Source organism: Macaca mulatta, chromosome 16 (assembly GCF_049350105.2).
Source record: "Macaca mulatta isolate MMU2019108-1 chromosome 16, T2T-MMU8v2.0, whole genome shotgun sequence".
Lineage (NCBI taxonomy): Eukaryota > Metazoa > Chordata > Mammalia > Primates > Cercopithecidae > Macaca > Macaca mulatta.
In genome coordinates, this window is record NC_133421.1 from 22,889,358 (window position 1) to 23,032,253 (window position 142,896).

A 142,896-nucleotide genomic window follows, 5' to 3' on the forward strand; every position below is an offset into this window, starting at 1 on the left:
TCACCCGAACAGCGTCCGGGCGGGTCTGAGGCTGGGATGCGGCGCTGCTTTCCCCGGACTCCGCCTGTGCTTTCAACATCCTGGGCAGCCCTATGCCACGACTCCTGGCATCCGGAGACGGTCCTGCCGACCCCGTGGAGAGGTCAGGCTGGAGCCTAGGAGCCCCGCCACCCAAGCACTGCCACGGAGGGCTCCTGTTTGCCAGGCCTCAGGGCGTGGTTGCCCTGACAACCGTGGGAACCACTGTGACGCAAGAGCACCCGCTCGCCACTCGCGCATGCGCATTGTCTGGGCCGCCCCGCGCTCCGCTGCCGGCAGTCAGGCCGCGTCCCCTTTAAACGACGGTGGCCGCTGGGCGCCAGGGGCTCTCCTGCTGCAGCCTGGGCAGCGGCTGCATCCGGGGTCCAGTAGGGGGCCGCGTGGGAGAGGCGGCCGCGGGCGTCGTCCCAAGATCAAACCCCAGGAGTCCCGTCTTCAGGACCTCCGTGAGCCGATTTCCATCGGGGGAGGGGGAGCTTCAGGGCGCCTGCTGGGGTCAGGTGACGACCTCCCATCAGATCCGATTCTGGACCCCTCCGGGTAAGAATGGATGGTCTGAGCACATGGACTGAGGCAGGCAGGGCCTGGCTGCAGCCCAGAATGATCCCATGGGCCTCAAGGCGTGGAGTCAGCTGAAAGTTCACTGACCCGTGAGCCCTCTGCCTCCCTCCTTTGAAACAGCAGTGCCCTGCCGGGATACTGAAGGGCCTGGGACCTAGCCACGGGCCAAAAGTTTCAGGGGGTCAGTCCACCCAGGAGCAGAGGGGAGTCTCATTCTCAGGAATGAGACTGGATGTGCAGAGGAAATGCGACCAGCACCTGTCCCAGAAGACAAGGACTTGTCTATCAAAGGGGGAGGGGGGCAGAGGGCTCAAGTGCGTCAGTGACCTTTCAGTTGACAGCGCAGCCTTTTGGCCTGTGGGATGATGGTGGGCTGCAGCCAGACCCTGCCTGCCTCACTAGATGTGCTCAGCCCATGCTTTCTCACCCGGAGGCTCCAGAATCGGGTCTGAAGCGGAGTCCTGAGACCCCAGCAGGCGCCCTGAAGCTCCCCCTCCCCCGGTGGAAATCGGCTGAAACCCAAGCAGGTTTGCAGAGAGAAACAATCATGACAGGAATCTCCAGGAAGTGTCTCCCTGATGGACTGGGAAGTGATCCTTCTGGAAGACATCCAGCCAGCCCAGGAAGCATCTAAGCCCCGGAGAAACAGGGGATACACAGCCAGAGGGAGGACGGAGCAGAGGCCAGAGCCCAGGCGGGGTAGAGCACCGTGCCACTGCCACGGGCTTCATCACAGGGGTGCCAAACGGGTGGCTTGTCCAGTGAGGCCGGCATTCCAGTGACTGGGATTGTGGCCATCTCCCATTTCCGGCTCCTCTTTCAGCGTGTGTCATGGTGTGGCTTGTTTTGTCAGAGAAGAGCCCTGAAAAGATCCAAGCCTCTTCTGTGATGTGGGCCTCCTCCTCTCCTGCTGGACAATGAGCTCCCGTGCGGCTTTTGTCTGTGGCTGGACTGTGTTCGCCTTGATCTCAGAAGAGAGGCCGCACGGGATGGGGATGAGATTTCAACGGCTCCGGGAGCAACGCATCTCCTAACGTGGTCGAAGCCTTGACAATCCCAAAGTGGAACCGCCGGGACAACGGTTGACAAGCGGACACATGACCCAGGCACAGACGCAGAGGGAGGCTCACCAAAGACAGGCCGACATGCAAGACACCGTTTTCTGGCGCATTGGGCACTTTTCTCCAAACACACACACACACACGCACACACTCACACCCCAACCGACGGAGAGAGGGCAAGAAACTCACAGAGTGTGAGAGACAGACAGAAGCGAAAATGGGAGACACACAAACACATACACACACCAGGAGTCCTACAGCAGTGACGCAGAAACAAACACCCCCAGGCAGGCGCTGAGGCTACGGGGTTCGGCTCTCGAGCAGAACGACCCTCGGTTGAGAGGGCAGCCCACCGGCCCGCAGGCCGACCCGTCTTCGAGATCCCGGGGGCACGACTTTCGGGGAGACTCACCCGAACAGCGTGCGGGCGGGTCTGAGGCTGGGATGCGGCGCTGCTTTCCCCGGACTCCGCCTGTGCTTTCAACATCCTGGGCAGCCCTATGCCACGACTCCTGGCATCCGGAGACGGTCCTGCCGACCCCGTGGGGAGGTCAGGCTGGAGCCTCGGAGCCCCGCCACCCAAGCACTGCCACGGAGGGTTCCTGTTTGCCAGGCCTCAGGGCGTGGTTGCTCTGACAACCGTGGGAACCACTGTGACGCCAGAGCACCCGCTCGCCACTCGCGCATGCGCATTGGCTGGGCCGCCCCGCGCTCCGCTGCCTGTAGTCAGGCCGCGTCCCCTTTAAACGACGGTGGCCGCTGGGCGCCAGGGGCTCTCCTGCTGCAGCCTTGGCAGCGGCTGCATCCGGGGTCCAGTAGGGGGCCGCCTGGGAGAGGCGGCCGCGGGCGGCGTTCCAGGATCAAACCCCAGGAGTCCCGTCTTCAGGACCTCCGTGAGCCGATTTCCATCGGGGGAGGGGGAGCTTCAGGGCGCCTGCTGGGGTCAGGTCACGACCTCCCATCAGATCCGATTCTGGACCCCTCCGGGTAAGAATGGATGGTCTGAGGACATGGACTGAGGCAGGCAGGGCCTGGCTGCAGCCCAGAATGATCCCATGGGCCTCAAGGCGTGGATTCAGCTGAAAGTTCACTGACCCGTGAACCCTCTGCCTCCCTCCTTTGAAACAGCAGTGCCCTGCCGGGATACTGAAGGGCCTGGGACCTAGCCGCGGGCCAAAAGTTTCAGGGGGTCAGTTCACCCAGGAGCAGACGGGAGTCTCATTCTCAGGAATGAGACTGGATGTGCAGAGGAAATGCGACCAGCTCCTGTCGCAAAAGACAAGGACTTGTCTTTCAAAGGGGGAGGGGGGCAGAGGGCTCAGGTGCGTCAGTGACCTTTCAGTTGACTGCACAGTCTTGTGGCCTGTGGGATGATGGTGGGCTGCAGCCAGACCCTGCCTGCCTCACTAGATGTGCTCAGCCCATGCTTTCTCACCCGGAGGCTCCAGAATCGGGTCTGAAGCGGAGTCCTGAGACCCCAGCAGGCGCCCTGAAGCTCCCCATCCCCCGGTGGAAATCGGCTGAAACCCAAGCAGGTTTGCAGAGAGAAACAATCATGACAGGGATCTCCAGGAAGTGTCTCCCTGATGGACTGGGAAGTGATCCTTCTGGAAGACATCCAGCCAGCCCAGGAAGCATCTAAGCCCCGGAGAAACAGGGGATACACAGCCAGAGGGAGGACGGAGCAGAGGCCAGAGCCCAGGCGGGGTAGAGCACCGTGCCACTGCCACGGGGTCATCACAGGGGTGCCCAACGGGTGGCTTGTCCAGTGATGCCGGCGTTCCAGTGACTGGGATTGTGGCCATCTCCCATTCCCGGCTTCCTCTTTCAGCCTGTGTCGTGGTGTGGCTTGTTTTGTCAGAGAAGAGCCCTGAAAAGATCCAAGCCTCTTCTGTGATGTGGGCCTCCTCCTCTCCTGCTGGACAATGAGCTCCCGTGCGGCTTTTGTCTGTGGCTGGACTGTGTTCGCCTTGATCTCAGAAGAGAGGCCGCAAGGGATGGGGATGAGATTTCAACGGCTCCGGGAGCAACGCATCTCCTCACGTGGTCGAAGCCTTGGCAATCCCAAAGTGGAACCGCCGGGACAACGGTTGACAAGCGGACACATGACCCAGGCACAGACGCACAGGGAGGCTCACCAAAGACAGGCCGACATGCAAGACACCGTTGTCTGGCGCATCGGGCACATTTCTCCAAACACACACACACACACGCACACACACACACCCCAACCGACGGAGAGAGGGCAAGAAACTCACAGAGTGTGAGAGACAGACAGAAGCGAAAATGGGAGACACACAAACACATACACACACCAGCAGTCCTACAGCAGTGACACAGAAACAAACACCCCCAGGCAGGCGCTGAGGCTACGGGGTTCGGCTCTCGAGCAGAACGACCCTCGGTTGAGAGAGCAGCCCACCGGCCCGCAGGCCGACCCGTCTTCGAGATCCCGGGGGCACGACTTTCGGGGAGACTCACCCGAACAGCGTCCGGGCGGGTCTGAGGCTGGGATGCGGCGCTGCTTTCCCCGGACTCCGCCTGTGCTTTCAACATCCTGGACAGCCCTATGCCACGACTCCTGGCATCCGGAGACGGTCCTGCCGACCCCGTGGGGAGGTCAGGCTGGAGCCTCGGAGCCCCGCCACCCAAGCACTGCCACGGAGGGCTGCTGTTTGCCAGGCCTCAGGGCGTGGTTGCTCTGACAACCGTGGGAACCACTGTGACGCAAGAGCACCCGCTCGCCACTCGCGCATGCGCATTGGCTGGGCCGCCCCGCGCTCCGCTGCCGGCAGTCAGGCCGCGTCCCCTTTAAACGACGGTGGCCGCTGGGCGCCAGGGGCTCTCCTGCTGCAGCCTTGGCAGCGGCTGCATCCGGGGTCCAGTAGGGGGCCGCGTGGGAGAGGCGGCCGCGGGCGGCGTCCCAGGATCAAACCCCAGGAGTCCCGTCTTCAGGACCTCCGTGAGCCGATTTCCATCGGGGGAGGGGGAGCTTCAGGGCGCCTGCTGGGGTCAGGTCACGACCTCCCATCAGATCCGATTCTGGACCCCTCCGGGTAAGAATGGATGGTCTGAGCACATGGACTGAGGCAGGCAGGGCCTGGCTGCAGCCCAGAATGATCCCATGGGCCTCAAGGCGTGGAGTCAGCTGAAAGTTCACTGACCCGTGAGCCCTCTGCCTCCCTCCTTTGAAACAGCAGTGCCCTGCCGGGATACTGAAGGGCCTGGGACCTAGCCGCGGGCCAAAAGTTTCAGGGGGTCAGTCCACCCAGGAGCAGAGGGGAGTCTCATTCTCAGGAATGAGACTGGATGTGCAGAGGAAATGCGACCAGCACCTGTCGCAGAAGACAAGGACTTGTCTTTCAAAGGGGGAGGGGGGCAGAGGGCTCAGGTGCGTCAGTGACCTTGCAGTTGACAGCGCAGCCTTGTGGCCTGTGGGATGATGGTGGGCTGCAGCCAGACCCTGCCTGCCTCACTAGATGTGCTCAGCCCATGCTTTCTCACCCGGAGGCTCCAGAATCGGGTCTGAAGCGGAGTCCTGAGACCCCAGCAGGCGCCCTGAAGCTCCCCCTCCCCCGGTGGAAATCGGCTGAAACCCAAGCAGGTTTGCAGAGAGAAACCATCATGACAGGGATCTCCAGGAAGTGTCTCCCTGATGGACTGGGAAGTGATCCTTCTGGAAGACATTCAGCCAGCCCAGGAAGCATCTAAGCCCCGGAGAAACAGGGGATACACAGCCAGAGGGAGGACGGAGCAGAGGCCAGAGCCCAGGCGGGGTAGAGCACCGTGCCACTGCCACGGGCTTCATCACAGTGGTGCCCAACGGGTGGCTTGTCCAGTGAGGCCGGCGTTCCAGTGACTGGGATTGTGGCCATCTCCCATTCCCGGCTTCCTCTTTCAGCCTGTGTCGTGGTGTGGCTTGTTTTGTCAGAGAAGAGCCCTGATAAGATCCAAGCCTCTTCTGTGATGTGGGCCTCCTCCTCTCCTGCTGGACAATGAGCTCCCGTGCGGCTTTTGTCTGTGGCTGGACTGTGTTCGCCTTGATCTCAGAAGAGAGGCCGCACGGGATGGGGATGAGATTTCAACGGCTCCGGGAGCAACGCATCTCCTCACGTGGTCGAAGCCTTGGCAATCCCAAAGTGGAAACGCCGGGACAACGGTTGACAAGCGGACACATGACCCAGGCACAGACGCAGAGGGAGGCTCACCAAAGACAGGCCGACATGCAAGACACCGTTGTCTGGCGCATCGGGCCCATTTCTCCAAACACACACACACACAAACGCACACACACACACCCCAACCGACGGAGAGAGGGCAAGAAACTCACAGAGTGTGAGAGACAGACAGAAGAGAAAATGGGAGACACACAAACACATACACACACCAGCAGTCCTACAGCAGTGACGCAGAAACAAACACCCCCAGGCAGGCGCTGAGGCTACGGGGTTCGGCTCTCGAGCAGAACGACCCTCGGTTGAGAGAGCAGCCCACCGGCCCGCAGGCCGACCCGTCTTCGAGATCCCGGGGGCACGACTTTCGGGGAGACTCACCCGAACAGCGTCCGGGCGGGTCTGAGGCTGGGATGCGGCGCTGCTTTCCCCGGACTCCGCCTGTGCTTTCAACATCCTGGACAGCCCTATGCCACGACTCCTGGCATCCGGAGACGGTCCTGCCGACCCCGTGGGGAGGTCAGGCTGGAGCCTCGGAGCCCCGCCACCCAAGCACTGCCACGGAGGGCTCCTGTTTGCCAGGCCTCAGGGCGTGGTTGCTCTGACAACCGTGGGAACCACTGTGACGCAAGAGCACCCGCTCGCCACTCGCGCATGCGCATTGGCTGGGCCGCCCCGCGCTCCGCTGCCGGCAGTCAGGCCGCGTCCCCTTTAAACGACGGTGGCCGCTGGGCGCCAGGGGCTCTCCTGCTGCAGCCTTGGCAGCGGCTGCATCCGGGGTCCAGTAGGGGGCCGCGTGGGAGAGGCGGCCGCGGGCGGCGTCCCAGGATCAAACCCCAGGAGTCCCGTCTTCAGGACCTCCGTGAGCCGATTTCCATCGGGGGAGGGGGAGCTTCAGGGCGCCTGCTGGGGTCAGGTCACGACCTCCCATCAGATCCGATTCTGGACCCCTCCGGGTAAGAATGGATGGTCTGAGCACATGGACTGAGGCAGGCAGGGCCTGGCTGCAGCCCAGAATGATCCCATGGGCCTCAAGGCGTGGAGTCAGCTGAAAGTTCACTGACCCGTGAGCCCTCTGCCTCCCTCCTTTGAAACAGCAGTGCCCTGCCGGGATACTGAAGGGCCTGGGACCTAGCCGCGGGCCAAAAGTTTCAGGGGGTCAGTCCACCCAGGAGCAGAGGGGAGTCTCATTCTCAGGAATGAGACTGGATGTGCAGAGGAAATGCGACCAGCACCTGTCGCAGAAGACAAGGACTTGTCTTTCAAAGGGGGAGGGGGGCAGAGGGCTCAGGTGCGTCAGTGACCTTTCAGTTGACAGCGCAGCCTTGTGGCCTGTGGGATGATGGTGGGCTGCAGCCAGACCCTGCCTGCCTCACTAGATGTGCTCAGCCCATGCTTTCTCACCCGGAGGCTCCAGAATCGGGTCTGAAGCGGAGTCCTGAGACCCCAGCAGGCGCCCTGAAGCTCCCCCTCCCCCGGTGGAAATCGGCTGAAACCCAAGCAGGTTTGCAGAGAGAAACCATCATGACAGGGATCTCCAGGAAGTGTCTCCCTGATGGACTGGGAAGTGATCCTTCTGGAAGACATTCAGCCAGCCCAGGAAGCATCTAAGCCCCGGAGAAACAGGGGATACACAGCCAGAGGGAGGACGGAGCAGAGGCCAGAGCCCAGGCGGGGTAGAGCACCGTGCCACTGCCACGGGCTTCATCACAGTGGTGCCCAACGGGTGGCTTGTCCAGTGAGGCCGGCGTTCCAGTGACTGGGATTGTGGCCATCTCCCATTCCCGGCTTCCTCTTTCAGCCTGTGTCGTGGTGTGGCTTGTTTTGTCAGAGAAGAGCCCTGAAAAGATCCAAGCCTCTTCTGTGATGTGGGCCTCCTCCTCTCCTGCTGGACAATGAGCTCCCGTGCGGCTTTTGTCTGTGGCTGGACTGTGTTCGCCTTGATCTCAGAAGAGAGGCCGCACGGGATGGGGATGAGATTTCAACGGCTCCGGGAGCAACGCATCTCCTCACGTGGTCGAAGCCTTGGCAATCCCAAAGTGGAACCGCCGGGACAACGGTTGACAAGCGGACACATGACCCAGGCACAGACGCAGAGGGAGGCTCACCAAAGACAGGCCGACATGCAAGACACCGTTTTCTGGCGCATCGGGCCCATTTCTCCAAACACACACACACACATGCACACACACACACCCCAACCGACGGAGAGAGGGCAAGAAACTCACAGAGTGTGAGAGACAGACAGAAGAGAAAATGGGAGACACACAAACACATACACACACCAGCAGTCCTACAGCAGTGACGCAGAAACAAACACCCCCAGGCAGGCGCTGAGGCTACGGGGTTCGGCTCTCGAGCACAACGACTCTCGGTTGAGAGAGCAGCCCACCGGCCCGCAGGCCGACCCGTCTTCGAGATCCCGGGGGCACGACTTTCGGGGAGACTCACCCGAACAGCGTCCGGGCGAGTCTGAGGCTGGGATGCGGCGCTGCTTTCCCCGGACTTCGCCTGTGCTTTCAACATCCTGGACAGCCCTATGCCACGACTCCTGGCATCCGGAGACGGTCCTGCCGACCCCGTGAGGAGGTCAGGCTGGAGCCACCGAGCCCCGCCACCCAAGCACTGCCACGGAGGGCTCCTGTTTGCCAGGCCTCAGGGCGTGGTTGCTCTGACAACCGTGGGAACCACTGTGACGCAAGAGCACCCGCTCGCCACTCGCGCATGCGCATTGGCTGGGCCGACCCGCGCTCCGCTGCCGGCAGTCAGGCCGCGTCCCCTTTAAACGACGGTGGCCGCTGGGCGCCAGGGGCTCTCCTGCTGCAGCCTTGGCAGCGGCTGCATCCGGGGTCCAGTAGGGGGCCGCGTGGGAGAGGCGGCCGCGGGCGGCGTCCCAGGATCAAACCCCAGGAGTCCCGTCTTCAGGACCTCCGTGAGCCGATTTCCATCGGGGGAGGGGGAGCTTCAGGGCGCCTGCTGGGGTCAGGTCACGACCTCCCATCAGATCCGATTCTGGACCCCTCCGGGTAAGAATGGATGGTCTGAGCACATGGACTGAGGCAGGCAGGGCCTGGCTGCAGCCCAGAATGATCCCATGGGCCTCAAGGCGTGGAGTCAGCTGAAAGTTCACTGACCCGTGAGCCCTCTGCCTCCCTCCTTTGAAACAGCAGTGCCCTGCCGGGATACTGAAGGGCCTGGGACCTAGCCGCGGGCCAAAAGTTTCAGGGGGTCAGTCCACCCAGGAGCAGAGGGGAGTCTCATTCTCAGGAATGAGACTGGATGTGCAGAGGAAATGCGACCAGCACCTGTCGCAGAAGACAAGGACTTGTCTTTCAAAGGGGGAGGGGGCAGAGGGCTCAGGTGCGTCAGTGACCTTTCAGTTGACAGCGCAGCCTTGTGGCCTATGGGATGATGGTGGGCTGCAGCCAGACCCTGCCTGCCTCACTAGATGTGCTCAGCCCATGCTTTCTCACCCGGAGGCTCCAGAATCGGGTCTGAAGCGGAGTCCTGAGACCCCAGCAGGTGCCCTGAAGCTCCCCCTCCCCCGGTGGAAATCGGCTGAAACCCAAGCAGGTTTGCAGAGAGAAACCATCATGACAGGGATCTCCAGGAAGTGTCTCCCTGATGGACTGGGAAGTGATCCTTCTGGAAGACATCCAGCCAGCCCAGGAAGCATCTAAGCCCCGGAGAAACAGGGGATACACAGCCAGAGGGAGGACGGAGCAGAGGCCAGAGCCCAGGCGGGGTAGAGCACCGTGCCACTGCCACGGGCTTCATCACAGGGGTGCCCAACGGGTGGCTTGTCCAGTGAGGCCGGCGTTCCAGTGACTGGGATTGTGGCCATCTCCCATTCCCGGCTTCCTCTTTCAGCCTGTGTCGTGGTGTGGCTTGTTTTGTCAGAGAAGAGTCCTGAAAAGATCCAAGCCTCTTCTGTGATGTGGGCCTCCTCCTCTCCTGCTGGACAATGAGCTCCGGTGCGGCTTTTGTCTGTGGCTGGACTGTGTTCGCCTTGATCTCAGAAGAGAGGCCGCACCGGATGGGGAGGAGATTTCAACGGCTCCGGGAGCAACGCATCTCCTCACGTGGTCGAAGCCTTGGCAATCCCAAAGTGGAACCGCCGGGACAACGGTTGACAAGCGGACACATGACCCAGGCACAGACGCAGAGGGAGGCTCACCAAAGACAGGCCGATATGCAAGACACCGTTTTCTGGCGCATCGGGCCCATTTCTCCAAACACACACACACACACGCACACACACACACACCCCAACCGACGGAGAGAGGGCAAGAAACTCACAGAGTGTGAGAGACAGACAGAAGAGAAAATGGGAGACACACAAACACATACACACACCAGCAGTCCTACAGCAGTGACACAGAAACAAACACCCCCAGGCAGGCGCTGAGGCTACGGGGTTCGGCTCTCGAGCACAACGACCCTCGGTTGAGAGAGCAGCCCGGCGGCCCGCAGGCCGACCCGTCTTCGAGATCCCGGGGGCACGACTTTCGGGGAGACTCACCCGAACAGCGTCCGGGCGGGTCTGAGGCTGGGATGCGGCGCTGCTTTCCCCGGACTTCGCCTGTGCTTTCAACATCCTGGACAGCCCTATGCCACGACTCCTGGCATCCGGAGACGGTCCTGCCGACCCCGTGGGGAGGTCAGGCTGGAGCCACCGAGCCCCGCCACCCAAGCACTGCCACGGAGGGCTCCTGTTTGCCAGGCCTCAGGGCGTGGTTGCTCTGACAACCGTGGGAACCACTGTGACGCAAGAGCACCCGCTCGCCACTCGCGCATGCGCATTGGCTGGGCCGACCCGCGCTCCGCTGCCGGCAGTCAGGCCGCGTCCCCTTTAAACGACGGTGGCCGCTGGGCGCCAGGGGCTCTCCTGCTGCAGCCTTGGCAGCGGCTGCATCCGGGGTCCAGTAGGGGGCCGCGTGGGAGAGGCGGCCGCGGGCGGCGTCCCAGGATCAAACCCCAGGAGTCCCGTCTTCAGGACCTCCGTGAGCCGATTTCCATCGGGGGAGGGGGAGCTTCAGGGCGCCTGCTGGGGTCAGGTCACGACCTCCCATCAGATCCGATTCTGGACCCCTCCGGGTAAGAATGGATGGTCTGAGCACATGGACTGAGGCAGGCAGGGCCTGGCTGCAGCCCAGAATGATCCCATGGGCCTCAAGGCGTGGAGTCAGCTGAAAGTTCACTGACCCGTGAGCCCTCTGCCTCCCTCCTTTGAAACAGCAGTGCCCTGCCGGGATACTGAAGGGCCTGGGACCTAGCCGCGGGCCAAAAGTTTCAGGGGGTCAGTCCACCCAGGAGCAGAGGGGAGTCTCATTCTCAGGAATGAGACTGGATGTGCAGAGGAAATGCGACCAGCACCTGTCGCAGAAGACAAGGACTTGTCTTTCAAAGGGGGAGGGGGCAGAGGGCTCAGGTGCGTCAGTGACCTTTCAGTTGACAGCGCAGCCTTGTGGCCTGTGGGATGATGGTGGGCTGCAGCCAGACCCTGCCTGCCTCACTACATGTGCTCAGCCCATGCTTTCTCACCCGGAGGCTCCAGAATCGGGTCTGAAGCGGAGTCCTGAGACCCCAGCAGGCGCCCTGAAGCTCCCCCTCCCCCGGTGGAAATCGGCTGAAACCCAAGCAGGTTTGCAGAGAGAAACCATCATGACAGGGATCTCCAGGAAGTGTCTCCCTGATGGACTGGGAAGTGATCCTTCTGGAAGACATCCAGCCAGCCCAGGAAGCATCTAAGCCCCGGAGAAACAGGGGATACACAGCCAGAGGGAGGACGGAGCAGAGGCCAGAGCCCAGGCGGGGTAGAGCACCGTGCCACTGCCACGGGCTTCATCACAGGGGTGCCAAACGGGTGGCTTGTCCAGTGAGGCCGGCGTTCCAGTGACTGGGATTGTGGCCATCTCCCATTCCCGGCTTCCTCTTTCAGCCTGTGTCGTGGTGTGGCTTGTTTTGTCAGAGAAGAGTCCTGAAAAGATCCAAGCCTCTTCTGTGATGTGGGCCTCCTCCTCTCCTGCTGGACAATGAGCTCCGGTGCGGCTTTTGTCTGTGGCTGGACTGTGTTCGCCTTGATCTCAGAAGAGAGGCCGCACCGGATGGGGAGGAGATTTCAACGGCTCCGGGAGCAACGCATCTCCTCACGTGGTCGAAGCCTTGGCAATCCCAAAGTGGAACCGCCGGGACAACGGTTGACAAGCGGACACATGACCCAGGCACAGACGCAGAGGGAGGCTCACCAAAGACAGGCCGACATGCAAGACACCGTTTTCTGGCGCATCGGGCCCATTTCTCCAAACACACACACACACACGCACACACACACACCCCAACCGACGGAGAGAGGGCAAGAAACTCACAGAGTGTGAGAGACAGACAGAAGAGAAAATGGGAGACACACAAACACATACACACACCAGCAGTCCTACAGCAGTGACACAGAAACAAACACCCCCAGGCAGGCGCTGAGGCTACGGGGTTCGGCTCTCGAGCACAACGACCCTCGGTTGAGAGAGCAGCCCAGCGGCCCGCAGGCCGACCCGTCTTCGAGATCCTGGGGGCACGACTTTCGGGGAGACTCACCCGAACAGCGTCCGGGCGGGTCTGAGGCTGGGATGCGGCGCTGCTTTCCCCGGACTCCGCCTGTGCTTTCAACATCCTGGACAGCCCTATGCCACGACTCCTGGCATCCGGAGACGGTCCTGCCGACCCCGTGGGGAGGTCAGGCTGGAGCCTCGGAGCCCCGCCACCCAAGCACTGCCACGGAGGGCTCCTGTTTGCCAGGCCTCAGGGCGTGGTTGCTCTGACAACCGTGGGAACCACTGTGACGCAAGAGCACCCGCTCGCCACTCGCGCATGCGCATTGGCTGGGCCGCCCCGCGCTCCGCTGCCGGCAGTCAGGCCGCGTCCCCTTTAAACGACGGTGGCCGCTGGGCGCCAGGGGCTCTCCTGCTGCAGCCTTGGCAGCGGCTGCATCCGGGGTCCAGTAGGGGGCCGCGTGGGAGAGGCGGCCGCGGGCGGCGTCCCAGGATCAAACCCCAGGAGTCCCGTCTTCAGGACCTCCGTGAGCCGATTTCCATCGGGGGAGGGGGAGCTTCAGGGCGCCTGCTGGGGTCAGGTCACGACCTCCCATCAGATCCGATTCTGGACCCCTCCGGGTAAGAATGGATGGTCTGAGCACATGGACTGAGGCAGGCAGGGCCTGGCTGCAGCCCAGAATGATCCCATGGGCCTCAAGGCGTGGAGTCAGCTGAAAGTTCACTGACCCGTGAGCCCTCTGCCTCCCTCCTTTGAAACAGCAGTGCCCTGCCGGGATACTGAAGGGCCTGGGACCTAGCCGCGGGCCAAAAGTTTCAGGGGGTCAGTCCACCCAGGAGCAGAGGGGAGTCTCATTCTCAGGAATGAGACTGGATGTGCAGAGGAAATGCGACCAGCACCTGTCGCAGAAGACAAGGACTTGTCTTTCAAAGGGGGAGGGGGGCAGAGGGCTCAGGTGCGTCAGTGACCTTTCAGTTGACAGCGCAGCCTTGTGGCCTGTGGGATGATGGTGGGCTGCAGCCAGACCCTGCCTGCCTCACTAGATGTGCTCAGCCCATGCTTTCTCACCCGGAGGCTCCAGAATCGGGTCTGAAGCGGAGTCCTGAGACCCCAGCAGGCGCCCTGAAGCTCCCCATCCCCCGGTGGAAATCGGCTGAAACCCAAGCAGGTTTGCAGAGAGAAACAATCATGACAGGGATCTCCAGGAAGTGTCTGCCTGATGGACTGGGATGTGATCCTTCTGGAAGACATCCAGCCAGCCCAGGAAGCATCTAAGCCCCGGAGAAACAGGGGATACACAGCCAGAGGGAGGACGGAGCAGAGGCCAGAGCCCAGGCGGGGTAGAGCACCGTGCCACTGCCACGGGCTTCATCACAGGGGTGCCAAACGGGTGGCTTGTCCAGTGAGGCCGGCGTTCCAGTGACTGGGATTGTGGCCATCTACCATTCCCGGCTTCCTCTTTCAGCCTGTGTCGTGGTGTGGCTTGTTTTGTCAGAGAAGAGCCCTGAAAAGATCCAAGCCTCTTCTGTGATGTGGGCCTCCTCCTCTCCTGCTGGAAAATGAGCTCCCCTGCGGCTTTTGTCTGTGGCTGGACTGTGTTCGCCTTGATCTCAGAAGAGAGGCCGCACGGGATGGGGATGAGATTTTAACGGCTCCGGGAGCAACGCATCTCCTCACGTGGTCGAAGCCTTGGCAATCCCAAAGTGGAACAGCAGGGACAACGGTTGACAAGCGGACACATGACCCAGGCACAGACGCAGAGGGAGGCTCACCAAAGACAGGCCGACATGCAAGACACCGTTTTCTGGCGCATCGGGCACTTTTCTCCAAACACACACACACACACACACACACACACACACCCCAACCGACAGAGAGAGGGCAAGAAACTCACAGAGTGTGAGAGACAGACAGAAGCGAAAATGGGAGACACACAAACACATACACACACCAGCAGTCCTACAGCAGTGACGCAGAAACAAACACCCCCAGGCAGGCGCTGAGGCTACGGGGTTCGGCTCTCGAGCAGAACGACCCTCGGTTGAGAGAGCAGCCCAGCGGCCCGCAGGCCGACCCGTCTTCGAGATCCCGGGGGCACGACTTTCGGGGAGACTCACCCGAACAGCGTCCGGGCGGGTCTGAGGCTGGGATGCGGCGCTGCTTTCCCCGGACTCCGCCTGTGCTTTCAACATCCTGGGCAGCCCTATGCCACGACTCCTGACATCCGGAGACGGTCCTGCCGACCCCGTGGAGAGGTCAGGCTGGAGCCTCGGAGCCCCGCCACCCAAGCACTGCCACGGAGGGCTCCTGTTTGCCAGGCCTCAGGGCGTGGTTGCCCTGACAACCGTGGGAACCACTGTGACGCAAGAGCACCCGCTCGCCACTCGCGCATGCGCATTGGCTGGGCCGAACCGCGCTCCGCTGCCGGCAGTCAGGCCGCGTCCCCTTTAAACGACGGTGGCCGCTGGGCGCCAGGGGCTCTCCTGCTGCAGCCTGGGCAGCGGCTGCATCCGGGGTCCAGTAGGGGGCCGCGTGGGAGAGGCGGCCGCGGGCGTCGTCCCAAGATCAAACCCCAGGAGTCCCGTCTTCAGGACCTCCGTGAGCCGATTTCCATCGGGGGAGGGGGAGCTTCAGGGCGCCTGCTGGGGTCAGGTGACGACCTCCCATCAGATCCGATTCTGGACCCCTCCGGGTAAGAATGGATGGTCTGAGCACATGGACTGAGGCAGGCAGGGCCTGGCTGCAGCCCAGAATGATCCCATGGGCCTCAAGGCGTGGAGTCAGCTGAAAGTTCACTGACCCGTGAGCCCTCTGCCTCCCTCCTTTGAAACAGCAGTGCCCTGCCGGGATACTGAAGGGCCTGGGACCTAGCCGCGGGCCAAAAGTTTCAGGGGGTCAGTCCACCCAGGAGCAGAGGGGAGTCTCATTCTCAGGAATGAGACTGGATGTGCAGAGGAAATGCGACCAGCACCTGTCCCAGAAGACAAGGACTTGTCTATCAAAGGGGGAGGGGGGCAGAGGGCTCAAGTGCGTCAGTGACCTTTCAGTTGACAGCGCAGCCTTTTGGCCTGTGGGATGATGGTGTGCTGCAGCCAGACCCTGCCTGCCTCACTAGATGTGCTCAGCCCATGCTTTCTCACCCGGAGGCTCCAGAATCGGGTCTGAAGCGGAGTCCTGAGACCCCAGCAGGCGCCCTGAAGCTCCCCCTCCCCCGGTGGAAATCGGCTGAAACCCAAGCAGGTTTGCAGAGAGAAACAATCATGACAGGAATCTCCAGGAAGTGTCTCCCTGATGGACTGGGAAGTGATCCTTCTGGAAGACATCCAGCCAGCCCAGGAAGCATCTAAGCCCCGGAGAAACAGGGGATACACAGCCAGAGGGAGGACGGAGCAGAGGCCAGAGCCCAGGCGGGGTAGAGCACCGTGCCACTGCCACGGGCTTCATCACAGGGGTGCCAAACGGGTGGCTTGTCCAGTGAGGCCGGCATTCCAGTGACTGGGATTGTGGCCATCTCCCATTTCCGGCTCCTCTTTCAGCGTGTGTCATGGTGTGGCTTGTTTTGTCAGAGAAGAGCCCTGAAAAGATCCAAGCCTCTTCTGTGATGTGGGCCTCCTCCTCTCCTGCTGGACAATGAGCTCCCGTGCGGCTTTTGTCTGTGGCTGGACTGTGTTCGCCTTGATCTCAGAAGAGAGGCCGCACGGGATGGGGATGAGATTTCAACGGCTCCGGGAGCAACGCATCTCCTAACGTGGTCGAAGCCTTGACAATCCCAAAGTGGAACCGCCGGGACAACGGTTGACAAGCGGACACATGACCCAGGCACAGACGCAGAGGGAGGCTCACCAAAGACAGGCCGACATGCAAGACACCGTTTTCTGGCGCATTGGGCACTTTTCTCCAAACACACACACACACACGCACACACTCACACCCCAACCGACGGAGAGAGGGCAAGAAACTCACAGAGTGTGAGAGACAGACAGAAGCGAAAATGGGAGACACACAAACACATACACACACCAGGAGTCCTACAGCAGTGACGCAGAAACAAACACCCCCAGGCAGGCGCTGAGGCTACGCGGTTCGGCTCTCGAGCAGAACGACCCTCGGTTGAGAGGGCAGCCCACCGGCCCGCAGGCCGACCCGTCTTCGAGATCCCGGGGGCACGACTTTCGGGGAGACTCACCCGAACAGCGTCCGGGCGGGTCTGAGGCTGGGATGCGGCGCTGCTTTCCCCGGACTCCGCCTGTGCTTTCAACATCCTGGGCAGCCCTATGCCACGACTCCTGGCATCCGGAGACGGTCCTGCCGACCCCGTGGGGAGGTCAGGCTGGAGCCTCGGAGCCCCGCCACCCAAGCACTGCCACGGAGGGTTCCTGTTTGCCAGGCCTCAGGGCGTGGTTGCTCTGACAACCGTGGGAACCACTGTGACGCCAGAGCACCCGCTCGCCACTCGCGCATGCGCATTGGCTGGGCCGCCCCGCGCTCCGCTGCCTGTAGTCAGGCCGCGTCCCCTTTAAACGACGGTGGCCGCTGGGCGCCAGGGGCTCTCCTGCTGCAGCCTTGGCAGCGGCTGCATCCGGGGTCCAGTAGGGGGCCGCGTGGGAGAGGCGGCCGCGGGCGGCGTTCCAGGATCAAACCCCAGGATTCCCGTCTTCAGGACCTCCGTGAGCCGATTTCCATCGGGGGAGGGGGAGCTTCAGGGCGCCTGCTGGGGTCAGGTCACGACCTCCCATCAGATCCGATTCTGGACCCCTCCGGGTAAGAATGGATGGTCTGAGGACATGGACTGAGGCAGGCAGGGCCTGGCTGCAGCCCAGAATGATCCCATGGGCCTCAAGGCGTGGATTCAGCTGAAAGTTCACTGACCCGTGAGCCCTCTGCCTCCCTCCTTTGAAACAGCAGTGCCCTGCCGGGATACTGAAGGGCCTGGGACCTAGCCGCGGGCCAAAAGTTTCAGGGGGTCAGTTCACCCAGGAGCAGACGGGAGTCTCATTCTCAGGAATGAGACTGGATGTGCAGAGGAAATGCGACCAGCTCCTGTCGCAAAAGACAAGGACTTGTCTTTCAAAGGGGGAGGGGGGCAGAGGGCTCAGGTGCGTCAGTGACCTTTCAGTTGACTGCACAGTCTTGTGGCCTGTGGGATGATGGTGGGCTGCAGCCAGACCCTGACTGCCTCACTAGATGTGCTCAGCCCATGCTTTCTCACCCGGAGGCTCCAGAATCGGGTCTGAAGCGGAGTCCTGAGACCCCAGCAGGCGCCCTGAAGCTCCCCATCCCCCGGTGGAAATCGGCTGAAACCCAAGCAGGTTTGCAGAGAGAAACAATCATGACAGGGATCTCCAGGAAGTGTCTGCCTGATGGACTGGGAAGTGATCCTTCTGGAAGACATCCAGCCAGCCCAGGAAGCATCTAAGCCCCGGAGAAACAGGGGATACACAGCCAGAGGGAGGACGGAGCAGAGGCCAGAGCCCAGGCGGGGTAGAGCACCGTGCCACTGCCACGGGCTTCATCACAGGGGTGCCAAACGGCTGGCTTGTCCAGTGAGGCCGGCGTTCCAGTGACTGGGATTGTGGCCATCTCCCATTCCCGGCTTCCTCTTTCAGCCTGTGTCGTGGTGTGGCTTGTTTTGTCAGAGAAGAGCCCTGAAAAGATCCAAGCCTCTTCTGTGATGTGGGCCTCCTCCTCTCCTGCTGGACAATGAGCTCCCCTGCGGCTTTTGTCTGTGGCTGGACTGTGTTCGCCTTGATCTCAGAAGAGAGGCCGCACGGGATGGGGATGAGATTTTAACGGCTCCGGGAGCAACGCATCTCCTCACGTGGTCGAAGCCTTGGCAATCCCAAAGTGGAACAGCAGGGACAACGGTTGACAAGCGGACACATGACCCAGGCACAGACGCAGAGGGAGGCTCACCAAAGACAGGCCGACATGCAAGACACCGTTTTCTGGCGCATCGGGCACTTTTCTCCAAACACACACACACACACACACACACACACACACCCCAACCGACAGAGAGAGGGCAAGAAACTCACAGAGTGTGAGAGACAGACAGAAGCGAAAATGGGATACACACAAACACATACACACACCAGCAGTCCTACAGCAGTGACACAGAAACAAACACCCCCAGGCAGGCGCTGAGGCTACGGGGTTCGGCTCTCGTGCAGAACGACCCTCGGTTGAGAGGGCAGCCCACCGGCCCGCAGGCCGACCCGTCTTCGAGATCCCGGGGGCACGACTTTCGGGGAGACTCACCCGAACAGCGTCCGGGCGGGTCTGAGGCTGGGATGCGGCGCTGCTTTCCCCGGACTCCGCCTGTGCTTTCAACATCCTGGGCAGCCCTATGCCACGACTCCTGGCATCCGGAGACGGTCCTGCCGACCCCGTGGGGAGGTCAGGCTGGAGCCTCGGAGGCCCGCCACCCAAGCACTGCCACGGAGGGCTCCTGTTTGCCAGACCTCAGGGCGTGGTTGCTCTGACAACCGTGGGAACCACTGTGACGCAAGAGCACCCGCTCGCCACTCGTGCATGCACATTGGCTGCGCCGCCCCGCGCTCCGCTGCCGGCAGTCAGGCCGCGTCCCCTTTAAACGACGGTGGCCGCTGGGCGCCAGGGGCTCTCCTGCTGCAGCCTTGGCAGCGGCTGCATCCGGGGTCCAGTAGGGGGCCGCCTGGGAGAGGCGGCCGCGGGCGGCGTCCCAGGATCAAACCCCAGGAGTCCCGTCTTCAGGACCTCCGTGAGCCGATTTCCATCGGGGGAGGGGGAGCTTCAGGGCGCCTGCTGGGGTCAGGTCACGACCTCCCATCAGATCCGATTCTGGACCCCTCCGGGTAAGAATGGATGGTCTGAGCACATGGACTGAGGCAGGCAGGGCCTGGCTGCAGCCCAGAATGATCCCATGGGCCTCAAGGCGTGGAGTCAGCTGAAAGTTCACTGACCCGTGAGCCCTCTGCCTCCCTCCTTTGAAACAGCAGTGCCCTGCCGGGATACTGAAGGGCCTGGGACCTAGCCGCGGGCCAAAAGTTTCAGGGGGTCAGTCCACCCAGGAGCAGAGGGGAGTCTCATTCTCAGGAATGAGACTGGATGTGCAGAGGAAATGCGACCAGCACCTGTCGCAGAAGACAAGGACTTGTCTTTCAAAGGGGTAGGGGGGCAGAGGCCTCAGGTGCGTCAGTGACCTTTCAGTAGACAGCGCAGCCTTGTGGCCTGTGGGATGATGGTGGGCTGCAGCCAGACCCTGCCTGCCTCAGTAGATGTGCTCAGCCCATGCTTTCTCACCCGGAGGCTCCAGAATCGGGTCTGAAGCGGAGTCCTGAGACCCCAGCAGGCGCCCTGAAGCTCCCCCTCCCCCGGTGGAAATCGGCTGAAACCCAAGCCGGTTTGCAGAGGGAAACAATCATGATAGGGAGCTCCAGGAAGTGTCTCCCTGATGGACTGGGAAGTGATCCTTCTGGAAGACATCCAGCCAGCCCAGGAAGCATCTAAGCCCCGGAGAAACAGGGGATACACAGCCAGAGGGAGGACGGAGCAGAGGCCAGAGCCCAGGCGGGGTAGAGCACCGTGCCACTGCCACGGGCTTCATCACAGGGGTGCCAAACGGCTGGCTTGTCCAGTGAGGCCGGCGTTCCAGTGACTGGGATTGTGGCCATCTCCCATTCCCGGCTTCCTCTTTCAGCCTGTGTCGTGGTGTGGCTTGTTTTGTCAGAGAAGAGCCCTGAAAAGATCCAAGCCTCTTCTGTGATGTGGGCCTCCTCCTCTCCTGCTGGACAATGAGCTCCCCTGCGGCTTTTGTCTGTGGCTGGACTGTGTTCGCCTTGATCTCAGAAGAGAGGCCGCACGGGATGGGGATGAGATTTTAACGGCTCCGGGAGCAACGCATCTCCTCACGTGGTCGAAGCCTTGGCAATCCCAAAGTGGAACAGCAGGGACAACGGTTGACAAGCGGACACATGACCCAGGCACAGACGCAGAGGGAGGCTCACCAAAGACAGGCCGACATGCAAGACACCGTTTTCTGGCGCATCGGGCACTTTTCTCCAAACACACACACACACACACACACACACACACACACACCCCAACCGACAGAGAGAGGGCAAGAAACTCACAGAGTGTGAGAGACAGACAGAAGTGAAAATGGGAGACACACAAACACATACACACACCAGCAGTCCTACAGCAGTGACGCAGAAACAAACACCCCCAGGCAGGCGCTGAGGCCACGGGGTTCGGCTCTCGAGCACAACGACCCTCGGTTGAGAGAGCAGCCCACCGGCCCGCAGGCCGACCCGTCTTCGAGATCCCGGGGGCACGACTTTCGGGGAGACTCACCCGAACAGCGTCCGGGCGGGTCTGAGGCTGGGATGCGGCGCTGCTTTCCCCGGACTCCGCCTGTGCTTTCAACATCCTGGGCAGCCCTATGCCACGACTCCTGGCATCCGGAGACGGTCCTGCCGACCCCGTGGAGAGGTCAGGCTGGAGCCTCGGAGCCCCGCCACCCAAGCACTGCCACGGAGGGCTCCTGTTTGCCAGGCCTCAGGGCGTGGTTGCTCTGACAACCGTGGGAACCACTGTGACGCAAGAGCACCCGCTCGCCACTCGCGCATGCGCATTGGCTGAGCCGCCCCGCGCTCCGCTGCCGGCAGTCAGGCCGCGTCCCCTTTAAACGACGGTGGCCGCTGGGCGCCAGGGGCTCTCCTGCTGCAGCCTTGGCAGCGGCTGCATCCGGGGTCCAGTAGGGGGCCGCGTGGGAGAGGCGGCCGCGGGCGGCGTCCCAGGATCAAACCCCAGGAATCCCGTCTTCAGGACCTCCGTAAGCCGATTTCCATCGTTGGAAGGGGAGCTTCAGGGCGCCTGCTGGGGTCAGGTCACGACCTCCCATCAGATCCGATTCTGGACCCCTCCGGGTAAGAATGGATGGTCTGAGCACATGGACTGAGGCAGGCAGGGCCTGGCTGCAGCCCAGAATGATCCCATGGGCCTCAAGGCGTGGAGTCAGCTGAAAGGTCACTGACCCGTGAGCCCTCTGCCTCCCTCCTTTGAACAGCAGTGCCCTGCCGGGATACTGAAGGGCCTGGGACCTAGCCGCGGGCCAAAAGTTTCAGGGGGTCAGTCCAGCCAGGAGCAGAGGGGAGTCTCATTCTCAGGAATGAGACTGGATGTGCAGAGGAAAAGCGACCAGCACCTGTCGCAGAAGACAAGGACTTGTCTTTCAAAGGGGGAGGGGGGCAGAGGGCTCAGGTGCGTCAGTGACCTTTCAGTTGACTGCACAGTCTTGTGGCCTGTGGGATGATGGTGGGCTGCAGCCAGACCCTGCCTGCCTCACTAGATGTGCTCAGCCCATGCTTTCTCACCCGGAGGCTCCAGAATCGGGTCTGAAGCGGAGTCCTGAGACCCCAGCAGGCGCCCTGAAGCTCCCCCTCCCCCGGTGGAAATCGGCTGAAACCCAAGCAGGTTTGCAGAGAGAAACAATCATGACAGGGATCTCCAGGAAGTGTCTCCCTGATGGACTGGGAAGTGATCCTTCTGGAAGACATCCAGCCAGCCCAGGAAGCATCTAAGCCCCGGAGAAACAGGGGATACACAGCCAGAGGGAGGACGGAGCAGAGGCCAGAGCCCAGGCGGGGTAGAGCACCGTGCCACTGCCACGGGCTTCATCACAGGGGTGCCAAACGGCTGGCTTGTCCAGTGAGGCCGGCGTTCCAGTGACTGGGATTGTGGCCATCTCCCATTCCCGGCTTCCTCTTTCAGCCTGTGTCGTGGTGTGGCTTGTTTTGTCAGAGAAGAGCCCTGAAAAGATCCAAGCCTCTTCTGTGATGTGGGCCTCCTCCTCTCCTGCTGGACAATGAGCTCCCGTGCGGCTTTTGTCTGTGGCTGGACTGTGTTCGCCTTGATCTCAGAAGAGAGGCCGCCTGGGATGGTGATGAGATTTTAGCGTCTCCGGGAGCAACGCATCTCCTCACGTGGTCGAAGCCTTGGCAATCCCAAAGTGGAACCGCCGGGACAACGGTTGACAAGCGGACACATGACCCAGGCACAGACGCAGAGGGAGGCTCACCAAAGACAGGCCGACATGCAAGACACCGTTTTCTGGCGCATCGGGCACATTTCTCCAAACACACACACACACACGCACACACACACACCCCAACCGACGGAGAGAGGGCAAGAAACTCACAGAGTGTGAGAGACAGACAGAAGCGAAAATGGGAGACACACAAACACATACACACACCAGCAGTCCTACAGCAGTGACGCAGAAACAAACACCCCCAGGCAGGCGCTGAGGCCACGGGGTTCGGCTCTCGAGCACAACGACCCTCGGTTGAGAGAGCAGCCCACCGGCCCGCAGGCCGACCCGTCTTCGAGATCCCGGGGGCACGACTTTCGGGGAGACTCACCCGAACAGCGTCCGGGCGGGTCTGAGGCTGGGATGCGGCGCTGCTTTCCCCGGACTCCGCCTGTGCTTTCAACATCCTGGGCAGCCCTATGCCACGACTCCTGGCATCCGGAGACGGTCCTGCCGACCCCGTGGAGAGGTCAGGCTGGAGCCTCGGAGCCCCGCCACCCAAGCACTGCCACGGAGGGCTCCTGTTTGCCAGGCCTCAGGGCGTGGTTGCTCTGACAACCGTGGGAACCACTGTGACGCAAGAGCACCCGCTCGCCACTCGCGCATGCGCATTGGCTGGGCCGCCCCGCGCTCCGCTGCCGGCAGTCAGGCCGCGTCCCCTTTAAACGACGGTGGCCGTTGGGCGCCAGGGGCTCTCCTGCTGCAGCCTTGGCAGCGGCTGCATCCGGGGTCCAGTAGGGGGCCGCGTGGGAGAGGCGGCCGCGGGCGGCGTCCCAGGATCAAACCCCAGGAGTCCCGTCTTCAGGACCTCCGTGAGCCGATTTCCATCGGGGGAGGGGGAGCTTCAGGGCGCCTGCTGGGGTCAGGTCACGACCTCCCATCAGATCCGATTCTGGACCCCTCCGGGGAAGAATGGATGGTCTGAGCACATGGACTGAGGCAGGCAGGGCCTGGCTGCAGCCCAGAATGATCCCATGGGCCTCAAGGCGTGGAGTCAGCTGAAAGTTCACTGACCCGTGAGCCCTCTGCCTCCCTCCTTTGAAACAGCAGTGCCCTGCCGGGATACTGAAGAGCCTGGGACCTAGCCGCGGGCCAAATGTTTCAGGGGGTCAGTCCACCCAGGAGCAGAGGGGAGTCTCATTCTCAGGAATGAGACTGGATGTGCAGAGGAAATGCGACCAGCACCTGTCGCAGAAGACAAGGACTTGTCTTTCAAAGGGGGAGGGGGGCAGAGGGCTCAGGTGCGTCAGTGACCTTTCAGTTGACAGAGCAGCCTTGTGGCCTGTGGGATGATGGTGGGCTGCAGCCAGACCCTGCCTGCCTCACTAGATGTGCTCAGCCCATGCTTTCTCACCCGGAGGCTCCAGAATCGGGTCTGAAGCGGAGTCCTGAGACCCCAGCAGGCGCCCTGAAGCTCCCCCTCCCCCGGTGGAAATCGGCTGAAACCCAAGCAGGTTTGCAGAGAGAAACAATCATGACAGGGATCTCCAGGAAGTGTCTCCCTGATGGACTGGGAAGTGATCCTTCTGGAAGACATCCAGCCAGCCCAGGAAGCATCTAAGCCCCGGAGAAACAGGGGATACACAGCCAGAGGGAGGACGGAGCAGAGGCCAGAGCCCAGGCGGGGTAGAGCACCGTGCCACTGCCACGGGCTTCATCACAGGGGTGCCAAACGGGTGGCTTGTCCAGTGAGGCCGGCGTTCCAGTGACTGGGATTGTGGCCATCTACCATTCCCGGCTTCCTCTTTCAGCCTGTGTCGTGGTGTGGCTTGTTTTGTCAGAGAAGAGCCCTGAAAAGATCCAAGCCTCTTCTGTGATGTGGGCCTCCTCCTCTCCTGCTGGACAATGAGCTCCCCTGCGGCTTTTGTCTGTGGCTGGACTGTGTTCGCCTTGATCTCAGAAGAGAGGCCGCACGGGATGGGGATGAGATTTTAACGGCTCCGGGAGCAACGCATCTCCTCACGTGGTCGAAGCCTTGGCAATCCCAAAGTGGAACAGCAGGGACAACGGTTGACAAGCGGACACATGACCCAGGCACAGACGCAGAGGGAGGCTCACCAAAGACAGGCCGACATGCAAGACACCGTTTTCTGGCGCATCGGGCACTTTTCTCCAAACACACACACACACACACACACACACACACACCCCAACCGACAGAGAGAGGGCAAGAAACTCACAGAGTGTGAGAGACAGACAGAAGTGAAAATGGGAGACACACAAACACATACACACACCAGCAGTCCTACAGCAGTGACGCAGAAACAAACACCCCCAGGCAGGCGCTGAGGCCACGGGGTTCGGCTCTCGAGCACAACGACCCTCGGTTGAGAGAGCAGCCCACCGGCCCGCAGGCCGACCCGTCTTCGAGATCCTGGGGGCACGACTTTCGGGGAGACTCACCCGAACAGCGTCCGGGCGGGTCTGAGGCTGGGATGCGGCGCTGCTTTCCCCGGACTCCGCCTGTGCTTTCAACATCCTGGGCAGCCCTATGCCACGACTCCTGGCATCCGGAGACGGTCCTGCCGACCCCGTGGAGAGGTCAGGCTGGAGCCTCGGAGCCCCGCCACCCAAGCACTGCCACGGAGGGCTCCTGTTTGCCAGGCCTCAGGGCGTGGTTGCTCTGACAACCGTGGGAACCACTGTGACGCAAGAGCACCCGCTCGCCACTCGCGCATGCGCATTGGCTGAGCCGCCCCGCGCTCCGCTGCCGGCAGTCAGGCCGCGTCCCCTTTAAACGACGGTGGCCGCTGGGCGCCAGGGGCTCTCCTGCTGCAGCCTTGGCAGCGGCTGCATCCGGGGTCCAGTAGGGGGCCGCGTGGGAGAGGCGGCCGCGGGCGGCGTCCCAGGATCAAACCCCAGGAATCCCGTCTTCAGGACCTCCGTGAGCCGATTTCCATCGTTGGAAGGGGAGCTTCAGGGCGCCTGCTGGGGTCAGGTCACGACCTCCCATCAGATCCGATTCTGGACCCCTCCGGGTAAGAATGGATGGTCTGAGCACATGGACTGAGGCAGGCAGGGCCTGGCTGCAGCCCAGAATGATCCCATGGGCCTCAAGGCGTGGAGTCAGCTGAAAGGTCACTGACCCGTGAGCCCTCTGCCTCCCTCCTTTGAACAGCAGTGCCCTGCCGGGATACTGAAGGGCCTGGGACCTAGCCGCGGGCCAAAAGTTTCAGGGGGTCAGTCCAGCCAGGAGCAGAGGGGAGTCTCATTCTCAGGAATGAGACTGGATGTGCAGAGGAAAAGCGACCAGCACCTGTCGCAGAAGACAAGGACTTGTCTTTCAAAGGGGGAGGGGGGCAGAGGGCTCAGGTGCGTCAGTGACCTTTCAGTTGACTGCACAGTCTTGTGGCCTGTGGGATGATGGTGGGCTGCAGCCAGACCCTGCCTGCCTCACTAGATGTGCTCAGCCCATGCTTTCTCACCCGGAGGCTCCAGAATCGGGTCTGAAGCGGAGTCCTGAGACCCCAGCAGGCGCCCTGAAGCTCCCCCTCCCCCGGTGGAAATCGGCTGAAACCCAAGCAGGTTTGCAGAGAGAAACAATCATGACAGTGATCTCCAGGAAGTGTCTCCCTGATGGACTGGGAAGTGATCCTTCTGGAAGACATCCAGCCAGCCCAGGAAGCATCTAAGCCCCGGAGAAACAGGGGATACACAGCCAGAGGGAGGACGGAGCAGAGGCCAGAGCCCAGGCGGGGTAGAGCACCGTGCCACTGCCACGGGCTTCATCACAGGGGTGCCCAACGGGTGGCTTGTCCAGTGATGCCGGCGTTCCAGTGACTGGGATTGTGGCCATCTCCCATTCCCGGCTTCCTCTTTCAGCCTGTGTCGTGGTGTGGCTTGTTTTGTCAGAGAAGAGCCCTGAAAAGATCCAAGCCTCTTCTGTGATGTGGGCCTACTCCTCTCCTGCTGGACAATGAGCTCCCGTGCGGCTTTTGTCTGTGGCTGGACTGTGTTCGCCTTGATCTCAGAAGAGAGGCCGCAAGGGATGGGGATGAGATTTCAACGGCTCCGGGAGCAACGCATCTCCTCACGTGGTCGAAGCCTTGGCAATCCCAAAGTGGAACCGCCGGGACAACGGTTGACAAGCGGACACATGACCCAGGCACAGACGCACAGGGAGGCTCACCAAAGACAGGCCGACATGCAAGACACCGTTGTCTGGCGCATCGGGCACATTTCTCCAAACACACACACACACGCACACACACACACCCCAACCGACGGAGAGAGGGCAAGAAACTCACAGAGTGTGAGAGACAGACAGAAGCGAAAATGGGAGACACACAAACACATACACACACCAGCAGTCCTACAGCAGTGACACAGAAACAAACACCCCCAGGCAGGCGCTGAGGCTACGGGGTTCGGCTCTCGAGCAGAACGACCCTCGGTTGAGAGAGCAGCCCACCGGCCCGCAGGCCGACCCGTCTTCGAGATCCCGGGGGCACGACTTTCGGGGAGACTCACCCGAACAGCGTCCGGGCGGGTCTGAGGCTGGGATGCGGCGCTGCTTTCCCCGGACTCCGCCTGTGCTTTCAACATCCTGGGCAGCCCTATGCCACGACTCCTGGCATCCGGAGACGGTCCTGCCGACCCCGTGGGGAGGTCAGGCTGGAGCCTCGGAGCCCCGCCACCCAAGCACTGCCACGGAGGGCTCCTGTTTGCCAGGCCTCAGGGCGTGGTTGCTCTGACAACCGTGGGAACCACTGTGACGCAAGAGCACCCGCTCGCCACTCGCGCATGCGCATTGGCTGGGCCGCCCCGCGCTCCGCTGCGGCCAGTCAGGCCGCGTCCCCTTTAAACGACGGTGGCCGCTGGGCGCCAGGGGCTCTCCTGCTGCAGCCTTGGCAGCGGCTGCATCCGGGGTCCAGTAGGGGGCCGCGTGGGAGAGGCGGCCGCGGGCGGCGTCCCAGGATCAAACCCCAGGAGTCCCGTCTTCAGGACCTCCGTGAGCCGATTTCCATCGGGGGAGGGGGAGCTTCAGGGCGCCTGCTGGGGTCAGGTCACGACCTCCCATCAGATCCGATTCTGGACCCCTCCGGGTAAGAATGGATGGTCTGAGCACATGGACTGAGGCAGGCAGGGCCTGGCTGCAGCCCAGAATGATCCCATGGGCCTCAAGGCGTGGAGTCAGCTGAAAGTTCACTGACCCGTGAGCCCTCTGCCTCCCTCCTTTGAAACAGCAGTGCCCTGCCGGGATACTGAAGGGCCTGGGACCTAGCCGCGGGCCAAAAGTTTCAGGGGGTCAGTCCACCCAGGAGCAGAGGGGAGTCTCATTCTCAGGAATGAGACTGGATGTGCAGAGGAAATGCGACCAGCACCTGTCGCAGAAGACAAGGACTTGTCTTTCAAAGGGGGAGGGGGGCAGAGGGCTCAGGTGCGTCAGTGACCTCTCAGTTGACAGCGCAGCCTTGTGGCCTGTGGGATGATGGTGGGCTGCAGCCAGACCCTGCCTGCCTCACTACATGTGCTCAGCCAATGCTTTCTCACCCGGAGGCTCCAGAATCGGGTCTGAAGAGGAGTCCTGAGACCCCGGCAGGCGCCCTGAAGCTCCCCCTCCCCCGGTGGAAATCGGCTGAAACCCAAGCAGGTTTGCAGAGAGAAACAATCATGACAGGGATCTCCAGGAAGTGTCTCCCTGATGGACTGGGAAGTGATCCTTCTGGAAGACATCCAGCCAGCCCAGGAAGCATCTAAGCCCCGGAGAAACAGGGGATACACAGCCAGAGGGAGGACGGAGCAGAGGCCAGAGCCCAGGCGGGGTAGAGCACCGTGCCACTGCCACGGGCTTCATCACAGGGGTGCCCAACGGGTGGCTTGTCCAGTGATGCCGGCGTTCCAGTGACTGGGATTGTGGCCATCTCCCATTCCCGGCTTCCTCTTTCAGCCTGTGTCGTGGTGTGGCTTGTTTTGTCAGAGAAGAGCCCTGAAAAGATCCAAGCCTCTTCTGTGATGTGGGCCTACTCCTCTCCTGCTGGACAATGAGCTCCCGTGCGGCTTTTGTCTGTGGCTGGACTGTGTTCGCCTTGATCTCAGAAGAGAGGCCGCAAGGGATGGGGATGAGATTTCAACGGCTCCGGGAGCAACGCATCTCCTCACGTGGTCGAAGCCTTGGCAATCCCAAAGTGGAACCGCCGGGACAACGGTTGACAAGCGGACACATGACCCAGGCACAGACGCACAGGGAGGCTCACCAAAGACAGGCCGACATGCAAGACACCGTTGTCTGGCGCATCGGGCACATTTCTCCAAACACACACACACACGCACACACACACACCCCAACCGACGGAGAGAGGGCAAGAAACTCACAGAGTGTGAGAGACAGACAGAAGCGAAAATGGGAGACACACAAACACATACACACACCAGCAGTCCTACAGCAGTGACACAGAAACAAACACCCCCAGGCAGGCGCTGAGGCTACGGGGTTCGGCTCTCGAGCAGAACGACCCTCGGTTGAGAGAGCAGCCCACCGGCCCGCAGGCCGACCCGTCTTCGAGATCCCGGGGGCACGACTTTCGGGGAGACTCACCCGAACAGCGTCCGGGCGGGTCTGAGGCTGGGATGCGGCGCTGCTTTCCCCGGACTCCGCCTGTGCTTTCAACATCCTGGGCAGCCCTATGCCACGACTCCTGGCATCCGGAGACGGTCCTGCCGACCCCGTGGGGAGGTCAGGCTGGAGCCTCGGAGCCCCGCCACTCAAGCACTGCCACGGAGGGCTCCTGTTTGCCAGGCCTCAGGGCGTGGTTGCTCTGACAACCGTGGGAACCACTGTGACGCAAGAGCACCCGCTCGCCACTCGCGCATGCGCATTGGCTGGGCCGCCCCGCGCTCCGCTGCCGGCAGTCAGGCCGCGTCCCCTTTAAACGACGGTGGCCGCTGGGCGCCAGGGGCTCTCCTGCTGCAGCCTTGGCAGCGGCTGCATCCGGGGTCCAGTAGGGGGCCGCGTGGGAGAGGCGGCCGCGGGCGGCGTCCCAGGATCAAACCCCAGGAGTCCCGTCTTCAGGACCTCCGTGAGCCGATTTCCATCGGGGGAGGGGGAGCTTCAGGGCGCCTGCTGGGGTCAGGTCACGACCTCCCATCAGATCCGATTCTGGACCCCTCCGGGTAAGAATGGATGGTCTGAGCACATGGACTGAGGCAGGCAGGGCCTGGCTGCAGCCCAGAATGATCCCATGGGCCTCAAGGCGTGGAGTCAGCTGAAAGTTCACTGACCCGTGAGCCCTCTGCCTCCCTCCTTTGAAACAGCAGTGCCCTGCCGGGATACTGAAGGGCCTGGGACCTAGCCGCGGGCCAAAAGTTTCAGGGGGTCAGTCCACCCAGGAGCAGAGGGGAGTCTCATTCTCAGGAATGAGACTGGATGTGCAGAGGAAATGCGACCAGCACCTGTCGCAGAAGACAAGGACTTGTCTTTCAAAGGGGGAGGGGGGCAGAGGGCTCAGGTGCGTCAGTGACCTTTCAGTTGACAGCGCAGCCTTGTGGCCTGTGAGATGATGGTGGGCTGCAGCCAGACCCTGCCTGCCTCTCTAGATGTGCTCAGCCCATGCTTTCTCACCCGGAGGCTCCAGAATCGGGTCTGAAGCGGAGTCCTGAGACCCCGGCAGGCGCCCTGAAGCTCCCCCTCCCCCGGTGGAAATCGGCTGAAACCCAAGCAGGTTTGCAGAGAGAAACCATCATGACAGGGATCTCCAGGAAGTGTCTCCCTGATGGACTGGGAAGTGATCCTTCTGGAAGACATCCAGCCAGCCCAGGAAGCATCTAAGCCCCGGAGAAACAGGGGATACACAGCCAGAGGGAGGACGGAGCAGAGGCCAGAGCCCAGGCGGGGTAGAGCACCGTGCCACTGCCACGGGCTTCATCACAGGGGTGCTAAACGGGTGGCTTGTCCAGTGAGGCCGGCGTTCCAGTGACTGGGATTGTGGCCATCTCCCATTCCCGGCTTCCTCTTTCAGCCTGTGTCGTGGTGTGGCTTGTTTTGTCAGAGAAGAGCCCTGAAAAGATCCAAGCCTCTTCTGTGATGTGGGCCTCCTCCTCTCCTGCTGGACAATGAGCTCCCGTGCGGCTTTTGTCTGTGGCTGGACTGTGTTCGCCTTGATCTCAGAAGAGAGGCCGCAAGGGATGGCCATGAGATTTTAACGGCTCCGGGAGCAAAGCATCTCCTCACGTGGTCGAAGCCTTGGCAATCCCAAAGTGGAACCGCCGGGACAACGGTTGACAAGCGGACACATGACCCAGGCACAGACGCACAGGGAGGCTCACCAAAGACAGGCCGACATGCAAGACACCGTTGTCTGGCGCATCGGGCACATTTCTCCAAACACACACACACACGCACACACACACACCCCAACCGACGGAGAGAGGGCAAGAAACTCACAGAGTGTGAGAGACAGACAGACGCGAAAATGGGAGACACACAAACACATACACACACCAGCAGTCCTACAGCAGTGACACAGAAACAAACACCCCCAGGCAGGCGCTGAGGCTACGGGGTTCGGCTCTCGAGCAGAACGACCCTCGGTTGAGAGAGCAGCCCACCCGACCGCAGGCCGACCCGTCTTCGAGATCCCGGGGGCACGACTTTCGGGGAGACTCACCCGAACAGCGTCCGGGCGGGTCTGAGGCTGGGATGCGGCGCTGCTTTCCCCGGACTCCGCCTGTGCTTTCAACATCCTGGACAGCCCTATGCCACGACTCCTGGCATCCGGAGACGGTCCTGCCGACCCCGTGGGGAGGTCAGGCTGGAGCCTCGGAGCCCCGCCACCCAAGCACTGCCACGGAGGGCTCCTGTTTGCCAGGCCTCAGGGCGTGGTTGCTCTGACAACCGTGGGAACCACTGTGACGCAAGAGCACCCGCTCGCCACTCGCGCATGCGCATTGGCTGGGCCGCCCCGCGCTCCGCTGCCGGCAGTCAGGCCGCGTCCCCTTTAAACGACGGTGGCCGCTGGGCGCCAGGGGCTCTCCTGCTGCAGCCTTGGCAGCGGCTGCATCCGGGGTCCAGTAGGGGGCCGCGTGGGAGAGGCGGCCGCGGGCGGCGTCCCAGGATCAAACCCCAGGAGTCCCGTCTTCAGGACCTCCGTGAGCCGATTTCCATCGGGGGAGGGGGAGCTTCAGGGCGCCTGCTGGGGTCAGGTCACGACCTCCCATCAGATCCGATTCTGGACCCCTCCGGGTAAGAATGGATGGTCTGAGCACATGGACTGAGGCAGGCAGGGCCTGGCTGCAGCCCAGAATGATCCCATGGGCCTCAAGGCGTGGAGTCAGCTGAAAGTTCACTGACCCGTGAGCCCTCTGCCTCCCTCCTTTGAAACAGCAGTGCCCTGCCGGGATACTGAAGGGCCTGGGACCTAGCCGCGGGCCAAAAGTTTCAGGGGGTCAGTCCACCCAGGAGCAGAGGGGAGTCTCATTCTCAGGAATGAGACTGGATGTGCAGAGGAAATGCGACCAGCACCTGTCGCAGAAGACAAGGACTTGTCTTTCAAAGGGGGAGGGGGGCAGAGGGCTCAGGTGCGTCAGTGACCTTTCAGTTGACAGCGCAGCCTTGTGGCCTGTGGGATGATGGTGGGCTGCAGCCAGACCCTGCCTGCCTCACTACATGTGCTCAGCCCATGCTTTCTCACCCGGAGGCTCCAGAATCGGGTCTGAAGCGGAGTCCTGAGACCCCGGCAGGCGCCCTGAAGCTCCCCCTCCCCCGGTGGAAATCGGCTGAAACCCAAGCAGGTTTGCAGAGAGAAACAATCATGACAGGGATCTCCAGGAAGTGTCTCCCTGATGGACTGGGAAGTGATCCTTCTGGAAGACATCCAGCCAGCCCAGGAAGCATCTAAGCCCCGGAGAAACAGGGGATACACAGCCAGAGGGAGGACGGAGCAGAGGCCAGAGCCCAGGCGGGGTAGAGCACCGTGCCACTGCCACGGGCTTCATCACAGGGGTGCTAAACGGGTGGCTTGTCCAGTGAGGCCGGCGTTCCAGTGACTGGGATTGTGGCCATCTCCCATTCCCGGCTTCCTCTTTCAGCCTGTGTCGTGGTGTGGCTTGTTTTGTCAGAGAAGAGCCCTGAAAAGATCCAAGCCTCTTCTGTGATGTGGGCCTCCTCCTCTCCTGCTGGACAATGAGCTCCCGTGCGGCTTTTGTCTGTGGCTGGACTGTGTTCGCCTTGATCTCAGAAGAGAGGCCGCAAGGGATGGCCATGAGATTTTAACGGCTCCGGGAGCAAAGCATCTCCTCACGTGGTCGAAGCCTTGGCAATCCCAAAGTGGAACCGCCGGGACAACGGTTGACAAGCGGACACATGACCCAGGCACAGACGCACAGGGAGGCTCACCAAAGACAGGCCGACATGCAAGACACCGTTGTCTGGCGCATCGGGCACATTTCTCCAAACACACACACACACGCACACACACACACCCCAACCGACGGAGAGAGGGCAAGAAACTCACAGAGTGTGAGAGACAGACAGACGCGAAAATGGGAGACACACAAACACATACACACACCAGCAGTCCTACAGCAGTGACACAGAAACAAACACCCCCAGGCAGGCGCTGAGGCTACGGGGTTCGGCTCTCGAGCAGAACGACCCTCGGTTGAGAGAGCAGCCCACCCGACCGCAGGCCGACCCGTCTTCGAGATCCCGGGGGCACGACTTTCGGGGAGACTCACCCGAACAGCGTCCGGGCGGGTCTGAGGCTGGGATGCGGCGCTGCTTTCCCCGGACTCCGCCTGTGCTTTCAACATCCTGGACAGCCCTATGCCACGACTCCTGGCATCCGGAGACGGTCCTGCCGACCCCGTGGGGAGGTCAGGCTGGAGCCTCGGAGCCCCGCCACCCAAGCACTGCCACGGAGGGCTCCTGTTTGCCAGGCCTCAGGGCGTGGTTGCTCTGACAACCGTGGGAACCACTGTGACGCAAGAGCACCCGCTCGCCACTCGCGCATGCGCATTGGCTGGGCCGCCCCGCGCTCCGCTGCCGGCAGTCAGGCCGCGTCCCCTTTAAACGACGGTGGCCGCTGGGCGCCAGGGGCTCTCCTGCTGCAGCCTTGGCAGCGGCTGCATCCGGGGTCCAGTAGGGGGCCGCGTGGGAGAGGCGGCCGCGGGCGGCGTCCCAGGATCAAACCCCAGGAGTCCCGTCTTCAGGACCTCCGTGAGCCGATTTCCATCGGGGGAGGGGGAGCTTCAGGGCGCCTGCTGGGGTCAGGTCACGACCTCCCATCAGATCCGATTCTGGACCCCTCCGGGTAAGAATGGATGGTCTGAGCACATGGACTGAGGCAGGCAGGGCCTGGCTGCAGCCCAGAATGATCCCATGGGCCTCAAGGCGTGGAGTCAGCTGAAAGTTCACTGACCCGTGAGCCCTCTGCCTCCCTCCTTTGAAACAGCAGTGCCCTGCCGGGATACTGAAGGGCCTGGGACCTAGCCGCGGGCCAAAAGTTTCAGGGGGTCAGTCCACCCAGGAGCAGAGGGGAGTCTCATTCTCAGGAATGAGACTGGATGTGCAGAGGAAATGCGACCAGCACCTGTCGCAGAAGACAAGGACTTGTCTTTCAAAGGGGGAGGGGGGCAGAGGGCTCAGGTGCGTCAGTGACCTTTCAGTTGACAGCGCAGCCTTGTGGCCTGTGGGATGATGGTGGGCTGCAGCCAGACCCTGCCTGCCTCACTACATGTGCTCAGCCCATGCTTTCTCACCCGGAGGCTCCAGAATCGGGTCTGAAGCGGAGTCCTGAGACCCCGGCAGGCGCCCTGAAGCTCCCCCTCCCCCGGTGGAAATCGGCTGAAACCCAAGCAGGTTTGCAGAGAGAAACAATCATGACAGGGATCTCCAGGAAGTGTCTCCCTGATGGACTGGGAAGTGATCCTTCTGGAAGACATCCAGCCAGCCCAGGAAGCATCTAAGCCCCGGAGAAACAGGGGATACACAGCCAGAGGGAGGACGGAGCAGAGGCCAGAGCCCAGGCGGGGTAGAGCACCGTGCCACTGCCACGGGCTTCATCACAGGGGTGCCCAACGGGTGGCTTGTCCAGTGATGCCGGCGTTCCAGTGACTGGGATTGTGGCCATCTCCCATTCTCGGCTTCCTCTTTCAGCCTGTGTCGTGGTGTGGCTTGTTTTATCAGAGAAGAGCCCTGAAAAGATCCAAGCCTCTTCTGTGATGTGGGCCTACTCCTCTCCTGCTGGACAATGAGCTCCCGTGCGGCTTTTGTCTGTGGCTGGACTGTGTTCGCCTTGATCTCAGAAGAGAGGCCGCAAGGGATGGGGATGAGATTTCAACGGCTCCGGGAGCAAAGCATCTCCTCACGTGGTCGAAGCCTTGGCAATCCCAAAGTGGAACCGCCGGGACAACGGTTGACAAGCGGACACATGACCCAGGCACAGACGCACAGGGAGGCTCACCAAAGACAGGCCGACATGCAAGACACCGTTGTCTGGCGCATCGGGCACATTTCTCCAAACACACACACACGCACACACACACACCCCAACCGACGGAGAGAGGGCAAGAAACTCACAGAGTGTGAGAGACAGACAGACGCGAAAATGGGAGACACACAAACACATACACACACCAGCAGTCCTACAGCAGTGACACAGAAACAAACACCCCCAGGCAGGCGCTGAGGCTACGGGGTTCGGCTCTCGAGCAGAACGACCCTCGGTTGAGAGAGCAGCCCACCGGACCGCAGGCCGACCCGTCTTCGAGATCCCGGGGGCACGACTTTCGGGGAGACTCACCCGAACAGCGTCCGGGCGGGTCTGAGGCTGGGATGCGGCGCTGCTTTCCCCGGACTCCGCCTGTGCTTTCAACATCCTGGGCAGCCCTATGCCACGACTCCTGGCATCCGGAGACGGTCCTGCCGACCCCGTGGGGAGGTCAGGCTGGAGCCTCGGAGCCCCGCCACCCAAGCACTGCCACGGAGGGCTCCTGTTTGCCAGGCCTCAGGGCGTGGTTGATCTGACAACCGTGGGAACCACTGTGACGCAAGAGCACCCGCTCGCCACTCGCGCATGCGCATTGGCTGGGCCGCCCCGCGCTCCGCTGCCGGCAGTCAGGCCGCGTCCCCTTTAAACGACGGTGGCCGCTGGGCGCCAGGGGCTCTCCTGCTGCAGCCTTGGCAGCGGCTGCATCCGGGGTCCAGTAGGGGGCCGCGTGGGAGAGGCGGCCGCGGGCGGCGTCCCAGGATCAAACCCCAGGAGTCCCGTCTTCAGGACCTCCGTGAGCCGATTTCCATCGGGGGAGGGGGAGCTTCAGGGCGCCTGCTGGGGTCAGGTCACGACCTCCCATCAGATCCGATTCTGGACCCCTCCGGGTAAGAATGGATGGTCTGAGCACATGGACTGAGGCAGGCAGGGCCTGGCTGCAGCCCAGAATGATCCCATGGGCCTCAAGGCGTGGAGTCAGCTGAAAGTTCACTGACCCGTGAGCCCTCTGCCTCCCTCCTTTGAAACAGCAGTGCCCTGCCGGGATACTGAAGGGCCTGGGACCTAGCCGCGGGCCAAAAGTTTCAGGGGGTCAGTCCACCCAGGAGCAGAGGGGAGTCTCATTCTCAGGAATGAGACTGGATGTGCAGAGGAAATGCGACCAGCACCTGTCGCAGAAGACAAGGACTTGTCTTTCAAAGGGGGAGGGGGGCAGAGGGCTCAGGTGCGTCAGTGACCTTTCAGTTGACAGCGCAGCCTTGTGGCCTGTGGGATGATGGTGGGCTGCAGCCAGACCCTGCCTGCCTCACTACATGTGCTCAGCCCATGCTTTCTCACCCGGAGGCTCCAGAATCGGGTCTGAAGCGGAGTCCTGAGACCCCGGCAGGCGCCCTGAAGCTCCCCCTCCCCCGGTGGAAATCGGCTGAAACCCAAGCAGGTTTGCAGAGAGAAACAATCATGACAGGGATCTCCAGGAAGTGTCTCCCTGATGGACTGGGAAGTGATCCTTCTGGAAGACATCCAGCCAGCCCAGGAAGCATCTAAGCCCCGGAGAAACAGGGGATACACAGCCAGAGGGAGGACGGAGCAGAGGCCAGAGCCCAGGCGGGGTAGAGCACCGTGCCACTGCCACGGGCTTCATCACAGGGGTGCCCAACGGGTGGCTTGTCCAGTGATGCCGGCGTTCCAGTGACTGGGATTGTGGCCATCTCCCATTCTCGGCTTCCTCTTTCAGCCTGTGTCGTGGTGTGGCTTGTTTTATCAGAGAAGAGCCCTGAAAAGATCCAAGCCTCTTCTGTGATGTGGGCCTACTCCTCTCCTGCTGGACAATGAGCTCCCGTGCGGCTTTTGTCTGTGGCTGGACTGTGTTCGCCTTGATCTCAGAAGAGAGGCCGCAAGGGATGGGGATGAGATTTCAACGGCTCCGGGAGCAAAGCATCTCCTCACGTGGTCGAAGCCTTGGCAATCCCAAAGTGGAACCGCCGGGACAACGGTTGACAAGCGGACACATGACCCAGGCACAGACGCACAGGGAGGCTCACCAAAGACAGGCCGACATGCAAGACACCGTTGTCTGGCGCATCGGGCACATTTCTCCAAACACACACACACGCACACACACACACCCCAACCGACGGAGAGAGGGCAAGAAACTCACAGAGTGTGAGAGACAGACAGACGCGAAAATGGGAGACACACAAACACATACACACACCAGCAGTCCTACAGCAGTGACACAGAAACAAACACCCCCAGGCAGGCGCTGAGGCTACGGGGTTCGGCTCTCGAGCAGAACGACCCTCGGTTGAGAGAGCAGCCCACCGGACCGCAGGCCGACCCGTCTTCGAGATCCCGGGGGCACGACTTTCGGGGAGACTCACCCGAACAGCGTCCGGGCGGGTCTGAGGCTGGGATGCGGCGCTGCTTTCCCCGGACTCCGCCTGTGCTTTCAACATCCTGGGCAGCCCTATGCCACGACTCCTGGCATCCGGAGACGGTCCTGCCGACCCCGTGGGGAGGTCAGGCTGGAGCCTCGGAGCCCCGCCACCCAAGCACTGCCACGGAGGGCTCCTGTTTGCCAGGCCTCAGGGCGTGGTTGCTCTGACAACCGTGGGAACCACTGTGACGCAAGAGCACCCGCTCGCCACTCGCGCATGCGCATTGGCTGGGCCGCCCCGCGCTCCGCTGCCGGCAGTCAGGCCGCGTCCCCTTTAAACGACGGTGGCCGCTGGGCGCCAGGGGCTCTCCTGCTGCAGCCTTGGCAGCGGCTGCATCCGGGGTCCAGTAGGGGGCCGCGTGGGAGAGGCGGCCGCGGGCGGCGTCCCAGGATCAAACCCCAGGAGTCCCGTCTTCAGGACCTCCGTGAGCCGATTTCCATCGGGGGAGGGGGAGCTTCAGGGCGCCTGCTGGGGTCAGGTCACGACCTCCCATCAGATCCGATTCTGGACCCCTCCGGGTAAGAATCGATGGTCTGAGCACATGGACTGAGGCAGGCAGGGCCTGGCTGCAGCCCAGAATGATCCCATGGGCCTCAAGGCGTGGAGTCAGCTGAAAGTTCACTGACCCGTGAGCCCTCTGCCTCCCTCCTTTGAAACAGCAGTGCCCTGCCGGGATACTGAAGGGCCTGGGACCTAGCCGCGGGCCAAAAGTTTCAGGGGGTCAGTCCACCCAGGAGCAGAGGGGAGTCTCATTCTCAGGAATGAGACTGGATGTGCAGAGGAAATGCGACCAGCACCTGTCGCAGAAGACAAGGACTTGTCTTTCAAAGGGGGAGGGGGGCAGAGGGCTCAGGTGCGTCAGTGACCTCTCAGTTGACAGCGCAGCCTTGTGGCCTGTGGGATGATGGTGGGCTGCAGCCAGACCCTGCCTGCCTCACTACATGTGCTCAGCCCATGCTTTCTCACCCGGAGGCTCCAGAATCGGGTCTGAAGCGGAGTCCTGAGACCCCGGCAGGCGACCTGAAGCTCCCCCTCCCCCGGTGGAAATCGGCTGAAACCCAAGCAGGTTTGCAGAGAGAAACAATCATGACAGGGATCTCCAGGAAGTGTCTCCCTGATGGACTGGGAAGTGATCCTTCTGGAAGACATCCAGCCAGCCCAGGAAGCATCTAAGCCCCGGAGAAACAGGGGATACACAGCCAGAGGGAGGACGGAGCAGAGGCCAGAGCCCAGGCGGGGTAGAGCACCGTGCCACTGCCACGGGCTTCATCACAGGGGTGCCCAACGGGTGGCTTGTCCAGTGATGCCGGCGTTCCAGTGACTGGGATTGTGGCCATCTCCCATTCCCGGCTTCCTCTTTCAGCCTGTGTCGTGGTGTGGCTTGTTTTGTCAGAGAAGAGCCCTGAAAAGATCCAAGCCTCTTCTGTGATGTGGGCCTACTCCTCTCCTGCTGGACAATGAGCTCCCGTGCGGCTTTTGTCTGTGGCTGGACTGTGTTCGCCTTGATCTCAGAAGAGAGGCCGCAAGGGATGGGGATGAGATTTCAACGGCTCCGGGAGCAACGCATCTCCTCACGTGGTCGAAGCCTTGGCAATCCCAAAGTGGAACCGCCGGGACAACGGTTGACAAGCGGACACATGACCCAGGCACAGACGCACAGGGAGGCTCACCAAAGACAGGCCGACATGCAAGACACCGTTGTCTGGCGCATCGGGCACATTTCTCCAAACACACACACACACGCACACACACACACCCCAACCGACGGAGAGAGGGCAAGAAACTCACAGAGTGTGAGAGACAGACAGAAGCGAAAATGGGAGACACACAAACACATACACACACCAGCAGTCCTACAGCAGTGACACAGAAACAAACACCCCCAGGCAGGCGCTGAGGCTACGGGGTTCGGCTCTCGAGCAGAACGACCCTCGGTTGAGAGAGCAGCCCACCGGCCCGCAGGCCGACCCGTCTTCGAGATCCCGGGGGCACGACTTTCGGGGAGACTCACCCGAACAGCGTCCGGGCGGGTCTGAGGCTGGGATGCGGCGCTGCTTTCCCCGGACTCCGCCTGTGCTTTCAACATCCTGGGCAGCCCTATGCCACGACTCCTGGCATCCGGAGACGGTCCTGCCGACCCCGTGGGGAGGTCAGGCTGGAGCCTCGGAGCCCCGCCACCCAAGCACTGCCACGGAGGGCTCCTGTTTGCCAGGCCTCAGGGCGTGGTTGCTCTGACAACCGTGGGAACCACTGTGACGCAAGAGCACCCGCTCGCCACTCGCGCATGCGCATTGCCTGGGCCGCCCCGCGCTCCGCTGCCGGCAGTCAGGCCGCGTCCCCTTTAAACGACGGTGGCCGCTGGGCGCCAGGGGCTCTCCTGCTGCAGCCTTGGCAGCGGCTGCATCCGGGGTCCAGTAGGGGGCCGCGTGGGAGAGGCGGCCGCGGGCGGCGTCCCAGGATCAAACCCCAGGAGTCCCGTCTTCAGGACCTCCGTGAGCCGATTTCCATCGGGGGAGGGGGAGCTTCAGGGCGCCTGCTGGGGTCAGGTCACGACCTCCCATCAGATCCGATTCTGGACCCCTCCGGGTAAGAATCGATGGTCTGAGCACATGGACTGAGGCAGGCAGGGCCTGGCTGCAGCCCAGAATGATCCCATGGGCCTCAAGGCGTGGAGTCAGCTGAAAGTTCACTGACCCGTGAGCCCTCTGCCTCCCTCCTTTGAAACAGCAGTGCCCTGCCGGGATACTGAAGGGCCTGGGACCTAGCCGCGGGCCAAAAGTTTCAGGGGGTCAGTCCACCCAGGAGCAGAGGGGAGTCTCATTCTCAGGAATGAGACTGGATGTGCAGAGGAAATGCGACCAGCACCTGTCGCAGAAGACAAGGACTTGTCTTTCAAAGGGGGAGGGGGCAGAGGGCTCAGGTGCGTCAGTGACCTTTCAGTTGACAGCGCAGCCTTGTGGCCTGTGGGATGATGGTGGGCTGCAGCCAGACCCTGCCTGCCTCACTACATGTGCTCAGCCCGTGCTTTCTCACCCGGAGGCTCCAGAATCGGGTCTGAAGCGGAGTCCTGAGACCCCGGCCGGCGCCCTGAAGCTCCCCCTCCCCCGGTGGAAATCGGCTGAAACCCAAGCAGGTTTGCAGAGAGAAACAATCATGACAGGGATCTCCAGGAAGTGTCTCCCTGATGGACTGGGAAGTGATCATTCTGGAAGACATCCAGCCAGCCCAGGAAGCATCTAAGCCCCGGAGAAACAGGGGATACACAGCCAGAGGGAGGACGGAGCAGAGGCCAGAGCCCAGGCGGGGTAGAGCACCGTGCCACTGCCACGGGGTCATCACAGGGGTGCCCAACGGGTGGCTTGTCCAGTGATGCCGGCGTTCCAGTGACTGGGATTGTGGCCATCTCCCATTCCCGGCTTCCTCTTTCAGCCTGTGTCGTGGTGTGGCTTGTTTTGTCAGAGAAGAGCCCTGAAAAGATCCAAGCCTCTTCTGTGATGTGGGCCTCCTCCTCTCCTGCTGGACAATGAGCTCCCGTGCGGCTTTTGTCTGTGGCTGGACTGTGTTCGCCTTGATCTCAGAAGAGAGGCCGCAAGGGATGGGGATGAGATTTCAACGGCTCCGGGAGCAACGCATCTCCTCACGTGGTCGAAGCCTTGGCAATCCCAAAGTGGAACCGCCGGGACAACGGTTGACAAGCGGACACATGACCCAGGCACAGACGCACAGGGAGGCTCACCAAAGACAGGCCGACATGCAAGACATCGTTGTCTGGCGCATCGGGCACATTTCTCCAAACACACACACACACACGCACACACACACACCCCAACCGACGGAGAGAGGGCAAGAAACTCACAGAGTGTGAGAGACAGACAGAAGCGAAAATGGGAGACACACAAACACATACACACACCAGCAGTCCTACAGCAGTGACACAGAAACAAACACCCCCAGGCAGGCGCTGAGGCTACGGGGTTCGGCTCTCGAGCAGCCCACCGGCCCGCAGGCCGACCCGTCTTCGAGATCCCGGGGGCACGACTTTCGGGGAGACTCACCCGAACAGCGTCCGGGCGGGTCTGAGGCTGGGATGCGGCGCTGCTTTCCCCGGACTCCGCCTGTGCTTTCAACATCCTGGACAGCCCTATGCCACGACTCCTGGCATCCGGAGACGGTCCTGCCGACCCCGTGGGGAGGTCAGGCTGGAGCCTCGGAGCCCCGCCACCCAAGCACTGCCACGGAGGGCTCCTGTTTGCCAGGCCTCAGGGCGTGGTTGCTCTGACAACCGTGGGAACCACTGTGACGCAAGAGCACCCGCTCGCCACTCGCGCATGCGCATTGGCTGGGTCGCCCCGCGCTCCGCTGCCGGCAGTCAGGCCGCGTCCCCTTTAAACGACGGTGGCCGCTGGGCGCCAGGGGCTCTCCTGCTGCAGCCTTGGCAGCGGCTGCATCCGGGGTCCAGTAGGGGGCCGCGTGGGAGAGGCGGCCGCGGGCGGCGTCCCAGGATCAAACCCCAGGAGTCCCGTCTTCAGGACCTCCGTGAGCCGATTTCCATCGGGGGAGGGGGAGCTTCAGGGCGCCTGCTGGGGTCAGGTCACGACCTCCCATCAGATCCGATTCTGGACCCCTCCGGGTAAGAATGGATGGTCTGAGCACATGGACTGAGGCAGGCAGGGCCTGGCTGCAGCCCAGAATGATCCCATGGGCCTCAAGGCGTGGAGTCAGCTGAAAGTTCACTGACCCGTGAGCCCTCTGCCTCCCTCCTTTGAAACAGCAGTGCCCTGCCGGGATACTGAAGGGCCTGGGACCTAGCCGCGGGCCAAAAGTTTCAGGGGGTCAGTCCAGCCAGGAGCAGAGGGGAGTCTCATTCTCAGGAATGAGACTGGATGTGCAGAGGAAATGCGACCAGCACCTGTCGCAGAAGACAAGGACTTGTCTTTCAAAGGGGGAGGGGGCAGAGGGCTCAGGTGCGTCAGTGACCTTTCAGTTGACAGCGCAGCCTTGTGGCCTGTGGGATGATGGTGGGCTGCAGCCAGACCCTGCCTGCCTCACTACATGTGCTCAGCCCATGCTTTCTCACCCGGAGGCTCCAGAATCGGGTCTGAAGCGGAGTCCTGAGACCCCGGCCGGCGCCCTGAAGCTCCCCCTCCCCCGGTGGAAATCGGCTGAAACCCAAGCAGGTTTGCAGAGAGAAACCATCATGACAGGGATCTCCAGGAAGTGTCTCCCTGATGGACTGGGAAGTGATCATTCTGGAAGACATCCAGCCAGCCCAGGAAGCATCTAAGCCCCGGAGAAACAGGGGATACACAGCCAGAGGGAGGACGGAGCAGAGGCCAGAGCCCAGGCGGGGTAGAGCACCGTGCCACTGCCACGGGCTTCATCACAGGGGTGCCCAACGGGTGGCTTGTCCAGTGATGCCGGCGTTCCAGTGACTGGGATTGTGGCCATCTCCCATTCCCGGCTTCCTCTTTCAGCCTGTGTCGTGGTGTGGCTTGTTTTGTCAGAGAAGAGCCCTGAAAAGATCCAAGCCTCTTCTGTGATGTGGGCCTCCTCCTCTCCTGCTGGACAATGAGCTCCCGTGCGGCTTTTGTCTGTGGCTGGACTGTGTTCGCCTTGATCTCAGAAGAGAGGCCGCAAGGGATGGGGATGAGATTTCAACGGCTCCGGGAGCAACGCATCTCCTCACGTGGTCGAAGCCTTGGCAATCCCAAAGTGGAACTGCCGGGACAACGGTTGACAAGCGGACACATGACCCAGGCACAGACGCACAGGGAGGCTCACCAAAGACAGGCCGACATGCAAGACACCGTTGTCTGGCACATCGGGCACATTTCTCCAAACACACACACACACACGCACACACACACACCCCAACCGACGGAGAGAGGGCAAGAAACTCACAGAGTGTGAGAGACAGACAGACGCGAAAATGGGAGACACACAAACACATACACACACCAGCAGTCCTACAGCAGTGACACAGAAACAAACACCCCCAGGCAGGCGCTGAGGCTACGGGGTTCGGCTCTCGAGCAGAACGACCCTCGGTTGAGAGAGCAGCCCACCGGCCCGCAGGCCGACCCGTCTTCGAGATCCCGGGGGCACGACTTTCGGGGAGACTCACCCGAACAGCGTCCGGGCGGGTCTGAGGCTGGGATGCGGCGCTGCTTTCCCCGGACTCCGCCTGTGCTTTCAACATCCTGGACAGCCCTATGCCACGACTCCTGGCATCCGGAGACGGTCCTGCCGACCCCGTGGGGAGGTCAGGCTGGAGCCTCGGAGCCCCGCCACCCAAGCACTGCCACGGAGGGCTCCTGTTTGCCAGGCCTCAGGGCGTGGTTGCTCTGACAACCGTGGGAACCACTGTGACGCAAGAGCACCCGCTCGCCACTCGCGCATGCGCATTGGCTGGGCCGCCCCGCGCTCCGCTGCCGGCAGTCAGGCCGCGTCCCCTTTAAACGACGGTGGCCGCTGGGCGCCAGGGGCTCTCCTGCTGCAGCCTTGGCAGCGGCTGCATCCGGGGTCCAGTAGGGGGCCGCGTGGGAGAGGCGGCCGCGGGCGGCGTCCCAGGATCAAACCCCAGGAGTCCCGTCTTCAGGACCTCCGTGAGCCGATTTCCATCGGGGGAGGGGGAGCTTCAGGGCGCCTGCTGGGGTCAGGTCACGACCTCCCATCAGATCCGATTCTGGACCCCTCCGGGTAAGAATGGATGGTCTGAGCACATGGACTGAGGCAGGCAGGGCCTGGCTGCAGCCCAGAATGATCCCATGGGCCTCAAGGCGTGGAGTCAGCTGAAAGTTCACTGACCCGTGAGCCCTCTGCCTCCCTCCTTTGAAACAGCAGTGCCCTGCCGGGATACTGAAGGGCCTGGGACCTAGCCGCGGGCCAAAAGTTTCAGGGGGTCAGTCCATCCAGGAGCAGAGGGGAGTCTCATTCTCAGGAATGAGACTGGATGTGCAGAGGAAATGCGACCAGCACCTGTCGCAGAAGACAAGGACTTGTCTTTCAAAGGGGGAGGGGGGCAGAGGGCTCAGGTGCGTCAGTGACCTTTCAGTTGACAGCGCAGCCTTGTGGCCTGTGGGATGATGGTGGGCTGCAGCCAGACCCTGCCTGCCTCACTAGATGTGCTCAGCCCATGCTTTCTCACCCGGAGGCTCCAGAATCGGGTCTGAAGCGGAGTCCTGAGACCCCAGCAGGCGCCCTGAAGCTCCCCCTCCCCCGGTGGAAATCGGCTGAAACCCAAGCAGGTTTGCAGAGAGAAACCATCATGACAGGGATCTCCAGGAAGTGTCTCCCTGATGGACTGGGAAGTGATCCTTCTGGAAGACATTCAGCCAGCCCAGGAAGCATCTAAGCCCCGGAGAAACAGGGGATACACAGCCAGAGGGAGGACGGAGCAGAGGCCAGAGCCCAGGCGGGGTAGAGCACCGTGCCACTGCCACGGGCTTCATCACAGTGGTGCCCAACGGGTGGCTTGTCCAGTGAGGCCGGCGTTCCAGTGACTGGGATTGTGGCCATCTCCCATTCCCGGCTTCCTCTTTCAGCCTGTGTCGTGGTGTGGCTTGTTTTGTCAGAGAAGAGCCCTGAAAAGATCCAAGCCTCTTCTGTGATGTGGGCCTCCTCCTCTCCTGCTGGACAATGAGCTCCCGTGCGGCTTTTGTCTGTGGCTGGACTGTGTTCGCCTTGATCTCAGAAGAGAGGCCGCACGGGATGGGGATGAGATTTCAACGGCTCCGGGAGCAACGCATCTCCTCACGTGGTCGAAGCCTTGGCAATCCCAAAGTGGAAACGCCGGGACAACGGTTGACAAGCGGACACATGACCCAGGCACAGACGCAGAGGGAGGCTCACCAAAGACAGGCCGACATGCAAGACACCGTTGTCTGGCGCATCGGGCCCATTTCTCCAAACACACACACACACACACGCACACACACACACCCCAACCGACGGAGAGAGGGCAAGAAACTCACAGAGTGTGAGAGACAGACAGAAGAGAAAATGGGAGACACACAAACACATACACACACCAGCAGTCCTACAGCAGTGACGCAGAAACAAACACCCCCAGGCAGGCGCTGAGGCTACGGGGTTCGGCTCTCGAGCAGAACGACCCTCGGTTGAGAGAGCAGCCCACCGGCCCGCAGGCCGACCCGTCTTCGAGATCCCGGGGGCACGACTTTCGGGGAGACTCACCCGAACAGCGTCCGGGCGGGTCTGAGGCTGGGATGCGGCGCTGCTTTCCCCGGACTCCGCCTGTGCTTTCAACATCCTGGACAGCCCTATGCCACGACTCCTGGCATCCGGAGACGGTCCTGCCGACCCCGTGGGGAGGTCAGGCTGGAGCCTCGGAGCCCCGCCACCCAAGCACTGCCACGGAGGGCTCCTGTTTGCCAGGCCTCAGGGCGTGGTTGCTCTGACAACCGTGGGAACCACTGTGACGCAAGAGCACCCGCTCGCCACTCGCGCATGCGCATTGGCTGGGCCGCCCCGCGCTCCGCTGCCGGCAGTCAGGCCGCGTCCCCTTTAAACGACGGTGGCCGCTGGGCGCCAGGGGCTCTCCTGCTGCAGCCTTGGCAGCGGCTGCATCCGGGGTCCAGTAGGGGGCCGCGTGGGAGAGGCGGCCGCGGGCGGCGTCCCAGGATCAAACCCCAGGAGTCCCGTCTTCAGGACCTCCGTGAGCCGATTTCCATCGGGGGAGGGGGAGCTTCAGGGCGCCTGCTGGGGTCAGGTCACGACCTCCCATCAGATCCGATTCTGGACCCCTCCGGGTAAGAATGGATGGTCTGAGCACATGGACTGAGGCAGGCAGGGCCTGGCTGCAGCCCAGAATGATCCCATGGGCCTCAAGGCGTGGAGTCAGCTGAAAGTTCACTGACCCGTGAGCCCTCTGCCTCCCTCCTTTGAAACAGCAGTGCCCTGCCGGGATACTGAAGGGCCTGGGACCTAGCCGCGGGCCAAAAGTTTCAGGGGGTCAGTCCACCCAGGAGCAGAGGGGAGTCTCATTCTCAGGAATGAGACTGGATGTGCAGAGGAAATGCGACCAGCACCTGTCGCAGAAGACAAGGACTTGTCTTTCAAAGGGGGAGGGGGGCAGAGGGCTCAGGTGCGTCAGTGACCTTTCAGTTGACAGCGCAGCCTTGTGGCCTGTGGGATGATGGTGGGCTGCAGCCAGACCCTGCCTGCCTCACTAGATGTGCTCAGCCCATGCTTTCTCACCCGGAGGCTCCAGAATCGGGTCTGAAGCGGAGTCCTGAGACCCCAGCAGGCGCCCTGAAGCTCCCCCTCCCCCGGTGGAAATCGGCTGAAACCCAAGCAGGTTTGCAGAGAGAAACCATCATGACAGGGATCTCCAGGAAGTGTCTCCCTGATGGACTGGGAAGTGATCCTTCTGGAAGACATTCAGCCAGCCCAGGAAGCATCTAAGCCCCGGAGAAACAGGGGATACACAGCCAGAGGGAGGACGGAGCAGAGGCCAGAGCCCAGGCGGGGTAGAGCACCGTGCCACTGCCACGGGCTTCATCACAGTGGTGCCCAACGGGTGGCTTGTCCAGTGAGGCCGGCGTTCCAGTGACTGGGATTGTGGCCATCTCCCATTCCCGGCTTCCTCTTTCAGCCTGTGTCGTGGTGTGGCTTGTTTTGTCAGAGAAGAGCCCTGAAAAGATCCAAGCCTCTTCTGTGATGTGGGCCTCCTCCTCTCCTGCTGGACAATGAGCTCCCGTGCGGCTTTTGTCTGTGGCTGGACTGTGTTCGCCTTGATCTCAGAAGAGAGGCCGCACGGGATGGGGATGAGATTTCAACGGCTCCGGGAGCAACGCATCTCCTCACGTGGTCGAAGCCTTGGCAATCCCAAAGTGGAACCGCCGGGACAACGGTTGACAAGCGGACACATGACCCAGGCACAGACGCAGAGGGAGGCTCACCAAAGACAGGCCGACATGCAAGACACCGTTGTCTGGCGCATCGGGCCCATTTCTCCAAACACACACACACACACGCACACACACACACACCCCAACCGACGGAGAGAGGGCAAGAAACTCACAGAGTGTGAGAGACAGACAGAAGCGAAAATGGGAGACACACAAACACATACACACACCAGCAGTCCTACAGCAGTGACGCAGAAACAAACACCCCCAGGCAGGCGCTGAGGCTGCGGGGTTCGGCTCTCGAGCAGAACGACCCTCGGTTGAGAGAGCAGCCCACCGGCCCGCAGGCCGACCCGTCTTCGAGATCCCGGGGGCACGACTTTCGGGGAGACTCACCCGAACAGCGTCCGGGCGGGTCTGAGGCTGGGATGCGGCGCTGCTTTCCCCGGACTCCGCCTGTGCTTTCAACATCCTGGGCAGCCCTATGCCACGACTCCTGGCATCCGGAGACGGTCCTGCCGACCCCGTGGGGAGGTCAGGCTGGAGCCTCGGAGCCCCGCCACTCAAGCACTGCCACGGAGGGCTCCTGTTTGCCAGGCCTCAGGGCGTGGTTGCTCTGACAACCGTGGGAACCACTGTGACGCAAGAGCACCCGCTCGCCACTCGCGCATGCGCATTGGCTGGGCCGCCCCGCGCTCCGCTGCCGGCAGTCAGGCCGCGTCCCCTTTAAACGACGGTGGCCGCTGGGCGCCAGGGGCTCTCCTGCTGCAGCCTTGGCAGCGGCTGCATCCGGGGTCCAGTAGGGGGCCGCGTGGGAGAGGCGGCCGCGGGCGGCGTCCCAGGATCAAACCCCAGGAGTCCCGTCTTCAGGACCTCCGTGAGCCGATTTCCATCGGGGGAGGGGGAGCTTCAGGGCGCCTGCTGGGGTCAGGTCACGACCTCCCATCAGATCCGATTCTGGACCCCTCCGGGTAAGAATGGATGGTCTGAGCACATGGACTGAGGCAGGCAGGGCCTGGCTGCAGCCCAGAATGATCCCATGGGCCTCAAGGCGTGGAGTCAGCTGAAAGTTCACTGACCCGTGAGCCCTCTGCCTCCCTCCTTTGAAACAGCAGTGCCCTGCCGGGATACTGAAGGGCCTGGGACCTAGCCGCGGGCCAAAAGTTTCAGGGGGTCAGTCCACCCAGGAGCAGAGGGGAGTCTCATTCTCAGGAATGAGACTGGATGTGCAGAGGAAATGCGACCAGCACCTGTCGCAGAAGACAAGGACTGGTCTTTCAAAGGGGGAGGGGGGCAGAGGGCTCAGGTGCGTCAGTGACCTTTCAGTTGACAGCGCAGCCTTGTGGCCTGTGGGATGATGGTGGGCTGCAGCCAGACCCTGCCTGCCTCACTAGATGTGCTCAGCCCATGCTTTCTCACCCGGAGGCTCCAGAATCGGGTCTGAAGCGGAGTCCTGAGACCCCAGCAGGCGCCCTGAAGCTCCCCCTCCCCCGGTGGAAATCGGCTGAAACCCAAGCAGGTTTGCAGAGAGAAACCATCATGACAGGGATCTCCAGGAAGTGTCTCCCTGATGGACTGGGAAGTGATCCTTCTGGAAGACATTCAGCCAGCCCAGGAAGCATCTAAGCCCCGGAGAAACAGGGGATACACAGCCAGAGGGAGGACGGAGCAGAGGCCAGAGCCCAGGCGGGGTAGAGCACCGTGCCACTGCCACGGGCTTCATCACAGTGGTGCCCAACGGGTGGCTTGTCCAGTGAGGCCGGCGTTCCAGTGACTGGGATTGTGGCCATCTCCCATTCCCGGCTTCCTCTTTCAGCCTGTGTCGTGGTGTGGCTTGTTTTGTCAGAGAAGAGCCCTGAAAAGATCCAAGCCTCTTCTGTGATGTGGGCCTCCTCCTCTCCTGCTGGACAATGAGCTCCCGTGCGGCTTTTGTCTGTGGCTGGACTGTGTTCGCCTTGATCTCAGAAGAGAGGCCGCACGGGATGGGGATGAGATTTCAACGGCTCCGGGAGCAACGCATCTCCTCACGTGGTCGAAGCCTTGGCAATCCCAAAGTGGAAACGCCGGGACAACGGTTGACAAGCGGACACATGACCCAGGCACAGACGCACAGGGAGGCTCACCAAAGACAGGCCGACATGCAAGACACCGTTGTCTGGCGCATCGGGCACATTTCTCCAAACACACACACACACACACGCACACACACACACCCCAACCGACGGAGAGAGGGCAAGAAACTCACAGAGTGTGAGAGACAGACAGAAGAGAAAATGGGAGACACACAAACACATACACACACCAGCAGTCCTACAGCAGTGACGCAGAAACAAACACCCCCAGGCAGGCGCTGAGGCTACGGGGTTCGGCTCTCGAGCAGAACGACCCTCGGTTGAGAGAGCAGCCCACCGGCCCGCAGGCCGACCCGTCTTCGAGATCCCGGGGGCACGACTTTCGGGGAGACTCACCCGAACAGCGTCCGGGCGGGTCTGAGGCTGGGATGCGGCGCTGCTTTCCCCGGACTCCGCCTGTGCTTTCAACATCCTGGACAGCCCTATGCCACGACTCCTGGCATCCGGAGACGGTCCTGCCGACCCCGTGGGGAGGTCAGGCTGGAGCCTCGGAGCCCCGCCACCCAAGCACTGCCACGGAGGGCTCCTGTTTGCCAGGCCTCAGGGCGTGGTTGCTCTGACAACCGTGGGAACCACTGTGACGCAAGAGCACCCGCTCGCCACTCGCGCATGCGCATTGGCTGGGCCGCCCCGCGCTCCGCTGCCGGCAGTCAGGCCGCGTCCCCTTTAAACGACGGTGGCCGCTGGGCGCCAGGGGCTCTCCTGCTGCAGCCTTGGCAGCGGCTGCATCCGGGGTCCAGTAGGGGGCCGCGTGGGAGAGGCGGCCGCGGGCGGCGTCCCAGGATCAAACCCCAGGAGTCCCGTCTTCAGGACCTCCGTGAGCCGATTTCCATCGGGGGAGGGGGAGCTTCAGGGCGCCTGCTGGGGTCAGGTCACGACCTCCCATCAGATCCGATTCTGGACCCCTCCGGGTAAGAATGGATGGTCTGAGCACATGGACTGAGGCAGGCAGGGCCTGGCTGCAGCCCAGAATGATCCCATGGGCCTCAAGGCGTGGAGTCAGCTGAAAGTTCACTGACCCGTGAGCCCTCTGCCTCCCTCCTTTGAAACAGCAGTGCCCTGCCGGGATACTGAAGGGCCTGGGACCTAGCCGCGGGCCAAAAGTTTCAGGGGGTCAGTCCACCCAGGAGCAGAGGGGAGTCTCATTCTCAGGAATGAGACTGGATGTGCAGAGGAAATGCGACCAGCACCTGTCGCAGAAGACAAGGACTTGTCTTTCAAAGGGGGAGGGGGGCAGAGGGCTCAGGTGCGTCAGTGACCTTTCAGTTGACAGCGCAGCCTTGTGGCCTGTGGGATGATGGTGGGCTGCAGCCAGACCCTGCCTGCCTCACTAGATGTGCTCAGCCCATGCTTTCTCACCCGGAGGCTCCAGAATCGGGTCTGAAGCGGAGTCCTGAGACCCCAGCAGGCGCCCTGAAGCTCCCCCTCCCCCGGTGGAAATCGGCTGAAACCCAAGCAGGTTTGCAGAGAGAAACCATCATGACAGGGATCTCCAGGAAGTGTCTCCCTGATGGACTGGGAAGTGATCCTTCTGGAAGACATTCAGCCAGCCCAGGAAGCATCTAAGCCCCGGAGAAACAGGGGATACACAGCCAGAGGGAGGACGGAGCAGAGGCCAGAGCCCAGGCGGGGTAGAGCACCGTGCCACTGCCACGGGCTTCATCACAGTGGTGCCCAACGGGTGGCTTGTCCAGTGAGGCCGGCGTTCCAGTGACTGGGATTGTGGCCATCTCCCATTCCCGGCTTCCTCTTTCAGCCTGTGTCGTGGTGTGGCTTGTTTTGTCAGAGAAGAGCCCTGAAAAGATCCAAGCCTCTTCTGTGATGTGGGCCTCCTCCTCTCCTGCTGGACAATGAGCTCCCGTGCGGCTTTTGTCTGTGGCTGGACTGTGTTCGCCTTGATCTCAGAAGAGAGGCCGCACGGGATGGGGATGAGATTTCAACGGCTCCGGGAGCAACGCATCTCCTCACGTGGTCGAAGCCTTGGCAATCCCAAAGTGGAACCGCCGGGACAACGGTTGACAAGCGGACACATGACCCAGGCACAGACGCAGAGGGAGGCTCACCAAAGACAGGCCGACATGCAAGACACCGTTGTCTGGCGCATCGGGCCCATTTCTCCAAACACACACACACACACGCACACACACACACACCCCAACCGACGGAGAGAGGGCAAGAAACTCACAGAGTGTGAGAGACAGACAGAAGCGAAAATGGGAGACACACAAACACATACACACACCAGCAGTCCTACAGCAGTGACGCAGAAACAAACACCCCCAGGCAGGCGCTGAGGCTGCGGGGTTCGGCTCTCGAGCAGAACGACCCTCGGTTGAGAGAGCAGCCCACCGGCCCGCAGGCCGACCCGTCTTCGAGATCCCGGGGGCACGACTTTCGGGGAGACTCACCCGAACAGCGTCCGGGCGGGTCTGAGGCTGGGATGCGGCGCTGCTTTCCCCGGACTCCGCCTGTGCTTTCAACATCCTGGACAGCCCTATGCCACGACTCCTGGCATCCGGAGACGGTCCTGCCGACCCCGTGGGGAGGTCAGGCTGGAGCCTCGGAGCCCCGCCACCCAAGCACTGCCACGGAGGGCTCCTGTTTGCCAGGCCTCAGGGCGTGGTTGCTCTGACAACCGTGGGAACCACTGTGACGCAAGAGCACCCGCTCGCCACTCGCGCATGCGCATTGGCTGGGCCGCCCCGCGCTCCGCTGCCGGCAGTCAGGCCGCGTCCCCTTTAAACGACGGTGGCCGCTGGGCGCCAGGGGCTCTCCTGCTGCAGCCTTGGCAGCGGCTGCATCCGGGGTCCAGTAGGGGGCCGCGTGGGAGAGGCGGCCGCGGGCGGCGTCCCAGGATCAAACCCCAGGAGTCCCGTCTTCAGGACCTCCGTGAGCCGATTTCCATCGGGGGAGGGGGAGCTTCAGGGCGCCTGCTGGGGTCAGGTCACGACCTCCCATCAGATCCGATTCTGGACCCCTCCGGGTAAGAATGGATGGTCTGAGCACATGGACTGAGGCAGGCAGGGCCTGGCTGCAGCCCAGAATGATCCCATGGGCCTCAAGGCGTGGAGTCAGCTGAAAGTTCACTGACCCGTGAGCCCTCTGCCTCCCTCCTTTGAAACAGCAGTGCCCTGCCGGGATACTGAAGGGCCTGGGACCTAGCCGCGGGCCAAAAGTTTCAGGGGGTCAGTCCACCCAGGAGCAGAGGGGAGTCTCATTCTCAGGAATGAGACTGGATGTGCAGAGGAAATGCGACCAGCACCTGTCGCAGAAGACAAGGACTTGTCTTTCAAAGGGGGAGGGGGGCAGAGGGCTCAGGTGCGTCAGTGACCTTTCAGTTGACAGCGCAGCCTTGTGGCCTGTGGGATGATGGTGGGCTGCAGCCAGACCCTGCCTGCCTCACTAGATGTGCTCAGCCCATGCTTTCTCACCCGGAGGCTCCAGAATCGGGTCTGAAGCGGAGTCCTGAGACCCCAGCAGGCGCCCTGAAGCTCCCCCTCCCCCGGTGGAAATCGGCTGAAACCCAAGCAGGTTTGCAGAGAGAAACCATCATGACAGGGATCTCCAGGAAGTGTCTCCCTGATGGACTGGGAAGTGATCCTTCTGGAAGACATTCAGCCAGCCCAGGAAGCATCTAAGCCCCGGAGAAACAGGGGATACACAGCCAGAGGGAGGACGGAGCAGAGGCCAGAGCCCAGGCGGGGTAGAGCACCGTGCCACTGCCACGGGCTTCATCACAGTGGTGCCCAACGGGTGGCTTGTCCAGTGAGGCCGGCGTTCCAGTGACTGGGATTGTGGCCATCTCCCATTCCCGGCTTCCTCTTTCAGCCTGTGTCGTGGTGTGGCTTGTTTTGTCAGAGAAGAGCCCTGAAAAGATCCAAGCCTCTTCTGTGATGTGGGCCTCCTCCTCTCCTGCTGGACAATGAGCTCCCGTGCGGCTTTTGTCTGTGGCTGGACTGTGTTCGCCTTGATCTCAGAAGAGAGGCCGCACGGGATGGGGATGAGATTTCAACGGCTCCGGGAGCAACGCATCTCCTCACGTGGTCGAAGCCTTGGCAATCCCAAAGTGGAACCGCCGGGACAACGGTTGACAAGCGGACACATGACCCAGGCACAGACGCAGAGGGAGGCTCACCAAAGACAGGCCGACATGCAAGACACCGTTGTCTGGCGCATCGGGCCCATTTCTCCAAACACACACACACACACGCACACACACACACACCCCAACCGACGGAGAGAGGGCAAGAAACTCACAGAGTGTGAGAGACAGACAGAAGCGAAAATGGGAGACACACAAACACATACACACACCAGCAGTCCTACAGCAGTGACGCAGAAACAAACACCCCCAGGCAGGCGCTGAGGCTGCGGGGTTCGGCTCTCGAGCAGAACGACCCTCGGTTGAGAGAGCAGCCCACCGGCCCGCAGGCCGACCCGTCTTCGAGATCCCGGGGGCACGACTTTCGGGGAGACTCACCCGAACAGCGTCCGGGCGGGTCTGAGGCTGGGATGCGGCGCTGCTTTCCCCGGACTCCGCCTGTGCTTTCAACATCCTGGGCAGCCCTATGCCACGACTCCTGGCATCCGGAGACGGTCCTGCCGACCCCGTGGGGAGGTCAGGCTGGAGCCTCGGAGCCCCGCCACTCAAGCACTGCCACGGAGGGCTCCTGTTTGCCAGGCCTCAGGGCGTGGTTGCTCTGACAACCGTGGGAACCACTGTGACGCAAGAGCACCCGCTCGCCACTCGCGCATGCGCATTGGCTGGGCCGCCCCGCGCTCCGCTGCCGGCAGTCAGGCCGCGTCCCCTTTAAACGACGGTGGCCGCTGGGCGCCAGGGGCTCTCCTGCTGCAGCCTTGGCAGCGGCTGCATCCGGGGTCCAGTAGGGGGCCGCGTGGGAGAGGCGGCCGCGGGCGGCGTCCCAGGATCAAACCCCAGGAGTCCCGTCTTCAGGACCTCCGTGAGCCGATTTCCATCGGGGGAGGGGGAGCTTCAGGGCGCCTGCTGGGGTCAGGTCACGACCTCCCATCAGATCCGATTCTGGACCCCTCCGGGTAAGAATGGATGGTCTGAGCACATGGACTGAGGCAGGCAGGGCCTGGCTGCAGCCCAGAATGATCCCATGGGCCTCAAGGCGTGGAGTCAGCTGAAAGTTCACTGACCCGTGAGCCCTCTGCCTCCCTCCTTTGAAACAGCAGTGCCCTGCCGGGATACTGAAGGGCCTGGGACCTAGCCGCGGGCCAAAAGTTTCAGGGGGTCAGTCCACCCAGGAGCAGAGGGGAGTCTCATTCTCAGGAATGAGACTGGATGTGCAGAGGAAATGCGACCAGCACCTGTCGCAGAAGACAAGGACTGGTCTTTCAAAGGGGGAGGGGGGCAGAGGGCTCAGGTGCGTCAGTGACCTTTCAGTTGACAGCGCAGCCTTGTGGCCTGTGGGATGATGGTGGGCTGCAGCCAGACCCTGCCTGCCTCACTAGATGTGCTCAGCCCATGCTTTCTCACCCGGAGGCTCCAGAATCGGGTCTGAAGCGGAGTCCTGAGACCCCAGCAGGCGCCCTGAAGCTCCCCCTCCCCCGGTGGAAATCGGCTGAAACCCAAGCAGGTTTGCAGAGAGAAACCATCATGACAGGGATCTCCAGGAAGTGTCTCCCTGATGGACTGGGAAGTGATCCTTCTGGAAGACATTCAGCCAGCCCAGGAAGCATCTAAGCCCCGGAGAAACAGGGGATACACAGCCAGAGGGAGGACGGAGCAGAGGCCAGAGCCCAGGCGGGGTAGAGCACCGTGCCACTGCCACGGGCTTCATCACAGTGGTGCCCAACGGGTGGCTTGTCCAGTGAGGCCGGCGTTCCAGTGACTGGGATTGTGGCCATCTCCCATTCCCGGCTTCCTCTTTCAGCCTGTGTCGTGGTGTGGCTTGTTTTGTCAGAGAAGAGCCCTGAAAAGATCCAAGCCTCTTCTGTGATGTGGGCCTCCTCCTCTCCTGCTGGACAATGAGCTCCCGTGCGGCTTTTGTCTGTGGCTGGACTGTGTTCGCCTTGATCTCAGAAGAGAGGCCGCACGGGATGGGGATGAGATTTCAACGGCTCCGGGAGCAACGCATCTCCTCACGTGGTCGAAGCCTTGGCAATCCCAAAGTGGAAACGCCGGGACAACGGTTGACAAGCGGACACATGACCCAGGCACAGACGCACAGGGAGGCTCACCAAAGACAGGCCGACATGCAAGACACCGTTGTCTGGCGCATCGGGCACATTTCTCCAAACACACACACACACACACGCACACACACACACCCCAACCGACGGAGAGAGGGCAAGAAACTCACAGAGTGTGAGAGACAGACAGAAGAGAAAATGGGAGACACACAAACACATACACACACCAGCAGTCCTACAGCAGTGACGCAGAAACAAACACCCCCAGGCAGGCGCTGAGGCTACGGGGTTCGGCTCTCGAGCAGAACGACCCTCGGTTGAGAGAGCAGCCCACCGGCCCGCAGGCCGACCCGTCTTCGAGATCCCGGGGGCACGACTTTCGGGGAGACTCACCCGAACAGCGTCCGGGCGGGTCTGAGGCTGGGATGCGGCGCTGCTTTCCCCGGACTCCGCCTGTGCTTTCAACATCCTGGACAGCCCTATGCCACGACTCCTGGCATCCGGAGACGGTCCTGCCGACCCCGTGGGGAGGTCAGGCTGGAGCCTCGGAGCCCCGCCACCCAAGCACTGCCACGGAGGGCTCCTGTTTGCCAGGCCTCAGGGCGTGGTTGCTCTGACAACCGTGGGAACCACTGTGACGCAAGAGCACCCGCTCGCCACTCGCGCATGCGCATTGGCTGGGCCGCCCCGCGCTCCGCTGCCGGCAGTCAGGCCGCGTCCCCTTTAAACGACGGTGGCCGCTGGGCGCCAGGGGCTCTCCTGCTGCAGCCTTGGCAGCGGCTGCATCCGGGGTCCAGTAGGGGGCCGCGTGGGAGAGGCGGCCGCGGGCGGCGTCCCAGGATCAAACCCCAGGAGTCCCGTCTTCAGGACCTCCGTGAGCCGATTTCCATCGGGGGAGGGGGAGCTTCAGGGCGCCTGCTGGGGTCAGGTCACGACCTCCCATCAGATCCGATTCTGGACCCCTCCGGGTAAGAATGGATGGTCTGAGCACATGGACTGAGGCAGGCAGGGCCTGGCTGCAGCCCAGAATGATCCCATGGGCCTCAAGGCGTGGAGTCAGCTGAAAGTTCACTGACCCGTGAGCCCTCTGCCTCCCTCCTTTGAAACAGCAGTGCCCTGCCGGGATACTGAAGGGCCTGGGACCTAGCCGCGGGCCAAAAGTTTCAGGGGGTCAGTCCACCCAGGAGCAGAGGGGAGTCTCATTCTCAGGAATGAGACTGGATGTGCAGAGGAAATGCGACCAGCACCTGTCGCAGAAGACAAGGACTTGTCTTTCAAAGGGGGAGGGGGGCAGAGGGCTCAGGTGCGTCAGTGACCTTTCAGTTGACAGCGCAGCCTTGTGGCCTGTGGGATGATGGTGGGCTGCAGCCAGACCCTGCCTGCCTCACTAGATGTGCTCAGCCCATGCTTTCTCACCCGGAGGCTCCAGAATCGGGTCTGAAGCGGAGTCCTGAGACCCCAGCAGGCGCCCTGAAGCTCCCCCTCCCCCGGTGGAAATCGGCTGAAACCCAAGCAGGTTTGCAGAGAGAAACCATCATGACAGGGATCTCCAGGAAGTGTCTCCCTGATGGACTGGGAAGTGATCCTTCTGGAAGACATTCAGCCAGCCCAGGAAGCATCTAAGCCCCGGAGAAACAGGGGATACACAGCCAGAGGGAGGACGGAGCAGAGGCCAGAGCCCAGGCGGGGTAGAGCACCGTGCCACTGCCACGGGCTTCATCACAGTGGTGCCCAACGGGTGGCTTGTCCAGTGAGGCCGGCGTTCCAGTGACTGGGATTGTGGCCATCTCCCATTCCCGGCTTCCTCTTTCAGCCTGTGTCGTGGTGTGGCTTGTTTTGTCAGAGAAGAGCCCTGAAAAGATCCAAGCCTCTTCTGTGATGTGGGCCTCCTCCTCTCCTGCTGGACAATGAGCTCCCGTGCGGCTTTTGTCTGTGGCTGGACTGTGTTCGCCTTGATCTCAGAAGAGAGGCCGCACGGGATGGGGATGAGATTTCAACGGCTCCGGGAGCAACGCATCTCCTCACGTGGTCGAAGCCTTGGCAATCCCAAAGTGGAACCGCCGGGACAACGGTTGACAAGCGGACACATGACCCAGGCACAGACGCAGAGGGAGGCTCACCAAAGACAGGCCGACATGCAAGACACCGTTGTCTGGCGCATCGGGCCCATTTCTCCAAACACACACACACACACGCACACACACACACACCCCAACCGACGGAGAGAGGGCAAGAAACTCACAGAGTGTGAGAGACAGACAGAAGCGAAAATGGGAGACACACAAACACATACACACACCAGCAGTCCTACAGCAGTGACGCAGAAACAAACACCCCCAGGCAGGCGCTGAGGCTGCGGGGTTCGGCTCTCGAGCAGAACGACCCTCGGTTGAGAGAGCAGCCCACCGGCCCGCAGGCCGACCCGTCTTCGAGATCCCGGGGGCACGACTTTCGGGGAGACTCACCCGAACAGCGTCCGGGCGGGTCTGAGGCTGGGATGCGGCGCTGCTTTCCCCGGACTCCGCCTGTGCTTTCAACATCCTGGGCAGCCCTATGCCACGACTCCTGGCATCCGGAGACGGTCCTGCCGACCCCGTGGGGAGGTCAGGCTGGAGCCTCGGAGCCCCGCCACTCAAGCACTGCCACGGAGGGCTCCTGTTTGCCAGGCCTCAGGGCGTGGTTGCTCTGACAACCGTGGGAACCACTGTGACGCAAGAGCACCCGCTCGCCACTCGCGCATGCGCATTGGCTGGGCCGCCCCGCGCTCCGCTGCCGGCAGTCAGGCCGCGTCCCCTTTAAACGACGGTGGCCGCTGGGCGCCAGGGGCTCTCCTGCTGCAGCCTTGGCAGCGGCTGCATCCGGGGTCCAGTAGGGGGCCGCGTGGGAGAGGCGGCCGCGGGCGGCGTCCCAGGATCAAACCCCAGGAGTCCCGTCTTCAGGACCTCCGTGAGCCGATTTCCATCGGGGGAGGGGGAGCTTCAGGGCGCCTGCTGGGGTCAGGTCACGACCTCCCATCAGATCCGATTCTGGACCCCTCCGGGTAAGAATGGATGGTCTGAGCACATGGACTGAGGCAGGCAGGGCCTGGCTGCAGCCCAGAATGATCCCATGGGCCTCAAGGCGTGGAGTCAGCTGAAAGTTCACTGACCCGTGAGCCCTCTGCCTCCCTCCTTTGAAACAGCAGTGCCCTGCCGGGATACTGAAGGGCCTGGGACCTAGCCGCGGGCCAAAAGTTTCAGGGGGTCAGTCCACCCAGGAGCAGAGGGGAGTCTCATTCTCAGGAATGAGACTGGATGTGCAGAGGAAATGCGACCAGCACCTGTCGCAGAAGACAAGGACTGGTCTTTCAAAGGGGGAGGGGGGCAGAGGGCTCAGGTGCGTCAGTGACCTTTCAGTTGACAGCGCAGCCTTGTGGCCTGTGGGATGATGGTGGGCTGCAGCCAGACCCTGCCTGCCTCACTAGATGTGCTCAGCCCATGCTTTCTCACCTGGAGGCTCCAGAATCGGGTCTGAAGCGGAGTCCTGAGACCCCAGCAGGCGCCCTGAAGCTCCCCCTCCCCCGGTGGAAATCGGCTGAAACCCAAGCAGGTTTGCAGAGAGAAACCATCATGACAGGGATCTCCAGGAAGTGTCTCCCTGATGGACTGGGAAGTGATCCTTCTGGAAGACATTCAGCCAGCCCAGGAAGCATCTAAGCCCCGGAGAAACAGGGGATACACAGCCAGAGGGAGGACGGAGCAGAGGCCAGAGCCCAGGCGGGGTAGAGCACCGTGTCACTGCCACGGGCTTCATCACACTGGTGCCCAACGGGTGGCTTGTCCAGTGAGGCCGGCGTTCCAGTGACTGGGATTGTGGCCATCTCCCATTCCCGGCTTCCTCTTTCAGCCTGTGTCGTGGTGTGGCTTGTTTTGTCAGAGAAGAGCCCTGAAAAGATCCAAGCCTCTTCTGTGATGTGGGCCTCCTCCTCTCCTGCTGGACAATGAGCTCCCGTGCGGCTTTTGTCTATGGCTGGACTGTGTTCGCCTTGATCTCAGAAGAGAGGCCGCACGGGATGGGGATGAGATTTCAACGGCTCCGGGAGCAACGCATCTCCTCACGTGGTCGAAGCCTTGGTAATCCCAAAGTGGAAACGCCGGGACAACGGTTGACAAGCGGACACATGACCCAGGCACAGACGCAGAGGGAGGCTCACCAAAGACAGGCCGACATGCAAGACACCGTTTTCTGGCGCATCGGGCCCATTTCTCCAAACACACACACACACATGCACACACACACACCCCAACCGACGGAGAGAGGGCAAGAAACTCACAGAGTGTGAGAGACAGACAGAAGAGAAAATGGGAGACACACAAACACATACACACACCAGCAGTCCTACAGCAGTGACGCAGAAACAAACACCCCCAGGCAGGCGCTGAGGCTACGGGGTTCGGCTCTCGAGCACAACGACCCTCGGTTGAGAGAGCAGCCCACCGGCCCGCAGGCCGACCCGTCTTCGAGATCCCGGGGGCACGACTTTCGGGGAGACTCACCCGAACAGCGTCCGGGCGAGTCTGAGGCTGGGATGCGGCGCTGCTTTCCCCGGACTTCGCCTGTGCTTTCAACATCCTGGACAGCCCTATGCCACGACTCCTGGCATCCGGAGACGGTCCTGCCGACCCCGTGGGGAGGTCAGGCTGGAGCCACCGAGCCCCGCCACCCAAGCACTGCCACGGAGGGCTCCTGTTTGCCAGGCCTCAGGGCGTGGTTGCTCTGACAACCGTGGGAACCACTGTGACGCAAGAGCACCCGCTCGCCACTCGCGCATGCGCATTGGCTGGGCCGACCCGCGCTCCGCTGCCGGCAGTCAGGCCGCGTCCCCTTTAAACGACGGTGGCCGCTGGGCGCCAGGGGCTCTCCTGCTGCAGCCTTGGCAGCGGCTGCATCCGGGGTCCAGTAGGGGGCCGCGTGGGAGAGGCGGCCGCGGGCGGCGTCCCAGGATCAAACCCCAGGAGTCCCGTCTTCAGGACCTCCGTGAGCCGATTTCCATCGGGGGAGGGGGAGCTTCAGGGCGCCTGCTGGGGTCAGGTCACGACCTCCCATCAGATCCGATTCTGGACCCCTCCGGGTAAGAATGGATGGTCTGAGCACATGGACTGAGGCAGGCAGGGCCTGGCTGCAGCCCAGAATGATCCCATGGGCCTCAAGGCGTGGAGTCAGCTGAAAGTTCACTGACCCGTGAGCCCTCTGCCTCCCTCCTTTGAAACAGCAGTGCCCTGCCGGGATACTGAAGGGCCTGGGACCTAGCCGCGGGCCAAAAGTTTCAGGGGGTCAGTCCACCCAGGAGCAGAGGGGAGTCTCATTCTCAGGAATGAGACTGGATGTGCAGAGGAAATGCGACCAGCACCTGTCGCAGAAGACAAGGACTGGTCTTTCAAAGGGGGAGGGGGGCAGAGGGCTCAGGTGCGTCAGTGACCTTTCAGTTGACAGCGCAGCCTTGTGGCCTGTGGGATGATGGTGGGCTGCAGCCAGACCCTGCCTGCCTCACTAGATGTGCTCAGCCCATGCTTTCTCACCTGGAGGCTCCAGAATCGGGTCTGAAGCGGAGTCCTGAGACCCCAGCAGGCGCCCTGAAGCTCCCCCTCCCCCGGTGGAAATCGGCTGAAACCCAAGCAGGTTTGCAGAGAGAAACCATCATGACAGGGATCTCCAGGAAGTGTCTCCCTGATGGACTGGGAAGTGATCCTTCTGGAAGACATTCAGCCAGCCCAGGAAGCATCTAAGCCCCGGAGAAACAGGGGATACACAGCCAGAGGGAGGACGGAGCAGAGGCCAGAGCCCAGGCGGGGTAGAGCACCGTGTCACTGCCACGGGCTTCATCACACTGGTGCCCAACGGGTGGCTTGTCCAGTGAGGCCGGCGTTCCAGTGACTGGGATTGTGGCCATCTCCCATTCCCGGCTTCCTCTTTCAGCCTGTGTCGTGGTGTGGCTTGTTTTGTCAGAGAAGAGCCCTGAAAAGATCCAAGCCTCTTCTGTGATGTGGGCCTCCTCCTCTCCTGCTGGACAATGAGCTCCCGTGCGGCTTTTGTCTATGGCTGGACTGTGTTCGCCTTGATCTCAGAAGAGAGGCCGCACGGGATGGGGATGAGATTTCAACGGCTCCGGGAGCAACGCATCTCCTCACGTGGTCGAAGCCTTGGTAATCCCAAAGTGGAAACGCCGGGACAACGGTTGACAAGCGGACACATGACCCAGGCACAGACGCAGAGGGAGGCTCACCAAAGACAGGCCGACATGCAAGACACCGTTTTCTGGCGCATCGGGCCCATTTCTCCAAACACACACACACACATGCACACACACACACCCCAACCGACGGAGAGAGGGCAAGAAACTCACAGAGTGTGAGAGACAGACAGAAGAGAAAATGGGAGACACACAAACACATACACACACCAGCAGTCCTACAGCAGTGACGCAGAAACAAACACCCCCAGGCAGGCGCTGAGGCTACGGGGTTCGGCTCTCGAGCACAACGACCCTCGGTTGAGAGAGCAGCCCACCGGCCCGCAGGCCGACCCGTCTTCGAGATCCCGGGGGCACGACTTTCGGGGAGACTCACCCGAACAGCGTCCGGGCGAGTCTGAGGCTGGGATGCGGCGCTGCTTTCCCCGGACTTCGCCTGTGCTTTCAACATCCTGGACAGCCCTATGCCACGACTCCTGGCATCCGGAGACGGTCCTGCCGACCCCGTGGGGAGGTCAGGCTGGAGCCACCGAGCCCCGCCACCCAAGCACTGCCACGGAGGGCTCCTGTTTGCCAGGCCTCAGGGCGTGGTTGCTCTGACAACCGTGGGAACCACTGTGACGCAAGAGCACCCGCTCGCCACTCGCGCATGCGCATTGGCTGGGCCGACCCGCGCTCCGCTGCCGGCAGTCAGGCCGCGTCCCCTTTAAACGACGGTGGCCGCTGGGCGCCAGGGGCTCTCCTGCTGCAGCCTTGGCAGCGGCTGCATCCGGGGTCCAGTAGGGGGCCGCGTGGGAGAGGCGGCCGCGGGCGGCGTCCCAGGATCAAACCCCAGGAGTCCCGTCTTCAGGACCTCCGTGAGCCGATTTCCATCGGGGGAGGGGGAGCTTCAGGGCGCCTGCTGGGGTCAGGTCACGACCTCCCATCAGATCCGATTCTGGACCCCTCCGGGTAAGAATGGATGGTCTGAGCACATGGACTGAGGCAGGCAGGGCCTGGCTGCAGCCCAGAATGATCCCATGGGCCTCAAGGCGTGGAGTCAGCTGAAAGTTCACTGACCCGTGAGCCCTCTGCCTCCCTCCTTTGAAACAGCAGTGCCCTGCCGGGATACTGAAGGGCCTGGGACCTAGCCGCGGGCCAAAAGTTTCAGGGGGTCAGTCCACCCAGGAGCAGAGGGGAGTCTCATTCTCAGGAATGAGACTGGATGTGCAGAGGAAATGCGACCAGCACCTGTCGCAGAAGACAAGGACTTGTCTTTCAAAGGGGGAGGGGGCAGAGGGCTCAGGTGCGTCAGTGACCTTTCAGTTGACAGCGCAGCCTTGTGGCCTGTGGGATGATGGTGGGCTGCAGCCACACCCTGCCTGCCTCACTAGATGTGCTCAGCCCATGCTTTCTCACCCGGAGGCTCCAGAATCGGGTCTGAAGCGGAGTCCTGAGACCCCAGCAGGCGCCCTGAAGCTCCCCCTCCCCCGGTGGAAATCGGCTGAAACCCAAGCAGGTTTGCAGAGAGAAACCATCATGACAGGGATCTCCAGGAAGTGTCTCCCTGATGGACTGGGAAGTGATCCTTCTGGAAGACATCCAGCCAGCCCAGGAAGCATCTAAGCCCCGGAGAAACAGGGGATACACAGCCAGAGGGAGGACGGAGCAGAGGCCAGAGCCCAGGCGGGGTAGAGCACCGTGCCACTGCCACGGGCTTCATCACAGGGGTGCCCAACGGGTGGCTTGTCCAGTGAGGCCGGCGTTCCAGTGACTGGGATTGTGGCCATCTCCCATTCCCGGCTTCCTCTTTCAGCCTGTGTCGTGGTGTGGCTTGTTTTGTCAGAGAAGAGTCCTGAAAAGATCCAAGCCTCTTCTGTGATGTGGGCCTCCTCCTCTCCTGCTGGACAATGAGCTCCGGTGCGGCTTTTGTCTGTGGCTGGACTGTGTTCGCCTTGATCTCAGAAGAGAGGCCGCACCGGATGGGGAGGAGATTTCAACGGCTCCGGGAGCAACGCATCTCCTCACGTGGTCGAAGCCTTGGCAATCCCAAAGTGGAACCGCCGGGACAACGGTTGACAAGCGGACACATGACCCAGGCACAGACGCAGAGGGAGGCTCACCAAAGACAGGCCGACATGCAAGACACCGTTTTCTGGCGCATCGGGCCCATTTCTCCAAACACACACACACACACGCACACACACACACACCGCAACCGACGGAGAGAGGGCAAGAAACTCACAGAGTGTGAGAGACAGACAGAAGAGAAAATGGGAGACACACAAACACATACACACACCAGCAGTCCTACAGCAGTGACACAGAAACAAACACCCCCAGGCAGGCGCTGAGGCTACGGGGTTCGGCTCTCGAGCACAACGACCCTCGGTTGAGAGAGCAGCCCAGCGGCCCGCAGGCCGACCCGTCTTCGAGATCCCGGGGGCACGACTTTCGGGGAGACTCACCCGAACAGCGTCCGGGCGGGTCTGAGGCTGGGATGCGGCGCTGCTTTCCCCGGACTTCGCCTGTGCTTTCAACATCCTGGACAGCCCTATGCCACGACTCCTGGCATCCGGAGACGGTCCTGCCGACCCCGTGGGGAGGTCAGGCTGGAGCCTCGGAGCCCCGCCACCCAAGCACTGCCACGGAGGGCTCCTGTTTGCCAGGCCTCAGGGCGTGGTGGCTCTGACAACCGTGGGAACCACTGTGACGCAAGAGCACCCGCTCGCCACTCGCGCATGCGCATTGGCTGGGCCGCCCCGCGCTCCGCTGCCGGCAGTCAGGCCGCGTCCCCTTTAAACGACGGTGGCCGCTGGGCGCCAGGGGCTCTCCTGCTGCAGCCTTGGCAGCGGCTGCATCCGGGGTCCAGTAGGGGGCCGCGTGGGAGAGGCGGCCGCGGGCGGCGTCCCAGGATCAAACCCCAGGAGTCCCGTCTTCAGGACCTCCGTGAGCCGATTTCCATCGGGGGAGGGGGAGCTTCAGGGCGCCTGCTGGGGTCAGGTCACGACCTCCCATCAGATCCGATTCTGGACCCCTCCGGGTAAGAATGGATGGTCTGAGCACATGGACTGAGGCAGGCAGGGCCTGGCTGCAGCCCAGAATGATCCCATGGGCCTCAAGGCGTGGAGTCAGCTGAAAGTTCACTGACCCGTGAGCCCTCTGCCTCCCTCCTTTGAAACAGCAGTGCCCTGCCGGGATACTGAAGGGCCTGGGACCTAGCCGCGGGCCAAAAGTTTCAGGGGGTCAGTCCACCCAGGAGCAGAGGGGAGTCTCATTCTCAGGAATGAGACTGGATGTGCAGAGGAAATGCGACCAGCACCTGTCGCAGAAGACAAGGACTTGTCTTTCAAAGGGGGAGGGGGGCAGAGGGCTCAGGTGCGTCAGTGACCTTTCAGTTGACAGCGCAGCCTTGTGGCCTGTGGGATGATGGTGGGCTGCAGCCAGACCCTGCCTGCCTCACTAGATGTGCTCAGCCCATGCTTTCTCACCCGGAGGCTCCAGAATCGGGTCTGAAGCGGAGTCCTGAGACCCCAGCAGGCGCCCTGAAGCTCCCCATCCCCCGGTGGAAATCGGCTGAAACCCAAGCAGGTTTGCAGAGAGAAACAATCATGACAGGGATCTCCAGGAAGTGTCTGCCTGATGGACTGGGATGTGATCCTTCTGGAAGACATCCAGCCAGCCCAGGAAGCATCTAAGCCCCGGAGAAACAGGGGATACACAGCCAGAGGGAGGACGGAGCAGAGGCCAGAGCCCAGGCGGGGTAGAGCACCGTGCCACTGCCACGGGCTTCATCACAGGGGTGCCAAACGGGTGGCTTGTCCAGTGAGGCCGGCGTTCCAGTGACTGGGATTGTGGCCATCTCCCATTCCCGGCTTCCTCTTTCAGCCTGTGTCGTGGTGTGGCTTGTTTTGTCAGAGAAGAGCCCTGAAAAGATCCAAGCCTCTTCTGTGATGTGGGCCTCCTCCTCTCCTGCTGGAAAATGAGCTCCCCTGCGGCTTTTGTCTGTGGCTGGACTGTGTTCGCCTTGATCTCAGAAGAGAGGCCGCACGGGATGGGGATGAGATTTTAACGGCTCCGGGAGCAACGCATCTCCTCACGTGGTCGAAGCCTTGGCAATCCCAAAGTGGAACAGCAGGGACAACGGTTGACAAGCGGACACATGACCCAGGCACAGACGCAGAGGGAGGCTCACCAAAGACAGGCCGACATGCAAGACACCGTTTTCTGGCGCATCGGGCACTTTTCTCCAAACACACACACACACACACACACACACACACCCCAACCGACAGAGAGAGGGCAAGAAACTCACAGAGTGTGAGAGACAGACAGAAGCGAAAATGGGAGACACACAAACACATACACACACCAGCAGTCCTACAGCAGTGACGCAGAAACAAACACCCCCAGGCAGGCGCTGAGGCTACGGGGTTCGGCTCTCGAGCAGAACGACCCTCGGTTGAGAGAGCAGCCCAGCGGCCCGCAGGCCGACCCGTCTTCGAGATCCCGGGGGCACGACTTTCGGGGAGACTCACCCGAACAGCGTCCGGGCGGGTCTGAGGCTGGGATGCGGCGCTGCTTTCCCCGGACTCCGCCTGTGCTTTCAACATCCTGGGCAGCCCTATGCCACGACTCCTGGCATCCGGAGACGGTCCTGCCGACCCCGTGGAGAGGTCAGGCTGGAGCCTCGGAGCCCCGCCACCCAAGCACTGCCACGGAGGGCTCCTGTTTGCCAGGCCTCAGGGCGTGGTTGCCCTGACAACCGTGGGAACCACTGTGACGCAAGAGCACCCGCTCGCCACTCGCGCATGCGCATTGTCTGGGCCGCCCCGCGCTCCGCTGCCGGCAGTCAGGCCGCGTCCCCTTTAAACGACGGTGGCCGCTGGGCGCCAGGGGCTCTCCTGCTGCAGCCTGGGCAGCGGCTGCATCCGGGGTCCAGTAGGGGGCCGCGTGGGAGAGGCGGCCGCGGGCGTCGTCCCAAGATCAAACCCCAGGAGTCCCGTCTTCAGGACCTCCGTGAGCCGATTTCCATCGGGGGAGGGGGAGCTTCAGGGCGCCTGCTGGGGTCAGGTGACGACCTCCCATCAGATCCGATTCTGGACCCCTCCGGGTAAGAATGGATGGTCTGAGCACATGGACTGAGGCAGGCAGGGCCTGGCTGCAGCCCAGAATGATCCCATGGGCCTCAAGGCGTGGAGTCAGCTGAAAGTTCACTGACCCGTGAGCCCTCTGCCTCCCTCCTTTGAAACAGCAGTGCCCTGCCGGGATACTGAAGGGCCTGGGACCTAGCCACGGGCCAAAAGTTTCAGGGGGTCAGTCCACCCAGGAGCAGAGGGGAGTCTCATTCTCAGGAATGAGACTGGATGTGCAGAGGAAATGCGACCAGCACCTGTCCCAGAAGACAAGGACTTGTCTATCAAAGGGGGAGGGGGGCAGAGGGCTCAAGTGCGTCAGTGACCTTTCAGTTGACAGCGCAGCCTTTTGGCCTGTGGGATGATGGTGGGCTGCAGCCAGACCCTGCCTGCCTCACTAGATGTGCTCAGCCCATGCTTTCTCACCCGGAGGCTCCAGAATCGGGTCTGAAGCGGAGTCCTGAGACCCCAGCAGGCGCCCTGAAGCTCCCCCTCCCCCGGTGGAAATCGGCTGAAACCCAAGCAGGTTTGCAGAGAGAAACAATCATGACAGGAATCTCCAGGAAGTGTCTCCCTGATGGACTGGGAAGTGATCCTTCTGGAAGACATCCAGCCAGCCCAGGAAGCATCTAAGCCCCGGAGAAACAGGGGATACACAGCCAGAGGGAGGACGGAGCAGAGGCCAGAGCCCAGGCGGGGTAGAGCACCGTGCCACTGCCACGGGCTTCATCACAGGGGTGCCAAACGGGTGGCTTGTCCAGTGAGGCCGGCATTCCAGTGACTGGGATTGTGGCCATCTCCCATTTCCGGCTCCTCTTTCAGCGTGTGTCATGGTGTGGCTTGTTTTGTCAGAGAAGAGCCCTGAAAAGATCCAAGCCTCTTCTGTGATGTGGGCCTCCTCCTCTCCTGCTGGACAATGAGCTCCCGTGCGGCTTTTGTCTGTGGCTGGACTGTGTTCGCCTTGATCTCAGAAGAGAGGCCGCACGGGATGGGGATGAGATTTCAACGGCTCCGGGAGCAACGCATCTCCTAACGTGGTCGAAGCCTTGACAATCCCAAAGTGGAACCGCCGGGACAACGGTTGACAAGCGGACACATGACCCAGGCACAGACGCAGAGGGAGGCTCACCAAAGACAGGCCGACATGCAAGACACCGTTTTCTGGCGCATTGGGCACTTTTCTCCAAACACACACACACACACGCACACACTCACACCCCAACCGACGGAGAGAGGGCAAGAAACTCACAGAGTGTGAGAGACAGACAGAAGCGAAAATGGGAGACACACAAACACATACACACACCAGGAGTCCTACAGCAGTGACGCAGAAACAAACACCCCCAGGCAGGCGCTGAGGCTACGGGGTTCGGCTCTCGAGCAGAACGACCCTCGGTTGAGAGGGCAGCCCACCGGCCCGCAGGCCGACCCGTCTTCGAGATCCCGGGGGCACGACTTTCGGGGAGACTCACCCGAACAGCGTGCGGGCGGGTCTGAGGCTGGGATGCGGCGCTGCTTTCCCCGGACTCCGCCTGTGCTTTCAACATCCTGGGCAGCCCTATGCCACGACTCCTGGCATCCGGAGACGGTCCTGCCGACCCCGTGGGGAGGTCAGGCTGGAGCCTCGGAGCCCCGCCACCCAAGCACTGCCACGGAGGGTTCCTGTTTGCCAGGCCTCAGGGCGTGGTTGCTCTGACAACCGTGGGAACCACTGTGACGCCAGAGCACCCGCTCGCCACTCGCGCATGCGCATTGGCTGGGCCGCCCCGCGCTCCGCTGCCTGTAGTCAGGCCGCGTCCCCTTTAAACGACGGTGGCCGCTGGGCGCCAGGGGCTCTCCTGCTGCAGCCTTGGCAGCGGCTGCATCCGGGGTCCAGTAGGGGGCCGCCTGGGAGAGGCGGCCGCGGGCGGCGTTCCAGGATCAAACCCCAGGAGTCCCGTCTTCAGGACCTCCGTGAGCCGATTTCCATCGGGGGAGGGGGAGCTTCAGGGCGCCTGCTGGGGTCAGGTCACGACCTCCCATCAGATCCGATTCTGGACCCCTCCGGGTAAGAATGGATGGTCTGAGGACATGGACTGAGGCAGGCAGGGCCTGGCTGCAGCCCAGAATGATCCCATGGGCCTCAAGGCGTGGATTCAGCTGAAAGTTCACTGACCCGTGAACCCTCTGCCTCCCTCCTTTGAAACAGCAGTGCCCTGCCGGGATACTGAAGGGCCTGGGACCTAGCCGCGGGCCAAAAGTTTCAGGGGGTCAGTTCACCCAGGAGCAGACGGGAGTCTCATTCTCAGGAATGAGACTGGATGTGCAGAGGAAATGCGACCAGCTCCTGTCGCAAAAGACAAGGACTTGTCTTTCAAAGGGGGAGGGGGGCAGAGGGCTCAGGTGCGTCAGTGACCTTTCAGTTGACTGCACAGTCTTGTGGCCTGTGGGATGATGGTGGGCTGCAGCCAGACCCTGCCTGCCTCACTAGATGTGCTCAGCCCATGCTTTCTCACCCGGAGGCTCCAGAATCGGGTCTGAAGCGGAGTCCTGAGACCCCAGCAGGCGCCCTGAAGCTCCCCATCCCCCGGTGGAAATCGGCTGAAACCCAAGCAGGTTTGCAGAGAGAAACAATCATGACAGGGATCTCCAGGAAGTGTCTCCCTGATGGACTGGGAAGTGATCCTTCTGGAAGACATCCAGCCAGCCCAGGAAGCATCTAAGCCCCGGAGAAACAGGGGATACACAGCCAGAGGGAGGACGGAGCAGAGGCCAGAGCCCAGGCGGGGTAGAGCACCGTGCCACTGCCACGGGGTCATCACAGGGGTGCCCAACGGGTGGCTTGTCCAGTGATGCCGGCGTTCCAGTGACTGGGATTGTGGCCATCTCCCATTCCCGGCTTCCTCTTTCAGCCTGTGTCGTGGTGTGGCTTGTTTTGTCAGAGAAGAGCCCTGAAAAGATCCAAGCCTCTTCTGTGATGTGGGCCTCCTCCTCTCCTGCTGGACAATGAGCTCCCGTGCGGCTTTTGTCTGTGGCTGGACTGTGTTCGCCTTGATCTCAGAAGAGAGGCCGCAAGGGATGGGGATGAGATTTCAACGGCTCCGGGAGCAACGCATCTCCTCACGTGGTCGAAGCCTTGGCAATCCCAAAGTGGAACCGCCGGGACAACGGTTGACAAGCGGACACATGACCCAGGCACAGACGCACAGGGAGGCTCACCAAAGACAGGCCGACATGCAAGACACCGTTTTCTGGCGCATCGGGCACATTTCTCCAAACACACACACACACACGCACACACACACACCCCAACCGACGGAGAGAGGGCAAGAAACTCACAGAGTGTGAGAGACAGACAGAAGAGAAAATGGGAGACACACAAACACATACACACACCAGCAGTCCTACAGCAGTGACACAGAAACAAACACCCCCAGGCAGGCGCTGAGGCTACGGGGTTCGGCTCTCGAGCACAACGACCCTCGGTTGAGAGAGCAGCCCAGCGGCCCGCAGGCCGACCCGTCTTCGAGATCCTGGGGGCACGACTTTCGGGGAGACTCACCCGAACAGCGTCCGGGCGGGTCTGAGGCTGGGATGCGGCGCTGCTTTCCCCGGACTCCGCCTGTGCTTTCAACATCCTGGACAGCCCTATGCCACGACTCCTGGCATCCGGAGACGGTCCTGCCGACCCCGTGGGGAGGTCAGGCTGGAGCCTCGGAGCCCCGCCACCCAAGCACTGCCACGGAGGGCTCCTGTTTGCCAGGCCTCAGGGCGTGGTTGCTCTGACAACCGTGGGAACCACTGTGACGCAAGAGCACCCGCTCGCCACTCGCGCATGCGCATTGGCTGGGCCGCCCCGCGCTCCGCTGCCGGCAGTCAGGCCGCGTCCCCTTTAAACGACGGTGGCCGCTGGGCGCCAGGGGCTCTCCTGCTGCAGCCTTGGCAGCGGCTGCATCCGGGGTCCAGTAGGGGGCCGCGTGGGAGAGGCGGCCGCGGGCGGCGTCCCAGGATCAAACCCCAGGAGTCCCGTCTTCAGGACCTCCGTGAGCCGATTTCCATCGGGGGAGGGGGAGCTTCAGGGCGCCTGCTGGGGTCAGGTCACGACCTCCCATCAGATCCGATTCTGGACCCCTCCGGGTAAGAATGGATGGTCTGAGCACATGGACTGAGGCAGGCAGGGCCTGGCTGCAGCCCAGAATGATCCCATGGGCCTCAAGGCGTGGAGTCAGCTGAAAGTTCACTGACCCGTGAGCCCTCTGCCTCCCTCCTTTGAAACAGCAGTGCCCTGCCGGGATACTGAAGGGCCTGGGACCTAGCCGCGGGCCAAAAGTTTCAGGGGGTCAGTCCACCCAGGAGCAGAGGGGAGTCTCATTCTCAGGAATGAGACTGGATGTGCAGAGGAAATGCGACCAGCACCTGTCGCAGAAGACAAGGACTTGTCTTTCAAAGGGGGAGGGGGGCAGAGGGCTCAGGTGCGTCAGTGACCTTTCAGTTGACAGCGCAGCCTTGTGGCCTGTGGGATGATGGTGGGCTGCAGCCAGACCCTGCCTGCCTCACTAGATGTGCTCAGCCCATGCTTTCTCACCTGGAGGCTCCAGAATCGGGTCTGAAGCGGAGTCCTGAGACCCCAGCAGGCGCCCTGAAGCTCCCCCTCCCCCGGTGGAAATCGGCTGAAACCCAAGCAGGTTTGCAGAGAGAAACCATCATGACAGGGATCTCCAGGAAGTGTCTCCCTGATGGACTGGGAAGTGATCCTTCTGGAAGACATTCAGCCAGCCCAGGAAGCATCTAAGCCCCGGAGAAACAGGGGATACACAGCCAGAGGGAGGACGGAGCAGAGGCCAGAGCCCAGGCGGGGTAGAGCACCGTGCCACTGCCACGGGCTTCATCACAGGGGTGCCAAACGGGTGGCTTGTCCAGTGAGGCCGGCGTTCCAGTGACTGGGATTGTGGCCATCTCCCATTCCCGGCTTCCTCTTTCAGCCTGTGTCGTGGTGTGGCTTGTTTTGTCAGAGAAGAGCCCTGAAAAGATCCAAGCCTCTTCTGTGATGTGGGCCTCCTCCTCTCCTGCTGGACAATGAGCTCCCGTGCGGCTTTTGTCTGTGGCTGGACTGTGTTCGCCTTGATCTCAGAAGAGAGGCCGCACGGGATGGGGATGAGATTTCAACGGCTCCGGGAGCAACGCATCTCCTCACGTGGTCGAAGCCTTGGCAATCCCAAAGTGGAACCGCCGGGACAACGGTTGACAAGCGGACACATGACCCAGGCACAGACGCAGAGGGAGGCTCACCAAAGACAGGCCGACATGCAAGACACCGTTTTCTGGCGCATCGGGCCCATTTCTCCAAACACACACACACACACACGCACACACACACACCCCAACCGACGGAGAGAGGGCAAGAAACTCACAGAGTGTGAGAGACAGACAGAAGAGAAAATGGGAGACACACAAACACATACACACACCAGCAGTCCTACAGCAGTGACGCAGAAACAAACACCCCCAGGCAGGCGCTGAGGCTACGGGGTTCGGCTCTCGAGCAGAACGACCCTCGGTTGAGAGAGCAGCCCACCGGCCCGCAGGCCGACCCGTCTTCGAGATCCCGGGGGCACGACTTTCGGGGAGACTCACCCGAACAGCGTCCGGGCGGGTCTGAGGCTGGGATGCGGCGCTGCTTTCCCCGGACTCCGCCTGTGCTTTCAACATCCTGGACAGCCCTATGCCACGACTCCTGGCATCCGGAGACGGTCCTGCCGACCCCGTGGGGAGGTCAGGCTGGAGCCTCGGAGCCCCGCCACCCAAGCACTGCCACGGAGGGCTCCTGTTTGCCAGGCCTCAGGGCGTGGTTGCTCTGACAACCGTGGGAACCACTGTGACGCAAGAGCACCCGCTCGCCACTCGCGCATGCGCATTGGCTGGGCCGCCCCGCGCTCCGCTGCCGGCAGTCAGGCCGCGTCCCCTTTAAACGACGGTGGCCGCTGGGCGCCAGGGGCTCTCCTGCTGCAGCCTGGGCAGCGGCTGCATCCGGGGTCCAGTAGGGGGCCGCGTGGGAGAGGCGGCCGCGGGCGTCGTCCCAAGATCAAACCCCAGGAGTCCCGTCTTCAGGACCTCCGTGAGCCGATTTCCATCGGGGGAGGGGGAGCTTCAGGGCGCCTGCTGGGGTCAGGTCACGACCTCCCATCAGATCCGATTCTGGACCCCTCCGGGTAAGAATGGATGGTCTGAGCACATGGACTGAGGCAGGCAGGGCCTGGCTGCAGCCCAGAATGATCCCATGGGCCTCAAGGCGTGGAGTCAGCTGAAAGTTCACTGACCCGTGAGCCCTCTGCCTCCCTCCTTTGAAACAGCAGTGCCCTGCCGGGATACTGAAGGGCCTGGGACCTAGCCGCGGGCCAAAAGTTTCAGGGGGTCAGTTCACCCAGGAGCAGACGGGAGTCTCATTCTCAGGAATGAGACTGGATGTGCAGAGGAAGTGCGACCAGCACCTGTCGCAGAAGACAAGGACTTGTCTTTCAAAGGGGGAGGGGGGCAGAGGGCTCAGGTGTGTCAGTGACCTTTCAGTTGACTGCACAGTCTTGTGGCCTGTGGGATGATGGTGGGCTGCAGCCAGACCCTGCCTGCCTCACTAGATGTGCTCAGCCCATGCTTTCTCACCCGGAGGCTCCAGAATCGGGTCTGAAGCGGAGTCCTGAGACCCCAGCAGGCGCCCTGAAGCTCCCCATCCCCCGGTGGAAATCGGCTGAAACCCAAGCAGGTTTGCAGAGAGAAACAATCATGACAGGGATCTCCAGGAAGTGTCTGCCTGATGGACTGGGATGTGATCCTTCTGGAAGACATCCAGCCAGCCCAGGAAGCATCTAAGCCCCGGAGAAACAGGGGATACACAGCCAGAGGGAGGACGGAGCAGAGGCCAGAGCCCAGGCGGGGTAGAGCACCGTGCCACTGCCACGGGCTTCATCACAGGGGTGCCAAACGGGTGGCTTGTCCAGTGAGGCCGGCGTTCCAGTGACTGGGATTGTGGCCATCTACCATTCCCGGCTTCCTCTTTCAGCCTGTGTCGTGGTGTGGCTTGTTTTGTCAGAGAAGAGCCCTGAAAAGATCCAAGCCTCTTCTGTGATGTGGGCCTCCTCCTCTCCTGCTGGAAAATGAGCTCCCCTGCGGCTTTTGTCTGTGGCTGGACTGTGTTCGCCTTGATCTCAGAAGAGAGGCCGCACGGGATGGGGATGAGATTTTAACGGCTCCGGGAGCAACGCATCTCCTCACGTGGTCGAAGCCTTGGCAATCCCAAAGTGGAACAGCAGGGACAACGGTTGACAAGCGGACACATGACCCAGGCACAGACGCAGAGGGAGGCTCACCAAAGACAGGCCGACATGCAAGACACCGTTTTCTGGCGCATCGGGCACTTTTCTCCAAACACACACACACACACACACACACACACACCCCAACCGACAGAGAGAGGGCAAGAAACTCACAGAGTGTGAGAGACAGACAGAAGCGAAAATGGGAGACACACAAACACATACACACACCAGCAGTCCTACAGCAGTGACGCAGAAACAAACACCCCCAGGCAGGCGCTGAGGCTACGGGGTTCGGCTCTCGAGCAGAACGACCCTCGGTTGAGAGAGCAGCCCAGCGGCCCGCAGGCCGACCCGTCTTCGAGATCCCGGGGGCACGACTTTCGGGGAGACTCACCCGAACAGCGTCCGGGCGGGTCTGAGGCTGGGATGCGGCGCTGCTTTCCCCGGACTCCGCCTGTGCTTTCAACATCCTGGGCAGCCCTATGCCACGACTCCTGACATCCGGAGACGGTCCTGCCGACCCCGTGGAGAGGTCAGGCTGGAGCCTCGGAGCCCCGCCACCCAAGCACTGCCACGGAGGGCTCCTGTTTGCCAGGCCTCAGGGCGTGGTTGCCCTGACAACCGTGGGAACCACTGTGACGCAAGAGCACCCGCTCGCCACTCGCGCATGCGCATTGGCTGGGCCGACCCGCGCTCCGCTGCCGGCAGTCAGGCCGCGTCCCCTTTAAACGACGGTGGCCGCTGGGCGCCAGGGGCTCTCCTGCTGCAGCCTGGGCAGCGGCTGCATCCGGGGTCCAGTAGGGGGCCGCGTGGGAGAGGCGGCCGCGGGCGTCGTCCCAAGATCAAACCCCAGGAGTCCCGTCTTCAGGACCTCCGTGAGCCGATTTCCATCGGGGGAGGGGGAGCTTCAGGGCGCCTGCTGGGGTCAGGTGACGACCTCCCATCAGATCCGATTCTGGACCCCTCCGGGTAAGAATGGATGGTCTGAGCACATGGACTGAGGCAGGCAGGGCCTGGCTGCAGCCCAGAATGATCCCATGGGCCTCAAGGCGTGGAGTCAGCTGAAAGTTCACTGACCCGTGAGCCCTCTGCCTCCCTCCTTTGAAACAGCAGTGCCCTGCCGGGATACTGAAGGGCCTGGGACCTAGCCGCGGGCCAAAAGTTTCAGGGGGTCAGTCCACCCAGGAGCAGAGGGGAGTCTCATTCTCAGGAATGAGACTGGATGTGCAGAGGAAATGCGACCAGCACCTGTCCCAGAAGACAAGGACTTGTCTATCAAAGGGGGAGGGGGGCAGAGGGCTCAAGTGCGTCAGTGACCTTTCAGTTGACAGCGCAGCCTTTTGGCCTGTGGGATGATGGTGGGCTGCAGCCAGACCCTGCCTGCCTCACTAGATGTGCTCAGCCCATGCTTTCTCACCCGGAGGCTCCAGAATCGGGTCTGAAGCGGAGTCCTGAGACCCCAGCAGGCGCCCTGAAGCTCCCCCTCCCCCGGTGGAAATCGGCTGAAACCCAAGCAGGTTTGCAGAGAGAAACAATCATGACAGGAATCTCCAGGAAGTGTCTCCCTGATGGACTGGGAAGTGATCCTTCTGGAAGACATCCAGCCAGCCCAGGAAGCATCTAAGCCCCGGAGAAACAGGGGATACACAGCCAGAGGGAGGACGGAGCAGAGGCCAGAGCCCAGGCGGGGTAGAGCACCGTGCCACTGCCACGGGCTTCATCACAGGGGTGCCAAACGGGTGGCTTGTCCAGTGAGGCCGGCATTCCAGTGACTGGGATTGTGGCCATCTCCCATTTCCGGCTCCTCTTTCAGCGTGTGTCATGGTGTGGCTTGTTTTGTCAGAGAAGAGCCCTGAAAAGATCCAAGCCTCTTCTGTGATGTGGGCCTCCTCCTCTCCTGCTGGACAATGAGCTCCCGTGCGGCTTTTGTCTGTGGCTGGACTGTGTTCGCCTTGATCTCAGAAGAGAGGCCGCACGGGATGGGGATGAGATTTCAACGGCTCCGGGAGCAACGCATCTCCTAACGTGGTCGAAGCCTTGACAATCCCAAAGTGGAACCGCCGGGACAACGGTTGACAAGCGGACACATGACCCAGGCACAGACGCAGAGGGAGGCTCACCAAAGACAGGCCGACATGCAAGACACCGTTTTCTGGCGCATTGGGCACTTTTCTCCAAACACACACACACACACGCACACACTCACACCCCAACCGACGGAGAGAGGGCAAGAAACTCACAGAGTGTGAGAGACAGACAGAAGCGAAAATGGGAGACACACAAACACATACACACACCAGGAGTCCTACAGCAGTGACGCAGAAACAAACACCCCCAGGCAGGCGCTGAGGCTACGCGGTTCGGCTCTCGAGCAGAACGACCCTCGGTTGAGAGGGCAGCCCACCGGCCCGCAGGCCGACCCGTCTTCGAGATCCCGGGGGCACGACTTTCGGGGAGACTCACCCGAACAGCGTCCGGGCGGGTCTGAGGCTGGGATGCGGCGCTGCTTTCCCCGGACTCCGCCTGTGCTTTCAACATCCTGGGCAGCCCTATGCCACGACTCCTGGCATCCGGAGACGGTCCTGCCGACCCCGTGGGGAGGTCAGGCTGGAGCCTCGGAGCCCCGCCACCCAAGCACTGCCACGGAGGGTTCCTGTTTGCCAGGCCTCAGGGCGTGGTTGCTCTGACAACCGTGGGAACCACTGTGACGCCAGAGCACCCGCTCGCCACTCGCGCATGCGCATTGGCTGGGCCGCCCCGCGCTCCGCTGCCTGTAGTCAGGCCGCGTCCCCTTTAAACGACGGTGGCCGCTGGGCGCCAGGGGCTCTCCTGCTGCAGCCTTGGCAGCGGCTGCATCCGGGGTCCAGTAGGGGGCCGCGTGGGAGAGGCGGCCGCGGGCGGCGTTCCAGGATCAAACCCCAGGATTCCCGTCTTCAGGACCTCCGTGAGCCGATTTCCATCGGGGGAGGGGGAGCTTCAGGGCGCCTGCTGGGGTCAGGTCACGACCTCCCATCAGATCCGATTCTGGACCCCTCCGGGTAAGAATGGATGGTCTGAGGACATGGACTGAGGCAGGCAGGGCCTGGCTGCAGCCCAGAATGATCCCATGGGCCTCAAGGCGTGGATTCAGCTGAAAGTTCACTGACCCGTGAGCCCTCTGCCTCCCTCCTTTGAAACAGCAGTGCCCTGCCGGGATACTGAAGGGCCTGGGACCTAGCCGCGGGCCAAAAGTTTCAGGGGGTCAGTTCACCCAGGAGCAGACGGGAGTCTCATTCTCAGGAATGAGACTGGATGTGCAGAGGAAATGCGACCAGCTCCTGTCGCAAAAGACAAGGACTTGTCTTTCAAAGGGGGAGGGGGGCAGAGGGCTCAGGTGCGTCAGTGACCTTTCAGTTGACTGCACAGTCTTGTGGCCTGTGGGATGATGGTGGGCTGCAGCCAGACCCTGACTGCCTCACTAGATGTGCTCAGCCCATGCTTTCTCACCCGGAGGCTCCAGAATCGGGTCTGAAGCGGAGTCCTGAGACCCCAGCAGGCGCCCTGAAGCTCCCCATCCCCCGGTGGAAATCGGCTGAAACCCAAGCAGGTTTGCAGAGAGAAACAATCATGACAGGGATCTCCAGGAAGTGTCTGCCTGATGGACTGGGAAGTGATCCTTCTGGAAGACATCCAGCCAGCCCAGGAAGCATCTAAGCCCCGGAGAAACAGGGGATACACAGCCAGAGGGAGGACGGAGCAGAGGCCAGAGCCCAGGCGGGGTAGAGCACCGTGCCACTGCCACGGGCTTCATCACAGGGGTGCCAAACGGCTGGCTTGTCCAGTGAGGCCGGCGTTCCAGTGACTGGGATTGTGGCCATCTCCCATTCCCGGCTTCCTCTTTCAGCCTGTGTCGTGGTGTGGCTTGTTTTGTCAGAGAAGAGCCCTGAAAAGATCCAAGCCTCTTCTGTGATGTGGGCCTCCTCCTCTCCTGCTGGACAATGAGCTCCCCTGCGGCTTTTGTCTGTGGCTGGACTGTGTTCGCCTTGATCTCAGAAGAGAGGCCGCACGGGATGGGGATGAGATTTTAACGGCTCCGGGAGCAACGCATCTCCTCACGTGGTCGAAGCCTTGGCAATCCCAAAGTGGAACAGCAGGGACAACGGTTGACAAGCGGACACATGACCCAGGCACAGACGCAGAGGGAGGCTCACCAAAGACAGGCCGACATGCAAGACACCGTTTTCTGGCGCATCGGGCACTTTTCTCCAAACACACACACACACACACACACACACACACACCCCAACCGACAGAGAGAGGGCAAGAAACTCACAGAGTGTGAGAGACAGACAGAAGCGAAAATGGGATACACACAAACACATACACACACCAGCAGTCCTACAGCAGTGACACAGAAACAAACACCCCCAGGCAGGCGCTGAGGCTACGGGGTTCGGCTCTCGTGCAGAACGACCCTCGGTTGAGAGGGCAGCCCACCGGCCCGCAGGCCGACCCGTCTTCGAGATCCCGGGGGCACGACTTTCGGGGAGACTCACCCGAACAGCGTCCGGGCGGGTCTGAGGCTGGGATGCGGCGCTGCTTTCCCCGGACTCCGCCTGTGCTTTCAACATCCTGGGCAGCCCTATGCCACGACTCCTGGCATCCGGAGACGGTCCTGCCGACCCCGTGGGGAGGTCAGGCTGGAGCCTCGGAGGCCCGCCACCCAAGCACTGCCACGGAGGGCTCCTGTTTGCCAGACCTCAGGGCGTGGTTGCTCTGACAACCGTGGGAACCACTGTGACGCAAGAGCACCCGCTCGCCACTCGTGCATGCACATTGGCTGCGCCGCCCCGCGCTCCGCTGCCGGCAGTCAGGCCGCGTCCCCTTTAAACGACGGTGGCCGCTGGGCGCCAGGGGCTCTCCTGCTGCAGCCTTGGCAGCGGCTGCATCCGGGGTCCAGTAGGGGGCCGCCTGGGAGAGGCGGCCGCGGGCGGCGTCCCAGGATCAAACCCCAGGAGTCCCGTCTTCAGGACCTCCGTGAGCCGATTTCCATCGGGGGAGGGGGAGCTTCAGGGCGCCTGCTGGGGTCAGGTCACGACCTCCCATCAGATCCGATTCTGGACCCCTCCGGGTAAGAATGGATGGTCTGAGCACATGGACTGAGGCAGGCAGGGCCTGGCTGCAGCCCAGAATGATCCCATGGGCCTCAAGGCGTGGAGTCAGCTGAAAGTTCACTGACCCGTGAGCCCTCTGCCTCCCTCCTTTGAAACAGCAGTGCCCTGCCGGGATACTGAAGGGCCTGGGACCTAGCCGCGGGCCAAAAGTTTCAGGGGGTCAGTCCACCCAGGAGCAGAGGGGAGTCTCATTCTCAGGAATGAGACTGGATGTGCAGAGGAAATGCGACCAGCACCTGTCGCAGAAGACAAGGACTTGTCTTTCAAAGGGGTAGGGGGGCAGAGGCCTCAGGTGCGTCAGTGACCTTTCAGTAGACAGCGCAGCCTTGTGGCCTGTGGGATGATGGTGGGCTGCAGCCAGACCCTGCCTGCCTCAGTAGATGTGCTCAGCCCATGCTTTCTCACCCGGAGGCTCCAGAATCGGGTCTGAAGCGGAGTCCTGAGACCCCAGCAGGCGCCCTGAAGCTCCCCCTCCCCCGGTGGAAATCGGCTGAAACCCAAGCCGGTTTGCAGAGGGAAACAATCATGATAGGGAGCTCCAGGAAGTGTCTCCCTGATGGACTGGGAAGTGATCCTTCTGGAAGACATCCAGCCAGCCCAGGAAGCATCTAAGCCCCGGAGAAACAGGGGATACACAGCCAGAGGGAGGACGGAGCAGAGGCCAGAGCCCAGGCGGGGTAGAGCACCGTGCCACTGCCACGGGCTTCATCACAGGGGTGCCAAACGGCTGGCTTGTCCAGTGAGGCCGGCGTTCCAGTGACTGGGATTGTGGCCATCTCCCATTCCCGGCTTCCTCTTTCAGCCTGTGTCGTGGTGTGGCTTGTTTTGTCAGAGAAGAGCCCTGAAAAGATCCAAGCCTCTTCTGTGATGTGGGCCTCCTCCTCTCCTGCTGGACAATGAGCTCCCCTGCGGCTTTTGTCTGTGGCTGGACTGTGTTCGCCTTGATCTCAGAAGAGAGGCCGCACGGGATGGGGATGAGATTTTAACGGCTCCGGGAGCAACGCATCTCCTCACGTGGTCGAAGCCTTGGCAATCCCAAAGTGGAACAGCAGGGACAACGGTTGACAAGCGGACACATGACCCAGGCACAGACGCAGAGGGAGGCTCACCAAAGACAGGCCGACATGCAAGACACCGTTTTCTGGCGCATCGGGCACTTTTCTCCAAACACACACACACACACACACACACACACACACACACCCCAACCGACAGAGAGAGGGCAAGAAACTCACAGAGTGTGAGAGACAGACAGAAGTGAAAATGGGAGACACACAAACACATACACACACCAGCAGTCCTACAGCAGTGACGCAGAAACAAACACCCCCAGGCAGGCGCTGAGGCCACGGGGTTCGGCTCTCGAGCACAACGACCCTCGGTTGAGAGAGCAGCCCACCGGCCCGCAGGCCGACCCGTCTTCGAGATCCCGGGGGCACGACTTTCGGGGAGACTCACCCGAACAGCGTCCGGGCGGGTCTGAGGCTGGGATGCGGCGCTGCTTTCCCCGGACTCCGCCTGTGCTTTCAACATCCTGGGCAGCCCTATGCCACGACTCCTGGCATCCGGAGACGGTCCTGCCGACCCCGTGGAGAGGTCAGGCTGGAGCCTCGGAGCCCCGCCACCCAAGCACTGCCACGGAGGGCTCCTGTTTGCCAGGCCTCAGGGCGTGGTTGCTCTGACAACCGTGGGAACCACTGTGACGCAAGAGCACCCGCTCGCCACTCGCGCATGCGCATTGGCTGAGCCGCCCCGCGCTCCGCTGCCGGCAGTCAGGCCGCGTCCCCTTTAAACGACGGTGGCCGCTGGGCGCCAGGGGCTCTCCTGCTGCAGCCTTGGCAGCGGCTGCATCCGGGGTCCAGTAGGGGGCCGCGTGGGAGAGGCGGCCGCGGGCGGCGTCCCAGGATCAAACCCCAGGAATCCCGTCTTCAGGACCTCCGTAAGCCGATTTCCATCGTTGGAAGGGGAGCTTCAGGGCGCCTGCTGGGGTCAGGTCACGACCTCCCATCAGATCCGATTCTGGACCCCTCCGGGTAAGAATGGATGGTCTGAGCACATGGACTGAGGCAGGCAGGGCCTGGCTGCAGCCCAGAATGATCCCATGGGCCTCAAGGCGTGGAGTCAGCTGAAAGGTCACTGACCCGTGAGCCCTCTGCCTCCCTCCTTTGAACAGCAGTGCCCTGCCGGGATACTGAAGGGCCTGGGACCTAGCCGCGGGCCAAAAGTTTCAGGGGGTCAGTCCAGCCAGGAGCAGAGGGGAGTCTCATTCTCAGGAATGAGACTGGATGTGCAGAGGAAAAGCGACCAGCACCTGTCGCAGAAGACAAGGACTTGTCTTTCAAAGGGGGAGGGGGGCAGAGGGCTCAGGTGCGTCAGTGACCTTTCAGTTGACTGCACAGTCTTGTGGCCTGTGGGATGATGGTGGGCTGCAGCCAGACCCTGCCTGCCTCACTAGATGTGCTCAGCCCATGCTTTCTCACCCGGAGGCTCCAGAATCGGGTCTGAAGCGGAGTCCTGAGACCCCAGCAGGCGCCCTGAAGCTCCCCCTCCCCCGGTGGAAATCGGCTGAAACCCAAGCAGGTTTGCAGAGAGAAACAATCATGACAGGGATCTCCAGGAAGTGTCTCCCTGATGGACTGGGAAGTGATCCTTCTGGAAGACATCCAGCCAGCCCAGGAAGCATCTAAGCCCCGGAGAAACAGGGGATACACAGCCAGAGGGAGGACGGAGCAGAGGCCAGAGCCCAGGCGGGGTAGAGCACCGTGCCACTGCCACGGGCTTCATCACAGGGGTGCCAAACGGCTGGCTTGTCCAGTGAGGCCGGCGTTCCAGTGACTGGGATTGTGGCCATCTCCCATTCCCGGCTTCCTCTTTCAGCCTGTGTCGTGGTGTGGCTTGTTTTGTCAGAGAAGAGCCCTGAAAAGATCCAAGCCTCTTCTGTGATGTGGGCCTCCTCCTCTCCTGCTGGACAATGAGCTCCCGTGCGGCTTTTGTCTGTGGCTGGACTGTGTTCGCCTTGATCTCAGAAGAGAGGCCGCCTGGGATGGTGATGAGATTTTAGCGTCTCCGGGAGCAACGCATCTCCTCACGTGGTCGAAGCCTTGGCAATCCCAAAGTGGAACCGCCGGGACAACGGTTGACAAGCGGACACATGACCCAGGCACAGACGCAGAGGGAGGCTCACCAAAGACAGGCCGACATGCAAGACACCGTTTTCTGGCGCATCGGGCACATTTCTCCAAACACACACACACACACGCACACACACACACCCCAACCGACGGAGAGAGGGCAAGAAACTCACAGAGTGTGAGAGACAGACAGAAGCGAAAATGGGAGACACACAAACACATACACACACCAGCAGTCCTACAGCAGTGACGCAGAAACAAACACCCCCAGGCAGGCGCTGAGGCCACGGGGTTCGGCTCTCGAGCACAACGACCCTCGGTTGAGAGAGCAGCCCACCGGCCCGCAGGCCGACCCGTCTTCGAGATCCCGGGGGCACGACTTTCGGGGAGACTCACCCGAACAGCGTCCGGGCGGGTCTGAGGCTGGGATGCGGCGCTGCTTTCCCCGGACTCCGCCTGTGCTTTCAACATCCTGGGCAGCCCTATGCCACGACTCCTGGCATCCGGAGACGGTCCTGCCGACCCCGTGGAGAGGTCAGGCTGGAGCCTCGGAGCCCCGCCACCCAAGCACTGCCACGGAGGGCTCCTGTTTGCCAGGCCTCAGGGCGTGGTTGCTCTGACAACCGTGGGAACCACTGTGACGCAAGAGCACCCGCTCGCCACTCGCGCATGCGCATTGGCTGAGCCGCCCCGCGCTCCGCTGCCGGCAGTCAGGCCGCGTCCCCTTTAAACGACGGTGGCCGCTGGGCGCCAGGGGCTCTCCTGCTGCAGCCTTGGCAGCGGCTGCATCCGGGGTCCAGTAGGGGGCCGCGTGGGAGAGGCGGCCGCGGGCGGCGTCCCAGGATCAAACCCCAGGAATCCCGTCTTCAGGACCTCCGTAAGCCGATTTCCATCGTTGGAAGGGGAGCTTCAGGGCGCCTGCTGGGGTCAGGTCACGACCTCCCATCAGATCCGATTCTGGACCCCTCCGGGTAAGAATGGATGGTCTGAGCACATGGACTGAGGCAGGCAGGGCCTGGCTGCAGCCCAGAATGATCCCATGGGCCTCAAGGCGTGGAGTCAGCTGAAAGGTCACTGACCCGTGAGCCCTCTGCCTCCCTCCTTTGAACAGCAGTGCCCTGCCGGGATACTGAAGGGCCTGGGACCTAGCCGCGGGCCAAAAGTTTCAGGGGGTCAGTCCAGCCAGGAGCAGAGGGGAGTCTCATTCTCAGGAATGAGACTGGATGTGCAGAGGAAAAGCGACCAGCACCTGTCGCAGAAGACAAGGACTTGTCTTTCAAAGGGGGAGGGGGGCAGAGGGCTCAGGTGCGTCAGTGACCTTTCAGTTGACTGCACAGTCTTGTGGCCTGTGGGATGATGGTGGGCTGCAGCCAGACCCTGCCTGCCTCACTAGATGTGCTCAGCCCATGCTTTCTCACCCGGAGGCTCCAGAATCGGGTCTGAAGCGGAGTCCTGAGACCCCAGCAGGCGCCCTGAAGCTCCCCCTCCCCCGGTGGAAATCGGCTGAAACCCAAGCAGGTTTGCAGAGAGAAACAATCATGACAGGGATCTCCAGGAAGTGTCTCCCTGATGGACTGGGAAGTGATCCTTCTGGAAGACATCCAGCCAGCCCAGGAAGCATCTAAGCCCCGGAGAAACAGGGGATACACAGCCAGAGGGAGGACGGAGCAGAGGCCAGAGCCCAGGCGGGGTAGAGCACCGTGCCACTGCCACGGGCTTCATCACAGGGGTGCCAAACGGCTGGCTTGTCCAGTGAGGCCGGCGTTCCAGTGACTGGGATTGTGGCCATCTCCCATTCCCGGCTTCCTCTTTCAGCCTGTGTCGTGGTGTGGCTTGTTTTGTCAGAGAAGAGCCCTGAAAAGATCCAAGCCTCTTCTGTGATGTGGGCCTCCTCCTCTCCTGCTGGACAATGAGCTCCCGTGCGGCTTTTGTCTGTGGCTGGACTGTGTTCGCCTTGATCTCAGAAGAGAGGCCGCCTGGGATGGTGATGAGATTTTAGCGTCTCCGGGAGCAACGCATCTCCTCACGTGGTCGAAGCCTTGGCAATCCCAAAGTGGAACCGCCGGGACAACGGTTGACAAGCGGACACATGACCCAGGCACAGACGCAGAGGGAGGCTCACCAAAGACAGGCCGACATGCAAGACACCGTTTTCTGGCGCATCGGGCACATTTCTCCAAACACACACACACACACGCACACACACACACCCCAACCGACGGAGAGAGGGCAAGAAACTCACAGAGTGTGAGAGACAGACAGAAGCGAAAATGGGAGACACACAAACACATACACACACCAGCAGTCCTACAGCAGTGACGCAGAAACAAACACCCCCAGGCAGGCGCTGAGGCCACGGGGTTCGGCTCTCGAGCACAACGACCCTCGGTTGAGAGAGCAGCCCACCGGCCCGCAGGCCGACCCGTCTTCGAGATCCCGGGGGCACGACTTTCGGGGAGACTCACCCGAACAGCGTCCGGGCGGGTCTGAGGCTGGGATGCGGCGCTGCTTTCCCCGGACTCCGCCTGTGCTTTCAACATCCTGGGCAGCCCTATGCCACGACTCCTGGCATCCGGAGACGGTCCTGCCGACCCCGTGGAGAGGTCAGGCTGGAGCCTCGGAGCCCCGCCACCCAAGCACTGCCACGGAGGGCTCCTGTTTGCCAGGCCTCAGGGCGTGGTTGCTCTGACAACCGTGGGAACCACTGTGACGCAAGAGCACCCGCTCGCCACTCGCGCATGCGCATTGGCTGGGCCGCCCCGCGCTCCGCTGCCGGCAGTCAGGCCGCGTCCCCTTTAAACGACGGTGGCCGTTGGGCGCCAGGGGCTCTCCTGCTGCAGCCTTGGCAGCGGCTGCATCCGGGGTCCAGTAGGGGGCCGCGTGGGAGAGGCGGCCGCGGGCGGCGTCCCAGGATCAAACCCCAGGAGTCCCGTCTTCAGGACCTCCGTGAGCCGATTTCCATCGGGGGAGGGGGAGCTTCAGGGCGCCTGCTGGGGTCAGGTCACGACCTCCCATCAGATCCGATTCTGGACCCCTCCGGGGAAGAATGGATGGTCTGAGCACATGGACTGAGGCAGGCAGGGCCTGGCTGCAGCCCAGAATGATCCCATGGGCCTCAAGGCGTGGAGTCAGCTGAAAGTTCACTGACCCGTGAGCCCTCTGCCTCCCTCCTTTGAAACAGCAGTGCCCTGCCGGGATACTGAAGAGCCTGGGACCTAGCCGCGGGCCAAATGTTTCAGGGGGTCAGTCCACCCAGGAGCAGAGGGGAGTCTCATTCTCAGGAATGAGACTGGATGTGCAGAGGAAATGCGACCAGCACCTGTCGCAGAAGACAAGGACTTGTCTTTCAAAGGGGGAGGGGGGCAGAGGGCTCAGGTGCGTCAGTGACCTTTCAGTTGACAGAGCAGCCTTGTGGCCTGTGGGATGATGGTGGGCTGCAGCCAGACCCTGCCTGCCTCACTAGATGTGCTCAGCCCATGCTTTCTCACCCGGAGGCTCCAGAATCGGGTCTGAAGCGGAGTCCTGAGACCCCAGCAGGCGCCCTGAAGCTCCCCCTCCCCCGGTGGAAATCGGCTGAAACCCAAGCAGGTTTGCAGAGAGAAACAATCATGACAGGGAGCTCCAGGAAGTGTCTCCCTGATGGACTGGGAAGTGATCCTTCTGGAAGACATCCAGCCAGCCCAGGAAGCATCTAAGCCCCGGAGAAACAGGGGATACACAGCCAGAGGGAGGACGGAGCAGAGGCCAGAGCCCAGGCGGGGTAGAGCACCGTGCCACTGCCACGGGCTTCATCACAGGGGTGCCAAACGGGTGGCTTGTCCAGTGAGGCCGGCGTTCCAGTGACTGGGATTGTGGCCATCTACCATTCCCGGCTTCCTCTTTCAGCCTGTGTCGTGGTGTGGCTTGTTTTGTCAGAGAAGAGCCCTGAAAAGATCCAAGCCTCTTCTGTGATGTGGGCCTCCTCCTCTCCTGCTGGACAATGAGCTCCCCTGCGGCTTTTGTCTGTGGCTGGACTGTGTTCGCCTTGATCTCAGAAGAGAGGCCGCACGGGATGGGGATGAGATTTTAACGGCTCCGGGAGCAACGCATCTCCTCACGTGGTCGAAGCCTTGGCAATCCCAAAGTGGAACAGCAGGGACAACGGTTGACAAGCGGACACATGACCCAGGCACAGACGCAGAGGGAGGCTCACCAAAGACAGGCCGACATGCAAGACACCGTTTTCTGGCGCATCGGGCACTTTTCTCCAAACACACACACACACACACACACACACACACACCCCAACCGACAGAGAGAGGGCAAGAAACTCACAGAGTGTGAGAGACAGACAGAAGTGAAAATGGGAGACACACAAACACATACACACACCAGCAGTCCTACAGCAGTGACGCAGAAACAAACACCCCCAGGCAGGCGCTGAGGCCACGGGGTTCGGCTCTCGAGCACAACGACCCTCGGTTGAGAGAGCAGCCCACCGGCCCGCAGGCCGACCCGTCTTCGAGATCCTGGGGGCACGACTTTCGGGGAGACTCACCCGAACAGCGTCCGGGCGGGTCTGAGGCTGGGATGCGGCGCTGCTTTCCCCGGACTCCGCCTGTGCTTTCAACATCCTGGGCAGCCCTATGCCACGACTCCTGGCATCCGGAGACGGTCCTGCCGACCCCGTGGAGAGGTCAGGCTGGAGCCTCGGAGCCCCGCCACCCAAGCACTGCCACGGAGGGCTCCTGTTTGCCAGGCCTCAGGGCGTGGTTGCTCTGACAACCGTGGGAACCACTGTGACGCAAGAGCACCCGCTCGCCACTCGCGCATGCGCATTGGCTGAGCCGCCCCGCGCTCCGCTGCCGGCAGTCAGGCCGCGTCCCCTTTAAACGACGGTGGCCGCTGGGCGCCAGGGGCTCTCCTGCTGCAGCCTTGGCAGCGGCTGCATCCGGGGTCCAGTAGGGGGCCGCGTGGGAGAGGCGGCCGCGGGCGGCGTCCCAGGATCAAACCCCAGGAATCCCGTCTTCAGGACCTCCGTGAGCCGATTTCCATCGTTGGAAGGGGAGCTTCAGGGCGCCTGCTGGGGTCAGGTCACGACCTCCCATCAGATCCGATTCTGGACCCCTCCGGGTAAGAATGGATGGTCTGAGCACATGGACTGAGGCAGGCAGGGCCTGGCTGCAGCCCAGAATGATCCCATGGGCCTCAAGGCGTGGAGTCAGCTGAAAGGTCACTGACCCGTGAGCCCTCTGCCTCCCTCCTTTGAACAGCAGTGCCCTGCCGGGATACTGAAGGGCCTGGGACCTAGCCGCGGGCCAAAAGTTTCAGGGGGTCAGTCCAGCCAGGAGCAGAGGGGAGTCTCATTCTCAGGAATGAGACTGGATGTGCAGAGGAAAAGCGACCAGCACCTGTCGCAGAAGACAAGGACTTGTCTTTCAAAGGGGGAGGGGGGCAGAGGGCTCAGGTGCGTCAGTGACCTTTCAGTTGACTGCACAGTCTTGTGGCCTGTGGGATGATGGTGGGCTGCAGCCAGACCCTGCCTGCCTCACTAGATGTGCTCAGCCCATGCTTTCTCACCCGGAGGCTCCAGAATCGGGTCTGAAGCGGAGTCCTGAGACCCCAGCAGGCGCCCTGAAGCTCCCCCTCCCCCGGTGGAAATCGGCTGAAACCCAAGCAGGTTTGCAGAGAGAAACAATCATGACAGTGATCTCCAGGAAGTGTCTCCCTGATGGACTGGGAAGTGATCCTTCTGGAAGACATCCAGCCAGCCCAGGAAGCATCTAAGCCCCGGAGAAACAGGGGATACACAGCCAGAGGGAGGACGGAGCAGAGGCCAGAGCCCAGGCGGGGTAGAGCACCGTGCCACTGCCACGGGCTTCATCACAGGGGTGCCAAACGGGTGGCTTGTCCAGTGAGGCCGGCGTTCCAGTGACTGGGATTGTGGCCATCTCCCATTCCCGGCTTCCTCTTTCACCCTGTGTCGTGGTGTGGCTTGTTTTGTCAGAGAAGAGCCCTGAAAAGATCCAAGCCTCTTCTGTGATGTGGGCCTCCTCCTCTCCTGCTGGACAATGAGCTCCCCTGCGGCTTTTGTCTGTGGCTGGACTGTGTTCGCCTTGATCTCAGAAGAGAGGCCGCCTGGGATGGTGATGAGATTTTAGCGTCTCCGGGAGCAACGCATCTCCTCACGTGGTCGAAGCCTTGGCAATCCCAAAGTGGAACCGCCGGGACAACGGTTGACAAGCGGACACATGACCCAGGCACAGACGCAGAGGGAGGCTCACCAAAGACAGGCCGACATGCAAGACACCGTTTTCTGGCGCATCGGGCACATTTCTCCAAACACACACACACACACGCACACACACACACCCCAACCGACGGAGAGAGGGCAAGAAACTCACAGAGTGTGAGAGACAGACAGAAGCGAAAATGGGAGACACACAAACACATACACACACCAGCAGTCCTACAGCAGTGACGCAGAAACAAACACCCCCAGGCAGGCGCTGAGGCCACGGGGTTCGGCTCTCGAGCACAACGACCCTCGGTTGAGAGAGCAGCCCACCGGCCCGCAGGCCGACCCGTCTTCGAGATCCCGGGGGCACGACTTTCGGGGAGACTCACCCGAACAGCGTCCGGGCGGGTCTGAGGCTGGGATGCGGCGCTGCTTTCCCCGGACTCCGCCTGTGCTTTCAACATCCTGGGCAGCCCTATGCCACGACTCCTGGCATCCGGAGACGGTCCTGCCGACCCCGTGGAGAGGTCAGGCTGGAGCCTCGGAGCCCCGCCACCCAAGCACTGCCACGGAGGGCTCCTGTTTGCCAGGCCTCAGGGCGTGGTTGCTCTGACAACCGTGGGAACCACTGTGACGCAAGAGCACCCGCTCGCCACTCGCGCATGCGCATTGGCTGGGCCGCCCCGCGCTCCGCTGCCGGCAGTCAGGCCGCGTCCCCTTTAAACGACGGTGGCCGCTGGGCGCCAGGGGCTCTCCTGCTGCAGCCTTGGCAGCGGCTGCATCCGGGGTCCAGTAGGGGGCCGCGTGGGAGAGGCGGCCGCGGGCGGCGTCCCAGGATCAAACCCCAGGAGTCCCGTCTTCAGGACCTCCGTGAGCCGATTTCCATCGGGGGAGGGGGAGCTTCAGGGCGCCTGCTGGGGTCAGGTCACGACCTCCCATCAGATCCGATTCTGGACCCCTCCGGGTAAGAATGGATGGTCTGAGCACATGGACTGAGGCAGGCAGGGCCTGGCTGCAGCCCAGAATGATCCCATGGGCCTCAAGGCGTGGAGTCAGCTGAAAGTTCACTGACCCGTGAGCCCTCTGCCTCCCTCCTTTGAAACAGCAGTGCCCTGCCGGGATAGTGAAGAGCCTGGGACCTAGCCGCGGGCCAAATGTTTCAGGGGGTCAGTCCACCCAGGAGCAGAGGGGAGTCTCATTCTCAGGAATGAGACTGCATGTGCAGAGGACATGCGACCAGCACCTGTCGCAGAAGACAAGGACTTGTCTTTCAAAGGGGGAGGGGGGCAGAGGGCTCAGGTGCGTCAGTGACCTTTCAGTTGACAGAGCAGCCTTGTGGCCTGTGGGATGATGGTGGGCTGCAGCCAGACCCTGCCTGCCTCACTAGATGTGCTCAGCCCATGCTTTCTCACCCGGAGGCTCCAGAATCGGGTCTGAAGCGGAGTCCTGAGACCCCAGCAGGCGCCCTGAAGCTCCCCCTCCCCCGGTGGAAATCGGCTGAAACCCAAGCAGGTTTGCAGAGAGAAACAATCATGACAGGGAGCTCCAGGAAGTGTCTCCCTGATGGACTGGGAAGTGATCCTTCTGGAAGACATCCAGCCAGCCCAGGAAGCATCTAAGCCCCGGAGAAACAGGGGATACACAGCCAGAGGGAGGACGGAGCAGAGGCCAGAGCCCAGGCGGGGTAGAGCACCGTGCCACTGCCACGGGCTTCATCACAGGGGTGCCAAACGGCTGGCTTGTCCAGTGAGGCCGGCGTTCCAGTGACTGGGATTGTGGCCATCTCCCATTCCCGGCTTCCTCTTTCAGCCTGTGTCGTGGTGTGGCTTGTTTTGTCAGAGAAGAGCCCTGAAAAGATCCAAGCCTCTTCTGTGATGTGGGCCTCCTCCTCTCCTGCTGGACAATGAGCTCCCCTGCGGCTTTTGTCTGTGGCTGGACTGTGTTCGCCTTGATCTCAGAAGAGAGGCCGCACGGGATGGGGATGAGATTTTAACGGCTCCGGGAGCAACGCATCTCCTCACGTGGTCGAAGCCTTGGCAATCCCAAAGTGGAACAGCAGGGACAACGGTTGACAAGCGGACACATGACCCAGGCACAGACGCAGAGGGAGGCTCACCAAAGACAGGCCGACATGCAAGACACCGTTTTCTGGCGCATCGGGCACTTTTCTCCAAACACACACACACACACACACACACACACACCCCAACCGACAGAGAGAGGGCAAGAAACTCACAGAGTGTGAGAGACAGACAGAAGCGAAAATGGGATACACACAAACACATACACACACCAGCAGTCCTACAGCAGTGACACAGAAACAAACACCCCCAGGCAGGCGCTGAGGCTACGGGGTTCGGCTCTCGTGCAGAACGACCCTCGGTTGAGAGGGCAGCCCACCGGACCGCAGGCCGACCCGTCTTCGAGATCCCGGGGGCACGACTTTCGGGGAGACTCACCCGAACAGCGTCCGGGCGGGTCTGAGGCTGGGATGCGGCGCTGCTTTCCCCGGACTCCGCCTGTGCTTTCAACATCCTGGGCAGCCCTATGCCACGACTCCTGGCATCCGGAGACGGTCCTGCCGACCCCGTGGAGAGGTCAGGCTGGAGCCTCGGAGCCCCGCCACCCAAGCACTGCCACGGAGGGCTCCTGTTTGCCAGGCCTCAGGGCGTGGTTGCTCTGACAACCGTGGGAACCACTGTGACGCAAGAGCACCCGCTCGCCACTCGCGCATGCGCATTGGCTGGGCCGCCCCGCGCTCCGCTGCCGGCAGTCAGGCCGCGTCCCCTTTAAACGACAGTGGCCGCTGGGCGCCAGGGGCTCTCCTGCTGCAGCCTTGGCAGCGGCTGCATCCGGGGTCCAGTAGGGGGCCGCGTGGGAGAGGCGGCCGCGGGCGGCGTCCCAGGATCAAACCCCAGGAGTCCCGTCTTCAGGACCTCCGTGAGCCGATTTCCATCGGGGGAGGGGGAGCTTCAGGGCGCCTGCTGGGGTCAGGTCACGACCTCCCATCAGATCCGATTCTGGACCCCTCCGGGTAAGAATGGATGGTCTGAGCACATGGACTGAGGCAGGCAGGGCCTGGCTGCAGCCCAGAATGATCCCATGGGCCTCAAGGCGTGGAGTCAGCTGAAAGTTCACTGACCCGTGAGCCCTCTGCCTCCCTCCTTTGAAACAGCAGTGCCCTGCCGGGATACTGAAGAGCCTGGGACCTAGCCGCGGGCCAAATGTTTCAGGGGGTCAGTCCACCCAGGAGCAGAGGGGAGTCTCATTCTCAGGAATGAGACTGGATGTGCAGAGGAAATGCGACCAGCACCTGTCGCAGAAGACAAGGACTTGTCTTTCAAAGGGGGAGGGGGGCAGAGGGCTCAGGTGCGTCAGTGACCTTTCAGTTGACAGAGCAGCCTTGTGGCCTGTGGGATGATGGTGGGCTGCAGCCAGACCCTGCCTGCCTCACTAGATGTGCTCAGCCCATGCTTTCTCACCCGGAGGCTCCAGAATCGGGTCTGAAGCGGAGTCCTGAGACCCCAGCAGGCGCCCTGAAGCTCCCCCTCCCCCGGTGGAAATCGGCTGAAACCCAAGCAGGTTTGCAGAGAGAAACAATCATGACAGGGAGCTCCAGGAAGTGTCTCCCTGATGGACTGGGAAGTGAACCTTCTGGAAGACATCCAGCCAGCCCAGGAAGCATCTAAGCCCCGGAGAAACAGGGGATACACAGCCAGAGGGAGGACGGAGCAGAGGCCAGAGCCCAGGCGGGGTAGAGCACCGTGCCACTGCCACGGGCTTCATCACAGGGGTGCCAAACGGCTGGCTTGTCCAGTGAGGCCGGCGTTCCAGTGACTGGGATTGTGGCCATCTCCCATTCCCGGCTTCCTCTTTCAGCCTGTGTCGTGGTGTGGCTTGTTTTGTCAGAGAAGAGCCCTGAAAAGATCCAAGCCTCTTCTGTGATGTGGGCCTCCTCCTCTCCTGCTGGACAATGAGCTCCCCTGCGGCTTTTGTCTGTGGCTGGACTGTGTTCGCCTTGATCTCAGAAGAGAGGCCGCACGGGATGGGGATGAGATTTTAACGGCTCCGGGAGCAACGCATCTCCTCACGTGGTCGAAGCCTTGGCAATCCCAAAGTGGAACAGCAGGGACAACGGTTGACAAGCGGACACATGACCCAGGCACAGACGCAGAGGGAGGCTCACCAAAGACAGGCCGACATGCAAGACACCGTTTTCTGGCGCATCGGGCACTTTTCTCCAAACACACACACACACACACACACACACACACACCCCAACCGACAGAGAGAGGGCAAGAAACTCACAGAGTGTGAGAGACAGACAGAAGCGAAAATGGGATACACACAAACACATACACACACCAGCAGTCCTACAGCAGTGACACAGAAACAAACACCCCCAGGCAGGCGCTGAGGCTACGGGGTTCGGCTCTCGTGCAGAACGACCCTCGGTTGAGAGGGCAGCCCACCGGACCGCAGGCCGACCCGTCTTCGAGATCCCGGGGGCACGACTTTCGGGGAGACTCACCCGAACAGCGTCCGGGCGGGTCTGAGGCTGGGATGCGGCGCTGCTTTCCCCGGACTCCGCCTGTGCTTTCAACATCCTGGGCAGCCCTATGCCACGACTCCTGGCATCCGGAGACGGTCCTGCCGACCCCGTGGGGAGGTCAGGCTGGAGCCTCGGAGCCCCGCCACCCAAGCACTGCCACGGAGGGCTCCTGTTTGCCAGGCCTCAGGGCGTGGTTGCTCTGAGAACCGTGGGAACCACTGTGACGCAAGAGCACCCGCTCGCCACTCGCGCATGCGCATTGGCTGAGCCGCCCCGCGCTCCGCTGCCGGCAGTCAGGCCGCGTCCCCTTTAAACGACGGTGGCCGCTGGGCGCCAGGGGCTCTCCTGCTGCAGCCTTGGCAGCGGCTGCATCCGGGGTCCAATAGGGGGCCGCGTGGGAGAGGCGGCCGCGGGCGGCGTCCCAGGATCAAACCCCAGGAGTCCCGTCTTCAGGACCTCCGTGAGCCGATTTCCATCGTTGGAAGGGGAGCTTCAGGGCGCCTGATGGGGTCAGGTCACGACCTCCCATCAGATCCGATTCTGGACCCCTCCGGGTAAGAATGGATGGTCTGAGCACATGGACTGAGGCAGGCAGGGCCTGGCTGCAGCCCAGAATGATCCCATGGGCCTCAAGGCGTGGAGTCAGCTGAAAGGTCACTGACCCGTGAGCCCTCTGCCTCCCTCCTTTGAACAGCAGTGCCCTGCCGGGATACTGAAGGGCCTGGGACCTAGCCGCGGGCCAAAAGTTTCAGGGGGTCAGTCCACCCAGGAGCAGAGGGGAGTCTCATTCTCAGGAATGAGACTGGATGTGCAGAGGAAAAGCGACCAGCACCTGTCGCAGAAGACAAGGACTTGTCTTTCAAAGGGGGAGGGGGGCAGAGGGCTCAGGTGCGTCAGTGACCTTTCAGTTGACTGCACAGTCTTGTGGCCTGTGGGATGATGGTGGGCTGCAGCCAGACCCTGCCTGCCTCACTAGATGTGCTCAGCCCATGCTTTCTCACCCGGAGGCTCCAGAATCGGGTCTGAAGCGGAGTCCTGAGACCCCAGCAGGCGCCCTGAAGCTCCCCCTCCCCCGGTGGAAATCGGCTGAAACCCAAGCAGGTTTGCAGAGAGAAACAATCATGACAGGGATCTCCAGGAAGTGTCTCCCTGATGGACTGGGAAGTGATCCTTCTGGAAGACATCCAGCCAGCCCAGGAAGCATCTAAGCCCCGGAGAAACAGGGGATACACAGCCAGAGGGAGGACGGAGCAGAGGCCAGAGCCCAGGCGGGGTAGAGCACCGTGCCACTGCCACGGGCTTCATCACAGGGGTGCCAAACGGGTGGCTTGTCCAGTGAGGCCGGCGTTCCAGTGACTGGGATTGTGGCCATCTCCCATTCCCGGCTTCCTCTTTCACCCTGTGTCGTGGTGTGGCTTGTTTTGTCAGAGAAGAGCCCTGAAAAGATCCAAGCCTCTTCTGTGATGTGGGCCTCCTCCTCTCCTGCTGGACAATGAGCTCCCATGCGGCTTTTGTCTGTGGCTGGACTGTGTTCGCCTTGATCTCAGAAGAGAGGCCGCCTGGGATGGTGATGAGATTTTAGCGTCTCCGGGAGCAACGCATCTCCTCACGTGGTCGAAGCCTTGGCAATCCCAAAGTGGAACCGCCGGGACAACGGTTGACAAGCGGACACATGACCCAGGCACAGACGCAGAGGGAGGCTCACCAAACACAGGCCGACATGCAAGACACCGTTTTCTGGCGCATCGGGCACATTTCTCCAAACACACACACACACACGCACACACACACACCCCAACCGACGGAGAGAGGGCAAGAAACTCACAGAGTGTGAGAGACAGACAGAAGCGAAAATGGGAGACACACAAACACATACACACACCAGCAGTCCTACAGCAGTGACGCAGAAACAAACACCCCCAGGCAGGCGCTGAGGCCACGGGGTTCGGCTCTCGAGCACAACGACCCTCGGTTGAGAGAGCAGCCCACCGGCCCGCAGGCCGACCCGTCTTCGAGATCCCGGGGGCACGACTTTCGGGGAGACTCACCCGAACAGCGTCCGGGCGGGTCTGAGGCTGGGATGCGGCGCTGCTTTCCCCGGACTCCGCCTGTGCTTTCAACATCCTGGGCAGCCCTATGCCACGACTCCTGGCATCCGGAGACGGTCCTGCCGACCCCGTGGAGAGGTCAGGCTGGAGCCTCGGAGCCCCGCCACCCAAGCACTGCCACGAAGGGCTCCTGTTTGCCAGGCCTCAGGGCGTGGTTGCTCTGACAACCGTGGGAACCACTGTGACGCAAGAGCACCCGCTCGCCACTCGCGCATGCGCATTGGCTGGGCCGCCCCGCGCTCCGCTGCCGGCAGTCAGGCCGCGTCCCCTTTAAACGACGGTGGCCGCTGGGCGCCAGGGGCTCTCCTGCTGCAGCCTTGGCAGCGGCTGCATCCGGGGTCCAGTAGGGGGCCGCGTGGGAGAGGCGGCCGCGGGCGGCGTCCCAGGATCAAACCCCAGGAGTCCCGTCTTCAGGACCTCCGTGAGCCGACTTCCATCGGGGGAGGGGGAGCTTCAGGGCGCCTGCTGGGGTCAGGTCACGACCTCCCATCAGATCCGATTCTGGACCCCTCCGGGTAAGAATGGATGGTCTGAGCACATGGACTGAGGCAGGCAGGGCCTGGCTGCAGCCCAGAATGATCCCATGGGCCTCAAGGCGTGGAGTCAGCTGAAAGTTCACTGACCCGTGAGCCCTCTGCCTCCCTCCTTTGAAACAGCACTGCCCTGCCGGGATACTGAAGGGCCTGGGACCTAGCCGCGGGCCAAAAGTTTCAGGGGGTCAGTCCACCCAGGAGCAGAGGGGAGTCTCATTCTCAGGAATGAGACTGGATGTGCAGAGGAAATGCGACCAGCACCTGTCGCAGAAGACAAGGACTTGTCTTTCAAAGGGGGAGGGGGGCAGAGGGCTCAGGTGCGTCAGTGACCTTTCAGTTGACAGCGCAGCCTTGTGGCCTGTGGGATGATGGTGGGCTGCAGCCAGACCCTGCCTGCCTCACTAGATGTGCTCAGCCCATGCTTTCTCACCCGGAGGCTCCAGAATCGGGTCTGAAGCGGAGTCCTGAGACCCCAGCAGGCGCCCTGAAGCTCCCCCACCCCGGTGGAAATCGGCTGAAACCCAAGCAGGTTTGCAGAGAGAAACAATCATGACAGGGATCTCCAGGAAGTGTCTCCCTGATGGACTGGGAAGTGATCCTTCTGGAAGACATCCAGCCAGCCCAGGAAGCATCTAAGCCCCGGAGAAACAGGGGATACACAGCCAGAGGGAGGACGGAGCAGAGGCCAGAGCCCAGGCGGGGTAGAGCACCGTGCCACTGCCACGGGCTTCATCACAGGGGTGCCAAACGGGTGGCTTGTCCAGTGAGGCCGGCGTTCCAGTGACTGGGATTGTGGCCATCTCCCATTCCCGGCTTCCTCTTTCAGCCTGTGTCGTGGTGTGGCTTGTTTTGTCAGAGAAGAGCCCTGAAAAGATCCAAGCCTCTTCTGTGATGTGGGCCTCCTCCTCTCCTACTGGACAATGAGCTCCCGTGCGTCTTTTGTCTTTGGCTGGACTGTGTTCGCCTTGATCTCAGAAGAGAGGCCGCACGGGATGGGGATGATATTTCAACGGCTCCGGGAGCAACGCATCTCCTCACGTGGTCGAAGCCTTGGCAATCCCAAAGTGGAACCGCCGGGACAACGGTTGACAAGCGGACACATGACCCAGGCACAGACGCAGAGGGAGGCTCACCAAAGACAGGCCGACATGCAAGACACCGTTTTCTGGCGCATCGGGCACATTTCTCCAAACACACACACACACACGCACACACACACACCCCAACCGACCGAGAGAGGGCAAGAAACTCACAGAGTGTGAGAGACAGACAGAAGCGAAAACGGGAGACACACAAACACATACACACACCAGCAGTCCTACAGCAGTGACGCAGAAACAAACACCCCCAGGCAGGCACTGAGGCTACGGGGTTCGGCTCTCGAGCACAACGACCCTCGGTTGAGAGAGCAGCCCACCGGCCCGCAGGCCGACCCGTCTTCGAGATCCCGGGGGCACGACTTTCGGGGAGACTCACCCGAACAGCGTCCGGGCGGGTCTGAGGCTGGGATGCGGCGCTGCTTTCCCCGGACTCCGCCTGTGCTTTCAACATCCTGGGCAGCCCTATGCCACGACTCCTGGCATCCGGAGACGGTCCTGCCGACCCCGTGGAGAGGTCAGGCTGGAGCCTCGGAGCCCCGCCACCCAAGCACTGCCACGAAGGGCTCCTGTTTGCCAGGCCTCAGGGCGTGGTTGCTCTGACAACCGTGGGAACCACTGTGACGCAAGAGCACCCGCTCGCCACTCGCGCATGCGCATTGGCTGGGCCGCCCCGCGCTCCGCTGCCGGCAGTCAGGCCGCGTCCCCTTTAAACGACGGTGGCCGCTGGGCGCCAGGGGCTCTCCTGCTGCAGCCTTGGCAGCGGCTGCATCCGGGGTCCAGTAGGGGGCCGCGTGGGAGAGGCGGCCGCGGGCGGCGTCCCAGGATCAAACCCCAGGAGTCCCGTCTTCAGGACCTCCGTGAGCCGATTTCCATCGGGGGAGGGGGAGCTTCAGGGCGCCTGCTGGGGTCAGGTCACGACCTCCCATCAGATCCGATTCTGGAGCCCTCCGGGTAAGAATGGATGGTCTGAGCACATGGACTGAGGCAGGCAGGGCCTGGCTGCAGCCCAGAATGATCCCATGGGCCTCAAGGCGTGGAGTCAGCTGAAAGTTCACTGACCCGTGAGCCCTCTGCCTCCCTCCTTTGAAACAGCACTGCCCTGCCGGGATACTGAAGGGCCTGGGACCTAGCCGCGGGCCAAAAGTTTCAGGGGGTCAGTCCACCCAGGAGCAGAGGGGAGTCTCATTCTCAGGAATGAGACTGGATGTGCAGAGGAAATGCGACCAGCACCTGTCGCAGAAGACAAGGACTTGTCTTTCAAAGGGGGAGGGGGGCAGAGGGCTCAGGTGCGTCAGTGACCTTTCAGTTGACAGCGCAGCCTTGTGGCCTGTGGGATGATGGTGGGCTGCAGCCAGACCCTGCCTGCCTCACTAGATGTGCTCAGCCCATGCTTTCTCACCCGGAGGCTCCAGAATCGGGTCTGAAGCGGAGTCCTGAGACCCCAGCAGGCGCCCTGAAGCTCCCCCACCCCGGTGGAAATCGGCTGAAACCCAAGCAGGTTTGCAGAGAGAAACAATCATGACAGGGATCTCCAGGAAGTGTCTCCCTGATGGACTGGGAAGTGATCCTTCTGGAAGACATCCAGCCAGCCCAGGAAGCATCTAAGCCCCGGAGAAACAGGGGATACACAGCCAGAGGGAGGACGGAGCAGAGGCCAGAGCCCAGGCGGGGTAGAGCACCGTGCCACTGCCACGGGCTTCATCACAGGGGTGCCAAACGGGTGGCTTGTCCAGTGAGGCCGGCGTTCCAGTGACTGGGATTGTGGCCATCTCCGATTCCCGGCTTCCTCTTTCAGCCTGTGTCGTGGTGTGGCTTGTTTTGTCAGAGAAGAGCCGTGAAAAGATCCAAGCCTCTTCTGTGATGTGGGCCTCCTCCTCTCCTACTGGACAATGAGCTCCCGTGCGTCTTTTGTCTTTGGCTGGACTGTGTTCGCCTTGATCTCAGAAGAGAGGCCGCACGGGATGGGGATGATATTTCAACGGCTCCGGGAGCAACGCATCTCCTCACGTGGTCGAAGCCTTGGCAATCCCAAAGTGGAACCGCCGGGACAACGGTTGACAAGCGGACACATGACCCAGGCACAGACGCAGAGGGAGGCTCACCAAAGACAGGCCGACATGCAAGACACCGTTTTCTGGCGCATCGGGCACATTTCTCCAAACACACACACACACGCACACACAAACACCCCAACCGACCGAGAGAGGGCAAGAAACTCACAGAGTGTGAGAGACAGACAGAAGCGAAAACGGGAGACACACAAACACATACACACACCAGCAGTCCTACAGCAGTGACGCAGAAACAAACACCCCCAGGCAGGCACTGAGGCTACGGGGTTCGGCTCTCGAGCACAACGACCCTCGGTTGAGAGAGCAGCCCACCGGCCCGCAGGCCGACCCGTCTTCGAGATCCCGGGGGCACGACTTTCGGGGAGACTCACCCGAACAGCGTCCGGGCGGGTCTGAGGCTGGGATGCGGCGCTGCTTTCCCCGGACTCCGCCTGTGCTTTCAACATCCTGGGCAGCCCTATGCCACGACTCCTGGCATCCGGAGACGGTCCTGCCGACCCCGTGGAGAGGTCAGGCTGGAGCCTCGGAGCCCCGCCACCCAAGCACTGCCACGAAGGGCTCCTGTTTGCCAGGCCTCAGGGCGTGGTTGCTCTGACAACCGTGGGAACCACTGTGACGCAAGAGCACCCGCTCGCCACTCGCGCATGCGCATTGGCTGGGCCGCCCCGCGCTCCGCTGCCGGCAGTCAGGCCGCGTCCCCTTTAAACGACGGTGGCCGCTGGGCGCCAGGGGCTCTCCTGCTGCAGCCTTGGCAGCGGCTGCATCCGGGGTCCAGTAGGGGGCCGCGTGGGAGAGGCGGCCGCGGGCGGCGTCCCAGGATCAAACCCCAGGAGTCCCGTCTTCAGGACCTCCGTGAGCCGATTTCCATCGGGGGAGGGGGAGCTTCAGGGCGCCTGCTGGGGTCAGGTCACGACCTCCCATCAGATCCGATTCTGGAGCCCTCCGGGTAAGAATGGATGGTCTGAGCACATGGACTGAGGCAGGCAGGGCCTGGCTGCAGCCCAGAATGATCCCATGGGCCTCAAGGCGTGGAGTCAGCTGAAAGTTCACTGACCCGTGAGCCCTCTGCCTCCCTCCTTTGAAACAGCACTGCCCTGCCGGGATACTGAAGGGCCTGGGACCTAGCCGCGGGCCAAAAGTTTCAGGGGGTCAGTCCACCCAGGAGCAGAGGGGAGTCTCATTCTCAGGAATGAGACTGGATGTGCAGAGGAAATGCGACCAGCACCTGTCGCAGAAGACAAGGACTTGTCTTTCAAAGGGGGAGGGGGGCAGAGGGCTCAGGTGCGTCAGTGACCTTTCAGTTGACAGCGCAGCCTTGTGGCCTGTGGGATGATGGTGGGCTGCAGCCAGACCCTGCCTGCCTCACTAGATGTGCTCAGCCCATGCTTTCTCACCCGGAGGCTCCAGAATCGGGTCTGAAGCGGAGTCCTGAGACCCCAGCAGGCGCCCTGAAGCTCCCCCACCCCGGTGGAAATCGGCTGAAACCCAAGCAGGTTTGCAGAGAGAAACAATCATGACAGGGATCTCCAGGAAGTGTCTCCCTGATGGACTGGGAAGTGATCCTTCTGGAAGACATCCAGCCAGCCCAGGAAGCATCTAAGCCCCGGAGAAACAGGGGATACACAGCCAGAGGGAGGACGGAGCAGAGGCCAGAGCCCAGGCGGGGTAGAGCACCGTGCCACTGCCACGGGCTTCATCACAGGGGTGCCAAACGGGTGGCTTGTCCAGTGAGGCCGGCGTTCCAGTGACTGGGATTGTGGCCATCTCCGATTCCCGGCTTCCTCTTTCAGCCTGTGCCGTGGTGTGGCTTGTTTTGTCAGAGAAGAGCCCTGAAAAGATCCAAGCCTCTTCTGTGATGTGGGCCTCCTCCTCTCCTACTGGACAATGAGCTCCCGTGCGTCTTTTGTCTTTGGCTGGACTGTGTTCGCCTTGATCTCAGAAGAGAGGCCGCACGGGATGGGGATGATATTTCAACGGCTCCGGGAGCAACGCATCTCCTCACGTGGTCGAAGCCTTGGCAATCCCAAAGTGGAACCGCCGGGACAACGGTTGACAAGCGGACACATGACCCAGGCACAGACGCAGAGGGAGGCTCACCAAAGACAGGCCGACATGCAAGACACCGTTTTCTGGCGCATCGGGCACATTTCTCCAAACACACACACACACACGCACACACACACATCCCAACCGACGGAGAGAGGGCAAGAAACTCACAGAGTGTGAGAGACAGACAGAAGCGAAAATGGGAGACACACAAACACATACACACACCAGCAGTCCTACAGCAGTGACGCAGAAACAAACACCCCCAGGCAGGCGCTGAGGCCACGGGGTTCGGCTCTCGAGCACAACGACCCTCGGTTGAGAGAGCAGCCCACCGGCCCGCAGGCCGACCCGTCTTCGAGATCCCGGGGGCACGACTTTCGGGGAGACTCACCCGAACAGCGTCCGGGCGGGTCTGAGGCTGGGATGCGGCGCTGCTTTCCCCGGACTCCGCCTGTGCTTTCAACATCCTGGGCAGCCCTATGCCACGACTCCTGGCATCCGGAGACGGTCCTGCCGACCCCGTGGAGAGGTCAGGCTGGAGCCTCGGAGCCCCGCCACCAAGCACTGCCACGAAGGGCTCCTGTTTGCCAGGCCTCAGGGCGTGGTTGCTCTGACAACCGTGGGAACCACTGTGACGCAAGAGCACCCGCTCGCCACTCGCGCATGCGCATTGGCTGGCCGCCCCGCGCTCCGCTGCCGGCAGTCAGGCCGCGTCCCCTTTAAACGACGGTGGCCGCTGGGCGCCAGGGGCTCTCCTGCTGCAGCCTTGGCAGCGGCTGCATCCGGGGTCCAGTAGGGGGCCGCGTGGGAGAGGCGGCCGCGGGCGGCGTCCCAGGATCAAACCCCAGGAGTCCCGTCTTCAGGACCTCCGTGAGCCGACTTCCATCGGGGGAGGGGGAGCTTCAGGGCGCCTGCTGGGGTCAGGTCACGACCTCCCATCAGATCCGATTCTGGACCCCTCCGGGTAAGAATGGATGGTCTGAGCACATGGACTGAGGCAGGCAGGGCCTGGCTGCAGCCCAGAATGATCCCATGGGCCTCAAGGCGTGGAGTCAGCTGAAAGTTCACTGACCCGTGAGCCCTCTGCCTCCCTCCTTTGAAACAGCACTGCCCTGCCGGGATACTGAAGGGCCTGGGACCTAGCCGCGGGCCAAAAGTTTCAGGGGGTCAGTCCACCCAGGAGCAGAGGGGAGTCTCATTCTCAGGAATGAGACTGGATGTGCAGAGGAAATGCGACCAGCACCTGTCGCAGAAGACAAGGACTTGTCTTTCAAAGGGGGAGGGGGGCAGAGGGCTCAGGTGCGTCAGTGACCTTTCAGTTGACAGCGCAGCCTTGTGGCCTGTGGGATGATGGTGGGCTGCAGCCAGACCCTGCCTGCCTCACTAGATGTGCTCAGCCCATGCTTTCTCACCCGGAGGCTCCAGAATCGGGTCTGAAGCGGAGTCCTGAGACCCCAGCAGGCGCCCTGTAGCTCCCCCACCCCGGTGGAAATCGGCTGAAACCCAAGCAGGTTTGCAGAGAGAAACAATCATGACAGGGATCTCCAGGAAGTGTCTCCCTGATGGACTGGGAAGTGATCCTTCTGGAAGACATCCAGCCAGCCCAGGAAGCATCTAAGCCCCGGAGAAACAGGGGATACACAGCCAGAGGGAGGACGGAGCAGAGGCCAGAGCCCAGGCGGGGTAGAGCACCGTGCCACTGCCACGGGCTTCATCACAGGGGTGCCAAACGGCTGGCTTGTCCAGTGAGGCCGGCGTTCCAGTGACTGGGATTGTGGCCATCTCCCATTCCCGGCTTCCTCTTTCAGCCTGTGTCGTGGTGTGGCTTGTTTTGTCAGAGAAGAGCCCTGAAAAGATCCAAGCCTCTTCTGTGATGTGGGCCTCCTCCTCTCCTACTGGACAATGAGCTCCCGTGCGTCTTTTGTCTTTGGCTGGACTGTGTTCGCCTTGATCTCAGAAGAGAGGCCGCACGGGATGGGGATGATATTTCAACGGCTCCGGGAGCAACGCATCTCCTCACGTGGTCGAAGCCTTGGCAATCCCAAAGTGGAACCGCCGGGACAACGGTTGACAAGCGGACACATGACCCAGGCACAGACGCAGAGGGAGGCTCACCAAAGACAGGCCGACATGCAAGACACCGTTTTCTGGCGCATCGGGCACATTTCTCCAAACACACACACACACACGCACACACACACACCCCAACCGACCGAGAGAGGGCAAGAAACTCACAGAGTGTGAGAGACAGACAGAAGCGAAAACGGGAGACACACAAACACATACACACACCAGCAGTCCTACAGCAGTGACGCAGAAACAAACACCCCCAGGCAGGCACTGAGGCTACGGGGTTCGGCTCTCGAGCACAACGACCCTCGGTTGAGAGAGCAGCCCACCGGCCCGCAGGCCGACCCGTCTTCGAGATCCCGGGGGCACGACTTTCGGGGAGACTCACCCGAACAGCGTCCGGGCGGGTCTGAGGCTGGGATGCGGCGCTGCTTTCCCCGGACTCCGCCTGTGCTTTCAACATCCTGGGCAGCCCTATGCCACGACTCCTGGCATCCGGAGACGGTCCTGCCGACCCCGTGGAGAGGTCAGGCTGGAGCCTCGGAGCCCCGCCACCCAAGCACTGCCACGAAGGGCTCCTGTTTGCCAGGCCTCAGGGCGTGGTTGCTCTGACAACCGTGGGAACCACTGTGACGCAAGAGCACCCGCTCGCCACTCGCGCATGCGCATTGGCTGGGCCGCCCCGCGCTCCGCTGCCGGCAGTCAGGCCGCGTCCCCTTTAAACGACGGTGGCCGCTGGGCGCCAGGGGCTCTCCTGCTGCAGCCTTGGCAGCGGCTGCATCCGGGGTCCAGTAGGGGGCCGCGTGGGAGAGGCGGCCGCGGGCGGCGTCCCAGGATCAAACCCCAGGAGTCCCGTCTTCAGGACCTCCGTGAGCCGATTTCCATCGGGGGAGGGGGAGCTTCAGGGCGCCTGCTGGGGTCAGGTCACGACCTCCCATCAGATCCGATTCTGGAGCCCTCCGGGTAAGAATGGATGGTCTGAGCACATGGACTGAGGCAGGCAGGGCCTGGCTGCAGCCCAGAATGATCCCATGGGCCTCAAGGCGTGGAGTCAGCTGAAAGTTCACTGACCCGTGAGCCCTCTGCCTCCCTCCTTTGAAACAGCACTGCCCTGCCGGGATACTGAAGGGCCTGGGACCTAGCCGCGGGCCAAAAGTTTCAGGGGGTCTGTCCACCCAGGAGCAGAGGGGAGTCTCATTCTCAGGAATGAGACTGGATGTGCAGAGGAAATGCGACCAGCATCTGTCGCAGAAGACAAGGACTTGTCTTTCAAAGGGGGAGGGGGGCAGAGGGCTCAGGTGCGTCAGTGACCTTTCAGTTGACAGCGCAGCCTTGTGGCCTGTGGGATGATGGTGGGCTGCAGCCAGACCCTGCCTGCCTCACTAGATGTGCTCAGCCCATGCTTTCTCACCCGGAGGCTCCAGAATCGGGTCTGAAGCGGAGTCCTGAGACCCCAGCAGGCGCCCTGAAGCTCCCCCACCCCGGTGGAAATCGGCTGAAACCCAAGCAGGTTTGCAGAGAGAAACAATCATGACAGGGATCTCCAGGAAGTGTCTCCCTGATGGACTGGGAAGTGATCCTTCTGGAAGACATCCAGCCAGCCCAGGAAGCATCTAAGCCCCGGAGAAACAGGGGATACACAGCCAGAGGGAGGACGGAGCAGAGGCCAGAGCCCAGGCGGGGTAGAGCACCGTGCCACTGCCACGGGCTTCATCACAGGGTTGCCAAACGGGTGGCTTGTCCAGTGAGGCCGGCGTTCCAGTGACTGGGATTGTGGCCATCTCCGATTCCCGGCTTCCTCTTTCAGCCTGTGTCGTGGTGTGGCTTGTTTTGTCAGAGAAGAGCCGTGAAAAGATCCAAGCCTCTTCTGTGATGTGGGCCTCCTCCTCTCCTACTGGACAATGAGCTCCCGTGCGTCTTTTGTCTTTGGCTGGACTGTGTTCGCCTTGATCTCAGAAGAGAGGCCGCACGGGATGGGGATGATATTTCAACGGCTCCGGGAGCAACGCATCTCCTCACGTGGTCGAAGCCTTGGCAATCCCAAAGTGGAACCGCCGGGACAACGGTTGACAAGCGGACACATGACCCAGGCACAGACGCAGAGGGAGGCTCACCAAAGACAGGCCGACATGCAAGACACCGTTTTCTGGCGCATCGGGCCCATTTCTCCAAACACACACACACACACGCACAAACACACACCCCAACCGACCGAGAGAGGGCAAGAAACTCACAGAGTGTGAGAGACAGACAGAAGCGAAAACGGGAGACACACAAACACATACACACACCAGCAGTCCTACAGCAGTGACGCAGAAACAAACACCCCCAGGCAGGCGCTGAGGCCACGGGGTTCGGCTCTCGAGCACAACGACCCTCGGTTGAGAGAGCAGCCCACCGGCCCGCAGGCCGACCCGTCTTCGAGATCCCGGGGGCACGACTTTCGGGGAGACTCACCCGAACAGCGTCCGGGCGGGTCTGAGGCTGGGATGCGGCGCTGCTTTCCCCGGACTCCGCCTGTGCTTTCAACATCCTGGGCAGCCCTATGCCACGACTCCTGGCATCCGGAGACGGTCCTGCCGACCCCGTGGAGAGGTCAGGCTGGAGCCTCGGAGCCCCGCCACCCAAGCACTGCCACGGAGGGCTCCTGTTTGCCAGGCCTCAGGGCGTGGTTGCTCTGACAACCGTGGGAACCACTGTGACGCAAGAGCACCCGCTCGCCACTCGCGCATGCGCATTGGCTGGGCCGCCCCGCGCTCCGCTGCCGGCAGTCAGGCCGCGTCCCCTTTAAACGACGGTGGCCGCTGGGCGCCAGGGGCTCTCCTGCTGCAGCCTTGGCAGCGGCTGCATCCGGGGTCCAGTAGGGGGCCGCGTGGGAGAGGCGGCCGCGGGCGGCGTCCCAGGATCAAACCCCAGGAGTCCCGTCTTCAGGACCTCCGTGAGCCGATTTCCATCGGGGGAGGGGGAGCTTCAGGGCGCCTGCTGGGGTCAGGTCACGACCTCCCATCAGATCCGATTCTGGACCCCTCCGGGTAAGAATGGATGGTCTGAGCACATGGACTGTGGCAGGCAGGGCCTGGCTGCAGCCCAGAATGATCCCATGGGCCTCAAGGCGTAGAGTCAGCTGAAAGTTCACTGACCCGTGAGCCCTCTGCCTCCCTCCTTTGAAACAGCAGTGCCCTGCCGGGATACTGAAGGTCCTGGGACCTAGGCGCGGGCCAAAAGTTTCAGGGGGTCAGTCCACCCAGGAGCAGAGGGGAGTCTCATTCTCAGGAATGAGACTGGATGTGCAGAGGAAATGCGACCAGCACCTGTCCCAGAAGACAAGGACTTGTCTTTCAAAGGGGGCGGGGGGCAGAGGGCTCAGATGCGTCATTGACCTTTCAGTTGACAGCGCAGCCTTGTGGCCTGTGGGATGATGGTGGGCTGCAGCCAGACCCTACCTGCCTCACTAGATGTGCTCAGCCCATGCTTTCTCACCCGGAGGCTCAAGAATCGGATCTGAAGCGGAGTCCTGAGACCCCAGCAGGCGCCCTGAAGCTCCCCCTCCCCCGGTGGAAATCGGCTGAAACCCAAGCAGGTTTGCAGAGAGAAACAATCATGACAGGGATCTCCAGGAAGTGTCTCCCTGATGGACTGGGAAGTCATCCTTCTGGAAGACATCCAGCCAGCCCAGGAAGTATCTAAGCCCCGGAGAAACAGGGGATACACAGCCAGAGGGAGGACGGAGCAGAGGCCAGAGCCCAGGCGGGGTAGAGCACCGTGCCACTGCCACGGGCTTCATCACAGGGGTGCCAAACGGGTGGCTTGTCCAGTGAGGCCGGCGTTCCAGTGACTGGGATTGTGGCCATCTCCCATTCCCGGCTTCCTCTTTCAGCCTGTGTCGTGGTGTGGCTTCTTTTCTCAGAGAAGAGCCCTGAAAAGATCCAAGCCTCTTCTGTGATGTGGGCCTCCTCCTCTGCTGCAGGACAATGAGCTCCCGTGCGACTTTTGTCCCTGGCTGGACTGTGTTCGTCTTGATATCAGAAGAGAGGCCGCACGGGATGGGGATGGGATTTCAACTGCTCCGGGAACCACACATCTCCTCACCTGGTCGAGGTCTTCACAAACCCAAGGTGGAATCGCCGCGAAAACGGTTGACAAGCGACTCATGACCCAGGCATAGACGGGGAAGGAGGCTCAGCAAAGACAGGCAGACAGTCAAGAAATCGCTTTTTGGCGCACAGGGCACTTTCCTCCACACACACACACACACACACACACACACACACACACACACACACAATAACCGACAGAGAGAGTGGAAGGAACTCACAGGGAGTGAGAGACAGAGAGAGAAGCCAAAATGGGAGACACGCAAACACATACACACACAGACAGTCATACTACAGTGGCGCAGAAACAAACACCCCCAGGCAGGCGCTGAGGCTACGGGGTTCGACTGTAGAGCAGAACGACCCTCGGTTGAGAGAGCAGTCCACGGGCCCGCAGGCCGACCCGTCCTCGATGCTCAAGATCACGGGGGCACGACTTCTGGGGAGAGTCCCCGGAACAGCGTCCGGTCGGGTCTGAAGCTGGAATGCGGCGCTTCTTCCCCTGGACTCCGCCTGCGTTTCAACATCCTGCTCAACCCTTTGCCTCGACACCTGTCATCCGGAGACAGTCCTGTCTACCCCGTGGAGTGGTCAGGCTGGAGCCTCGGAGCCCCGCCAGCCTAGCACTGCCACTGTTTGCCAGGCGTCAGGGCGTGGTTTCTCTGACAACCGTGGGAATCACTAAGATGCGGGTCCTGGCTTGTTACTCGCGCATGCGCATTGGCTGGCGGTCACAAGCTCTGCTGCCTGCAGTCAGGCTGCGTCCCTTTTAAACGAAGGTGGCCACTGGGCGCCAGGGGCTCTCCTGCTGCAGCCTTGCCAGCGGCCGCACCCGGGATTCAGTATGGGACCGCGTGGGATAGGCGGCCGCGGTCGGCCTCCCAGGTTCAAACACCCAGGGGTCCAATCTTCAGGACTTCCTTGAGCCGATTTCCACCGCGGGAGCGGCAGCTTCAGGGCGCCTGCTGGGCTCATCTCATTAACCCCCATCAGATCAGATTCTGGATCCCTCCGGGGGAGAATGGATTTGCTGAGCACATCTACTGAGGCAGGCATGGCCTCTTTTCAGCCCAGAATGATCACATGGGCCCCAAGGCGTAGTGTGAGCTGAAAGTTCTCTGACCGGTGAGCCCTCTGCCTCCCTCCTTTGAAAGAGCAGTGGGCTGCTGTGATTATAAAGGGCCTGGGGCTCCTACAAGCTGTTCCAGATTTCCACACACGTGTTAAGAGGTCCAGATGCGATTCCGAAGTGGCACCAATATGACCACATATGGCACTGGCTTCCCCTAGAGCAGAAGGAAACCATTGAAGAACTCCTGGAAACCATTGCCTCAGGCATAAGGGGAGGAATGCAAATCAGGTGACTTGTCCTGAGAGGCTAGCATGCCTTTGACAGGCACCGTTTCGCTTCCCGTTCTCAGCTTTTTCTTTAAGACTTGTTTCGTGGTGTTTTTTCATTCCTCTGAGAAGAGACGCAAGGGGATAGAACCATCTCCTTTCACCTCGGTCTGCTCCCCTCCTGCAGGACAATGTGCTCTTTGAGGCTTTTCTTTTTTTTGGCTGGAGTGCGGTCATCTTGATCGTGGAAAAGAGGCTGCTCAGGATCGGAATGAAATTTCAATTTCCCTGAGACGGACGCATCTGCTCACATTATCGAGGCCTTCACAAAGCCAGAGTGGAACTGCCACGGAAATGATTGACAACCGGCACATGACCCAGCCCGGGAAGCAGAAAGAGGCTCACCAAAGACCGGCCTTCCTGCAAGAAGTTGCTTTGTAGCGCCCTGGACACATTCATCTCAACACGCACGCACACAGGCACACACACACAGAGACAAAGAAAGCGAGAGAAACAGACGGACAGTGAGAGGCAGAGAGAGAAGAGAGGAGACGCACGCACACAGACATACAGCAGTGGCAGAGAAACACACACCCCAAGACAATCCCTGAGGCTGAGGGGTTCTGCTCTTCGGGAGCACGACCCTCAGGTGAGAGAGCAGCCCACGGGCACACAGGCAGACGTGTGTCGAGATCACGGGGGCACGGCTTTTCGGGGGCTCACCTGAACACCGTCCCGGAGGCCTGAGGCTGGGATTCTGCTCTGCTTTCCTTGTACTCTGTCTGCTGTTTCGGCATCCTGGTTAGCCCTCGGTGTAGCGTGGTGTCCTGAAACTGTTTTTTCGACCCCCTGGATTGGTCAGGCTGGTGCCTCGACACTGAGGCACTGCCACAGAGGGGTCCTGCTTTGTTAAGGCTCAGGGAGTTGTCCTCAGCCAACCGTTGGAGTCACTGTGACAAGAGAACGGGCTAGCGCCACGCGCATGCGCATTGCCCAGGCCGACTCCTTTGCTCTTCCAGTTCTGGCTGCGGCCCCTTTAAACAGGTTCATTGACGCCTGGGCAAGGGCTTCTGTGGCAGTCGTGTTGGTAGCTGGAGCGCGGATATAGTAGAGGTTGTTTTGCGAGTGGGGGCTTCGGGGCCTCCAGGACCGGATCCCTGGGACTCTTGTCCTCAGGACCTACTTGAGCCCACACCTACCAGTGGAGGGGGAGTTTCGGGGCACCAGCTGGGGTCTCCTGACTCACAGGCTGGTGTGCAGTGTGATCATAGCTCACTACAGCCTCAATCTCCCAGGCTTAAGCGATTTTCTTGCCTCAGCCTCCCAGGTACCTGGAACTACAGGCATGTGTCCCCACTCTCAACTACTTTTCCTCAAAAACATTTTTGTGCGAATGGGGACTTACTATGTTGCCTGGCTCATGTCAAACTCCTGGGCTCAAGCCGTCGTCTCCCGTTGGCCTCCCCAAGTGCTGAGATTACAGGTGTGAGCTTCCACATGCAGGTAAATTCTTACGTCTTAAATCCCTACCTCCCGCAATAAGCTGATGTTAGGCCCACTTATTTTATAACCTTTTGCTATTGATGTCCCTTTTTCCCCCTGGACACAGGGATTAGCAACCCACTCTCCACCAAATTTCAAATCATTAGGGGCATTATGCTGTGTCCCAGGAGAGGCTGAGGCTTCAAGGACATGCTGCTCTAACCTAGGCCTGCTGAGGAGTACAATTCATCTTGTTTTTCTGTGTTCTTTAACAACCTTCCTGAGCTCTTCTAAGTCAGTCCATCCTGCCACAACTGGGAAGAATCAAGAAACTCTCCAAGAAAATGCTTGTCAACCTGCCTGCTGTCAAGCAGAAGACAGGTCTGCTGACTATGGCCGACATGGCCGCTCATGACAGTGAGCACCCCCACCGTGTTTGCTATTCACTGCCTGTTCCACCTGAACTTTCCCAACTGCTCATTGAGTTTTTATTGTTTTTTATTTTTATTTTTATTTTTCTGAGACAGAGTCTCACTCCGTCACCCAGGATGGAGCGCAGTGGTGCAATCTCAGCTCACTGCAGTCTCCGCCTCCTGGGTTCACGCCATTCTCCTGCCTCAGCCTCCTGAGTAGCTGGGACTACAGTCTCCCAAGAAACTAGGACTCTAAGGCATGCATCACTACATCCAGCTAATTTTTTAAAAAATTATTAGTTTTTTGTAACGATGAGGATCTTGCTATGCTGCCCAGGCTGGTCTCAAAACTTTTGACCTCAAACAATCCTCCCACCTCAGGCTCCCAAAGTGCTGGGATCACAAGAGTGAACCAACACACCTGGCTCCATTTTGCATATTTTAAGACCATTTTTAAAAAGCTGCTCAAGCCTGCTTTTTTCTCTTGGTGCTACTTGCAACTCCCTTACTTAGCCTTGGAAATACTGTTAGTGAAGAAAATCCAAAGAGTTGAAATATAAAATATTCTTTCTTTTCTTCTAATTGCAAAAGAACAGACACCCTCCTGAATCATAAAGTTACTTTTGATAAATTGGTGAACTGAGAGCATACACAGTATTCTTAATTCTGTTCTAATTTCAGAGACCCTAGGGATTCAACTACCTCCCCGTGCGTCCCTCCCCTAACACGTGGGAATTCTGAGCTATACAATTCAAGTTGAGATGGGGGTAGGGACACAGCCAAACCATATTATTCTGCTCCTGGCCCCTCCAAATCTCATGTCTTCACATTTCAAAACCTATCATGCCTTCCCAACAGTCCCCCCAAAGTCTTAACTCATTTCGGCATTAACCCAAATGTCTGCTGTCCAAAGTCTCATCTGACACAAGGCAAGTCTCTTCTGTCTAGGAGCCTCTTCTGATTTCTGCTTCACTGTGGAGTCTCTTCACATAGTCTTAAAAGATTATTGCTATGAAATTTTCTTATACATGTAACCCATAACCTCTACAATTCTGCAGTTTTAATTGGTTGTCTTACCAATAATGAGTTGCTTTGCATCAAAATATTTAAAATTTCCAGAAGGCATAAACACGTATAGTATAGTTTTTTTAGTTAAGCCAGAAGAAAATTGACTTTATTTACTAACATAACTTATATGTAAAGGTTTAATAAATTTCCCTTCTTCTTTTCTTTTGCATCATAACAACCACTGAATATAATATTTCTATAGCAGTGGGGGTAAATGGACAAAGACTTTTGTGGCTAGAGGTGAATGGCCCAGGGTCTCCAGCACTCCAGGTCCCACTGAGCCTGCCACACAGCTGAGGGCATCGGTATTTCCACACACCTATAGTGCACAGTGCCCCAGAACAGAGATCAGATGTTCTCCTTTATTCAAATGGGGAGTTGAGAGTATTGTCATTGTAATTAAATTAATAAATACATATTTATACACTGTTAAAATCTGTTTGGATTTGTGTCCCTTCACAAAACAAATTGCTTAAATGAAACCATAGAGGTAACATAATTGAGTACATCTGCTTCTATGAGATTCTCTTTTCAATTGAATTACAATCTAATTTGAAATGTCAGTAAAAAGTTTAAATATTCAACTCAATTATATAAAATTTTGTTTTGTTTTTTTCTGAGACTGAGTTTAGCTGTCGGCTGGAGTACAATGGCATGATTTCAGCTCACTGCAAGCACCTTGTCCTGGGTTCAAGTGATTCTCCTGCCTCAACCTCCCATGTAGCTGGGATTACAGGAGCCTGCCACCATGCCAGGCTGATTTTTGTATTTTTAGTAGAGATGGGGTTTTGCCATGTTTGCCAGGCTGGTCTCGAACTCCTGACCTCAGGTAATCCACCCACCTCAGGTAATCCACTCACGCCTGTAATCCCAAAGTGCTGGGATTACAGGCATGAGCCACAGTGCCTGGCCTTTTTAGATGATTTTACTTTATTTTAGTTACTTATTTTTATGACTTTATTGTTATAAAAATGCTAGTTTTAAAAAAATCAATCAATATAACAAAGAACAAAGAAGATGATCAACAAGCATTCCGACCTCCAAGATCTAGAAATAAGTGTCATCATTCCAAAAGTTGATACATAGTGGATTCCTTCACACTAGTTTGCAGTACAAAGTAACTCCTTGCTTGTAGAAAACATTATTATTATCATTTTTATTTTTGAGACAGAATTTGACTCTTCTGGCCCAAGCTGGAGTGCAATGGCACAATGTCAGCTCACTGCAACCTCTGCCTCATGGGTTCAAATGGTTCTCCTGCCTCAGCCTCCCAAGAAGCTGGGATTACCGGCACATACCACAGTGGCTGGCTAATTGTGTGTATTTTCAGTAAAGACTGGGTTTCACCATGTTGGCCAGGCTGGTCTTGAACTCCTGACCTCATGTGATCTAGTCGCCTCAACCTCCCAAAGCGCTGGGATTACAGGCATGAGCCACCACACCCAGACTAGAAAACATTATGAAGTAGCAAACAGTAGCAGTATGCTTGGGAGTTTTAGGATTGATTATTTTCAAATCTCTAGAAAAGCTCCATGCATTATCTTAGGCTATAATCCCAAGGCAGAGTCTCATCTGATAATTGGGGGCCGGTCTAAGAGTCCTTTCAGCTCTCAGATTAATGGTTTTCCAGGTTGATCTGCTACCTACCACACACCCATCCTCGGTTTTGTTTGTTTGTATGCTTTTACAGAGACAACGTCTCACTATGTTGACCAGGCAGGTCTTGAAATCCTGGCCTCAAGCGATCCTCGTGCCTTGGCCTCCCAAAGTGCTGGAGTTACAGATGTGAGCCTCTGTGCTCACATCCTTAGCTGTTGAAGTGTGGAGGTAAATAGCAAATGCCAAGTTTTCATCTAGGTCAGAAGTGGCAGATGCCCCAGGGCAGAATCATAACCCTAATCAGGCCTCCCACTGCATGAAGACCTTATTTTCTAAAGCTTAAACCTGGACAAAGGTGGCCAGGCATGGTGGCTTATGCCTGTAATCCCACCACTTTGGGAGACCAAGGCGGGTGGATCATGAAGTCAGGAGATTGAAACCATCCTGGCTAACTTTGTGAAATCCCGTCTCTACTAAAAATACAAAAAATTATCCGGGCATGGTGGCGGGCACCTGTAATCCCAGCATTTCAGGAGGCTGAGTCAGCAGAATGGTGTGAACCCAGGAGGCAGAGCTTGCAGTGAGCTGAGATTGTGTTATTGCACACCAGCCTGGGTGGCAGACTGAGAATCCATCTCAAAACAAACAAACAAACAAAAAAATACAAAACACCTGGACAAAGATCTAACCGGTAGCACTGTGTTCATGAAGATCAGGTCAAAAATTTAAAATTGGGACTATCCAGAAGAACTTGGTAGGTGCAAGTGCCGTCCACAGTCCAATGGTCAGCTACAAAAACAGGCTATTTGTACTGTCCTTTTTCATGGAGTCTTTGATGTAAAAATTGATGACACTTTCTTGCTTCTGGTGTGGTTCCCTTTCTTCATTTTCCACAAGTAGCTTCCTCCCTCCTGCCTCCCAACAGGTCACTGTCAATTCAGGATATTTTAACCATGAAGACGAGTCTCCATAACACGAATTTAGAGGCCAGGCACGGTGGCTCACATCTGTATTCCCAGCACTTCAGGAGGCCGAGGCGGGCAGATCATCTGAAATCAGGAGTTAAACACCAGCCTGAGAAACATGGTGAAACCCTGTCTCTACTAAAAATACAAAACTACCCGGGCATGGAAGGAGGCACCTGTAGTCCCAGCTACTCAGGAGGCTGAGGCAGCAGAATCACTTGAACCTGGGAGGTGGAGGTTACAGTGAGCCAAGATCATGACTGGGCAACAAGAGCAAAACTCCATCTCAAAAAAAAAAAAAAAAAAAAAAAATAAGAGGGAATTTAAAAATTAAAATAGAGGAAAGAACAAAGGGGCCAGCCCCTTAAAAATCTCCCAAAACTCTTTAACAGGAGTTTAGGTTATAATATAAATGTGTGGAGGATACTTTTTGCCTTTGTTGATGAAGGACTCCAGCGGGATTGTGCTGATGATGTTGCTGTACTGGGAATGGACTGGCCCTTGCATTTCCCAGATTTGTCCCTTTATTCTTTTGAGTGCAGGCATAACTCATGTTATTACACCTGCTGATATTGTGTTTTTCACAAATTGAAGGTTTGGCAACCATGCGTGGAGCGTCTATCTGTGCCACGTTTCTATCATCATGTGCTCACTTTGTGACTCTGTCACATTTTGGTAATTCTTACAATACATTACACTTTTCCGTTACTATTATCTCTGTTACAGTGATCTGTGATAGGTGATCTTTGATGTAACTGTTGTAAGAATGTTGAACAAGGCCAGGCCCCTATATCATGGCAAAATTAATTGATAAACGTTGTGTGTGTTCTGACTGCTCCCCTGACCAGCCGTTTCTCCATCTGTCTCTCTCCTTGGCCCTCCCTATTCCTTGAGACTCAACAATATTAAAATTATGCCAATGAATAATCCTCCAATGGCCTCTTAGGGTTCAAATAAAAGGAAGATACATGTCTTTCACTTTCAGTCCAAACCAAGAAATGATTAGGCTTAATAAGGAAGGCCATGTTGAAATCTGAGACAGGCCGAAAGCTATATTTCTTGTGCCAAAGTGAGCCAAGTTGTAAATGCAAAGAAAAAGTTCTCGAAGGAAATTAGAAGTGTTACTCCAGTGAAAACATACATGATAAGAAAACAAATCGCTAATCACTATGGCTAGTGCCTAGAGGAGTAGTCCACGCCCTCTGGGCATACAATAGATATTATCTAATGAATTGGAGAAGAGCAAACCAGAAGTGGCTTTATTCTCCCCCTTGGACTCCTTTGGACTAATTTTTAAGTCTTGGTTGGAAATCACTGAGTACATTCATAATGTGCATGACAGAAATCAGCCTTATAGTGGTTTATCTTCATTTAGCTCTGGAAGTTTACCTTTGCCTTAGTTTTGGAAGTAAATCTTAGTTTGTAGTTCTCAAGTTCTCATTTGTGTTGAACACATTAAAGACTAGATTTAAAAATTGCCTTCAAGATTGTTCTTACCTATAAGACTTATTCCTACTTCTATATGCTGAAAATTGACCCTGGAGGCCAGGCATGATGGCTCACACCTGTAATCCCAGTACTTTAGGATGCCAAGGCGGCTGGATCACGAGGTCAGGAGTTCAAGACCAGCCTGGCCAAGATGGTGAAACCCCATCTCTACTACAAATGCAAAAATTAGCCCGGTGTGTTGGCGGCTGCCTGTAGTCCAAGGTACTCCATGGCCTGGGGCAGAGAATTGCATGAACTGGAGGGCGGAGTTTGCAGTGAGCCAAGATCATGCCACTGTGCTCCAGCCCGGGTGAGGGAGGGAGACTCCATCTCAAAAAAGAAAAAATAAATAAAGAGGGAAAGAAAATTGACTCTGGAGAGAATACTATAAGATCACGAGATAGTGGAAAAGTGATCACATTAATAAATATATACTGGTAGTTGAATTTCACAATGAAATAGAGATAATCATGATTATACCTTTATTTTTACAAGAAGAGATGACGTAACTAGAGTATGTGTCTACAGGAGGAATAATGGTTTCCAAAGAGTATTTTTTAAAGGAAAAAAAGTGAGCATGCATTAACTCTTCAATATAAGCTCTAAAGTAACATTTGGTTGTGAGTCTAAATGGCACCATCTAGCACCTTTATGTTTTAAGGGTCTTCCAATGTTTCCAGAAGAAGCCCTTGTTTTCAACAGTTTTTTATAGACATAAAATCTCTTTTCCTGGCAAAAGCTGCTCTGACAAGCCTCAACTTGGGAAGTTAAAATTTTTCCCTGAATTACAAAATCTACATATTTTGGCCTTTCATTTTGGAGAAGTGCAAAAGTTGGAAGTAAGAAGTTTTATTTTAAGTACTTTCAGTGCTAAAAAAAAATGCAGTCACTATGTTATATAAAATAGTTCATAGGTTGATCACTCATAATAGTTGACTCTAAGGCTTTTATTCAGAAAACAGCAGAAAGATTACATCTCGAATTAAGTCTTGTTGGGGAAATGGCTACTGTACAGATGGAGTTTTAGAGTAATAATGAAATTCTACCTAGAATGCAAAATTGCATAAATGAATTATATAGCTTGTTGTTGGGATTTTTTCATTTTGTGACACAGTCTCATGCTGTCACCCAGGCTGGAGTGCAGTGGCATGATCTCATCTCACTGCAACCTCCACCTTCTGGGTTCAAGTGATTCTCCTGCCTCAGGAGAATCCTCAAGTAGCTGGGTTTACAGGACTGAGCCACTACACCTAGCTAATTTTTCTATTTTTAGTAGAGACAGGGTTTTCCATGTTGGCCAGGCTGGTCTCGAACTCCTGACCTCAGGTGACCTTCCTGCTTCAGCCTCACAAGGTGCTGGGAGGTATAAGCCATCTCCCACAGCTGGGATTTTTTTTTTTTTTTTTTTTTTTTTTTTGATGTGCAGAAGATCAAAGCTGCTTGGAAGGAGTGCCTATAATTTTCCAGTAAGCCACAAATTAAGATGGCATCTTATATACCGGCAGAGTAGCTCTAGCTTCCAGGGGGAGGGTGGGAAGGTTGAGGGGCTGTGAAGATTTGCGGGGATCTTGATAGAGAACTTTATAAGCTTCTTTCTCTTTAATAAACACTTGTCTTACATCTTGCTGTCATTAAAGGCAGCTGTTCCTGAAATTTCAAACACTTAAGTACACCCACAATGGCCGGGCGCGGTGGCTCAAGCCTGTAATCCCAGCACTTTGGGAGGCCGAGGCGGACGGATCACGAGGTCAGGAGATCGAGACCATCCTGGCTAACACGGTGAAACCCCGTCTCTACTAAAAATACAAAAAACTAGCCGGGCGCGGTGGCGGGCGCCTGTAGTCCCAGCTACTCGGGAGGCTGAGGCAGGAGAATGGCGTAAACCCGGGAGGCGGAGCTTGCAGTGAGCTGAGATCCGGCCACTTCACTCCAGCCTGGGTGACAGAGCAAGACTCCGTCTCAAAAAAAAATAAAAAAAATAAAAATAAAAAAAAAAGTACACCCACAAAACAAGAACAGGGAGATCTTCATTTCCCTTCAACTGTAATTTGCCCAGTTATACCTCAGTGTTGTAACAGTACTGTGACACCTGGCACAGTGCTTTGATCTTGAGATAACCTCTGTATTGACCTGTAGGAGACCTAAGAGTCCTTTCTCTTTTTAGGTTTGAATCATAGGCTTGATGTAGTCTCTTGTTTACGTACTTGTTCCCAATGTAAAAGTGCTTAACTGCTTCTTGGTTGTATTGGGTAGCATTGGGATAAGGTTTTAACTGGATATTCTTGAATCGCCTTTATAACAAACCAATTCTATAATATTTAAATAAGGAAAACAAAGCCTTATTGCTTCGTATGGAGAAAGTTGAAGTGGCCTGGATAGAAGATCAAGCCAACCACAACTTTCCCTTAAGCCAAAGCCTAACCCTTAGCAAGGCCCTAATTCTCTTCAATTTTATGAAGGCCGAGAGAGATGAGGAAGCTGCAGAAGAAAAGTCTGAAGTCAGCATAAGTTGGTTCATGAGGCTTAAGGAAGGAAGCCATCTCTATGATATAATAGTGCAAGATGAAGCTGCAAGTTCTGATGTAGAAGCTGTAGTAAGCTATCCAGAAAATCTGGCTAAGATCATTGATGAAGGTGGCTGTCATGCGCATCCGTGTGAAGAGACCACCAAACAGGCTTTGTGTGAGCAACATGGCTGTTTATTTCACCTGGGTGCAGGCAGGCTGAGTCCAAAAAGAGAGTCAGTGAAGGGAGATAAGAGTGGGGCTGTTTTATAGGATTTGGGTAGGTAAAGGAAAATTACAGTCAAAGGGGGGTTGTTCTCTGGCGGGCAGGAGTGGGGGTTACAAGGTGCTCAGTGGGGGAGCTTTTTGAGCCAGGATGAGCCAGGAAAAGGAATTTCACAAGATAATATCATCGCTTAAGGCAACGACCGGCCATTTTCACTTCTTTTGTGGTGGAATGTCATCGGTTAAGGCGAGGCAGGGCATTTGCACTTCTTTTGTGATTCTTCAGTTACTTCAAGCCATCTGGGCATATACGTGCAAGTCACAGTGGATGCGATGGCTTGGCTTGGGCTCAGAGGCCTGACATTCCTGCCTTCTTATATTAATAAGAAAAATAAAATAAAATAGTGTGAAGTGTTGGGGCTGCAAAAATTTTTGGGCGGTGGCATGGAGAGAGAATGGGCTATGTTCCTCAGGGCTGCTTCAAGCGGAATTAGGGGTGGCGTGGGAACCTAGAGTGGGAGAGATTAAGCTGAAGGAAGATTTTGTGGTAAGGGGTGATATTGTGGGGTCGTTAGAAGAAACATTTGTCGTATTGAATGATTGGTGATGGCCTGGATGCGGTTTTGCATGAATTAAAAAACTAAACGGAGGACACAAGGTAAGAGAAGGAGAAAAAACAGGTGCTGAAGGACTAAGAATTGGGAGGACCTAGAACATCTAATTAGAGAGTGCTTAAGGAGGCTCAGCATAGCCTTGCCAGCAAAGACTATTTATTTACTTTAAGAGGGAATTTAGAGTGGCGGTTTGGGACAGCACTAGGAGATATCAGCTGTGATGGCTTGGAGAAAAGGTGTAAACTGGCAGTGTAAACAGAAGCAGGGCATTTATGACTAGTTGAGAATGGTGAATAGGAGTATGGCTAGACAGAAGACAGAAGGGATGAAAGTTTTTTGGGGTGCAGTCCAAGTTGGTCTGGTTTCTGGAATGAGACTGGGACCTAATAAAAAGGAGTGTCCACACTGGAGCTCAAATGGGCTGTAACCTGTAGCATTCCGAGGACAGGCCTGAATTCTGAGAAAGGAAAGCAGTAAAAGTATTGTCTAGTCTTTTTTAAGTTGGTGACTGAGCTTGGTGAGGTGTGTTTTTAAAAGACTATTAATCTGTTCTACCTTTCCTGAAGATTGAGGACGGTAAAGGATAAAAAGGTTTCACTGAATACTAAGAGCCTAAGAAACTACTTGGGTGATTTGACTATTAAAAGCTGGTCCGTTATCAGACTGTAGAGATACAGGAAGGCCAAACGGAGGAATTATGTCTGACAGAAAGGAGGAAATGACCGTGGTGACCTTCTCAGACCCTGTGGGAAAGGCCTCTACCCATCCAGTGAAAGTGTCTACCCAGACTAAGAGATATTTTAGTTTTCTGACTCAGGGTATGTGAGTAAAGTTAATTTGCCAGTCCTGGCCAGGGGCAAATCCCCGAGCTTGATGTGTAGGAAAGGGAGGGGGCCTGAACAATCCCTGAGGGGTAGTAGAATAGCAGATGGAACACTGAGACGTGATCTCCTTGAGGATAGATTTCCATGATGGAAAGGAAATGAAAGGTTCTAAGAGACAGGCTAGCGGGTTGTAACCTACATGGAAGAGGTTATGAAATGACGACAGAATAGAATGGGCCTGTGAGGCTGGAAGGAGATAATTTTCCTTGGTCTAAGAACCATTTGCCTTGTGTGTGAAGAGATTGATAGGTGGAAGTTTCAGAGGGGGAGTAGGTGGGAGTGGCCGATGTGAAGGAGGAAAACTGCCCTGAGGGATAGAAGTTGGAAGCTAGCTGCTTTTTAATCTAACTTATCAGCATAAGCATTGTCCTGAGCGATGGGATCTGATGCCTTTTGATGGCTGCTTTTTTAGCTACCTTATCAGCATAAGCATTGTCTTGAGCAAAGGTTGGGGGAAGAAAATAGATTTTGGAAGTTATGAGAACTGTAGAGAGTTGAGCATGGTTTGTGATTTTTAGGGCCTCTAACAATATTAAAGCGGTGGCAGCCTCTGCGTGCAGACATGAAGGCTAGGCTAAAACAGTAAGGTCGTTTGGACAGAAAGGCTACAGGATGCGGTCCCGGCTCTTGGGTAAGAATTCTGTCTGCACTAACCATGCCTAGGAAGGAAAGGAGTTGTTTTGTAGAAGCAGCTTTTTGGGAGATTAGCTGGACACAATCAGCAGGCAGAGTAAGTGTGTATTTATGATAATTATGTCGAGATAGATAACAGATGAGGAAGAAATTTGGGCTTGACTGAAGTAATGGGGGCTGTCCGTGAGGCCTTGCATCAGTACAGACTAGGTAATTTGCTGAGCCTGATGGGTGTCAGGGTCAGTCCAAGTGAAAGCGAAGAGAGGCTGGGATGAAGGGTGTAAAGGAATAGTAAAGAAAGTATGTTTGAGATCCAGAACAGAATAATGGGTTGTGGAGGGAGGTATTGAGGATAGGAGAGTATATGGGTTTGGCACCACGGGGTGGATAAGCAAGACAATTTGGTTGATAAGGCGCAGATCTTGAACTAATCTGTAAGACTTCTCCAGTTTTTGGACAGGTAAAATGGGGAAACTCTAAGGAGAGTTTATACGTTTTAAAAGCCCATGCTGTAGCAGGCGAGTGATAACAGGCTTTAATCTTTTTAAAGTGTGCCGTGGTACGGGATATTGGCGTTGAGTGGGGTAAGGGTGATTAGGTTTTAATGAGATGGTAAGGGGTGTATGATCAGTCGCCAAGGAGGGAGTAGAGGTGTCCTATACTTGTGGGTTAAGGTGGGGGGATACGAGGGGAGGATGTGAAGGAGGCTTTGAACTGGGGGAAAAGGCAGCAATGAGGTGTGGCTGTAGGCTAGGAATAGTCAAGGAAGCAGATAATTTAGTTAAAATGTCTCAGCCTAATAGGGAACTGGGCAGGTGGGGATAACTAAAAAGGAGTGCATAAAAGAATGTTGTCCAAGTTGGCACTAGAGTTGGGGAGTTTTAAGAGGTTTAGAAGCCTGGCCATCAATACCCACAACATTTATGGAGGCAAGGGAAACAGGCCCTTGAAAAGAAGGTAATGTGGAGTGCGTAGTCTCCGTATTGATTAAGAAGGGGACGGACTTACCCTCCACTGTAAGAGTTACCCAAAGCATCTGTGATGGTCCAGGAGGCTTCTGAGGTGATGGAGCAGCGTCGATCTTCAGCCACTAAGCCGAGAATATCTGGGAAGGAGTCAGAGAGCCCTGGGCCAGAGCTCCAGGGGCTCTGGGAGTGGCTGCTGGGTGAGTTGGACAGTCCAATTTCCAGTGGGGTCCCACACAGATGGGACACGGCTTAGGAGGAATCCCAGGCTGTGGGCATTCCTTGGCCCAATGGCCAGATTTCTGGCACTTGTAGCAAGCTCCTTGGGGAGGAGGTTCTGGAGGAACCCCTGGCAGCTGTGGTTCAGGCATTTGGAGTTGTGTGCTGGAGATGTGGCTGGGGTTTGTCTCACAGTGGAGGCAAGGAATTGCCACTCAGAAATAAGTTGCTACTTGGTTGCCTCTACTCTATTATTGTACACCTTGAAGGTGAGGTTCATTAAGTCCTGTTGTGGGGTTTGATGGATGGAATTTAATTTCGGGGGTTTTATTTAACATCAGGAGCAGATTTGGTAATAAAATGAAATGCATATTGAGAATAAGACGACCTTCTGACCTTTCAGGGTCTAGGCCTGAAAAGGGTCTCAGGGTTGCTGCTAAACGGGCCATGAACTGGGCTGAGTTTTTCATATTTGATGTAAAAGAGCCTAAATGCTAACTGATTTGTAAGAGGTCAGATAAAGAAAAAGGAACATTAACCTTGACTATGCCTTTAGCTCTAGCCACTTTTTTAAGAGGAAATTTCCGGGCAGGTGGGAGAGGGCTAGTCTCGGAAGGAAACTGTAAGCCAGAAACTGTAAGCCAGAACCGGTGTGAGGAGGGGAGGTGATAAAAGGATTACAGGGTATTGGAGTGAAGGCTAAGGAAAAATTGGGACCTCGCTCGGCCTGGCGAGGAGGGAAGAGGTCAGATGGGTCTGTAGAAAAGGAAGATTAGAAAGACTCAGCAACGCTTGGGGTTGGGACTGAGGGGACAGGTGGGAGGGAAAGAAGGAAGATTTGGGAGGAGTTGCATTGGGAACAGAGACTAGGGAGGGACTGGATGTGTAAAAGAATGCCTGGACGTCAGGCACCTCAGACTATTTGCCCATTTTATGACACAAATTATTTAGATCTTGTAGGATGGAAAAATCTAAAGTGCCATTTTCTGGCTATTTGGAGCCATTGTCAAGTTTGTATTGGGGCCAAGCGGTGTTGCAGAAGAAGATAAGGCGTTTCGGTTTTAGGTCAGGTGTGAGTTGAAGAGGTTTTAAGTTCTTGAGAACACAGGCTAAGGGAGAAGAAGGAGGAATGGAGGAGGGTGGAAGGTTGCCCATAGTGGAGGAGGCAAGCCCAGAGAAAAGAGAGAGTAGAGATACAGAGAGAAGGAGTTCGAGGGTTCTTGCTCTCCAGAAAAGCGGGAAAGGGGTCGGGGAGCAGAAATAAAGTATTGGGGTACAAAAATAAGAGATCGGAGGGCAAAAATAAGAGGGGGCACAAAAATAAGAGGTTGGGGTTCTTGCCCCTCCCCCAGAAAAATAAGAGTTTGGGGTGCAAAAATAAGAGGTCGGGGTTCTTGCCCCTCCCCCAGAAAAGCAGAGAAGGGGTAGAGAAAGGGAGGGTAGGGATTGGGGTGCTTGCCCCTCCCCCAGAAAAGCAGTGAAGGGGTAGAGAAAGGGAGGGTAGGGGTTGGGGTGCTTGCCCCTCCCCCAGAAAAGCGGAACTTGCCGCTTAGGGTGAAGGACCAAGGCAGGTGTCCCCGCAGCGTGGTCAGACATCCCTGAAGTGGTCAGACATCCCTGAAATGTGGGTGAGTAATCAGAGAGGCGTCCCTGCAATGATTAAACACCAAGGGAAGGCTGCCTTCCCCAGTCCATGACCGGCACCGGCGTTTTGGGTTCCACAGATAAAACGTGTCTCCTTTGTCTCTACCAGAAAATGAAAGGAATTGAAATTAAGAGAAGGGAGAGATTGAAGGGTGGTGCCAAGATTGAAAGGAGACAGACTGAGGGATAGTGAGAGAGGTTGCAGAAGAGAGCAAAAAGAGGCCGCTTACCCGATTTAAAATTGGTGAGATGTTCCTTGGGCTGGTTGGTCTGAGGACTAGAGGTCATAGGTGGATCTTTCTCGGGGAGCAGAGAGCAGGAGGACAGGGGATTGATCTCCCAAGGGAGGTCCCCTGATCCGAGTCACGGCACCAAAATGTCATATGTGTCCATGTGAAGAGACCACCAAACAGGCTTTGTGTAAGCAATAAAGCTTTTTAATCACCTGGGTGCAGGTGGGCTGACTGTCTTTTTGGACTCAGTTGGCCTGCACCCAGGTGATTAAAAAGCTGTGGTGTCCTCTTTGTTGTGGTGACTCAAGGTTAATGGATTTGGGGCTGTGCTGGATGTGCTTTGTTAAACAAGTGCCTGAAGGCAGCATGCTTGTTAAAAGTCATCACCATTCTCTTAATCTCAATTACCCGGGGACACAAACACTGCAGAAGGTCACAGGCAAGTCTGCCTAGGAAAGCTAGGTATTGTCCAAGGTTTCTCCCCATGTGATAGTCGGAAATATGGCCTCCTGCGAAGGGAAAGACCTGATGGTCCCCCAGCCTGACACCCGTGAAGGGTCTGTGCTGAGGACAATTAGTATAAGAGGAAAGAAGGCCTCTGGGCAGTTGAGATAGAGAAAGGTATCTGTCTCCTGCCTGTCCCTGGGCAATGGTGTAAAACCAGTTCTATTTACTGAGATAGGAAAAAACCGCCTTAGGGCTGAAGGTGGGAGGTGCTAGTGGCAATGCTGCTCTTTATGCACTAAAAAGGTTTATGGAGATGTTTGCATATGCATATCAAGGCACAGCACTTTTCCTTAAACTTATTCATGTCACAGAGATCTTTATCCATATTTCTTTCTGCTGACCTCCCTACTATGATCCTATTGTCTGCCCACTTCCCTTTTTCCCAGATGGTAAAGATAATGATCAATAAGTACTGAGAGAACTCAGAGACCTCTGATGGCGCGGGTCCTCTCTATGCTGAGCACCAGTCCCTGGGCCCACTTTTCTTTCTCTATACTTTGTCTCTATACTTTGTCTCTGTGTCTCATTTCTTTTCTCAAGTCTCTCATTCCACCCAATGAGAAACGCCCACATGTGTGGAGGGGCGGGCCACCCCTTCACCATTTGGGTGTGTGCCCGGCTAATTTTTTGTATTTTTGGTAGAGATGGGGTTTCACCATGTTAGCCAGGATGGTCTTAATCTGCTGACCTCATGATCCACCCGCCTTGGCCTCCCAAAGTGCTCAGATTACAGGCGTGAGCCACCGCGCCCAGGCTTATTTATCTTTTTGAGACAGGGTTTAGCTCTGTCACTCAGCCTGGAGTGCAGTGGTGCAATCATGGCTCACTGCAGCCCCAACCCCCAGGGCTCAAGTAATTCTCCTGCCTCAGCCTCCTGAGTAGCTGGGACCACAGGCACGTGCCACCACGCCTGGCACATTTCTGAGACATCTGAAAAGATGCTCAACACCATATGTCAGTAGGGAATTCAAATTAAAACAACGATGAGATACCATTACACATCTATTAGACTGGCTTGAATGCGAACACTGACAACACTAAACGCTGGTGAAGAGATGGAGCGACAGGAACTCTCATCTATTGTTGCTGGGAAGGCAAAATGGTACAGCCACTGTGGAAGGCAGTTTTGCAAGTTCCTGCCAGACTGAACATACACTTACCATATGATCTGGCAAAAAAAATTTTAAAAATATATTTTATATACTTAAAATATATATATTTACATAAATATATATTATATATATTTAAAATAATTTATTTTTATTTTTTTGTAGAGACAGTCTCCCCACGTTGCCCAGCCTGCAGAATCTATTAATTTTAAAAGCATTTTAAACTCTTGAACAAGAAATTATTTGAAGAGTAAAAGATAAAATGATAGAGAGTATTGATTGGTAAATTCCAAACATTGTATATTACATAATTTGGATTAATTTTAAATTCCAAAAAGTGAAACTTTAAACATTTTTAAAATTTCCTAATCTCAAGTCAATCCATGTTCAACACATTCAAGAGCCGATTTCAGAGGAGAAATAAGTGGTCAACAATTTATTAGGTTTTGACTTTGTTTGTGAATGGCGATTTTTTAGGCTTTGTTCCTTTCTTCTTAGGGTATTGACTAATATTTTATTAAGCCAGAGAGACAGTAAATTAGAATTATCTGTCCATTTTATCTGTTATAAAGATTTCCTCCAAATTCATTTATCTAATTTTTTTGGTTTATTTAGTCGGGTGTGGTGGCTCACACCTGTAATCTCAACACTTTGGGAGGCTGAGGTGGGGGATCACCTGAGGTCAGGCTTGGAGACCAGCCTGGCCAACATGGCAAAACCCCTTACCTACTAAATGTACAAAAATTTGTTGGGTGGCCGGGCGCGGTGGCTCACTCCTGTAATCCTAGTACTTTGGAAGGCCGACGTGGGCGGATCACCTCAGGTGGGTAGTTGGAGACCAGCCTGACCAACATAGAGAAACCCCATCTCTACTAAAAACACAAAATTAGTCAGACGTGGTGGCACATGCCTGCATTGCCAGCTACTTGGGAGGCTGAGTTAAGAGAATCATTTCAACCGGGGAGGTGGAGATTGCGGTTAGCCAAGGTCTCGCCATTGCAGTCCAACCTGGGCAACAACAGCGAAACTTCATCTCAAAACATAACATCAACAACACACAGCCACAACAACAAAACAAAATTAGCCAGGCATGGTGGTGCACCTGTAGTCTCAGCTACTCGGGAGGCTGAGGCAGGATAATCGCTTGAGTCCAGGAGGCGGGGGTTGCAGTGAGCTGAGATTGTGCCACTGCACTCCAGTCTAGGATGAAAAAAAGTTTTTGTTTTTTTTTTTTAAACTCATTTTTTTAAACCATTTAGATATATAGGATGCTTATAGATAACTACCAAGATAAATAATTACCATATCAAGGTTCTAAATTTTAAAAAATCTTTCTTCCCTTTGTTACTTTTAAGTAGCCTATTCCAGGCCGGGGGACGGTGGCTCAGGCCTGCATTCCTAGCACTTTGGGAGGCCGAGGAGGGCAGATGACGAGGCCAAGAGATGGAGACTATCCTGGCCAACATAGTGAAACCACGTCTCTACTAAAAATTAAAAAATTACCTGGGCGTGGTGGCGGGCGCCAGTATAGTCCCAGCTACTCTGGAGGCTGAGGCAAGAGAATGGCTTGAACCAGAAAGTCCCAGGTTGCAATGAGCCGAGATCGCGCCACTGCACTCCAGCCTGTTGACAGGGGGACAGGGGGAGACTCCTTCTCAAAAAAAAAAAAAAAAAAAAAGAAAGAAAAAAAGAAAATAAGAAGCCTATTCCAGGCCGGGCACGCTGGTTAACGCCTGTATTCTCAACACTTTGGGAAGCCAAGGTGGGCGGATCACCTGAGGTCAACAGTTCGAGAGCAGCCTGGCCAACATGGTTAAACCCCATCTCTACTAAAAATACAAAAATTAGCCCTGCGTGGTGGCGGGCGCCTGTAATCCCAGCTACTCGGAAGGCTGAAGCACGAGAACCACTTGAACCCGGGAGGCGGGGGTTGCAGTGAGCCGAGATCGCGCCATTACATTCCAGCCTGGGGAAGAGAGTGAGACACCGTCTCACACACACACACACACACAAAAGCCTATTCCAAAAGAAAAATAATGAAAATATTTATTTCTTCAGACGTTTCCCGGGTCGGATTCCACCCAGATTGACCTCCTGCTGGCCCTGAGAATGCACTGACTCCACCCTTGGCCTCAGGTCACGGGTGGAGCCTTTGGCCGATATGCGCATGCGTACTCCGAGGTCAGGCGGCCGTTCCGGAAGCCTCGGCGGTGGGCTGCGGCGGTGGGCTGCGGCGGTGGGCTGCGTGCGCGGTCCTCGTGGTCACCCGCCTATTTCTTGTAGGCTTTTAGGACTCTGGACTTCACTTCTCAGAGGTGCCTGCGGTCCTGACTGTTCAGTCTTGGACTACATATTCCACCGGCGACGGAGAAATCTTGGACCTCTGGCTCCATCTCCCGGACCTCTGGCTCTGTCTTCCTGACCTCTGCGCTGCCCCTGACCTGGTCCCACCTGAGGAAGAAGGTGGCGCGGGTCTCTGCGGGAGCTTCTGCAGCCCCAGCCCGCAACCTGTGTGGGACCCTGCGTGGCGGTAAGAGTGGAGCTGCAGGAGACACTCAGAGAGTGGAGGCCTTGGGCGCAGGCTGAGCTTTTCTCCCGCCTCCTCAGGGCCCGGGGGTGTTAGAGCTGCGGAGGAGGGGGCTCATCTCTAGGGAGACAGGTGGGGAACGTCTCCTTTGTGACGTGGGGACTGAGAAGGGTGTGTGAGTTTCTTGTGTGACTGGAACATAGAGTGAGTGTCCTTTGCAAAGCCTGCTTTGCTGTAGCTCTGTGGTGTCAGTGACCCGTGGGTCCAGGGTCTCAGTTTCCCTGTCTCCTCTGAGCCTAGTATGACTGCCACAGAGAAATGATGGAAGCGGGAAATCAGATACTGAGCCTTAGATGAAGGTTCCCAGTGAGAAGAAACATAGGATGGGAAGCTTAGAGCAGGAATTGCCCTAAAAACGATGTGATAGACTCTGTTAAAGAAAAAAATATTCAGTCATACTTGTTAAAGCATGCAAAGGAAGACCTGATTCAGGATCATCGTAATAGGTATTGAAAGCACAGCAGTGAGATTTTGCAATGGGTACAAGAGATTGGGTTCAACTCCAAATTCAGCATGAAGGAGTGGGAACTTATAGTCAAGGAGCAGGTTAGGGATCACTGAAGGACGAAATACTGAGAGGAAATGTCTGGGATAAGTATGATTCTGGATAAATGCACCTGTTGGGATTCTTTTTGGAGAGAACTGGGTGATAAGACATCATCACCTGGGGGGATGGTGGGGGATGAAGATATGGGGGCAGAGGGTGCCTGCTAAACTGGGTTAGAAGGGGTCTTTGCTATTTTTGGATTTTACAGTGAAGTGGACAGATGGCCCCAGGAGAAGGTATAAGAGCCTGAGTAAAGTTTGGTCAGGCAGAGTTTGTGTAGGACTCCTTCCTAGAAGGCTTGTACACTCTGCCCCCATCTCCCAATTCTTGGAGTTTCATTTATGTGTTTTAAAAAACGGGCCTTCTACAATTCTGACCCCAAGAACCTGCAGTGAAGGATGATTGGAGATTCCATCCACCATACTTCCTTCTGGTTATGTGTATGAAATTATGCACCTGTAGCCTTGGAGGGGGAAACAAACACTATTTTAAGGTGTTTTTGATCATTCCGTTTTGGACTTCTTTAGATCAAAAGCAACAGGAATATGAAGTCAGTTATGATGTGTCCTTGCAAATGAAGGAAGTGAGCCAGAGTGTAAGTGTTTCTGAAATAGGAGTTCTTAGTCATTGGGTCCATTGACTGTTTTTATGGGCATACAGGGCACAACAATCCCCCTGAAGCTCTATATACATGTTTGTTCATTTGCATTTTTCCAAGGTTCTATCGTCCAAATAATTTAGACTTGAGCTTTAGATCTGGAATCAGAGGGTTATACCTTTGAATGGTTTTGCAGAAAACTAATGATCAAGATTATGAGAAAGGTTAAGAAAATCATACAACATCTGTGGGATTGGACATTATATTGATAATAAAATTTATGTTTATAAATAATTTGTGAATAGCTGTATATCATGTATCAGAAAAACAAAACATAATAAGAATTTGTCATTCACAGAAAAATGCCTATGATCTCACCTTCAACAGGATTCATAGTTGTAGGTCGCAGTTCTCAAAAACTATCTATGCAGCCCATGTTTTAAAAATGGAATTTCACAAAACCTTTTGCAAGGATTGTATCTAATATGACCATTTAACTTGTTTTTCAGAAAAGAATAGAAGGGGTGAGGCCACATTTATTGAACTTCTAATATATATGCAAAATCATGTGGTCTCTTTTCTGTATCTTTTCTCATTAAATGTGCAAAGGCCATTTCCCTGTTAATTAAGGGAAAAATCTTTATAGTGAAATGTTTCTAATTATGTAAAAGTGGCGCAGCTAAAGTTGATTCAAGAAAACACAATGTTACATGATTCTGTCACATTGATTTCTTTTTAATTCTAGGCCTAGTATTTAGGTTTCTTTTAATGACAAAAATGTACCCTAGTCCCATAATGATAGTTTTAAAAGTTTAATACTTTGAAATGTATTGATATTCTATTTGTAATGATGGAATTAAGGCAGGCTCATTGCAAAAATGTCATTACCTAAGGAAGTTACGAGGAAGACAGAATAACCCCAAATCCCCCCTGCCCACAGAAAATCACTTAAAAAATGTTGGTGTATGTGTTTCTGATTTTCATGTATCTGTGTAGTTCTGTCATTGCAGAAGAGAATTAATAGAGACACAAAGACTGCAACTGTTAGTTTGAAAATGGAATCTACCTTAATTGTTACTGTTAAACCAAAATTATGGTATGATATTGCTTTGGACTGAGCTTCTGCACTAGGCTTCAACAGACTAGACCAAACCAAAATGAAGTCACTCATACTAAATGCCACATTATCACACTGCAATTTTAAGTGGGCAGATAAATCTCAAAACAAACCTGTTTTTCCTGAAAACAGGAGATTCCAGTCTAAATAACTTGATGTTCAACAATCCTTATTTTTATTTTTATTTAAAAAAATTTTCTTAAGTGTTCCTCTCACCTCAGCCTCCCATGCAGCTGGGACTACAGACAAGTGTCACCAGGCCTCAGTTCTTTTTTCTCTAGTTCTGTTATTTGTTCGTATCTTATACAAAACCCACTGTATTGCAGAACGGCTCTCATTCTGTTTTATACAATGGAGGCTGCCTCATTTGTGAGTCCCAAATAAAAGCTCATGAGATCTATAAGTCAATTTATTGTAACTTTGTCTTTTGACATGGGTTTCCATATATCTGTGCATCTTAGGAGGAGAGGGAAATACCAGGGACCACCTGAGGTGAAAAACAGTCACATATTTACACCTTTTAGATATTGAAAACGTCATCTGACACTAAAGAGGGCACAAATTAGGAAGTAAGATATCCTCCCAGAGTTAATATTTTATGCTGGGCTCATGTCTGTAAAATCCCAGCACTTTGGGAGGCTGAGGTGAGTGGATAGCTTGAGCCCAGGAGTTTGAGACCAGCCTGGGAAACATGACAAAACCCCATCTCTATAAAAAATATAAAAATTAGCTGGGCGTGGGAGTGCTTGCCTATAGTCCCAGCAACTTGGGGAGCTGAGGTGGGCGGATCGCTTGAGCCCAGGGGGAGGCACAGGCTGCAGTAAACTGTATTTGCACCACTGCACTCCAACTTCGGCCACAAAGTGAGACCCTGTCTCAAAAAAAAAAAAAAAAAAAAAAAAAGAATGAATAATTTAGAGATGCAAGATTACTTCAGAGAAAAAGAGCAGTAATGTATGATTTCCAGGTGTCTTGCAAGTATGAATAATATTTCCAAAGACAGCTTAAATACTGTAAAACATAGGTATTGTAATATTTACAAGTATTTACATAAATGCTCATTTCTGCAGAAAAATAAGGTTCACTATCATTAATTTAGCACTGTGTTGGATCCTGTTCATTGAACATGTGTATGAGGCTGTAGGGTGTTTGCCTTGTTTTCTGTAACATCCAGGGAGTAAGGAAAGGGGCATTTTCTCTTTACCTATCTGAAAATCTTTTTTGCTGTTGTTTTTAAAGCTAAAGTTTTTTTTTTTTTTTGGAAGATCAATATTTTCTCATAGGTGAGCCTTGAAATTTGTAAAATTGGAATTAAAAGAAAGAGAAACCTACAAAGCACAAACTGTAAGAAAAACAGGAAACAACAGAATTAATTTCCTTTTATCATAGTAGATTAATGGACGGGTGGACATTCTTATCTTCAGTGATGAGACATTATTATGCTAGCTATCATGTACTTGTTTCTATGGATTATCTCGATTAATCTTCAGAACTGATGTGTAGTGAGATGGGGAAACAGAGGCACCAAGCTGTTAACATCTCACAATGCAGAGCTCAGTATCACTTCCTTAAAGGCCGACAAGACAGCCTGTTTCCTTAATTTTACCAGGATACCACTTCATTTATGCATAGATTTTTAAACCTTTTTTTTTTTTTTTTTTTTTAAAGAGACAAGGTCTTGCTCCGTTGCCTAGGCTGGAGCACAGTGGTGTGAACACTGCTTACTGCAGCCTCAACCCCCTGGGTTCAAGCAATCCTCCTGCCTCAGCCTTCCAAAGTGTTGGGATTAAAAACCTGAACCACCACACCTGGCCTAAGCCTGTCTTCTTTACTGAGTAATTCATCCTTGATAGTATTTTTCATCGATTATATATTTTAACATCAATCTTATTTGTAATGGCATAAGGTTGGGCGCGGTACCTCACACCTGTATTCCCAGCACTTTAGGAGGCCGAGGCAGGTGGATCACCTGAGGTCCAGAGTTCGAGATCAGCCTGACCAACATGGAGAAACCCCATCTCTACTAAAAATACAAAATTGGCCGGGTGTGGTGGCACATGTCTGTAATCCCAGCTACTCAGGAGACTGAGGCAGAGAATTGCTTGAACCTGGGAGATGGAGCTTGCAGTGAGCCGAGATTGTGTCACTGCACCCCACCATGGGGGTAAGAGCAAGACTCGTCTAAAAATAAAAAATAAAAAATGCCTAGAAGCAAGTTTAGTTTTGTGGGGCTGGGCATGGTGTCTCATGCCTGTAATCCTAGCACTCTGGGAGGCCTGTGTGGAAGGATCCCTTGAGCCCAGGAATTCAAGACTAACCTGTGTAACATAGTGAGACCCCATCTCTCAGAAAAAAAGAAAGAATCAGACTTCTCTTAAGTGCTTCTGCTATGCCATACCTGCAAATTGTAGTATTGAGGGTGGGACGATCACCGAAAAGAAGAGTTGCTTCCTTTAAAATATTCATAATCTATCAAGGAAGGTCACATCTAAATAGGAGTGAGTTTAAGGCAGTGTGTGATAGAGCCTACTTCAAGAGATTTAGGTGACCTACCTGCTGATGTCACATAAAACAGACATCAGTCTGACTATGGCGATAGTCAGGCTGTGGACAAATTTTACTAAGTCTATGGGATCTGCATGGTGATAAACAGGTTTTATAGTCTATCTTTTATACCTTGTAGTTGTCACTCTAATGATATTGGATGGAAAACAAAATTAATTGCAGAGGGAAATTCAGCCGCTGTCTGGAGGAAATCCTGACCAACCTGTCAGGTTTAGAAACAAAATAAACCCTTCTGTCAAGATCTGAAATAAAACTGTACTGAGACCATCATCAATTCATAGAGGAGATGACTCAGGGCCAATTCCCCATACTGTTGGAGACACAGGTCCAGCACCCCTGAGAACAAGTGATAAAATGAGTTGAGGTTTTGGGATCCAAAGGATCCCACAGAATATAAGCCATGTAGTAAAATGAGTTTAAATTTAGAGTAAAAAAGAGGTTTTTTGAAATCCTCACCTTAAATTTTGAAAGAAACACCTGAAGTAACTTCAAACAAACATACATATTTCAAGTTGCTATGTCCATGGTTACAAAATTATGAAGGAAATGTTAAGGAAAAACCAACATCCAATTTAAAATCTAGGAAATGCTGATTATTAACCTCTGATTATGGAGAAGTTGCTAAGCAGAGGCTTATTTTACTTCTCCTTTAGCTTTACTTAGTTGTTTCATTTGTTTCATGTATTGACTGAAAACTGAATATACAGCAATTTATTTACTTATTTAAATTTTTTGAAATTTAGAGATGGGATGTCACTATGTTGCTCAGGATGGTCTCAAAATCCTTGATTCAAGCAATCCTCCTACTTTGGGCTCTCAAAGTACTGGGATTACAGGTAGGAGCCACTGTGCCTGGCTGACAGTGATAGATGTATAATAAGCAAAATTAAAACCAAACAAAAACTGTAAACACTGTTATAACACGGTCATATAATTTCCAGGCTTTTTCTGTCTCCTGTTTGATGATTATCTGTTTGTCATTCTTCTCTCTGTATGAATGTATGTATAGTTATATATCTTACAAAAATAAATGTATCAGTCAGTCTGATTTTTTCCATTGACATTAGTTTAGAATATTGTCCATGTCCTTAAATACTTTTATGAACTTCACATTTAATGACTCCTTTGCATTCTAGGACACTGATAGTCTATTCTATATTTACCTAGGAATTTGCATGAGGAAATTCAGCAGCCATCTGGAAGATATCTTGACCAACCTGTCAGGTTTAGAAACAAAATAAACCCTTCTGTCAAGATCCAAAATAAAACTGTATTGGAAAAAAATAGGAATCTTTGCTAGGGTCACAATTCTGAGCACTTGCCATCCAACTCCTCTATCTTGACCAGTTTTGCCCAGTCTCAAGACTAAAGAGAGATTCTGGTGTGGATCATGTGCTCTGTCTTTGGCCTTGAAGATGGGAAGGGAAGTAGGTGCATCTGCTCAGTGCAGGACAGAGCTCCCTCATCTTAGGTCCACATCTGCCTCACCAGAATAGTGCATTGGCCAGAACATTTCCTACTGAATTCTCTGGGTCTAGCTTCAGTGATGATATGTTTCTGTTCTGTGACTCTGTATAGGTGAGAAATCTGGGAATTTGGGGAAGAAAGTAGCTATTCCAGAACTCTAAACTTCCCAAATTGTATGTGATGGGAGGCGGTTTGGAACCTAGAATGGCAGCATAGGACAATACTGTTACCCCGAGTCCTTTGGGGGACACTGAAGTCCTGTGGGGAGCACTAAAGATCTCAAGATCTTCTCCTCTTTCAGGTCTGGGTTCTCCCAAATCTGCTTCTCTGGTAGAGAAACCCTGAGCACTGATTGACTCTTGCTTGTCTAAAACAATGGCCTGTGTAAGTCAATACTTCTTTCCATGTTGATGTGTATATGTTATTTTTTGGGCCGTGTAAGTCTTGTCATCATCTTCCCTAAAGATATTTACCATGAGAAAGTGCTCAGTTAACCAGTTCCTCAGTTCTTGCTCTTCCTGTCAAATGTATGCCATATCACCTGGCATCCTCCCTCTGTGGGCCGCTGTAAATTCACCAGCACTCCTGTCATTATTGACCAAATTACTCAATGTCCTCTAGGTGCCCATTTTTCTATTTTGGGCAGTGATATGTAGGAAAGCAGTCAAGTTCTTTGATGTACAGATATACACATTTCAGGTCAGTTTTGTCATTTGTTGAGGCCAAGGCAGTGGTTCCATTTGACCATTCATGAGAAGTCTTTGAAATTTTCCAGATACCTGAGTTTTTCAGCTAGGTAAAGTGGAAAATGGCATTGAAGGATCTAAATCTTCGTGTAGGGTAAAATCACATGCTTTGTGTGAATTAGTCTGTTGGATTGAAACTTATAAACACAGAGGTCATGGATTTGGATAGAAAACCCTGAAAAATAAATACCATAAAATAATGATGTTACGTGCCCAAGAATCCTTTTGTCAAAAGAAAAAAATGCTTATGGTAAGATTTGACATAATGAAGTATGTGATGCTTAAAGACATTATTAATTTTATGAATAGTTTTCTAAAATTGAGACTGTATACCATATTTTAGATAAAATGTCTAATGATTAAATTTTTATATTCCTTCCAAGTGAAAATATTCTCAATTAGCACACATTCATTGAGAATTTATGAGGCAGATACCTCTTGGTTATTATATATGTAATAAGGATTTAACAGAACTTTATTAATTTTGTCATTTTCAAAAGGGTCAGATATTTAAGAAGTGTCCCAAAGCAGGCAGAAAGTTTTTTTCTGTGTTGTAATCTTCTTCAAAAATATGTAGACATTTTGCTGAATTCCCCTCCCCTGATAGCATAGATTTCTAGTCTATGCACTGGTTATATTGCCCTTCTGCTGCAATGCAGTCTTTCATTTTCTAAGTCTTTTCTTTAATTTCCCCAGTAATATGTAGTAGGTTTGCTGTTTCAGGAATTCCTAACGTTCAGGGATGTGGCCCTAGACTCCTCCCATCAGGAGTGGGAATACCTTGACCAGTTTCAGAAGACCTTGTACCAGGAGGTGATGGTGAAGAACTATGGTAACTTGGTCTCACTGGATGTGTTTACCATCTGTAGGATGTGTGCTTTTTCCATTGTGATTTTCAGGGCTGCCTTTCAAGAAACTAGCCTGCCTGCCTGCCTGCCTTCCTTCCTGCCTGCCTGCCTGCCTGCCTGCCTGCCTGCCTGCCTTCCTTCCTTCCTTCCTTCCTTCCTTCCTTCCTTCCTTCCTTCCTTCCTTCCTTCCTTCCTTCCTTCTTTCCTCCCTCCCTCCCTCCCTCCCTCCCTCCCTCCCTCCCTCCCACCTTCCCTCCTTCCCTCCTTCCCTCCTTCCCTCCTTCCCTCCTTCCTTCCTTCCTTCCTTCCTTCCTTCCTTCCTTCCTTCCTTCCTTCCTTCCTTCCTTCCTTCCTTCCTTCCTTCTTCGCTCTCTCTCTCTTCTTTCTTTCTTTTGTTTAGAGATAGGGGTCTCATTATGTTGCCTGGGTTGGTCTCAAAATTCCTGGGCTCAAGCAGTCCACCCACCTCAGCCTCCCAGAGTGCTGAGATTACAGGCGTGAGCCACTAGGCCTGGCTTAAATTTGTTTTCCTCGTGTTTATTGAAGTGATTTGAGCTTATTGAGTCAGGAATGGCAGCACCATTAAACACTTTCATTGGTCATAAAGTTCCTTTCTCAGTGAGGAGGCTTGTGATATGGAGAAGAAATGGGTATTTCAGTGTGAGACAGCCAGTGAACTGTGTGTTACCTTCAGTACCTACTCACCATGTTATTTTTCTTCTATTTCCCTCCCAGTTGAGGGACACGTACTGTCCTTCCAGGATGCCATCATTTTACATGGATTTTGGATTAAAATCCACATATTGCAATCCACAATTGCACATAGATTCATATATATGGCCCAATTCTCTAAAATACATTTGTTTGTATATATGGCAAATACTTGAATACTCTCTGCCTGGGGCCATGCTTGACATAATCAGTGTGGTAATACTGAGTAATGTTTCTGTCGTTATGAGATTTGAGTATGTTAAGGAAGACATAAAATTCACATGAAAACAAACAGATAAATCACATCAGGCATGAAATACAAAGGTCAGTAAACAAGAATAGGCACCTTCACACATGTAGGGTGTTCAGGGATTCTTTTCTCTGTAGATAACATTTGTCCAGAGACGTAGAGGCCTTAGGTCATTGGACTGTTTGAGGAAGGGCATTCCAACAAGAGTGACTAACACGTGCACGGGCCCTAAATGGGGAATAGGGTTTGTGTGTTTGAGGAGCAGCAGTTAGAGCAGAGCAGAGTTAGTGAGGGGTGATTTATAGGCTAAGAAGTCAATATGTTAGGAAGAATCAAGTCCTATATGATTTTTTTGTTTCATTGTTAAGAGTTAGGATTGTCTGTGAAATGTAATTAGTTGCCATTAACTGATGATGTAGAACTTTTATTAATTTTTAAAAGATATAAACCTTTTAATTAAAGTTTAGACATATGCAAAATCCAGATTAAACCAATAAAATGGATCAGTTATTGACTTTTGTGTCCTTTTGGCATATTTCTTTCCTTTTGTTTTTAAAAATACTCCTGAAGACTCATGGGTTGAATTCTTCTTCCTTTTGAGTTTGCTATTCTGAAATTAATGTTTTCATTTTCATTGTAGTCTTCGAGTCTAACACTTCAGTTTTTAGTTTTTGTAATTCTGCATTCTGTTCTATCACATCTCAAAGTATTATTTTGTAGCATATTTTTAAGTAGTGTGGTATACTTTTTTTCTGTATTGAGGCATTTGTTTTGTATTTAAATTGTCTATGTCTGTCATTCACTATTTTCTTTTTTCTTATACTCTCTTGGATGGGTTTGAACTTGCGTCTCTTTTTTGGACATTTATATCTCAGATTAGTTTTTCTCAATCTTGGGCAAGGTGTTGTAGTTCTGGATATTATTTCTAAGTTTGTGATTTTAGTGTGCCCTATTATCTTGTTTTGTTGTAGTTGAATTATCACGGTTGAGAGGTGAATGGATGTATAGAGCACACAGTTTTGTGTAGTGTTGTAATTGAATTGGTATTAATCCAGTTTAAAATTGTTACAAATTATGACGTTACTTAATTCCCAGGGAATTCAGTAAGAAAATAACTGAAAAAATATATATTGCGTAAAAAAACAACAAGGGAATTAAGCTATCCTGGAAAATATCTATTTAATAATAGCAAATTATGCAGTAATAGAAGAATAGAGGAATAAAGGAGATGTAAGACATATAGAAAATAGCAGAATGTCAGCCATACTGTACTATATGATTGCATGTATAGAGGTGGCTAGAGCAGTCAGATTCATAGACAGAAAGTACAATGGTGATTGCAAGTGGCTGGGTGTACAGGAGATGGGGAGACACTATTCAATGGGCACAAGGTTTCTTTAATCAAGATAAATAAGCTCTTGAGACCTGCTGTACCACATTTTACCAATAGTCAACAAATTAAGTGTTGTATACTTAAAAATGTAAGTGGCTAGATACCATCTTAAGTGTCCCTACTATAATTTAAAAAAACAAACTCACCAGAAAAATTTTGAATAAGTAGAAATATTAAAAGCTGTTGTTCATCCCAGGGATTACCTCATGTCTCTCAGTTTTCCCCTTGAATTTTCTGTAAATCACAATGTGTCTGAACTTCAAAAACTGTTCCTGTAAAATGTTCCATGAAATAAAAAAATAAAAGGGATTTTTTTTTCATCCTCAAAAACAGTAACAGTGGCAGGGCATGGTGGCTCAGGCCTGTAATCCCAGCACTTTGGAAGGCTGAGCCTGGCAGATCACCTGAGGTCAGGAGTTTGAGACCAGCCTGGCGAACACGGTAAAACCCCGTCTCTACTAAAAATACAAAAAATTTAGCCAGGCATGGTAGCACATGCCTATAATCCCAGCTACTTGGGAGGCTGAGGTAGGAGAATCACTTGAACCTGGGAGGCGGAGGTTGCAGTGAGCTGAGATCATGCCATTGTACTCCAGCCTGGGCGAGAAGAATGGAACTCCATCTCAAAAAAAAAAAAAAAAAAAAAGAAAAGAAAAAACAGTAATAGAGAGATATTTGGGAATTTTTTTAATAGGTGGAAAGTAAACAACACAAGTCTAAACATTCAAAGGGACAGAGAAGACATGAAAAGGAAAATTAGAGAATACTTTGTATAGGATAAACAAACAAAACATACTAAAATTTATGGCATATAGCTAAAACAGTGCTAAGACAGAATTTATAGCCACAAATGCCCACATTGAGAAAGAGTAAAGATCTCAAATCAGTAACCTAACTTTCTAAAACCCAACTTTCTTAAAAACAAGGAAAGAGCAAATTAAACCTAAAATAACTAGAACTAAGGAAATGGTAAACATTAGAACAGAGATAAATGACATAGAATATAAAAGGAGAGTATAAAAATGAAACAAGCCAAAATACAGAAAATTGATAAACTTTTAGATATACTAACCAAAATAAAAAGAAGATCCAAATTAGTAAAATCATGAATGAAAGAGGAACATATCTAATGAACTTATAGAAATAAAAAGAATTATAAAGAAAAGTTAAGAATAACTGAATGCTGACTAGTTAGAAAACTTAAATGAATGTTGAACTTCAAACAGAAATACAAACTACCAAATTTTACTTAAGAAGAAATAGAAAATCTGAAAAAGAAAAAAATCTTGGCCAGGTGCAGTGACTCACGCCTGTAATCCCTGCACTTCGAGAGGCTGAGACAGGTGGATCACAAGGTCAGGAGTTTGAGACCAGCCTGACCAACATGATGAAACCCTGTGTCTACTAAAAATACAAAAATTAGCCAGGCATGATGGTGCGCGCCTGTAGTCCCAGCTAGTCAGGAGGCTGAGGAAGAGAATCACTTGAACCTGGGAGGTGGAGGTTTCAGTGAGCTGAAATTGCACCACTGCACTCTAGCCTGGGCAACAGAGCAATTCTCCATCCTGCAACACCTCCCCCAATAAAAAAAAAATAAATAAATAAAGAAAAAAAAATCTCTTCCTTTCTCTCTCTCTCTGTCTCCCCACACTTACTCACCTCTCCTCTCTTTACTCATAAAGAGATAAAATCAATAACCCAAAAACTTCCTATAAAAATAGGTGGAGGCCAGGTGCAGTGGCTCTTGCCTGTAATCCCAGTGCTTTAGGAGACCAAGGCAGGAGGATTGCCTGAGATCAGGAGTTCAAGACCAACCTGGGCAACATAGCAAGACCCTTCTCTACAAAAAATTTTTAGAAAATTTGCCAGGCATGGTATTGTGCAGTGAACTATGATCACATCACTGCTCTCTAGCCTGGGTGACAGGGAGAAACTGTTTCAAATAAAACAAAACAAAACAAAAAGGTTGGGCTTAGGTGGTTTCCATGGTTGAGTCTACCAAACATTTGTCTAAGAATTGACACCAGTGGTTCACAAAGTTTTCCAAAAGTAACCGACGAGGGAACATTTCTGAAGGTACTCTTCAAGAGCAGTATTTCAATGATAGCAAAATGAGACAAACTCAAAAACATATAGACGAATGTTTCTTGTGCACATAGGTGTGGAAACAACTAGAAAACCAAATGCAGCAACATATAAAAGGGAGTATACGTTGTAACCAAGTGGGATTTATCTCAAGAGTGCAAGGTTAGCTCAATAAAGGAAAATCAATTAAGGGAGCATATTCTGTTCCTATAATAAAGGACGACTACTTCATGATCATTCTAATAGATGCAGAACAGACATTTCCTGGAAATGCAACAGGATGAAAACAATAAAATAGGAATAGAAAGCAGTTTTCTTAACCTGCTACAAACCTTAAGCCCATCTACAAAAGCCCAGAATTAACATAGTTAATGGGAAAAGGCTTAAAGCTTTTCTCCAAAGATGAGAAACAAGATGTCCACTCTTTACATCTCTATTCAGCTTTGTAGTGGAGGTTGTTCCCCGGCAATTAAGCAAGAAAATGAAATAAAAGGCAGGAAGATTGGAAAGGAAGAACAAACAGTACCTCTGTTAGGCAATGATAGGATCTTGACTATAGAAAATACCCAGGGTCAAGCGTAGTGGTTCATGCTTTTAATCTTAGTAATTTGGGAAGCTGAAGTAGGATGACTTGAGCCTAGGAATTCAAGACCAGCCTGGGCAACATAGTGAGGCCCACTCTCTACCAAAAAAGAAAAAAAAGTAGCTGGGAGTGTTGGCATGAGTCTGTGGTCTCAGCTACTAATGAGGAGGTGAGAGGATGACTTGAGCCTGTGTAGTCAGGGCTGCAGTGAGCTGTGATTGCGCCACTGTGCTCCAGCCTGGGCAATGGCTTGAGACACTATCTCAGAAAAAAAAAAAAAAAAAAAGACTGGGCATTGTGGCTTATGCCTGTAATCCCAGCACTTTGAGAGGCTGAGGTGGGTGGATCACTTGAGGCCAGGAGTTGGAGACCGGCCTGAGCAACATGGCGAAACCTTGTCTCTACCAAAAATACAAAACTTAGCTGGGTATAGTGGCATGCACCTGTGGTCGCAGCTACCCAAGAGACTGAGCACTTGGACCCAGGAGGTGGAAGTTGCAGTGAGCTAAGATTGCACCACTGCCAAGGAACACACACACACAAACACAGTATTAGGGCTAGTAAATTTGTTTACCAATATAGAAGAATTAATGATTGTAAAAAAATTGTATTTATGTATGTATGCAATTATTCCAAAATCAAAGTTTAGAAAATCTGTTTATAATAGTATCAATAAAAATATATAGGAATGAGGCTGGGCACAGTGGATCACTCCTGTAATCCCTGCTCCCAGCACTTCGGGAGGCCAGTGTGGGCAGACCACCTGAGGTCGGGAGTTCGATACCACCCTGGCCAACATGGTGAAACCTTGTCTCTACTAAAAATTCAAAAATTGGGCTGGATGTGGTGGTGCATGCCTCCCAGCTACTCGGGAGGATGAGGCTGGAAAATTGCTTGAACCCAGAAGTCAGAGGTTGCAGTGAGCCAAGATTGTACCATTGCACTCCAGCCTGCATGACACAGTGAGACTCCATCTCAAAAAATATATATATATACACACATATATATATGCACACACACGTATATATATGAATGAATTTAACAAAAGTGTAACATTTGTACAGAGAAAACTGGAAAATATCATGAATGAAATTATATTTCATTTAAATAAATTGAAAGAGATCCCAGATTTATGGATCAGAACACTTAATATTGTCAAGGTAGTTGTATCTTTGGAATTGATGTAGAGTCATTGTGACCCTATCAGTTTCAGCTGGCTTTATGGCAGAAATTGACAGGTGGATCCTAAAATATATACAGATATGCAATGGAGTCAGAATTGCCAAAATAAGTAAACAAAAAAGAAAAAAAAATTAGAAAGTTTGCTGGCTAATATCTCCTAGTTTTCCTAGACAGAGTTATTAGTCACAGGGTGTAAAGTTTTGGTTATACAAGATGATAAACTCCTAGAAATCTACTGTACAACAGAGTACCTATTGTTGTAATACCATAGTTAAAAGTTTCATAAGAGGGTGGAACTTATGTGCTGTCAAAATACACACACACAAAGATAGCAGGAGGACGCTTTTGCAGGTGATACATATGTTCATTGCCTGGACTGTGTTGATAGTTTTAGGGGTGTATCCAAAGTCATCAACTTGTATACATCCTATATATATGGGTTTTTGTATGTCAGTCATAGTACAAGAAAGTGGTTTATTTTTATTTTTATTTTTTTTTTGAGACGGAGTCTCGCTCTGTCACCCAGGCTGGAGTGCAGTGGCCGGATCTCAGCTCACTGCAAGCTCCGCCTCACGGGTTTGCGCCATTTTCCTGCCTCAGCCTCCCAAGTAGCTGGGACTACAAGTGCCCGCCACCTCGCCCGACTAGTTTTTAGTATTTTTTTTAGTAGAGACGGGGTTTCACCGCATTAGCCAGGATGGTCTCGATCTCCTGACCTCGTGATCCGCCCGTCTCGGCCTCCCAAAGTGCTGGGATTACAGGCTTGAGCCACCGCGCCCGGCGAGAAAGTGGTTTAAAAAAACGCTAGAAAATAGGATGGTTCATGTTTTCCAATTTCAAAACTTGCTAGGAAGCTGCAGTTATCAAGATTGTGATACTGACATAAGGATGGACCCACACTTATTCATGAAGTAGAATCAAGAGTCCAACATGTATGGTTTATTGTTTATTGACAAGGGAACCAACTCAGGTCAATGGAGGAAAGAATAGTCATTTCAAAAAATGATCCTGGAAGAAAAGGTTATCTCCATGCAAAAGAATGAAGTTAGTCTTTTTCCTTACACCATATGTAAACATTGACTCAAAATGAGTTAAAGACCTAATTGTAAGAAGTAAAGATAAATAACTTTTACAAGGAA